This window comes from Thalassophryne amazonica, chromosome 12 (assembly GCF_902500255.1).
Source record: "Thalassophryne amazonica chromosome 12, fThaAma1.1, whole genome shotgun sequence".
Taxonomy (NCBI): Eukaryota; Metazoa; Chordata; class Actinopteri; order Batrachoidiformes; family Batrachoididae; genus Thalassophryne; species Thalassophryne amazonica.
Window position 1 is genome coordinate 58,392,136 of NC_047114.1, and position 144,179 is coordinate 58,536,314.

General features: G+C 41.7%; 3 protein-coding genes, 1 long non-coding RNA gene and 1 pseudogene across 4 annotated transcripts in view; 2 read left to right on the forward strand and 3 right to left on the reverse strand.

Moving 5' to 3' along the window:
* Positions 1-6,089: 6,089 nt before the first annotated feature.
* LOC117521969 (mitochondrial import inner membrane translocase subunit TIM44-like) lies at positions 6,090-29,429 on the reverse strand. Its single transcript, XM_034183333.1, has 13 exons — positions 29,350-29,429; positions 22,498-22,602; positions 21,514-21,678; positions 21,246-21,326; positions 20,806-20,955; positions 20,236-20,369; positions 18,177-18,262; positions 17,793-17,885; positions 16,575-16,699; positions 14,321-14,371; positions 12,483-12,572; positions 8,104-8,214; positions 6,090-7,736 (listed from the first exon to the last, which is right to left on the reverse strand). Exons 1-13 carry the CDS (start codon positions 29,383-29,385, stop codon positions 7,617-7,619), a joined length of 1,347 nt encoding a protein of 448 aa, XP_034039224.1. The 5' UTR covers positions 29,386-29,429; the 3' UTR covers positions 6,090-7,616.
* A 6,358-nt stretch (positions 29,430-35,787) lies between these two features.
* Positions 35,788-64,495, forward strand: LOC117521736 (ras-related protein Rab-11B). Its single transcript, XM_034183078.1, has 5 exons — positions 35,788-36,049; positions 44,032-44,227; positions 44,909-45,102; positions 48,796-48,876; positions 63,833-64,495. Exons 1-5 carry the CDS (start codon positions 36,010-36,012, stop codon positions 63,976-63,978), a joined length of 657 nt encoding a protein of 218 aa, XP_034038969.1. The 5' UTR covers positions 35,788-36,009; the 3' UTR covers positions 63,979-64,495.
* On the reverse strand, positions 49,258-65,024 carry LOC117521737. The gene is made up of 3 exons (XR_004564036.1): positions 64,828-65,024; positions 50,964-50,973; positions 49,258-49,267 (listed from the first exon to the last, which is right to left on the reverse strand). It is a non-coding gene; the product is annotated as an uncharacterized LOC117521737 (long non-coding RNA).
* Positions 65,025-72,070: 7,046 nt separating this feature from the next.
* On the reverse strand, positions 72,071-82,328 carry LOC117521766 (annotated as a pseudogene).
* A 46,974-nt stretch (positions 82,329-129,302) lies between these two features.
* LOC117521848 (solute carrier family 25 member 36-A-like) overlaps positions 129,303-144,179 on the forward strand; it is a 46,898-nt gene continuing 32,021 nt past the window's right edge. The window contains exons 1-2 of the mRNA XM_034183202.1: positions 129,303-129,680; positions 141,680-141,844. Of these exons, the coding sequence (XP_034039093.1) occupies positions 129,640-129,680; positions 141,680-141,844 (206 nt within the window). The 5' untranslated portion in view covers positions 129,303-129,639. The remainder of the gene's footprint in view (positions 129,681-141,679; positions 141,845-144,179) is intronic.

A 144,179-nucleotide genomic window follows, 5' to 3' on the forward strand; every position in this document is an offset into this window, starting at 1 on the left:
AGAGCTCCTTGTGTCCCGGATCCGTACACGTTGTTAAATTTGTTGCGACCAGATGCTAAAGTATTTACTGTCGTTGATATTAGTAATGCTTTCTTTTCTGTCCCGGTTGATCCAGACAGCCAGTTCTGGTTCGCTTTCACATACGCAGGACAAAGGTATACATACACACGATTGCCATAAGGATATGCTGAAAGCCCAACCATTTATTCGCAAGTAATGTCAGCTAGTATGGCCAAATTTGTACCACCAGGTGGTAGCCAGATTTTCTTGTACGTAGACGACATTCTGATAGCCTCTCATGACAAAGATACCTGCATCACAGACACTTTGGCCACCTTACATCACCTAGCCAGGGAAGGCCATAAGGTCAGCAAGAACAAATTACAGTTGTGGTCCCCGACAGTAAAGTATTTGGGACATGAATTGAGTGCACAAGGACGCACTATTGTTCAAGACAGGAAGACGGCTATTCTCCAGGCGATGACGATGATGAAACTGATGAAGAAGACGACTACGACCACTATCTTCCAGATCTGTTCCCTGATCCAGGTGATTATGGTGAACCTGACGATGACCTCAACACCAATGATAAGACCTCCCGAGTGTAAATGTATTCTTACCATTGTTTAATGACCCTGCTGTTGTGTGGGCCGCCAGAAGAGGATGTACTGCTGGCCCACCACCAAAGGGCGCCCTGCCTGAAGTGCGGGCTTCAGGCACGAGAGGGCGCTGCCGCCACGGACACAGCCGGGAGTGACAGCTGTCACTCATTAATTCCTGACAGCTGTCACACATTCTTCATCATCGCACTCCATAAAGACCAGACGTCATCTCCACCTCATCGCCGAGATATCATACTTCATTGGAGGTAATATCCTCAGCCTTTGTGGAAATATTGAGAATCTGTTTATTGTGAGTGTTTGCAGGAGTTCCGGTCCTTTTGTGGAGGCTGTGCAATACGGCACTCTTTTTCCTCTGAGGACGCGCTGCAAGTATTGAGTGAGAGGTGGAGGTGGCATTCCCACCGCTGTTGTTACTGGGTGTACACACACCCACACTTGACTGTTCTTCGCCAGCAGTACCAGATCCGACAGTCGGGGACGTGATCACCTGGGAATTCGGGACTTGGCGGCTCCAGTATTCACCAGGTTCTGTGGGGGCGGAAATCGTGTGGTTCCGGCTCTTCTCAGGACAGACGTCTTCTATCCTCGAGCCTGCCCACACGTCACCTTTGTAATTTGACTGTAATTATATTCTGAGATTGTCTGTATGTTCGTTGTGCACGTTTCACAACATTAAATTGTTACCTTTTGGCTCATCTATTGACCGTTCATTTGCGCCCCCTGTTGTGGGTCCGTGTCACTACACTTTCACAACACCTGCATCTGAAAATCTGAATAAGAAGTGGTTGCTTAGTAACAATTGTTTACTTTTAGGTGAAGATGTAATACCGTTGGAATGCATGATAAACAGGGGGGAAATGTTGGAGTTATTCTGTAGATACACTGTTTTATTTTATCATGCATGTTTTGTGTTCTCTGCTCTGGTAGAATGTAGTTCTCTCTGCTCTGATAAAGTGTATTGTACTGATGTGATGGGTGAAGGTTACTTAAGATATGTGACATGACGTGTTTCTGCAAGTTGTGGTATCTCTGTGTGCACGCTAAGCTCTTTTTAGGACATGTGAAGATGACTCATGCAGGACGCAGCCGAAGCTGAGCAGTAAGATAAAGAATAGAGAATTGAATGTTCCAACCACAGTGTGATTGTGATACATCAGTCCTTTTGTCAGAAGAAGTGTGATTAATCGTTAGATGTCTTAAACACATCTTAACCGAGCCCAAGATTAAAAAGGTTCTGAACATCCTGAATGTATTGTGCAATCAGCAGTTCTGCGGCAACAGCTCACGCGCTATCACTCTTCCCCTCAGGAGCTGTACCACCCATGTATGTAGGGAAGTCCTAAATAAAAAGAGCGGGAGCGCAGGCCAGACTTTAGTGTAGCTTTGGTGTACAGCCTGACTGCACTCCTCGCGAGCTTAAATTGAATTCTATCTCTCACTTGTTTTATTGCCTGGTTGTCTCTTCCTCTTATCAAAGGTACAGTATTCTAAACCCGACAGATACTTATTTCTGTTGTGGTTCTCATGGATTTTTTTTTAAGTCACAGACATACAAGGATAAATCAGTAATTAAAAGTACACCACTCGACAAAAAATATACATAAACAATATTTTGAGACATAATTTAAGATAATGCAAAGGAAGGAAATCCTAGTAAATATTACAACTACATAAACTTTTTTTTAGAGTAAAAGTCACAATTCTGGTAAATAAAAATCATCTGATCAAACTTGAAGAATATCCTCGTGGCCCTTTTGTAGTGTCGACACAGAGATTCATAATCAGAGTTTTTCGGTGGTGTTCGGAGTTTTACATCAACCAAATGAGGGAAAGCAGCTGCTAACCAAATTCTTTGAAAAGAGAGGTAAGCTTGAAAGCAATTTGATGCATTCCTGTGCATTTTAACAGATGGAAATGCACCAAATTGCACCATTTTTCTAGAAAATGGTGCAATTTGGTCCCCCAGACCCCCCAACTCAATATTGCTCCCCCAACTTTAAAAAGGGTTCTGACTCCCAGGTGTGATCTAATGTATACATGATTTAGACCTGGTTTGACTACGCATTAGAAATTTGGTGTTTGCGTTAATAAAAAAGAACAGGGGGGGTGGGGTCTTCAATATGGCTAGTACCTAGGGCCCAGAATTTGGTGCTACGCCCCTGGCTCCACCACACAACTGTGCTGCACGTGCACATTTCTCTCTACGCACATGCGCATCTCTAGTGAGGGTTCATGACATTACACCTCACCCATCAAGTTGAGCTATGTCACGTGGAGGGCTACTGTGGGAGGGGCCCCCTTGAGGGGATTCCGCTAACAGTGTTGCTGCACTTTCCTGCATTGACTGTCACAGAATTTAAAGGGGTGCTTATGTTTGTTGCTGCATAAAATTCATAACCAGTTCTTGTCTGGGGGCCCCAGGCCAGGTCGGGGCCCCAGACAATTGATTGGTTTGCTTGCCTTGTTGCAACGGACCTGCTTCACAGATGTCATGGCCGTCTCAGTTGCTTCTCTCACTAGTCTCCTTCTTGCACAGTGGCAAAATGTGTCACTGTCTCAATACTTACTGTATAAGTAAATGTAAATAATTTGTAACAAAATGTGACAGAAAAGCATACATACTTCTGAAATCTGTGTTTTTTTTAAAGGTGAAGTCAACCTGTGTAGTTAATCAGATTTAAATAATTTGCTTTATAAAAGGCGTTTCATGTGTAATGCTCAAAGAATGCTTCATTACACTGGGTAACTTGCTCAGGGGCACAGCAGGAAATTGCATAATCACAATGCAGAACAAAACAAGTGGAGATTTGTGTCAGTGCCTGTGCTCCACATACTCACTGAGAGACATAATTAGTTAAGAATTAAAAATGTTCAAACACCGGGACAGACTGCCGTCATGCACAGCCACCACCCAAAACTTTGTGGAATCTTCTCGAATGTTTAATTCATAGTCAATGGATGGTAACACTGTTCTGATAATCAACTCACGCTGAGGAGCCTGCTGTCGGAGACTCACTGGTTAAAACCTCCAACTTGTAAGGAAATTAAATCCACAATGTTGCTACTGTTATTATTTGGGACACTGCACTGACAGGTCAAGCTGTGGCTGAAGGAGTTAGATTCCAGTGCAGGAAACCTGGAGGCAACATCAACAGTTGAGTCTGTAAAGTACAACCTGAATAATGACCCCTGGGTGTCAAGGAAGGCCTCATTTAATTGCCCAGAGTTCATTGTTTTCAGAGGGACCTGGTAAACATGTCGGGGAAGACTGTACAGCCTGGCATCCCCCCATTTGACACTCAAGGACATCACATCGTCATTTTTGGTACCACATAGTTAATCATTACAGAATTTCCTCCCAGAAATTATACACCAAAGTTTTGGACACACATTCCCACTCATTTCACACACAGAAATATGGTTGTAGGTTCTTATTTTAATTGATTTAATTTTATTTCATTATTCATTTCTAACACTTTTGCACAGCAGTGTAAATATGGGAGCATGTTTCTTCTCCAACATGAAAACATCAAACATGTATCTTCAGGTGGTCTCCCATTGATAATTTGTGATTCCAAAATTGAAATCAGGCTCAATTTAATAAATACAGCAGGTAATAGCAGGTAAAATTTAGATTTCCTACTATTACATGACCGCTTTCAAACGTGTGTAACTGATGAATGCCAAGTATTGCTGGTTACACCCGAGTCCCGACAGTTCCCATGGTTCAGGCGCTACTTCCACACTATTCCCACTTTTACACAAAACGAAAATGTACAGTGCCCTCCAAAAGTATTGGGCCTGTTAGTATTTCACATATTTTGTTTATGCCATTTCAAATACAAAGTAGTAAGTCAGGCTTCTCAATATAAACATTTCTAAAATTATCCTCAAACTCAAACTGAAAGCTAATCTCTACAACTTCATATAAATTAATTAAATATAAAATCCAAAATGATGGACTGCATAAGTAATGGGCCCCTTATATACAACACCTGTAAATAATCAGTTTTATTACCAGTTTTCTTCAGACAAGTCAGGGATTGATGCATGAACATTTCCAAGTCACTGAATATGTCCTGGACTTTATTTACATGAGTTATGAAGAAATAAATACAAACAGTATGGTACTCTATGGTAAATCTGCATGGAGTAGACAATTCTCAAAAACAGAGTGACTGTGCAAGAAGAGTGAAAGCGACCCAGACAATCCAGAAGAAGCTCTAGGCTTCTTTGGCTGTGTTTGGAGAAATTGTGCATAATGCATGTTTTGCATTTTGTATCATCAGTTATACAGTTTTACGATGAAGTGGAGCAGAGGAGGATTTTCTTTCACCAAAACATTAAATCTAGACTTGCATCTCAGCTGTACCTTCCAGCAAATTGTAGCTGAACTTTCAGGTCTTCTTTTTAAGGAAATACTCAAATTTCAGGCAGTTGTAAATTTCAGTACCATTATGAACACATTGTCTAATGTCACATGCAGCAGCCAGGAATGATGTACAAACAGTAAGAGCACACAATGTAAATCATTAGGCTCACAATTAATCCAAATTCCATTCACAATACATTTTAACACTTTAGTTTGAATACATTTTAAGACTGGGGCAGCACATTTCTAAATAAAAAACAAACAATTGCAGATAATTTAGGAATGATTAAAAAAAAAAGTCAGATACTAATGTCGGAATTGAGTTGATTTTTTCCTGTTAACCTAAAATATTCTGTAACTAGCTGATAAGTAAGGAATGATCAGAAAAAAATGCTCACAAAACTGACATAGTAATATCATAATCATCTTGATTTTCTGCGAGGATTTATTTACTTTTTGTCATTTTAATTTCCTTACAGAAATAGAACTCAGCATTATTTCCACTGAAATATTTACAGTTAACGCATTGAGTTTCTCCACACACGTAGTCGACAGTCGACACAGCAGCATGGCAACGTACTCATTCTTGTTTTTCCATCTTCAGCGTGAAACATTTAATATGCACCACACAATCAAAGAAAATCAAACAAATCAACAACACAAACACAGCTTTAGAAAACAACTACTGACCTGTAAACAATAAAGTTGCCACAATGATTAATTTAGATGTGGTCCCACCCCAACACACATGAGCAGTGCTTGTTGTTTCGTATATTACACCAATTTATGAGCTTCAATTGTAATATATACACTACCAGTCAAAAGTTTTGGCACTTTTGACTGGTAGTGTATATGTATATTCATGTACATTTAAATCTTTGGATCAAAGTTTCTGGTGTGGAAATCTCATAGTACATCTCACAGTACTTACAGTAGTAAGTAGATTGGGTCACAGCTCAATGTTGAAGAAAATGCCAATCTACTATACGACGCAGCCAGTGTTTCCCCTCCTAGTAGTGTAGGCCAGGTAGCGAATACTCACCAGGTTAGAATTTTTTTGTCATAAACAAAATAAAAATAATGCCAAACATGCATTAACTTGGAATATATTCATTTTGGGGCATCCAAAACACTCGGATCAGCGCTGAGTGAGGCCGTTCCAAAACGTGAGGGATAAACACACCTTTGTCATTTCCTGTTCTGCTGTGCTCCACAAGTGAGTCAAACACCTGCTGATCACTTATAGATGTAACTTTCTTTCAAATCATTTTCACATTAAAACAACTTAACGGTCATTAAGCTGTGATTTTGTTGTGTGACCCAGCAGCCAACTGAGCTGCGTGTTCATTTAAACTTTAACGATCACTAATTAAACAGTCATTTGTAAATGAAAGACTGAGGAAAAAATATCTGATTCATGAAGCTTTGCATCCAGGTTTTAACTTTCAAGAAACATATTTGAAAAAGCAAACAGTCTAAAGTCCCATAATGCTTTGAGTGTTTTCACATACATCCTCCTACTACATCATTTATGCCCAACAGCTTGTTTGAGACCTCTATATGAAACAGAAGTACCTCTAAATACTTTAATTGGCACTCTATTCCAAAATCATGGGGGAAGACAAAATAAAAAACAAGAACACCCCAATACACGCAAAATGAAAATTGTTGCAGTACCATCTTGACTGAGGTGATAATCCTGCTTGCTGTGTTCATGTGTTTTTGAGAGCTCATAGGTTGCACATTTCAATACATTAAAACATTTCTGTAATTGATTTAAATGAGCTTTTTTTTTGTTTGCTGCTTTTGCATTTCTGAGAACCTGAAAATTCTTGAGGAACCACTGGATATAGCTCTTCCCATCATTCCCCACCTCCACCAAAAGTGTCACAATGTTTCCTCCATATCTTCATGTATTAGTAAGATATCAACAGCTCAATGGTCATTTAATCCAAACCTATATGTGGTCATTTTAAGTGTACATTAAGTCAGGCATCAGAGCCTTTTAAAATTTCATGCTGTCACTTGTGTGTGATTAATAACCTCATCACATCTGCTCCAGGACCTCATGCCCCCCCTTAAACAACAGTGTGAACATTGAACTTCACATTTATCTTTAAAATGTCCCAGCAGGTGACTGCACAGAATCAACATCCACATTGTCATTTTACTGTCGACAGCAGCATGTTTTCGTATTTCACCGCTTGGCTTGGTGCGGGTGATGAAAGGGTGAGAGAACAAAGCAGGATGAGATCCGCCATTGGTCAGTCAGTGAAAACACCGGCTCCATCAAGTCCAAAAACCACATAAGAGAAATGTTCTGCAGTTAGAAGCCACTCTCCATCAACTACCCAGTGTGACACATGACGTGCACATGGCAGTGCTGACAGCCACTGATGGTGTGGAAATGTCATATGGTTTATGGTCATGGTGACGTATGTTTTTGTAACTGAATGTGGACAAATAAATACATCTAGGTCCCAATGAGACCAGATTCAGTGTTGCCTTATAAGAGCATCCTGCCTTCAAACAATGTGAGCATTCCAGATGCAGCTTTCTTTCTTCTGGTTGTGTTCTCCTCTTTGTGGTCCATAGCCACTCTGTCACTCATCTTCCTGCTCCTATAGAACCTGCTCAGTGCTGGAGGCAGAAATGTCCAGGAGTCTCCAAGCTGCATTGGAGTTCAGCTCCTCCTGGTCACGGCACAACGCCCAAACGTGCATCATCCTCATCACCTTCTCCTGTTGTGGTGGGGAGAGAAGAGCAGGAGGTCAGCTCCAAAGAGAGGAAACAACATGGAATCATAACCAAGTCACAACTGAAACAGAGAAGAACTGGCAGCCAGTAAACCTGTAACTACACACCTCTGCTGCACGAGCTGAATTAAATTCTGATATTTTGGAACAAAATATTAACCCTAAATGAACCAAAGCTGAAACAGCAACAAGAGCTGACAAAGTGCATTGCCTCAGGCAACAGAACTGGAAGTAATTTAAGAAAAAGGTGAAAGTGGTACATGTTATGAAGTGCTGATCTAATTCCAGCCTAATATGAATTGTTTACATCTGTACTGTATTAAATTAATTGTGCTGCTTATGCAAGACTGACCGGATCGCCCTCCACCACTTCTCCTTTGGGGCTGCGAATCACCATGACAACCTGGGCCTGGAAAGTGATAATAAGGACTGGACCCTGTTCCATCATCTTACCCATCGCTAGCTACAACACACAGACAGACAGACAGAGAGAAATTAGACAAGCAAATTAAATGACAAGAACAAAATCAGCGCAGCAGATTTCTCCAGCTTACTCGTGCTTCTGAAAAGGTAAAAGTCTTGTCACTTGTGACACTGTGGCAGCAGTGTGGAGGGATGAAGTGAATCATTATTTTCTGGATGTGTCTGTTTCAAGCTAAATAACTAAAGGTAAAGTCTAAAACATGCGAGTCTTAGTGGTCAACAAATTAAACTGTCCGCTGATTAATCAGCGCAGTTAAGTGCTATTGTGAGATGCTGTGATTGGCCCATGCCTGCACTCACAAAACTGATTAACAAAAACTCATCTGCACAAAAAAAGGACAACAACAATGAAATCAAGGACCTTTGGCCTGTGGTCCTGAATGAGAACAAGGTGTCCAGTGTTTTACAAAATTAAAACAACATCAGTGAATAAAAAATAGTTTCTGTCAAAATCATGTAGAGTCAAAAACACAGACACGGTCTGGCTGTGCCTGTTTTATGTGCGGTGCTCTGTTCACTGGGCTCACGACTGCAGAGGAAGAGTTGATGGACACTTCACCCTCAACTCCTGATATTTTTGAGGGATTGTTTCATATTTAGACAAAAGAACTGCACTGAGCCTGCAGCAAGCCGTCTGTAGCAGAGCCGGAGTTTGTAACAGGAGCAGTTACATTCCCTCCACTCACACTGGGATGTCACTGCAACTGCACTGTGGTTAACACCGGTGTCTCTTTAAAATCAAGTTACAAAGACATGAAAACAAAATTCATACAATTAGGTAAATTTTGGAATTAGTCCGTAGCTCATGAGTGCCAAACTTTGTGTGTGTGTGTGTGTGTTGTGATTACAGATCAACAAAGATCTGTTACACCACTATTGTTTTGAATCTGTCACTGAAAAAGATGGATATTTTCACATTATTCATATTTCAAGGGGCCCTTGGCCACTTAAATATGCACCTGATGTGTACATTAAGGAAAAAGTATTCACTCACTGCACTTAAACTAAGGGCCCTGTCCCACTGGGGAGAGGATTAATTGCGCATGAATTGAGTACACAAATTACGGGCGTTTGTTGTCGTCCGCAACAAAAATGGCCAAAAATGACAAATGTCCCAGTATGAATTCCGGATATACGAGGTCTGTTAGAAAAGTATCGTGCCTTTTTATTTTTTTCAAAAACTATATGGATTTGATTCATATGTTTTTACGTCAGCCAAGCTTGAACCTTCATGCGCATGTGTGAGTTTTTCCACGCCTGTCGGTTGCATCATTCGCCTGTGGACAGGCTTTGAGTGAGCACTGCTCCACCCCTCTCATCGTTGTTTCATTGCGAGGAAATGGCGGAATGATTTGGGCTTTTTTTTCCATCAGAATTTTTTCAGAAACTGTTAGAGACAGGCAGCTGGAAACCATTCGAAAAATTTATCTGGCTTTTGGTGAAAATTTTACGGGCTTCACAGAGAATAAGGAGTGTTACTACAGCTTTAAGGACGGCCCACAATCGCGTTGCGCCGCCATTGAGAGGCAGAAACCACCACATCATTTCTAAACGGACCGCTGTGTGGAGCCGGGACCGCTGTGTGCAATTTCTCTGGTTAAGAGCTGGACATCAGCCATTTTCCGGCAGAGTTCACTTTTAACAAGAGATTTTGTCATGGAAAGCCTCGCGGAGGCTTCGCGCGTCATGACCGATTCACTGATGAAGCAAGACAAAGGAACACCTCCGTTTCGGAGTGCCAGAGGACAGGTTGGGACATGTCTATCTCGGCTTTCAGTGCTTACCAGTCGAATGAGTATAAGAGAAATTGTGGAGAGCCGGGCATGTCCAAATTTGTCCTCTGGCACTCCGAAACGGAGGTGTTCCTTTGTCTTGCTTCATCAGCGAATCGGTCGCGACGCGCGAAGCCTCCGCGCGGCTTTCCATGACAAAATCTCTTGTTAAAAGTGAAATCTGCCGGAAAATGGCTGATGTCCAGCTCTTGTGATAACCAGAGAAATTGCACACGGCGGTCCCGGCTCCACACAGCCATCCGTTTAGAAATGATGTGGTGGTTTCTGCCTCTCGATGGCAGCTCGGAGCGCGGCGTGCTGTGCGCCATTGTGGGTCGTCCTTAAAGCTGTAGTAATACTCCTTATTCTCTGTGAAGCCTGTAAAATTTTCACTGAAAGCCAGATAAATTTTTCGAATGGTTTCCAGCTGCCTGTCTCTAACAGTTTCTGAAAAAATTCTGATGGAAAAAAGCCCAAATCATTCCGCCATTTCCTCGCAATGAAACAACGATGAGAGAGGTGGAGCAGTGCTCACTCAAAGCCTGCCCACAGGCGAATGACGCAACCGACAGGTGTGGAAAAACTCACACATGCGCACGAAGGTTCAAGCTTGGCTGACGTAAAAACATATGAATCAAATCCATATAGTTTTTGAAAAAAATAAAAAGGTGCGATACTTTTCTAACAGACCTCGTATTAATAATGTATAGCAAATATATGATGAACAATCATGGTTGTATAACGCATGTAGTGAGGAAACTGATCCGACGCATTGCGATTATCATGGCAGTATTACAGGTGTATTATGAATGCATCGAGCACGTGTTGCAAGTGCACGGCATCTGCATTGCGGTCATAAAAGAAGTGCACTTGGGCCGTCGGCATCACTATTCACACCAACAATACAGCCTCTGGAGCAATTGCTGGATTTGGACAAGTTGATTGTTAAAGTGCACTGACACGAGCCTGCCTTTTCCTCACGACACAGGTCGTGATGTGTCGTGCTGGTAAACTCATCTTTAACAGGTGCAGACAGGACGCCAGAGGAGCGCCGGTCCGCGCTATTACACACAGAGAATTTTGAAATGTTCAAAAAATCTTTCACGCACAAATGTCGTGCAATGTGGCACGATCTAATCTCGAACACGACATGCAGCTCAAGTGGAGTAAACAAGGAGTGAACAAAGTGAGTGGTGACGTCAGCGGATCGCATCAGATCACACCTCGTCTGAAGGATTATAACAAGTTAAATCTGTTATAAACATAAAAATAAATGCGTTAACAGCTGCACACAAGAAGGAAAAAACAAGCAACTGCTTTATCAAGCCATGACAATGTAAACAGGTCAAATAATTACCTTTTTAGACGGCTCAAAATGCTTTCTACAGCTTGTTAGCTGTTCGCGTGTACACACGCGCGAACAGCTCCAGCTGCAGCTTCCTCTGAGATTCAGGAGGTGATTAGAGCAGTTTTCAACAGCCAATTTGTAGAATAAAATGATTAATCCACCACAAAATAATTATTTTATATATGCAGCATCCAGCGCAGAGTGCGTGGCAGCCGGTAGAACAAAGAACGGCGTCCAGCTGTGAACACAGAGCATCTGATTTGCATCTGCCGCAAATCAGATGCAAAGCAGACGTAATAAAAACGCTTTATTCGTGGCCAATCTGTATGCATTTTCTACAACTTATTTTAGTTCGTGATGTGGACATGATGGGCACACAAAATATCCATTTTACACACTGTCCCAGTCCGCTGCCAAGCCGCAAATCCCTGTCAGTTGCGGATATCAGCAGATGACGACGAATAGACAGCGCATAGATTGAGTATGTATTGAGTATGTATAGAGTATGTAAGGCGGATGTCATCTGCAGCCAAAATTTTGTGCAGCTCAAAAATCGTGGCAACGGAAAACGTGCCTCTGCGGATAGTTGCGGACGTGTGCGGGTGTCGGCTGACTCATACAAACATGTTTCACGCATATTGTGGATGTTAAGCAAATATGAGTCAATTCTGTGCGCAATCCATACGCAAACCCCCCTAAACGCCAGTGGGACTGGGCCATAAATCTATGAACAATGAAATAATTTCAGACCTCACTTTTAGACCGTATATAACTATAAATAAAATTCTTTTGGCTTCCCCCTTTTTTCCTTGGGGTTGCCACACCACATCAAATGTGTAGCTAACTAATTCTTTTAAAAGTATGAACATTTATGTTGTATCTTCTTTCCAATGTACCAACCTTGGAAAGATGTGGTACTTGCTGACAGGAGAAATTACATTAATGACAGACGAGGCTGTGATCGCACAGTTTCACAGCTTATCCCATTTCCTGCTTTCACCTGATAACTCGCACGTTTTGTTTTTGGTGTAATCACAGTCAATAGCTGAGACAAATCATAAAGAACAGAGAGCAACAGCAGATCAGTAAGCTGTGTAAATAATAGTGCAAAATGCTGCAAGAACGTACATCAATGTTGTCGATGTCGAGGACTTTGGAGTGAAAGAGGTGCCCCAAAGCTCTGGCCTGCTGGATCGGGTGGGCTAGCTGACTGTACGTCTGAGAACAGACATATAAAAACATGTTCAGAATTTTAAAGAAAATGCTTCACAGATCAGCTGTGTCAACTAAAGTGGGCAAAACAATATTGGGAGGGTTCATGTTCCCAAAGGTAATTACAGTGGGGCAAAAAAGTAGTCAGTCCCTGATTGTGCAAGTTCTCCTACTTAGAAAGATGAGAGAGGTCTGTAATTTTCATCATAGGTACACTTCAACTATGAGAGACAAAATGAGAAAAAAAAAAAATCCAGGAAATCACATTGTAGGATTTTTAAAGAATTTATTTGTAAATTATGGTGGAAAATACACTGTAGCTGGTATTTTGGCCCATTCCTCCATGCAGATCTCCTCTAGAGCAGTGATGTTTTGGGGCTGTCGCTGGGCAACACAAACTTTCAACTCCCGTAACAAATTTTCTATGGGGTTGAGGTCTGGACACTGACTAGGCCACTCCAAGACCTTGAAATGCTTTTTACGGAGCCACTCCTTTGTTGCTTGAGTGGTGTGTTTGGGATCACCGTCATGCTGGAAGACCCAGACACATTGCATCTTCAATGCTCTCACTGATGGAAGGAGGTTTTGGGTTAAAATCTCATGATACATGGCCACATTCATTCTTCCCTGAACACGGATCAGTTGCCCTGTCCCCTTTGCAGAAAAAGGGCCTCAAAGCACGATGTTTCTACCCCCATGCTTCACAGCAGATATGGGGTTCTTGGGATGAAACTCAGCATTCTTCTTCCTCCAAACACGACGAGTTGAGTTTTTACCAAAAATGTTCTATTTTGGTTTCATCTGACCACATGATATTCTCCCAATCCTCTTCTGGATCATCCATATGCTCTCTGACAAACTTCAAACGGGCCTGGACATGTAGTTTAAGCAGGGGGACACGTCTGGCACTGCAGGATTTGAGTCCCTCTCTGCGTACTGTGTAGCCTTTGTTACTTTGGTCCCAGCTCTCTGCAGGTCATTCATCAGGTCCCTCCATTTAGTTCTGGGATTTCTGTTCACCATTCTCATGATCATTTTGACTTCACGGGATGACATCTTGCGTGGAGCCCCAGATCAAGGAAGATTATCAATGGTCTTGTATGTCTTCCATTTTCTTACAATTGCTCCCACAGTTGATTTATTCACACCAACCTGCTTGACTATTGTAGATTCACTCTTCCCAGCCTGGTGCACATCTGCAATTTTCTTCTTGGTGCCCTTCAACAACTCTTTGGTCTTGGCCATGGCTGAGTTTGGAGTCTGACTGTTTGAGGCTGTAGACAGGTGTCTTTTATACAGATAACGAGTTGTGACAGATGCCATTAATACAGATAATAGGTGGAGGACAGAAGAGCTTCTTAAAGAAGAAGTTACAGGTCTGTGAGAGCCAGGAATCTTGCTTGTTTGTGGGTGACCAAATACTTATTTTCCACCATGGTTTACAATTAAATTCTTTAAAAATCCTACAATGTGATTTCCTGGATTTTTTTTTCCTCATTTTGTCTCTCATAGTTGAAGTGTACCTATGATGAAAATTACAGACCACTCTCATCTTTCTAAGTAGGAGAACTTGCACAATCAGGGGCTGAGTAAATACTTACTTACCCCCCTTACTTAATACTTACCCCACTGTATGTACATTTCTTGGCTAAACACTAACAAAGCAGCATTATTTTCAATTAATACTACAAAATACAGAGATGCTGTATGATACCTGACTGCAGACTGAATAAAACATAGACGGCAGCACTTACAGCTTCATAGCACCAGTCTTTTAATACATCCAACTCTCCACGAATCATAGCCTGCAGAAAACACAGTCACACTGAATTCCTGAGGATTCTTCAGAACATCATACCTGGAGATTTATTTGAACCAGCTCAATCAGAAATATGTTGTTTATTCCTGCTAAATCCTGTTTCATGAGGGATGGTTGCATGCAGGGAAGGTGACAATATTACTTTACATTATGGTTTCACATCAAATGGGTACGAGACAATTTGAAAATGCAAACGTTTCAACCTGCAAACAGCAAAAGCACCAAAAACACGTTCTTGTAGTTTTAATCACAGCAGATTTTTATTCCATTACACAGACATACAGTAGAGTTCAGAATAATAGTGCTATGTGACTAAAAATATTAATCCAGGTTCTGAGTATATTTCTTATTGTTACATGGGAAACAAGGTACCAGTAGATTCAGTAGATTCTCACAAATCCAACAAGACCAAGCATTCATGATATGCACACTCTTAAGACTATGGAATTGGGCTATTAGTAAAAAAAATAGTAGAAAAGGGGGTGTTCACAATAATAGTAGCATCTGCTGTTGATGCTACAAACTCAAAACTATTATGCTCAAATTGCTTTTTTAGCAATCCTGTGAATGACTAAACTAGTATTTCGTTGTATAACAACAATTTTTCATTATTTCTTCACATCTGCGAGGCATTAATTTTGTTGGTTTGGAACCAAGATTTTGCTCGTTTACTAGTGTGCTTGGGGTCATTGTCTTGTTGAAACACCCATTTCAAGGGCATGTCCTCTTCAGCATAAGGCAACATGACCTCTTCAAGTATTTTGACATATCCAAACTGATCCATGATACCTGGTATGCGATATATAAGCCCAACACCATAGTAGGAGAAAAACGCCCATATCATGATGCTTGCACCACCATGCTTCACTGTCTTCACTGTGAACTGTGGCTTGAATTCAGAGTTTGGGGGTCGTCTCACAAACTGTCTGCGGTCCTTGGACCCAAAAAGAACAATTTTATTCTCATCAGTCCACAAAATATTCCTCCATTTCTCTTTAGGCCAGTTGATGTGTTCTTTGGCAAATTGTAACCTTTTCTGCACGTCTTATTTAACAGAGGGACTTTCCGGGGGATTCTTGCAAATAAATTAGCTTCACACAGGCGTCTTCTAACTGTCACAGCACTTACAGGTAACTCCAGACTGTCTTTGATCATCCTGGAGCTGATCAGTGGGTGAGCCTTTGCCATTCTGGTTATTCTTCTATCCATTTTGATGATTGTTTTCCGTTTTCTTCCACGCGTGTCTGGTTTTTTTGTCCATTTTAAAGCATTGGAGATCATTGTAGATGAACAGGCTATAATTTTTTGCACCTGCGTATACGTTTTCCCCTCTCAATCAACTTTTTAATCAAACTACGCTGTTCTTCTGAACAATGTCTTGAACGTCCCATTTTCCTCAGGCTTTCAAAGAGAAAAGCATGTTCAACAGGTGCTGGCTTCATCCTTAAATAGGGGACACCTGATTCACACCTGTTTGTTCCACAAAATTGATGAACTCACTGACTGAATGCCACACTACTATTACTGTGAACACCCCCTTTTCTACTTTTTTTTTTTTACTAATAGCCCAATTTTATAGCCTTAAGAGTGTGCATATCATGAATGCTTTGTCTTGTTGGATTTGTGAGAATCTACTGAATCTACTGGTACCTTGTTTCCCATGTAACAATAAGAAATATACTCAAAACCTGGATTAATCTTTTTAGTCACATAGCACTACTATTATTCTGAACACTACTGTAACTCAGATCCTGCATATTTTCCCCTGAAATGACAGGACTCTACTCTTTACAATTCTGCACTGTCTATACTTGTTCTATGAACGTGAAAGACACAACACATTTTGTGTCTTCTGCTTTGGACTCAGGATTATTCTAGTTGCTTTGAACTTGCAGAAGTAGCGATCAAGCCTGATTCAGTAGTGGGAAGCAGCGAGTCTACAACTCCACCTGGACGGGCTGCTGTCCCATCCAGGTGGAGGTGCAGATTAATTCCCCAGCCAAGACACTTACCTAATTACAGCTGGAGTACCTTGTAAAAGGACACAGACGGGTAGCATGAGCAGGAATAGAACCCAGATCTACATATTAGCAGGTATAATTGTAGAGCTGCCTGCTCGACGGTTATTAATGAGGAACAAGTATGACCACCAGAGACACAGTCATACGGAGAACCGATGCTCCCCCTACCTCCAGTATGTTGGGGATGATGTCTTTTTCACACTGTTTGAGAAAAGAGTCTTTGTCGAAGCTGGGATCTGCCTTCACAATCTCTGTCAGCACCTCAGACATTTCTGTTTTTGAGAAAAGACCACCTGGAAAAACAAAAACAACGCCAGAATTTAACAACCAATAGATGGACAATCACAGGGAAGAAACATTAAAGGATACACTCACTTTTTTATTTTATTTTTGACAAGTATCAGTGAAGCCTGAGTTCAAAGATGATTAAAAGCTCATTTAACTGCTCTCTCATAAATGGTTTTCTACACATTGTTGTCTTTGTTTGCCTGTATTTCTTTTATTACTATTATTATTTCTGTTGTCATGAAAGGTGTCTATGTGTACTACTTTTAATGTTTTTTGTTTTTTTTAATTAAATTTAAAGTAATGTTTCATTTTGAGGTGGAGCCTGTTGCCTGTCCCTGCACTGTGTACTTGTCCTTGTATTTATGGTAACTTTTAAAATGTGCAAAATAAAGAAATAGAACAGAAATAGCCCTATACTCACATCTGATGATTACATCATGAGGGAAATCCCATTTTCCACAAATTTAAGAAGAAATGAAAGCGTGAACACAGAAGAGGTCTCCAAACAATCAAACTGGATTATTCCCTAAACTTCCAATTACGTTGTGTAGTTAATACTGAGTGCTTACATTTTATGATTTCTTAGAAATATATGGTAATATTATAAGTGATCTACAGGAACTACTAACCCCTAACTGCAGCCAACTTCTAAGACTGATGCAAACCTCTCAATACCTCTCAGAGTGGCAACTCTCTCTCTGAAGACGTCAGACCATAATTATTTAGATTTATGCACGTCTTTGTGAGAATTGCTATCACAATGTGACGTTTCATTTTTCGTTTCATTTTTCATTTTTACCAAACTGTTTGGAGTTGCTTTTGAAAATATAGAGATGGCGATTCCTATATTACCCCAACATTTCTGTTTGTGCGAGATATAAAAACACCCACATCCACACTTACAAAACAATATACTACTACTGTATTTGTGTGTTTATATGTACTTTCAGTTAGGCTAACATTTTCATGGTATAAAACAATTGTATTAAATCTCGTCCACAGACAGCTAGAGTTTCTGTCTAAATACACAGCTCCTTCCCACAGAATTATAAACATTATTCCAGGAAGAGTCAACAATAACATAAATGTAATTATTACCCATGAAGCTGGTGACTCTCTCGGTCACAGCCCTGGATGCTCTGATGAAGGCGTTATCACTTTCGTCATATTTCATCTTCATCTCAAAGAACCCTGCAGGTGGCCCACCACACACACACACACACACACACACACACACACACACACACAGAAAAGATCAGATACACAGTTTAACAAGTAAGAGCAACTTTCAGTGACACAAACACAAAAATTTGGACATCCCACTATATAGAAAAACACCTGAAGCCTGATTTGGAACATGGTACAAAAGAGCATGCTGCCACCTGCTGTACTTAAAAGACATTACAAACTGTAGTGGTCTATGAAGTAACAAATTCCACAGTGTGAAAGCTAAGGTATGGAGTCTGTTTGTTTTTTCCTTACTGTTGAAAACTACGTTGTTATCTTTGAAGTCCTTCCACTGCTGGTACCACTTAGAATCCTTGTGAAGAACGACACCCATAGCATCTCTGCAAAAAGAAACAGTAACACATCTGCAACATCTCACATTATACACCGATCAGCCATAACACTGTGACTACTTGCCGAATATTGTTTACACCTTCCTTTGTCTATAAATAAGCCCTGACCAGATGAAGCATGGACTCTGCTCAGCCTGTGAAGGTGTGCCATGGTACCTGGCACCAAGATGTTTTCATTTGTGAGTTGTGGTATCCATGGATTGGACATGATTGTGTAGCACATCCAGGACCATGTTTGGTAGATAATGACCACTACAGACTGGGAACATCACACAACAACTGCACTTCTGAAGATGCTCTGGCACAGATGTCTAGCCACCATAATTTGGACCTGTCTATTGCCCAAGTGACAGCTGCCACTCTTACAAAGTAAATCAGTGTTTGTGCCTGGTGTGATGAAACCCGGACCACTTTATTGGACGGATTTCCCGTGATGCTGAGGGCGTAAACAAAGCTCTTCTCTGCTGAGCCAAGGTCGTAATTACTCAGTCCTTTGGTTGGAATTAGGTGTTGTTGTACACTGTCAAACCACAGATCAACAGCTGTGTAAGGAAACTTTTTTGTGACTTTGGACTGCGAGAAAAAGACTTGGGCTTGCTAGTTAGCTAACAACAAGCAGCACTAACAACAGTCTGGCAGCTAACGGCTACAACTTCCTGCGCTGGTAAACGGCAGCATAGCAAGAAAGTTAACTGAACGCAGGAAATGTCACCAAAAGCAACTAAAGTAGAGGCTAAACCGGATGAGGAGTACGTGTTGCTCTCACAGGGGACTGAAATGATGCAGCAGCAAAAGGACACGTTCATGGCTCTACTGAAGAAACAAGAGGAAAACTTTAAGGGATTTGTCCAAGTGATCATAGAGTCCACTGACACCAGACTGGATGCAGTATCACAGGGACGCACAAGAAATCAAAATGAGCCGGCAGTTTACACAAAAAGATGTGGATGATTTGAAAGCTGACATGTCTAAGCGGGCAGAACACTGCAATTCAATGCAGGCGGACATTTACAAAGTCTATGAAAGTCTACTGACCATCACAGACAAAACGGAATATTTGGAAGGTCAGTCCAGACGTAACAACCTGATATTTGACAGAATCCAAAAGTCACTGGGAGAAACCTGGGCTGAATTGTAGGATAAAATCAAGAAGGAGCTGCACAGGTGGAGAGAGCGTGTCGCGCATTGAAAATTTAAGACAGAAGAAGGGCCAAGACTCGATAAGTATTTCTGCTTCTTCCTGCTCCTTCTCGAGCATATTTCTTTTCTTTGTTTAAAATCCAGACTATGTGTTGCTTTTGGATGCTTAGTTTTCATGCCTATTTCACAATGTGTCTGTTCAAGATAAATAAGTGTTTTTCACTTCACCTTTCAGTGGTCACAATGCTATGGTATGGGGTGATGGTCTAGTGCAGTGGTGTCCAAATTATTCCAGAAAGGCCCAAGAGGGTGCAGGTTTTCCTTGCAGCCACTGACTTCAGCAGGTGATTTCACTGATTAACATCCCTTTGAACGGGTGGAATGAGTTCATCAGTGAAATCACCTGGGGGAGTCACTAGCTGCAAAGAAAACCTGCACCCTCTTGGCCCTTTCTGGAATAGTTTGGACACCACTGGTCTAGTAGTGTGCTTGAGACTAGAGGATTCTCTGTTCAAACCCCTGTCTGGCTGGAAAAATCACGAATGGCCCTCGGGCAAGGTCGTTAATCCCAAAGTTGTTTTCGGTATGTAAGGGAGCACCTTGCATCGCAACACCCTGACATCGGTGTGCAAGTGTGTGTGAATGGGTGAATGCGAGGCATCGTTATAAAGCACTTTGAGGATCTGATAATAGATGGAAAAGTGCTATATAAATGCAGTCCATTTACCACAACGTTATGACTGGTGTAGATCCAAAACCTCACTCGAGAATAAGATACACATTTAAAGTTTTATGGGCGAGAGAGAAAACATGGTACTCACTCATTGGCCTCGAACAGTCTAGTGTCACTGTCTGCTCCTTTAGAGGAGAAGTCGCTCCTCTTCCTCAGCTGCAGAGGAGCTCTGTAAGGGCCGTCGTCACCTACGTGCATCTCCTTCTTCATTGTTTCCACACCCTGTGAAGATGACACACAAAGGTTTTTGAAAACATGAACCATAATGGTACATGTCAGTCCACCAAGCTGCTACCAGCCCTTTAGTTCAAAATGCTTTCTAAACAGATTAACCATTCCAAACAGCTGCAATTTTTCTCCCCAATCCTTGATTTGAGAACACAACCATTTTGCAGTAAATTACAGCACAGAACCCTCCTCCTGCCACAATGTTCTTGTTGCTTTACCTGACAATGAAAGTGATCATTTTAGTGCTCAAGCTACATCTTAATTTGATGACATTTGCTTCTGACACCCTCAGTCAAGTATTTATTCTTTCAGATATCAACAATGACAAGGTGAAGCAAATGAAGTATGTTAGCATTAAATGTTGAACCATCAACGCTGCAATTAAAGGGTGTTAAGAAATTTAAGCATGTTATCAGCTTTAACACCTGACCTGTGAAAGTGCCTTGAAGGCACTGGTTCTGCCCAGTTTCTCGCCTCCTTTGGACACAGATTCAGCAGAGTGCACGGCCGTCCTGGCCGCCTCCTCCACACCTTGCCTGATCTTCTTCCCCAAGTCAGTCCGACTCACCTCCTCAATACCCTGTGGCAGGAACACACATACACAGACACAACATTATATTACTCAGATTATATAAAACACACCACCTGAATCACAGCTAAGAAGATTTGCATCCTTTTCCACATAGTTCTGATAGTTTACCACAAGTTCAAATACAATATCTCAGCTGGAAAAATAAAAGTCCAAACAGGAACAATCAATAAAAAATATGAATATTAGGTTTGTCTAACCAATCACCGACCAATGTCAGTGTTATGAATATTTGGTTGTTTTGTAGTAATGTGATGTTTGTACAAATGCTGATATCTCACCTCCTTGACAGTCACTGACAGTGAGCCCAAAGTCTTCTTCAGCACCTCAGACGTCTTCACTGTCTCGGCCTCTATAGATTTCTGACCCATATTAAGAAAGAAGAAGAAGAAAAAAAAAAGACTGTCTGCATCTTTCCAAAATAAAACGCAAAACCCATTTACCTTGATGCTGATAAGTTACACTATCACAATAAAACTTCAAAGATGCTCTAAAGACAGATTTCTCCATACGATGTCGCGGGCACCACAAAGCAAATAACGTTCTTACATATTTCCTGCGAGCCTGCTGAAGAGCATCAGACTCCTCAAGCCTCTTGGCCTCTTCTCTGAACTTCTTTATGTTCTCTTTCATCTCCTGATTCTTACTGAACTCCTGACGCAGATTATCCACAAACTCCCCCAGAAAACCTTTACGTCCTGAGGCATGTCGCACCTGTTGTTGCAACAAACAAGCAGACAGAACATTATCAGAAATAGTTCCATCAGTAAGCAATAGTTCAATATCAAATTTCTTTGTGCTTTACCAACAAAAGGGCATAATCACTCCTGAAACAGCCTTACCAAGCACTGGTTCATACTTTTGTTTTCACATTTATTGCCATCATTCAACAAATGAAAACATACATTTCACACGCCAATAATTCTGCACTCTCACAAAACTGAGGAAGCCACCAGCAGAGCAGGATTTGCTCCAGTTGGATTTTTACTGACATGGTTTAACTGGCTTCACCCACTTTACTTTTCTTCCTCATGAAAATTTGTTCAGCTTCCACTTGATGTTGCCAATTTAAAGCTCAAACATAATTTGTATTATCTCAGTTTTTGTTACAATTCACACTTTTTCCATTTGTTTAACCCGTTTATGCCTAGATTTTTGTTTTTTTTTTAATAATTGGAAAAATTTGCATTAGTACCTTTGAGATTTTTTATTGTGAGTAGAAAATGACAGTGACACATTTCGGCAACAACTGTTGCCAGTGGGGCAAAAAGGGTTAATTTTGGAAACATTTTGAAAAATTTCACAAATTTATTACTTCAAATGTGGCATATTTAATTTTCTATGTAACTCTGGGATGTGACAGTGGAGGGCAAAGGTTATAGTATCATCTTGTTCACCTGTCTACAAGTTCATCATGATGTTTGCCACTGTGACTCTGATGGCACAAAAGACACCGCAATGTTCCCTAATGTCACGGTCAGTGAGCATGTAATGGTCATCTGGAGGTGAAAAGGAGACAATTTTACATGCTACCTGCACTGCTGCTACCAGACTTCTCTGTAACTTGTAGACATCACTGCTCCACAAAGATGGGACCAGAGACCGAGAACTGACGATCCAGACACGTCTGCCAAGCAGCTGAAACAAGACAAACTCACCATTAGTCACAAATACAAACGGGGGAAGATGACAGTTACTGAAAACAGGTTGTTTAGTTAGTGAATCAAATATATAATGAACAGAAAGTGGAGAAAATGACAAGAACAATGCAAAATGTAGCAACAATGCCGACATCAGGAATGCCTCTCAAAATGAATTACTTTTGATAATAGGAGAAAAGTTATTTATATAGTGAGCAACACATGCTCTGTGCTAATTTAATTTAACCTTTATTTATCCAGGTTAGTTCCATTGAGATCGAGATCTCTTTTGCAAGGGAGACCTGGACAATTATAAAGTTTCCAGTTAACCTAACCTGCATGTCTTTAAATGTGGGAGGAAACCGGAGCACCCAGAGGAAACCCATGCAAACACGGGGAGAACATAATTGTAGACATTCAATGAGTAAAGGAATGTCTTATGAACCAAAACACTGTGATTAGTCCATTCACTTGTGTTTTATTATGCTTCAACACCAGAGGGTGTCACTAAAAATCGGTCTGCTCTGCCTTCATTGCACATGCGTCATTTTGGAGCGTCTGCAGTATTTCACCGATTACTGCCTCATTTCTGCTTAAAACTGCACTCCAGTCATCACCTATCTCAGCAACAGATATCTGAAGCTTTTGTACAACAATCATTTCCACATAAATTCAGTATTATTTCATCATAAAAGATGGAGGAAGCGATCAGAGCACAGCAGCCATGACGAGCTGCTGCGTTCACTGCGCCTCTGTTATTTCAAAGTGTCATCGATTATCGCCTTGTTTTCTGCTTAAAACAACCTTGTTTCTCCTTAAAACTGATTTTAGAATGATTTAAGAGGTTTTACTTTGTCATCTGATGATTAATAATCCCATTATTCCTTTTGACCACTTTGGGTGAAGAGAATCAGTCTCAGACCAGCTGCTGTGGTCCCAAATAACACATGCGCAGTGGAGGCAGGGCGGACCATTCGGTCTGCAACAAGGGTGCCAATAAACTGCGATGTTATGAAACCTCAAAAAGCAAAACAGTTGGTGCACTGAAGACCCATTTAGCACAGTGTATGATGCCTTCCTTTCAACATGGACTCCGGAAAAATGTTTTGAAGCACAGATATTGCCGAACACTGTTTTGAGTTTTCCGTCAATAATTTGCCAGACTGAAAAAGAAGTTGCTGCATCATGTCCAGCCACAATGTGCCCGACAAACTACATGCATGATCCACAATCATCTATCCAGTGTCCACTAAATATCCATCAGGTAGCAAATACTATGGGATATTACATAGGCAAAAAAAGTTGCTTTTTCAATTGATCTGATGCATCAAAGTTAAACACCCTCTGAAGCTGGGGTCACCAATCCTGCTGCTAGAGATCATGACCCTACATGTTTTCATACTCCACCCACTGCTAAGGCCCTAAGAGGTACACTGGTGTTATAGAAAACGGAGTGGCTATACGCTCAACCATTGGTTCAATAAAGCAAATACGCAAGCATATACGCCCAACCACAACCGACCAATGAGCGCGCTTGTAAGTTCACTTCCGGGTTCATTGCTGGGTGGGGTGGGGGGATATCTTCTCGCAGGCTGCAGGAGGGTTCGCAGCCCGCAGAGGGGCTGTGATCTAAAGTGGTTCTGTTTGGCTTATCATACTCACGGAACTGTGTCAAATTAACACCATCTTACAGGCAACAAGCAGCATTTTGTTTATAAAAATTGGTTTGTCGTCGTTAACAGGCTTCCGTTCAAAAGAGTTGTAGTCTTACACACCTCTCTGCAGCTTCTCTCCCCCTGCCATCCCCTCATTACCCCATCCCCGTAGAGACGGTGCCTGCTCCCAGACCACCAATAACCAGCAAAAATCTATTTAAGCATAAAAATTCACAAAGAAAAAATAATATAGCACCTTCAACTGCACCACAGACTAAAACAGTTAAATGTGGTCTATTAAACATTAGGTCTCTCGCTTCTAAGTCCCTGTTAGTAAATGATATAATAATTGATCAACATATTGATTTATTCTGCCTTACAGAAACCTGGTTACAGCAGGATGAATATGTTAGTTTAAATGAGTCAACACCCCCGAGTCACACTAACTGCCAGAATGCTCGTAGCACGGGCCGAGGCGGAGGATTAGCAGCAATCTTCCATTCCAGCTTATTAATTAATCAAAAACTCAGACAGAGCTTTAATTCATTTGAAAGCTTGGCTCTTAGTCTTGTCCATCCAAATTGGAAGTCCCAAAAACCAGTTTTATTTGTTATTATCTATCGTCCACCTGGTCGTTACTGTGAGTTTCTCTGTGAATTTTCAGACCTTTTGTCTGACTTAGTGCTTAGCTCAGATAAGGTAATTATAGTGGGCGATTTTAACATCCACACAGATGCAGAGAATGACAGCCTCAACACTGCATTTAATCTATTATTAGACTCAATTGGCTTTGCTCAAAATGTAAATGAGTCCACCCACCACGTTAATCATATCTTAGATCTTGTTCTGACTTATGGTATTGAAATTGAAGACTTAACAGTATTCCCTGAAAACTCCCTTCTGTCTGATCATTTCTTAATAACATTTACATTTACTCTGATGGACTACCCAGCAGTGGGGAATAAGTTTCATTACATTAGAAGTCTTTCAGAAAGCGCTGTAACTAGGTTTAAGGATATGATTCCTTCTTTATGTTCTCTAATGCCATATACCAACACAGTGCAGAGTAGCTACCTAAACTCTGTAAGTGAGATAGAGTATCTCGTCAATAGTTTTACATCCTCATTGAAGACAACTTTGGATGCTGTAGCTCCTCTGAAAAAGAGAGCTTTAAATCAGAAGTGCCTGACTCCGTGGTATAACTCACAAACTCGCAGCTTAAAGCAGATAACCCGTAAGTTGGAGAGGAAATGGCATCTCACTAATTTAGAAGATCTTCACTTAGCCTGGAAAAAGAGTCTGTTGCTCTATAAAAAAGCCCTCCGTAAAGCTAGGACATCTTACTACTCATCACTAATTGAAGAAAATAAGAACAACCCCAGGTTTCTTTTCAGCACTGTAGCCAGGCTGGCAAAGAGTCAGAGCTCTATTGAGCCGAGTATTCCTTTAACTTTAACTAGTAATGACTTCATGACTTTCTTTGCTAATAAAATTTTAACTATTAGAGAAAAAATTACTCAACCATCCCAAAGACGTATCGTTATCTTTGGCTGCTTTCAGTGATGCCGGTATTTGGTTAGACTCTTTCTCTCAGATTGTTCTGTCTGAGTTATTTTCATTAGTTACTTCATCCAAACCATCAACATGTCTATTAGACCCCATTCCTACCAGGCTGCTCAAGGAAGCCCTACCATTATTTAATGCTTCGATCTTAAATATGATCAATCTATCTTTATTAGTTGGCTATGTACCACAGGCTTTTAAGGTGCCAGTAATTAAACCATTACTTAAAAAGCCATCACTTGACCCAGCTATCTTAGCTAATTATAGACCAATCTCCAACCTTCCTTTTCTCTCAAAAATTCTTGAAAGGGTAGTTGTAAAACAGCTAACTGATCATCTGCAGAGGAATGGTCTATTTGAAGAGTTTCAGTCAGGTTTTAGAATTCATCATAGTACAGAAACAGCATTAGTGAAGGTTACAAATGATCTTCTTATGGCCTCAGACAGTGGACTCATCTCTGTGCTTGTTCTGTTAGACCTCAGTGCTGCTTTTGATACTGTTGACCATACAATTTTATTACAGAGATTAGAGCATGCCATAGGTATTAAAGGCACTGCGCTGCGGTGGTTTGAATCATATTTATCTAATAGATTACAATTTGTTCATGTAAATGGGGAATCTTCTTCACAGACTAAGGTTAATTATGGAGTTCCACAAGGTTCTGTGCTAGGACCAATTTTATTCACTTTATACATGCTTCCCTTAGGTAGTATTATTAGACGGCATTGCTTAAATTTTCATTGTTACGCAGATGATACCCAGCTTTATCTATCCATGAAGCCAGAGGACACACACCAATTAGCTAAACTGCAGGATTGTCTTACAGACATAAAGACATGGATGACCTCTAATTTCCTGCTTTTAAACTCAGATAAAACTGAAGTTATTGTACTTGGCCCCACAAATCTTAGAAACATGGTGTCTAACCAGATACTTACTCTGGATGGCATTACCCTGACCTCTAGTAATACTGTGAGAAATCTTGGAGTCATTTTTGATCAGGATATGTCATTCAAAGCACATATTAAAGAAATATGTAGGACTGCTTTTTTGCATTTACGCAATATCTCTAAAATTAGAAAGGTCTTGTCTCAGAGTGATGCTGAAAAACTAATTCATGCATTTATTTCCTCTAGGCTGGACTATTGTAATTCATTATTATCAGGTTGTCCTAAAAGTTCCCTGAAAAGCCTTCAGTTAATTCAAATGCTGCAGCTAGAGTACTAACGGGGACTAGAAGGAGAGAGCATATCTCACCCATATTGGCCTCTCTTCATTGGCTTCCTGTTAATTCTAGAATAGAATTTAAAATTCTTCTTCTTACTTATAAGGTTTTGAATAATCAGGTCCCATCTTATCTTAGGGACCTCATAGTACCATATCACCCCAATAGAGCGCTTCGCTCTCAGACTGCAGGCTTACTTGTAGTTCCTAGGGTTTGTAAGAGTAGAATGGGAGGCAGAGCCTTCAGCTTTCAGGCTCCTCTCCTGTGGAACCAGCTCCCAATTCAGATCAGGGAGACAGACACCCTCTCTACTTTTAAGATTAGGCTTAAAACTTTCCTTTTTGCTAAAGCTTATAGTTATAGGGCTGGATCAGGTGACCCTGAACCATCCCTTAGTTATGCTGCTATAGACTTAGACTGCTAGGGGGTTCCCATGATGCACTGAGTGTTTCTTTCTCTTTTTGCTCTGTATGCACCACTCTGCATTTAATCATTAGTGACTGATCTCTGCTCCCCTCCACAGCATGTCTTTTTCCTGGTTCTCTCCCTCAGCCCCAACCAGTCCCAGCAGAAGACTGCCCCTCCCTGAGCCTGGTTCTGCTGGAGGTTTCTTCCTGTTAAAAGGGAGTTTTTCCTTCCCACTGTCGCCAAGTGCTTGCTCACAGGGGGTCGTTCTGACCGTTGGGGTTTTTACGTAATTATTGTATGGCCTTGCCTTACAATATAAGGCGCCTTGGGGCAACTGTTTGTTGTGATTTGGCGCTATATAAATAAAATTGATTGATTGATTGAAAATACTTATAAAGTTTGTCTGCTTTCATCCATTTTTGCAGTAATTAAAGACGGCGCCACTAAATGTGTCAAACATACGCCACTTTTCACGGCGCAATAGAGCTTTAAAAAAGTGGTGAAAAATACAGTTTAGATGCACAAAACATGTCAAATACATGATCATGGTTGGGCGAATAAGGTAAGACATTATATTTATCTGCCCAACAGTTGGGCGTGTAATGTTCAATATATGACTTATCTGCCCAACAGTTGGGCAAATAAAGTAAGACATTATATTTATCTGCCCAACGGTGTATGTATATATATATATATATATATATATATATATATATATATAGTACAATATAAACTACATCTTGGAGTAAAAGCCACCTCTCTGAGATCTTGCGAGATTTGAAACCTCAATAGGGTGAACTGATTGTCGGCTATGGAGAGTGTTGCTTTCAGCTACGGAGTCTCGTCCTATGGAACACATAGCTTTTTGATGCGTTTTGGCCTTTCATTAACATGCAAACTGCATTTTAAGTCAATGAAAACTGTGCTTTTGCAAAACTCCTTCCAATATGAAGATTTTCAGGAACTCTGATAAAATGTAGAAAAGTAGTTTTTGTCTTTTTCTCCAAGCTTAAGATTGGCCAACATAACTATATGGTTGGAGTTACATTACCACCTGTTGCTTTTCCATGCTCTTGACAGTGGATGACAATGTGTTTTGTGTTGTCAAGTGGGTGGATACATTTTTCAAAAAAAGAAGGTGGAAAATCCCTGCTTTCAAAAATAGCCATGTATGTGTAGATGTACCCTAAGTTAGGTGTACTGTGCTCATTCAATCAAGAGGTAGGAAACACCAGACTTGACTAATCAACTGCAGTTGCAGTAGGAACACATGCAGAACAAGTGACCTCCAGCAGCAGGGTTGGTGGCCGCTGGTTTAAAGACATCATCCTCGTTATCTGCTCTTTCAAGTTGTGAGTTACAAGATAATGACACTTGTGTTTTAAGTTATTGCTGACACAAAGCCAAGATGGACTAACTCAAACGTTTGCTGTTTAAACAGCACAGGGAATCTGTGAAACCATTTGACCAAGTACAAAATGCTGGGGAAGTCTTGAAATTACTCGTCCAACTCTCTCTCTCTCTATAGAGAGAGAGAGAGAGAGAGAGACTGATTATAAACTGTATGGTACAGACCTTAATGGCTCATGAGTACTGAATATTGAAGGACAATCTTGGACTAACCAAGTTAGCTGCTGTTACAGTAGATATCACTAACTATTCAATCTGAAAGCCTCCTATTTAAATTCCGACTTTTATTTTTACGAGATGACCAGATGGTCCGTCACAGTACTGCTGCACTGAGGCCTTTTTATAACACATACAGCCAACTTACTCACTGTACACTGAATCTTAAGCACACAACAGACAACGAAAACACGAAGCACTGCGATAAATATTGTCTCGAACAAAACTCAAAACAGTAAATTATATAATTATACATCATATTCTAACCTCGTAGCACCGACACACGGAGGCCGCCATATTCATCTGGTACCACGTGCAACGTCGCAGCAGCAGCTGACCTTGGCTCAACCAATAGTAGAGGAGATCCGTCACCCACCGTTTCCGTGGAGACATCGACGTCACACTCGAGTAACGGCACGTATATGTGTATAAATAAATAAATGAAGAAATAAATAAATAAGTGTGTGTATAGCCAAGTGGCCTCTGTGTGCGTGTATGTATGGTTTTGATCACGGAGAAACTGGGGAGAACTGACATTTGTCGATTGGTAAGAAAATGATATATAATCATATATAGAGTATCAATATAATTCATAGTGTATATATATATATATATATATATATATATATATATATATTAAAGTTATATATCAGAGAAAAAATATATCATATATGGATAAAAAGTTATATATCAGAAAATGATTTTATATATATATATATATATATATATATATATATATATATATATACACACTCAACAAAAATATAAACGCAACACTTTTGGTTTTGCTCCCATTTTGTATAAGATGAACTCAAAGATCTAAAACTTTTTCCACATACGCAATATCACCATTTCCCTCAAATATTGTTCACAAATCAGTCTAAATCTGTGATAGTGAGCACTTCTCCTTTGCTGAGATAATCCATCCCACCTCACAGGTGTGCCATATCAAGATGCTGATTAGACACCATGATTAGTGCACAGGTGTGCCTTAGACTGTCCACAATAAAAGGCCACTCTGAAAGGTGCAGTTTTATCACACAGCACAATGCCACAGATGTCGCAAGATTTGAGGGAGCGTGCAATTGGCATGCTGACAGCAGGAATGTCAACCAGAGCTGTTGCTTGTGTATTGAATGTTCATTTCTCTACCATAAACCATCTCCAAAGGTGTTTCAGAGAATTTGGCAGTACATCCAACCAGCCTCACAACCGCAGACCACGTGTAACCACACCAGTCCCGGACCTCCACATCCAGCATGTTCACCTCCAAGATCGTCTGAGACCAGCCACTCGAACAGCTGCTGAAACAATCGGTTTGCATAACCAAAGAATTTCTGCACAAACTGTCAGAAACCATCTCAGGGAAGCTCATCTGCATGCTCGTCGTCCTCATCGGGGTCTCGACCTGAGTCCAGTTCGTCGTTGTAACCGACTTGAGTGGGCAAATGCTCACATTCGCTGGCGTTTGGCATGTCGGAGAGGTGTTCTTTTCATGGATGAATCCCGGTTCACACTGTTCAGGGCAGATGGCAGACAGCGTGTGTGGCGTCGTGTGGGTGAGCGGTTTTCTGATGTCAGTGTTGTGAATCGAGTGGCCCATGGTGGCAGTAGGGTTATGGTATGGGCAGGCATCTGTTATGGACGAAGAACACAGGTGCATTTTATTGATGGCATTTTGAATGCACGGAGATACCGTGACGAGATCCTGAGGCCCATTGTTGTGCCATCCAAGAACATCACCTCATGTTGCAGCAGGATAATGCACGGCCCCATGTTGCAAGGATCTGTACACAATTCTTGGAAGCTGAAAATGTCCCAGTTCTTGCATGGCCGGCATACTCACCGGACATGTCACCCATTGAGCATGTTTGGGATGCTCTGGACCGGCGTATACGACAGCGTGTACCAGTTCCTGCCAATATCCAGCAACTTCGCACAGCCATTGAAGAGGAGTGGACCAACATTCCACAGGCCACAATTGACAACCTGATCAACTCTATGTGAAGGAGATGTGTTGCACTGCATGAGGCAAATGGTGGTCACACCAGATACTGACCAGTATCCCCCCCTCCAATAAAACAAAACTGCATCTTTCAGAGTGGCCTTTTATTGTGGACAGTCTAAGGCACACCTGTGCACTAATCATGGTGTCTAATCAGCATCTTGATATGGCACACCTGTGAGGTGGGATGGATTATCTCAGCAAAGGAGAAGTGCTCACTATCACAGATTTAGACTGGTTTGTGAACAATATTTGAGGGAAATGGTGATATTGTGTATGTGGAAAAAGTTTTAGATCTTTGAGTTCATCTCATACAAAATGGGAGCAAAACCAAAAGTGTTGCGTTTATATTTGTGTTGAGTGTATATAAAACACAGCATATCAATATGCTTCATATCAGGTCAGAGAGAAAATGAGAGAGTTCCAGGGCATCCCGCCCCAAATCATATTTACACAAGTACAAACTACAGCAACCAATGCGACGTCTACTCTTTATAATGTCTATGGCTACGACCATGTTACGCGTGCTCTGATTGGCTGATTTCCGGTCTGATATTTTCCCATACATTTTTTACAAACCAGAACGATAAAAACACGATTAGAAAAACCAAGTCGGACATGAACATACTCCATAAATAAATAAACAGCACTGGAAAAAAAAACACACAGATTGAAAGCTTACCAGCTAACAGAGGTGAAGCAAAGAGGTCTGATTACAAGCCCGAAACAGTCAGCAGCTTTCATATTTGGGCAATACCGTAAGTTTACATGTTTATATATAATATAATCAACAAATTATTAACCTCGCTTGCTCGGTCTGTAAGGGAATATCACACATCTATGTTTTTCGCACAGACAGCTCAGTCTGATATTTTCTTGTACAGACCTTGAGCTCAGTTAATAATCCTTTAGGATTTTGGGTCAAGGATGAACGCTGCCAAAATGGAAAGTTGACAGGACTAATATTTTTGAAGAAATTAACGATTTTAGCTAACCAGTAAACAATGGACGCTGTGTTCCAGTTTGAGGTTTTGGGGTTTTAAATGTTGTTATTGGTTCATGTTAGTTAACAGTGTTGTTAGTGTTATTGATTTATTGTGTTTTGTACTTCAATTGGTTTAGTGAGTTTAGTTATGCGTCATGTTGCCATTACCATGAATGAGTTAAATGTCATGTTGCTGGTACCAAGAATGAAAGGTGTATTGCTTTTAATGACTTCCACCGTCTCTGTTTGTGCATGTCAAAAAAACAGAGGCCCCCCTCTTACTGCAGGATGCCGAAAAGACGAAAAGCTCTGCGTGCGTGTATAACTTTGATCCTGGACAAACTGTGGAGAGCTGACTGACTGGTATGCTTATGTATTTTGGGTCAAGGATGAACGCTGCCAAAATGGAAACTTGATAGGACTAATGTTTTTGGAGAAACTATTTTATATTGGGTAATGTTGCTCATTACATTCTGGACTAACTATTCCAGCAGGGGCAAGTAAATCTTCTTTTTATTAAAAGCATGCATGTATGAGTGTGTGATTTTATTAAGTAAGTTCAATGTAAGTACAATATAACTATAAATACATTAAAACATACATGATGACACAAGAAAGTGAAAACAGTTATTTCCATTGTGGTCCATTTAAAAAATAAAAAGACAAAATAGAAGTAAAAATAAAAATAATAATAATAATAATGTGCACATGATAACAAGAACCTAAACAATTTATAAATACATTAAGACAGTGAATTAACATGAATAAATTACACAATTAACAGGAAAAAAGGCTGACTTCTTTCTCTAAAAACTGTTGTCTAAGGTTCTAAAAACATTCTGGACTCACACGCCATTCCAACTCATTACAGAAACTGCACAATTTATTACCACCCTTGCAAAATGTCAGCTACCTATTTTATAAACACTACCCAATCTAGAGCCCTTGGATCCCCACAAGCAACATGCTAGTGTGTATACACACACACACACACATACATAGAGAGAGAGAGAGAAAGAGAGAGTTGAACAGTGGATGAAATACTTATTTGTCACATTGTATGTATACTGTTTACAGTTGTATGCAAAAGTTTGGGCACCCCTGATAATTTCCGTGATTTTCCTTTATAAATTATTGACTGTTGAAATTTCATTTAAATATATCATGTCGTGAAAGTGTCGTGACACGGACCCACAACAGGGGGCGTTAATGAACGGACAATGGAATAGCCAAAAGGTAACAATTTAATGTTGTGAATCACACAACGATATACAGACAGTAACAATACAGTGACTGTCAATTATACACCAGGTGACGTGTGGGCAGGCTCGACGATAGAAGACTCCTGGCGAGAGAAAAGCCGGATCCACACAGCTTCCACCGCCAACCGAGCTGAAGAACACCGGAGCCGCCAAGCCCTGCGCCCCAGGTGGCCGCTGTCTTCAGCAGTCAGACCCGGTACTGCTGGCAGAGAACAGAGACAGTCCAGATGAGTGTGAGGTCGCACACTCAGTAATCCCACAGTCTGAATTCAGTAAATGAGGGAGAACCTCCACCTCCAATCACACACTCGTGCAGCTCCTGAGTTAACCACTTATCTGAGTGGGGTGTGAGGCGAAGCCGTCGCAGTCCACACCAAACACCAAACGCCAACTCCGCAGATAAGGCACACCACAGGAAAACGGCTGCAAAAAGACATCAGACTAATACTCAATGTTTGATTCAGCAGAGAAAAGTACCTGATTGGTAGTTGATTTCTCGGCGAGGAGGTGGAGTTGCAGTCCGGCCTTTATGGTGATGGTGATGAGATGAATGAGTGACAGCTGGTGCTGAAGATGTGTGACAGCTGTCACTCCCAGTGGCTCCGGCGCCCTCTTGTGCTTGAAGCCCGCACTCCAAGCAGGGCGCCATCTGGTGGTGGTGGGCCAGCAGTACCTCCTGTTCAGCAGCCCACACAACAATATCATATAGCAGACGAATACACTGATATTTGAGAAGTGAAATGAAGTTACTAGTATTTACAGAAAGTGTGCAATAATTATTTAAAATGAATGGAGAGGTCTGTAATTTTATTGTAGGTACACTTCAACTGTGAGAGACAGAAACAATAAAGAAAATTCAGAATATCACATTGTATGATTTTAAAATCATTAATTTGCATTTTATTGCATGAAATAAGTATTTGATTACCTACCAACCAGCAAGAATTCTGGCTCTCACAGACCTATTAAGTTTTTCTATAAGAAGCCCTCATATTCTACACACTTTACCTGTATGAATTGCACCTGTTTGAACTCGTTATTTGTATAAAAGACACGTGTCCACACACTCAGTCAATCACACTCCAACCTATCCACCACAACCAAGACCAAAGACCTGTCTAAGGACACCAGGGACCTGCACAAGGCTGGGATGGGCTACAGGACAACAGACAAGCAGCTTGATGAGACGGCAACAACTAATGGTGCAATTATTAGAAAATGGAAGAAACACAAGATGACCGTCAATCTTCCACAGTCTGTGGTTCCATGCAAGATCTCGCCTCGTGGAGTAAGGATGATTCTAAAAAAGCTCAGAACTACACGGGAGGACCTGTCAATGACCTGAGAGCTGGGAGAAGGTCATGTTGTCAGATGAGACCAAAATGGAGCTTTTTGGTATCAGCGCCACTTGCCGTATTTGGAGGATGAGAACAACCCCAAGAACACCATCCCAACCATGAAGTGTGGGGGCGGAAACATCATTGTTGGGGGTGCTTTCCTGCAAAGGGGACAGGACGACTGCACCATATTGAAGGGAGGATAGATGGGGTCATCTATCGTGAGATTTTGGCAAACAACCTTCTTTCCTCAGTAAGAGCATTGAAGATGGGTCATGGCTGGGTCTTCCAGCATTACAATGACCCGAAACACAGCCAGGGCAACTAAGGAAGTGCTCCGTAAGAAGCATTTCAAGGTCCTGGAGTGGCCGAGCCAGTCTCCAGACCTGAACTCAATAGAAAATCTTTGGAGGGAGCTGAAACACGAAACCTGAAAGATGTGGAGATGATCTGTATGGAGGAGTGGACCAAAATCCCTGCTGCAGTGATGTGATTTTCTGTTTTCTTTCTTTTTTTTCTTTACAATCTGTCTCTCACAGTTGAAGTGTACATACGATAAAATTACAGACCTCGCCATTCTTTGTAGGTGGGAAAACTTCCAAACTTGACAGTGGATAAAATATTTGCCTCACTGTATATATATATATATATATATATATATATATATATATATATAAATTAAGCATTCACATTACACACCCAAGATTGCACAACATGGATGTTGTTAAGAAAAGCTGGTCAGCCATTAACATTATAATCAAATAAAAACAAAATCAAACAACAAATAACAAAGAAAGGAGTGGGCGTACCCCGCATGCAGACTGTATATTCTGTACACACAACGCGATATTTATGCCACCTGAGTCTTAAAAAAGGATAATTTCTCACTTAAACTTTGTTTACAGTGGTAGTTTGGATACATAGAAAAAGAAACCCCTGTCATATTACTTGCAAAAAGAAAAAGAAAAAGAAAAAGATTCAAAGTCGAAAAGTACAGCCTGATAAAATCGACTTTTTATTGAAATCTAAAATAATTAAATAATAAATATGAGAGAATTTCCACGTCAGCTGACTGCTGTTATCTGCTGGCATGCCAGTGAGGCGCGCCCCCTAGAGGATGGTATGGGAAATGGAAGGACTCCTCCCCTCCCTCTGCGGAGTTGTGCTCCTCTCTCCTGTCCTCTCGCTCCCTCCGTTTTCCGCCAGCTCGCCCTGACAGCCGACACTGGCGCAGAGGTTCAGTCCAAACAAACCTTATTTTTATAGCACCGGAGGAAAATTCACACGCTCGCTTTTCGTCCATCCGCATCCGGTGCCGGCGGAGCGGCCTCGTCTAGAATGGGGAACCGAGACGATGAATACGACTTCTTGTTCAAAGGTAATTAAATAAATAAAGATGCCTGCATTATCAAAGCTCACGCCTTATAGATGCCTATAAATCTCCCATTTCTTTATTATTTAGCCCAAAGTGCTCGTGTTTTTGTACTGAAAGCTGATGTTGGTCTTTTTGTGTTGCTACAGCATAAGTTGCGCGTGACAAAGCCCACAGCTGTTTACAGGTATAGGATGTTAACACCCTAATTTATCATATAAATTTTCTTTAAATTCAACTTAAATCGCTCTTCAAAGAGCAGATAGATTTTCTTCTTCCACCTTGTGTGGTTGGATGTGGGCCTCTGATGATCAATAAGCTTCATCACCAAACTCCACTGTGATTGGCTGAAAATGCATACATCAGTTCCTCAGTGTTATTCAAATCAATAGCCTCGGTACCACTGGAGCCATGGCAGGTTTTATCTTCGGTTTGACCCAGAATGCCTTCCTTTGATCGTGATATGAGCTCCTGTGGCACATTAACATCCTGGGCCTGGAGAAGCCAAAAGGCCATTTAGATGTAACAAAGTATCCTCTGTGGGATGAATAGGGCATCTGCCGGAGGCTGTGTGTGTGTCTCTGTGTGTGTGTGTGTGTCCAGCCAAAATAAGCAGGAAGGGCAAGGCAGCCCAAAACTGCCGATTCAGGTTTTGATGAAGCCTGTTATCAGTTTCCTGCAGCCCGGACCGGCACCATGTACACAGGGATGAAGTTTGGCTGTTTCCTTCATCGAGGAACAGAGAAAACAAAACTGTTAAGTTATAAGAGCGTTTGAGCACAGCTATTAATCCAGCACTGCTAACTGTTGAGACCTGCTCCTCAAGTCAAATCAATGAGGCGCTCAGCACAAATGATGGAGGGAAAAAAACCCTGTTCATAATCAATGTATGTATGTTGACTGTAGCTGTAAAAGACAATTCCTGTGAGACCATATGTTGACAACTCAGCAGATCAAGCATTTACAAGAGGCACTATACTTCAGCTGACAGTTTAGTCAGATTGTCAAAACCAGACCAGAGGCCACGTCTTAATGGTGAAAAGAAGGCACCTCACTTGAGAAGCTGAGTAAAGAGTTGGAGTGTCTGGGTTTGTGATTGTTGCAGATCAAGACCAAGATCCATAAGTTCATTGACGTCATAGATGTGGCCATCAGAAGTGTATTTGTATGCTGTGAAAGTGTCAGACTTTCACTTTTCTCAGCAATGACTTTCATGTCTCTGGTTTCTCAGCCTTTAACGTGGAGTTGCCTGGGAAGAGCTTATGGAGTCATGAGGTCATTGGACAGGTGTTTAGTAGTGCTGTTACCTTTGCAGCAGAAGGAAGGTCTAAGTAAGGGTCCTATCAGTGCTTCCTGTCTTATTGTATGGTTGTTAGACTTGGATGTTAACCAGTGACATAAGGTGATGACTGGATATCTTTGATGCAAATTCTCTTCATAGGATCTTGGGCACCACTGAAATGACTTTGCATCAAATGAATGGTTATTTAGGAAGACTTTGGTGAGGCATATCCCTTGCATTGTGAGGGAATGTCAGCTAAGATGCTATTGCCAAGTGGCACACTTCTCTAGGTATGATCAGCATGCAGGAGCCTCAGTGTTGAGTACCTCAACAACTGGTAAAGGCCAAAGAGATGGCCATATTTCACCAGCGTGATTCAGATAGATGCCTACTATTGAGTGGAAGGGATGGATGGGTTGACTGTCTAGGTGGCTGCCATGCAGGACCCAAGGCGGCTCTGTAGTGTGGTGGATGTGGCAACACGTGAAACACCAGTGCATATTCTCAGACCTGACATCTGACATAATCTTGTAGCCTTTAAGGCCCTACAATTTCAACAGCTCAGCCAGATGTGCAATAACATCAGGAGGCCAGATGTGTTCTTTTTGTCTACCGGGCCTGTCTTGAAATTTTGTTGACACACCTTCTTCAACAGTTGCACAAGAAGGAGTAATAACAGTGAAGAATCCTTCACAATAATGAGAAAATAGGCAATATTGTCCACTTGCATTATTGTTTTTATGATCCTTTCTGTGCACTGTGTAACTACCATAGAATGTGTGTGTATTGGACAAAACCTGCGTGATGTCACCCACTGGTTTTCTAGAGACCTGGAACAGCTGAAATCAAGTTCGTGTCTGGCCTGTGTTGTGGGCATTTCCATGTTCATAGCATCTGAATGATGAACTCTTTAATGTGTAAAAGGGTGGCGCGTGGGTAACTCAGTGTGTAACAAAAGACATCTGAAATGCCCCTCTCTTTGAGTCCGAGCCACCTAACCTGTGTACGGGTGTTTATTAACTCACATTTTTGGGAACTGTGAGGTGGTTTTCCTAATGGTTTACTTTGTTGTGGGCATTAAGAGTTATGAGCTGAGTATTTTCTCTAAGCATACAGATACATTAAGTGGATGTAATGAGTGAAGTTTCTGACAAAGTTATAAAGTGCTAACGCCATTAGCATACAACATTAAATCTGACGAGAGCTTCACTCAGTGCGAATACTGCAACAGAGCTGTCTTAGATGTTCCGTCAGGACGTTTCACAGCACACTAAGCTGTATTATTCCAGGTGTTTGCAATAAAATGCTCCAAAATAACACACAGTCTCCACTACAAAGCTGCATCCAGAAGACACGGAGCAAAACATGAGAGTTGGAGTCACTGGCTTCAGCAGCTGTCACTCAAAGAAACCATGCCCCAATTATACAGAACTTGATGGTTTAAAACATCTTAAACTAAGAAGCTAGAACCCCCCAGTTATCATGGAGGACGTAAAGATCTATACACACCAAAACCGTTTTTTGTACCAGGCTGTAAACATGTTTATTTTTGCTCTAAAGTTGAACATTTTATCATGGTGTCCTATGGGAAAGTGGTCTGTTTTGGAGCCAGCCTCAAGTGGCCAGTCAAGGAACTGCACTTCCACATCGGCTTCATTTCACGCGGTGTCAGGTTGCTGCTTGATAACTACAGGCTGTTGAAAACACTAAGTCTACAGATAGTTCAGACAGGCTAATTCAAATTATGCTGGCACACAGGAGATATAAATTTGCATTACTTTGATGCTCCTTTGACTCCTGCTTCAGGGTACTATGGTACCTTCTATCAACGAGGACCGTACTGAAAAGATTAAGCTATTGGCCTCATGAGAAACTAGTAACATTCTCAGATAGACAGATGTGTGTGAGAACAGGGGGCACTGCTCAAAGCACAACTGAAGTGACAGAGGTATTATACACGTATTCCAAATTTGTTACACTTCTAATGTTGCTATTGTTTAATTTTGTGACTGATGGGGAGAAATAGAAATATGAAGGTAACTGTTTCTGCTATGCAGATTTTGTCTGTGATGAATCAAGATTTTCACAGGAGAGGTTGAACACATATGTGTCTAGAGCATCACACACCGTACTTGACCGGGGATAAGTGAAAATACAGCTGTTGCAGCCATTGTCCCGAGCATTGCCTCACCAAGAAGTTCTGTGTTTTGTTTTGTTTTTTTTGTTTGTTTTTTTTCAGCTGTACATGTGTAGAAGGGCCTCATGTTTCACAAAAAACCCCACAAAACTATTGCTGACTATAAGTAAACAAACAACTAACAAAAGTAAGTTTATTTGGTCATTATCTCAATCTGATTTTTTTTCTTATTATTATTAAAATCAAACAAAAACATTCACAAAAACTTAGATGCTACATTAAAATTTCATGTGCTGTTGAATCACAAAAATTCATTATCTAGAGTCAGATATTCTGAGAAGCCCCCCACACACACACATACACCAGCTAAGTTTAACACAGACGGCTGTTTCAGATGTTTGTTAAAGGACATCTTCAGTTTTTTCACAACTTTACCTTGTGAGCAATCAATGCTTCTATGTGCCCTACTCACCTTTGGTAAATGCATCGTTGTATGAGAGAAATCTTGCACTGTCCCTCAGATATGTTCATTTCTAATCCTGTCTTTCAGCGCTACAACCTCCAGCTCCACCTCTTGTATTTTTGTCACCACCGTATTTAAGCCATATAGCATAGCTTGTTTCACCATCTCGATAACTTTAGTTTTCACTGTTGCAGATACCTTTCTATCACAAATCACTCCTCCTAATCTTCTCCACCCTACCTGCACTCTTCATCCCTTCTTAACCACACTCTACTTTGAACAGTTGACCACAAGTATTAAAAATCATAGACCTTCACCACCTCTGCTTCTTGTTGCTGCAACATTCTGCTGCTCTGCCTCTCAAACAAATCTCATTATTGCACTGTGCTCCTTCTCATTTACGCACAATGCGACAAAGCAGAGTGGTTATAACTGATGGAACAAAAACTGTGTGGGGGATTCCTTCTTAGTTGTTGAGAGTGCGTGCTGTCGGACACGCAGACCAAACCAGTGCCCCGGAACGCGCAGCATTTGATGTAGAACTTGCCCAAACAGAGCCGCACACACAGCTCGCCGCCACCCGAAACCCACTCCAGGTGGTGTGTGTATGAACGTGCAGTGTGCGCACTCCGGCTTTCAAGGCCGTATTGACACCGCCCACCATCTACCTTAAAGGTACACTGCACACCAACATGCCTTGCTACTTTCATTCCTCTTCTCTCTAGAGCATAATCTTCATCTCTTTTGGCTTTTCTCAACCTGTTCCCTACTGTCACTACAGCATGTTCTCCTTAAATGCTGTAGTCACCACTGGAAACAAGAAAGGTCTGAATTCATCTTTGATGCAATCTCACCTCCACGTCACGGCTGTCATAGTCCTCAAATATATCCTGCACCACCCCCACATACTTCTCTGCCACTTCCGACTTCCTTGTGCAATACTGCAATGCCATACTTCTCCTTCAACACTGTCAGAAACCATATTTTTGGTAACAAATCCTCACCACTTGTCTCACCATCTCTTTTTTTCATTGCCAGATTTCAGTGTTATTCTGTTATTTACTCTGCTGCATAATGACGAAATGGTGAAATAAAAACACAAAGGATTCAGAACATGGCGCAGGGGAGACATAAACCGGTATAAAGGACGTCCGGAAAGTATTCACAGCGCTTCACTTTTTCCACATTTTGTTACGTTACAGCCTTATTTCAAAATGGAGTATATTCATTTTTTTCCATCAAAGTTGTACTCACAAAACCCCCCGCGACCCGATCCCGGATAAGCGGTTGAAGATGAGAGATGAGAGAGTAAAAAACTAAGAAATCACCCTTACATAAGTATTCACACCCATTGCTCAATACTTTGGCAGCAGTAGCCTTAAGTCTTTTTGAATATGATGCCACACACTTGATGCACCTATCTTTGGGCAGTTTTGTCCATTCCTCTTGGCAGCACCTCTCAAGCGCCATCAGGTTAGATGTGGAGTGTCGGTGCACAGCCATTTTCAGATCTCTCCAGAGATGTTCAGTTGGATTCAAGTCTGGGCTCTGGCTTGGCCACTCAAGGACATTCACAGAGTTATCCTGAAGTCACTCCTTTGATATCTTGGCTGTGTGTTTAGGGTCATTGTCCTGCTGAAACATGAACCATTACCCCAGTTTGAGGTCAAGAGTGCTCTGGAGCAGGTTTTCATCCAGGATGTCTCTGTTCATTGCTGCATTCATCTTTCCCTCAATCCTGACTAGTCTCCCAGTTCCTGCCGCTGAAAAACATCCTCACAGAATGAAGCTGCCACCATCATGCTTCACTGTAGGGATAGTGCCTGGTTTCCTCTGAACATGATGCCTGGCATGCACACCAAAGACTTCAATCTTTGTCTTCTCATCAGATCAGAGAATTTTGTTTCTGATGGTCTGAGAGTCCTTCAGGTGCCATTTGGCAAACTCCAAGTGGGCTCCCATGTGCCTTTTACTAAGGAGTGGCTTCTGTCTAGCCACTCTACCATACAGGCCTGATTGGTGGATTGCTGCAGAGATGGTCATCCTTCTGCAAGGTTCTCCTCTCTCCACAAAGGAATGATGGAGCTCTGACAGAGTGACCATCAGCTTCTTGGTCACCTCCCTGACTATGGCCCTTCTCCCCCGATTGCTCAGTTTACTGATTGCCAGCTCTATTGAAGAGTCCTGGGGGATCCGAACCTCTTCGATTTATGGATGATGGAGGCCACTATGCTCATTTGGACCTTCAAAGCAGCAGAAATATTCCTGTAACCTTCCCCAGACTTGTACCTCAAGACAGTCCTGTCTCAGAGGTCTACAGACAATTCCTTTGACTTCATGCTTGGTTTGTGCTCTGACATGCACTGTCAACAGTGGGATCTTATATATAGACAGGTGTGTGCCAGATCATGCCCAATCAGCTGAATTTACCCAAGGTGGACTCCAATTAAACTGTATAAACATTTCAAGGATGATCAGTGGAAACAGGATACACCTGAGCTCAATTTTGAGCTCAGGCTGTGAATACTTGCATATTCACAGCTGCCCATACTTTTGAAGACATTGTACCATTCACATGCTGATAAATACAAAGTATGTTGCTTGTGTTATATTTTTTGCTGTTTAGCATACTGTATATTTTTGTAACTCCAAGGATGGCTGACCTATTAACTCTCAATCATTCATTCCTAAAGTAATTTTTCAAAAAAAGATTTCTCTAAAGTCAAGTACTTCTCAAAGATGAGCACAGCACTCAGAGGACTTACGGGTAATAATGTTTTAATTAGACTTGGGTTGTAAAAAGTGAACTTATCCTTGAAGGCCTGTGCACACCTTGACATAATCCTGTTGTAGTTGGAGCTGTCTGTAGGGATCAGTTTTCATTTTCAGTCCAGCAGGTTTTTTTTTTTCAGTGAAGACTAGAGGAACACATGAAACTAGGTTGCGATATCATCCCCTCGTCGATACAGAAATACAGTAATCCACTGATTAGATGCGGGTGCGTGTTCTCTATGCTCAATCTGCCTATTGCTACGTTTTCTCAAAGGTTTTTCTGTTACAGCATGCAGTCTGTATTCCTGTGACATTATTGTTAACTTTTGCATTGCTGAAGTTGACTATCCAGTGTCAGCTCATATCTGCACTGGGATGCTTGTTAAATATCACACAGGACTGATACAGAGCAATATTTTTCCAAAGCTCCTTACTGCATATGTATTCCTCTTGATTTTTTTCTTTGAGCCATCACAAATTGTTAAAAGAAGGAAAATAATAATAATAAATTTCACTTGAGAGCCCAACTGCACAAACCCTGTAACAGCAACATGTTAGTTGTAGCACACTGGGATGGCAGAGAAACTCTATAATCTGATCTTCTTTGAGCCTACTGAGATGCCTGAGTTGGTCACGGCATACTGCATTAGACAGCCGGACAGAGTTGGCAAGTCTTGTGGATTGATTGGTCAGTTTGCAATGCTGTCATTTGCTCATGTGCATATGCTTCCACTGCAGGACCATCTTGAACTTCATTCACATAGGTAATCTCTTCAAAGGTTGAACACGAGATACCAGCAACAATGAAAAATGGATCACAACAGCAGCATACTTGTATGCCAGTGCCTTCGTGTGATATGATGCTTTCTGATCTCTCTGATGAGGTCTGCCACAGCTTTTAGAAGAAACCATTTGCCTGTTTTTGCAACTTTCGGTTGATTTAATCAATCAGTAGCCTTTTTTTGGACTCCGCAACATTAACGCACATTAACAATACAGTGGTACATAGACACTACAAAATATATTTTAAAAAAGCCCCACTTCTAAAATAACAGCCAGAGCTGATATAAATGTTTAATGGTTAATGTAGCTGCGCAAAAATAGACAATAAATTCTAGCCTCTCGCTCATTAGTTATTGACATTAGTTCTTGACAGTTAAGTTTGGATTAAGCCTGCAGAAAAATAAAATCTGTGGGGGGTCCTGGTCCTGGTTTTGTCATCACATCAAGTGATTTTTGTGACAGTGGAAAATTCACACTTTTTATTTTCTGTGATGCTATACATATATTCTACTTTTTGTCTTGTTTTTTCCCTTTCCACTCTGTTTCCACAGTTGTGCTAATTGGGGACTCTGGTGTAGGAAAGAGTAACTTGCTGTCGCGATTTACAAGGAACGAGTTCAACCTAGAGAGCAAGAGCACGATTGGAGTGGAGTTTGCCACACGCAGCATTCAGGTAGATGGAAAGACAATTAAGGCTCAAATCTGGGACACAGCAGGACAGGAGCGCTACAGAGCCATCACATCAGCGTGAGTTTGGAACAACCACCACTGCATTTTGACAGTCCATTGGCAAAACCTTAAGGATTTTTGTAGGCTTTAAAAGCATTATTCTATAAAATGCAGTGAGTGAATACAGATAAATGAATGAGTCTGTCCTCTAAGTATTAACATGATAACTCAAAAATAATAAATGCTATCATCTTCAAAGTTTTAATAGGGCACATACAATGAGGAGAAAGTCTAAAATCTGGTGAGTATTGATGAGCCAGATCCATTGAAATGGCACCCTTTGTTTGGCCTAACTAATATGCCTGTGATGTGTCTGCCACCTGCTGGATGGTGAGTGAATCCTGGATTGATGGTGGATTAGAAGCAGGTGTGGTTGGAAAGAGACAGATTGTTTCCCCACAAAAATGCACTAAATCAGAGAAGTGAACTTACTTTGTGACTCAGATAATACAGTCATATCTTGTATTGTTGCATTAACAAACTGGAGGGGATGGACACATTTGTCTACCTATTCACTCACTGCATTTTAGTGTAGAAGCCATTCCAAGTTATTTAAAAAAAAACCTCTTAACAACAATGAAAATATACTGTAAGTAGGTTAACTACTACAAGAATGCTAATAAACATTAAAATGCTGTATGATGTGACATCCATTAAACGTACAAGAGAAATAAACCTGTCATAGCTGTGTTTCTACAGATATTACAGAGGGGCGGTGGGGGCGCTCTTAGTGTATGACATAGCCAAGCACCTGACCTATGAAAATGTGGAACGTTGGCTGAAGGAGCTGAGGGACCATGCAGACAACAACATTGTTATCATGCTGGTTGGCAACAAGAGTGACCTACGACACCTCAGGGCCGTGCCCACAGATGAGGCGCGGGCTTTTGCAGGTATGTAATATATACAGAGATGCAGACTAATTAATAGTGTACAGGAGCATTTTTATATATTTTTCTAATTTATCAAAATTTGTCTTTAATCAAAATAAAGTAATTTCAAGGGGAGGGCATTACTCTTGAACCACGGTAAACGCTGGTAGGTTACAATTATAATCATTAGTCTGTGTAAACACAGAGATACCCTGGTGTTTGTTTCTCACACAGTGACATAGCATTTATAAGAAGGGAGTCTGCAATACACATAGTCAGTGGTGGTTCTGTAATCAAGAGTCAGCTTTTGGATATTTGAGTCCAAGAATTATGTCATTTGAATTTAAGACATTGAAATCAGTCAGTCCAGCAGTAGTGAGATGTTGTTCCCAGTATGTCTTGTTTGAGAACAGTCTCTCTGCGGGGAATCTGTTTATCAGGTATGTGCAGCAGATATTGTGTTCATGAGCAATTTTTTTATTTAAAAATGTTTATTGAAAATTGATTTTTATCATTTCCTTTAATAATATGAAGCTCCAACTATTTGGTAGTTATTATTTCTAACAATACATTTAAAATGCGTAAAAGCTAATGATGATCTCCTCCTCTGAGTACACCAAATTGTACCATTATCAAAATTCTCTTATCACAGTAGCAACGTTTCCATCATTGTCCCAGCTGTGTGCTAGTTTGTTTTCCACTCCTAATCTAAAACGAACTGAAAGGGTTGGTCCGAACCTGCAAGATAGATAGTAAGTTGTGTGAAACTATACTTGCTTTAACCCTCTGGGGCCGACGCCGTTGTATATGAAGGATAAAACCAAGCTTTACTAAATTATAAATAACTTTTTAATGATATGAGATAGAAACTTACTTTTTTTTTGTTTTGTTTTTTTTTTTTTTTTGCTGAAAAGTTAACTCCGCGGATTTTCAATCCAGCCATCAGCCATCTTTGTATTCCTCATAGAAGCTGTGTGATTACGTGTGCAGTGTGAGTGTCCAATCAGAATTTGTTCACTGTCACATGGTTTTCCAAAATCCAATCGTAGGGCAGATTCACCTCACGTGAAAAGCCACAGATTGTTTTCAGGAGTGATATGTTACTAGTTGGCCCGTTTGAATAGCCCCCTGGGTGCTCCAATAAGTACATACTATTGGGCTCCAAATGCGCCCTGCGCCATTACGCACAGCTATCACTGAAAGCAGACGGAGAGCCTCTGATGACAATCTCACATGGTCAAACAAAGAGTGTGTAACTATCAGGATTGCTCCACTAGTTTGCATGTGAATGTTATTGGATAACTCTGTTGGTTTTACCATGAAGACAAAGAAACGCATAGACCATTTTGTATAAATTGTTCAAAATGTGCATTTGTGTTTATTGTTTGAACCTTTTTGTTGTACAGTCCTTCACACAAGACCTCAAATTACCTTCATAAAGTGTCAGAACAGTTGTTACCTCTGCCAAGGAGGTTATGTTTTCGGTCGCGTTTGTTTGTTTGTTTGTCTGTCTGTCAGTCAGCAGGATAACTCAAAAAGTTTTGAACGGATTTTGATGAAATTTTGTGGAGTGGTTGGAAATGACAAGAGGAACAAGTGATTAAATTTTAGTGGTGATCCAGATCATGATCCGGATCCTAACGGGTTAGCATGTCTGTGGCATTTTCGATGTTAAAAGTTAGCATTAAGCAGTTGCAGCTGTCATCACGTTCGGGTGCATTTGTTTTCAAATTGTAATATTTCTTAAATTTATTTTTGTTTATATATTAATAATCTAATGATTATTATATACAATTTTAGAGAAAGAGACAAAAAGAAATAGATCACTGTGCCAAGGAGGGAATCTTTTTAGGGTCAGTGACCCTATGGCCTTGTTTAGAGAAGTGTTTCGTAAATGTTAAAAAATTCATATATTTGCAGTTTAGTTGAATAATAAATTGAATTTGGTCTCTTATTTGTTTTTGTCTATAAGCACATGCAATATCAGTATCAGTGCTCAGATGACAGTAGCTTCTGGGAAAGGTGCAAATTGCAATAAACTGTGATGCCAAGTGCTAAGGATACATGCTATCCAGTCACAGCAGATGAAACTTTTTTTACTACTGCGCAAACATCATTGTTAGACTTTTTTAGGTGCAGTGATTCCACGGTGTGTAGATGTTATGGCGTCAGTGACCCCATGGCCTTGACGGAGGTTTGCACTCTCTGAGTGCTTCTAGTTTATTATAGTTTGCTGTGTGTTTTGAATAAATGTGTGTGGAAAATTATTTTCTCCTTTTTCCTTTCTTATTTTTGATTGTAAACCTTTATTACACTTATAGAACACAACAAAAGCATATATATTATGAAAGCACAGGTTGTTCTGAAAAAAAGAGACATAAAACTTGATTGTGGGATGCAGGGAGAGCTGTTAACACCAATAATAAAACATTTATGCCAGGCGAGTGAACTGTTCAAAAAAATGCCCTCGGACCCCAGAGGGTTAATACTTTATTTAAACATATTCTGTATCTTTAAGATTTGTCTTTCAAACTGCTGCCACATAATTAATGCTACTTAGCTTGTTCGATTAACAAAGTGTACTTTTACTTAAGTACACTTTATATCAGAGAAGTACTTTTGTTACTTAAATAAGGCCAGCGTAAGATAGTTTTTTTTTTTTTTTACTGAAGTGATAAAGTTATCTGTGCTTTCTGGTACTTTAAAGAAAAAGGTTTAAAGATCATTGAAGTGGAAAGGAGCCTTTGCTCACCGTTTGTATAGCCACATTTTGAGCTTGCTCGTTCGTACTCTAGCATTTGTTTTTAGTTGCTGTTGTTGGTCATGTTTTACGTCGGATAGTGGCAGAAAACACAAACTCAGGAGTTTTAAGGACTCTACCTAAATAAGTTGAGGAGGGAAAAAAAATCCCATTTCATGTGCACATAATGATCACAAATACTTCAGTTTTTTTTAGAACTGCGGCATTTTCATTTTTACAATGTTAAATCAGCCAGTGCATAGGATGCTGCATTTGGTATGAATACAACAGCCTTAAAAATCTAATTATTTAAAGTTACAAGAACACTTTTCACTATTATAAAGCTTAAGCCATGTAGAATATTATCGTGTACCTCAGTGCTCACTCACTCACTCATGTTCAACTGCTTACTCCAATTAAGGGTCACGGGGGGCTGGAGCCTATCCCAGCAGTCATAGAGCGCAAGGCAGGGTACACCCTGGGAGGATGCCAGTCTGATGCACGCTCTCGCTGTGATATCAGTGGGAATAACCTGATATTTGTTGTATTTCAGAATGTGTATATATATCACGACAAAAAGTGAGCAAGGATTTGTAGTTCTTTACAGTTTTTTTGTTTTTGTTTTTGTTTTTGTAGTTTTTTAGGGTTTGTCCTACTTCCAGTACTACCGTAAGTCAGATCTTACTGCCTTCTTGAAAGTAGAGTGTGAGCAAAACTGTTTAATATGCATGTCTCTGGCCACAACATATTTCCACTGGCCGGGTGAATAAGATCAATATAAAGCCATAACAATTCATCTGTCTTTGATATAACATGTGGGCAGTTCAATGGGTGTGTCATACACAAATAGCAAACAATCAGCTGTGACATCACAAAAGTCTGTGACAAGCTGTGTAAGCCCTAACTTTTGCTTTCAGAAGAAGAATTTCTACATTTCTAATTTCTATCAAATTTTTTTCTTTCTTATGATACAGAGAAGAACAATCTCTCCTTCATAGAAACATCAGCTTTGGACTCAACAAATGTTGAAGAAGCTTTCAAGAATATCCTTACAGGTACGCTTGGGAATAAAGGTGAACAATAAATGCAGATGTTTGCCAGATTTATTTGCCTGTGACTCAGAGGGATGGTCAATCGTTGAAACGGCTCCTGGCATGTTTAGAGGATATTAAAGCCTGGCTTGCCTTGAATTTCTTAAGTTTTAATGAAAAGGAAACAGAGGTGGCGGTTTTTGGACCTAGTAGTCTTTGTGAGACCTCCTCTGCTAATTTAGGCCCCCTGGAAGCATATTTTAAAGCAGTTATTCTTAGTCTTGGTTTTAAGATGGATGGTGATCTTAAATTGGACACTCAAACTGCATCATTGGATTACTGCAATTTGCTGTATGTGGGAGTAAATCAGTCGCTTCTCTCCCGTCTGCAGTTGGTCCAGAGTGTTGCGGCACAGCTTTTGACAGGAGCTTGGAGGGGGGAGCATATGGTAAATGGACTGCATTTATATAGCGCTTTTCCATCAGCATCAGACGCTCAAAGCGCTTTACAATTCTGCCTCACATTCACCCCGATGTCAGGGTGCTGCCATACAAGGTGCTCACTACTCACTGGGAGCAATAGGGCCTTTAGTGATTTTCCAATCAGGCGGGGATTTGAACCCATGATCTTCTGGACTCAAGCCCAACACCTTAACCACTAGACCATCACCTCCCCTATGACTCCTTTCCTGGCCACACTTCACTGGTTGCTGGTTCATTTTAAAATTCTTATGTTCTTTTTTTAAGTTCATCCCTCCATGTTTTATCTCCCTTGTACCTCTCTGGGCTTCTTCAGTCTTATGTACCTAGTCGGTCTTTCAGGTCGGCTAAACAGCTGCTCCTGCATGTGCCTAGGTCGAAGAGAAAACTCAGAGGACAGGGTTTTTTCTGGTGCTCCCAGTCTGTGGAACAGTTTGCCTCTGGGTGTTAGGGAGGCACCCTCATTGGTCATTTTTAAAGTTTGTTTAAAAATTTATCTTTTTCCTTGGCTTTTGACACCAACAAGGCTTAGTTTAATAACTTTTTAATTGTATTTTAGTGGTTCTTTTTATTTATTTTTTTTATTGTTTTAATTTGTATTATGTTTGTAGTGTATAGCACCTTGTGTCAGTGCTGGCTGTTTTAAGGTGCTTTATAAATGAAGTTGGTATTTTATGGTAAATGCTGCACTTCAAGTATCCAAACTGGAGGGTGATGGCATTGCTATTTAATGTGGAAATGAAAAGCTGCTGCTCTTCTAAGATGTTAAACCCATGAGCAATGTGAGAAATATCAGCTGAGGTGATTTTGAAACCAAGAAAAGCACAGTGAGAACAAATTAAGTCTTGGTGGTGAGGATGATTATTCTACAACATTGTCCACCCATCTTCCTGGACACTGGCCACTGTGCGAGGCCATCATGTTGGATAAAGGAAGCCTCTTTGTCTCTGGGTTGGGCAGGGGGCTAGCAACTGAAATTTGGAAACAAATAAAGCTATAGACAATGAGCACTGACGTCACATGCAACACGTGGTTATGCTTACGCAGCCATAATGGACGGCAAGCTCTGTGTACACCACAGCATGGCTGATGCCGGATCGTTGGTGGACGGCCAACTTATTTTGTCTGATATAGCAAAAGCACTCGATCCTGAACATCAGAAGAGATATTTAGAGAAAACACAATCAGTTTTGATCCCTACAAGATTTCCCTCGAGCTAGTTTTATCAATTTTGAGCAGAAACCAGATGTGCGGTATCCAGACATTTTCACCTAATTTATCAACACTCCATCACCCTACACAGGAGACGCCCTGAAGGCATATAAAAGTTTGGATGTCTACAGCTTCTTGATGGCTGGATGGGTGCAGAATGTGGTCATACTCCAAGGCTGAAATTCTATCTATTCACCCAATATGAAGTGTTTGCTGCATAGTCGGGAGTACTAGGTCTGGTGCCAAGCCTCTCTTCTCACAGCAGCTACCCACTTTTCACACTGCTCTTTATCTGCAGGACAATGATAAAGATGTACCCGGAGCCCTTCTTCTGACTGATCGTGCAATCTTATGCACAGCAATGAAACACCATGGTGATATGATTTGTCTTGGCAGTCGTAAATAAGGCAAAAAAATCACAACTGATAAACTTAAGGTTCAGTCACTTGCCGTCCATGCCATGCGAGAGTTGCTGTTCAGTATGGCTGCGTAAACACATATCACGTGATCCATGTGTCACGTGTAATATCTATTGCAACAACCAAACAAACTTGTTGTGTGGGCCGCTGAAGAGGAGGTACTGCTGGCCCACCACCACCAGAGGACACCCTGCCTGGAGTGCGGGCTCCAGGCACAAGAGGGCGCTGCCGCCTCACAGGAGCAGCCGGGGTGACAGCTGTCACTTATCACCTACGACAGCTGTCACCAATCATCTGATCTTCAGTGGTATATCAGCAAGACGACATCTCCACCTCGTTGCCGAGATATCGCTCTACCTAGGAGGTAAAGTGCTCAGCCGATTGTGTTGTCTTCCCGACAATAATACTTTGTTGCTTTGTGTGTTTAATAGCAGACAGTGAGTATTTACAGCTGGAGACTGTGTTGGACTTTTTCCCTACCTCTTTGATAAGTACTCGCACTCCTGCACTTACCAGTTTCTGATGAGAGGTGGAGGTGGTTTTCCCACCATACGTGTTGCTGGGTGCAAACGCATCCACATCTAACTGTTTTTGTTCCTCGCCAGCAGTACCAGATCCGACAAGCGGAGGCAGTGGCCACCTGGGAGTTCGGGACTTGGCGGCTCCAGTATTCCCGGGGTTCGGTGGCGGAGGAAATCGTGTGGTTCCGGTTCTGCTTTGGACGGACGTCTCTTATCTTCGAGCCTGCCCACGTGACACATTTTTGTGAATTGACTTCATTGCTTACTATTGTGATCTACCGTGTTTGTTGTGCTTATTCACAACAGTAAAGCGTTGTTATTTGACTTCCTCCATTGTCCGTTCATTTGCGCCCCCTGTTGTGGGTCCGTGTACCTACACTTTCACAACAGGATATCTCGGCCAACGTCATGGACCCCGAGGGGCGTCAACCGGTTGTTGAACGGCCAATGGAAGAGCAGGGCGCACAGGCGTCTGCAGGAGGAATGATCGGTGAGTTGCAGCGAATCCTCACCGCTTTTACAGCTCGGTTGGATCTAATGACCGAGCAGAACGTCCTCCTTAACCGCAGGGTGGAGGCTCTCGCCGCGCAGGTGGAAGCGCGCCCTCAGGGCGCTGCTGCGGCTCCCCCTCCTGTCGATCCTGTGCGCAACAGTGACGTTCCACAGGTCGTTCAACGACCCCTCCCACCTTCCCCTGAAGCATACATAAGCCCTCCAGAGCCGTACGGGGGTTGTGTGGAGACGTGCGCGGACTTCCTTATGCAGTGTTCGCTCGTCTTCGCACAACGTCCCGTCATGTACGCGACTGATGCTAGTAAGGTAGCTTATGTGATTAATCTGCTTCGCGGTGAGGCACGCGCTTGGGCTACAGCGCTCTGGGAGCAAAATTCACGGCTCCTTCTGACATATGATGGGTTTGTGAGGGAGTTCAGAACAGTGTTCGATCACCCAAATAGAGGAGAGACCGCTTCAGCCGTGCTGCTGTCAATGAGATAGGGGCGCCGGAGCGCAGCTGCTTATGCAGTCGACTTCCGCATCGCGGCTGCGAGGTCCGGCTGGAATAGCACTGCCCTCCGTGCCGCCTTCGTAAACGGACTGTCATTGGTTCTGAAGGAGCACCTGGTGGCTAAGGACGAACCGCGGGATTTAGACGGGCTTATTGATCTCGTTATACGGTTAGACAATCGGTTAGAAGAACGCCGTCGGGAACGAGACGAAGGGCGTGGCCGGGCACGCGCCGTCCCTCTCCCTTCCGGTTCCGACCGAGTTCCGCCCTCCCCACGCTCCACGGCCTCTACGCTCCGTATGGTTATAGCTCCCCCTGCTGATGAAGCTATGGACACGAGCAGGGCCACATTTAGGCCACCAGATAGACCGAGGAGGCTGGTCCGCGGAGCGTGCTTTGTTTGTGGCTCGATAGAGCACCAATTGAGAGACTGCCCCGAGCTGTTAAACACCAACGCCCGCCCCTAGAAACTGGGCTAGGGGTGGGCCAAGACATTCACGTGGGACATACCCATATTGCCACACGACTCCCAGTTACAATCCTTTACGAGGATTTAACCCTTCAGGCCCCAGCACTGGTGGACACGGGCTCTGAAGGGAATCTGCTAGACAGCAGATGGGCCAGGGAGGCAGGGCTCCCTCTGGTGGCGCTTACTTCACCAGTGCAGGTGCGGGCACTAGATGGCTCCCTACTCCCTCTAATCACACATAAGACACCACCAGTAACTCTGGTGGTGTCAGGGAACCACAGGGAGGAGATCGAGTTTTTCGTGACTCCTGCCACCTCCCGTGTGATTCTCGGGTTCCCCTGGATGTTAAAACACAATCCCCGGATCGATTTGCCGTCCGGGGTAGTGGTTCAGTGGAGCGAGACCTGCCATCGGGTATGTTTAGGTTCCTCGGTTCATCCCGGTTCCCAGGCTAGGGAGGAGGTCAGAGTCCCGCCCAATCTTGGGACGGTGCCGGTGGAGTACCATGACCTTGTGGATGTGTTCAGTAAGGATCTGGTGCTCACCCTTCCCCCGCACCGTCCGTACGATTGTGCCATTGATTTGGTTCCGGGCGTTGAGTTCCCGTCCAGCAGGCTGTACAACCTCTCACGACCTGAGCCCGAATCAATGGAGACCTACATCCGGGACTCTTTAGCTGCCGGGTTGATCCGGAATTCCACCTCCCCGATGGGTGCAGGTTTCTTTTTTGTGGGAAAAAAAGATGGCGGACTTCGTCCATGCATTGATTATAGGGGGCTGAACGAAATCACGGTTCGTAACCCATACCCGTTGCCCTTGTTGGATTCAGTGTTCACGCCCCTGCATGGAGCCCAAATTTTCACTAAGCTGGATCTTAGAAATGCGTATCACCTGGTTCGGATCCGGAAGGGAGACAAGTGGAAGACGGCATTTAACACCCCATTAGGTCACTTTGAGTACCTGGTCATGCCGTTCGGCCTTACAAACGCCCCCGCGACATTCCAAGCATTGGTTAATGATGTCTTGCGGGATTTTCTGCACCGATTCGTCTTCGTATATCTGGACGATATACTCATCTTTTCTCCGGATCCTGAGACCCATGTCCGGCATGTACGTCAGGTCCTGCAGCGGTTGTTGGAGAACCGGCTGTTTGTGAAGGGTGAGAAGTGTGAATTTCACCGCACTTCTTTGTCCTTCCTGGGGTTTATCATCTCCCCCAACTCCGTCGCTCCTGATCCGGCCAAGGTTGCGGCGGTGAGAGACTGGCCCCAACCTACCAGCCGTAGGAAGCTGCAACAGTTCCTCGGCTTTGCAAATTTCTACAGGAGGTTCATTAAGGGCTACAGTCAGGTAGTTAGCCCCCTGACAGCCCTGACCTCTCCAAAAGTCCCCTTCACCTGGTCGGATCGGTGCGATGCCGCGTTCAAGGAGTTGAAACGGTGCTTCTCGTCTGCACCCGTTCTGGTGCAGCCCGATCCTAGTCGCCAGTTTGTGGTTGAAGTGGACGCCTCGGACTCAGGGATAGGAGCTGTGCTTTCCCAGAGCGGAGAGACCGATAAGGTCCTTCACCCGTGTGCCTATTTTTCCCGCAGGTTGACCCCGGCCGAACGGAACTATGACGTCGGCAATCGAGAACTCCTTGTGTTGAAAGAGGCTCTTGAAGAGTGGAGACATCTGTTGGAGGGAACGTCCGTGCCATTCACGGTTTTCACTGACCACCGGAACCTGGAGTATATCAGGACCGCCAAGCGGCTGAACGCCAGGCAAGCCCGCTGGTCACTGTTCTTCGGCCATTTTGACTTCCGGATCACCTACCGCCCCGGGACCAAAAACCAGAGATCGGATGCCTTGTCCCGGGTGCATGAAGACGAAGTCGAAACGGAGTTGTCGGATCCACCAGAACCTATCATCCCGGAGTCCGCTATCGTGGCCACTCTCACCTGGGACGTAGAGAAAACCGTCCGGGAGGCCCTGGCACGGAGCCCGGACCCCGGAACTGGGCCGAAGAACAAACTTTACGTCCCACCAGAGGCCAGGGCTGCAGTCCTGGACTTCTGTCACGGCTCCAGGTTCTCCTGTCATCCAGGGGTGCGAAGAACCGTGGCAGTTGTCCGGCAGCGCTTCTGGTGGGTGTCCCTGTACGCCGACGTCTGGGATTATATCCAGGCCTGCACCACCTGCGCCAGGGGCAAGGCTGACCACTGCAGGGCATCGGGACTGCTCCAGCCGCTGCCTGTGCCTCATCGCCCCTGGTCCCACATCGGCCTGGATTTTGTCACGGGCCTCCCGCCGTCCCAGGGCAACACCACCATCCTCACGATAGTGGACCGATTCTCCAAGGCGGCCCACTTCGTGGCCCTCCCGAAGCTCCCGACTGCCCAGGAGACAGTGGACCTCTTGGTCCACCACGTCGTCCGGCTGCATGGGATCCCAACAGACATCGTCTCCGATCGCGGTACCCAGTTCTCCTCGCAAGTCTGGAGGAGCTTCTGCCGGGAACTGGGGGCCACGGTGAGTCTCTCGTCCGGGTATCATCCTCAGACCAACGGGCAAGCAGAACGGGCCAATCAGGAGGTGGAACAGGCCCTGCGCTGCGTGACGGCAGCACACCCGGCGGCCTGGAGTACCCATTTGGCCTGGATCGAGTATGCCCATAACAGCCAGGTGTCTTCTGCCACCGGCCTCTCCCCTTTTGAGGTGAGTCTGGGGTACCAGCCCCTGTTGTTTCCGGTGGTTGAGGGAGAGGTCGGTGTGCCCTCAGTCCAGGCCCACCTGCGGAAGTGCCGTCGGGTGTGGCGCGCCGCCCGTTCTGCTTTGCTAAAGGCCCGGACGAGGGCAAAAGCCCATGCAGACCGTCGGCGGACCCCGGCCCCTGCGTATCGGCCAGGGCAGGAGGTGTGGTTGTCGACAAAGGACATACCCCTCAAAGTGGACTCCCCTAAACTGCAGGATCGTTACATCGGCCCCTTCAAGATCCTCAAGGTCATCAGTCCAGCCGCAGTGAGGCTTCAGCTTCCGGCCTCACTGCGGATCCATCCTGTGTTCCATGTGTCCCGGATAAAGCCGCATCACACCTCACCCCTCTGTGCTCCGGGTCCGGCACCACCTCCTGCCCGGATCATCGATGGCGAGCCGGCTTGGACTGTGCGCCGGCTTTTGGATGTCCGTAGGATGGGCCGGGGCTTCCAGTATTTGGTGGACTGGGAGGGGTACGGACCCGAAGAACGCTCCTGGGTGAAGAAGAGCTTCATCCTGGACCCGGCCCTCCTGGCCGACTTCTACCGCCGCCACCCGGACAAGCCTGGTCGGGCGCCAGGAGGCGCCCGTTGAGGGGGGGGTCCTGTTGTGTGGGCCGCTGAAGAGGAGGTACTGCTGGCCCACCACCACCAGAGGACACCCTGCCTGGAGTGCGGGCTCCAGGCACAAGAGGGCGCTGCCGCCTCACAGGAGCAGCCGGGGTGACAGCTGTCACTTATCACCTACGACAGCTGTCACCAATCATCTGATCTTCAGTGGTATATCAGCAAGACGACATCTCCACCTCGTTGCCGAGATATCGCTCTACCTAGGAGGTAAAGTGCTCAGCCGATTGTGTTGTCTTCCCGACAATAATACTTTGTTGCTTTGTGTGTTTAATAGCAGACAGTGAGTATTTACAGCTGGAGACTGTGTTGGACTTTTTCCCTACCTCTTTGATAAGTACTCACACTCCTGCACTTACCAGTTTCTGATGAGAGGTGGAGGTGGTTTTCCCACCATACGTGTTGCTGGGTGCAAACGCATCCACATCTAACTGTTTTTGTTCCTCGCCAGCAGTACCAGATCCGACAAGCGGAGGCAGTGGCCACCTGGGAGTTCGGGACTTGGCGGCTCCAGTATTCCCGGGGTTCGGTGGCAGAGGAAATCGTGTGGTTCCGGTTCTGCTTTGGACGGACGTCTCTTATCTTCGAGCCTGCCCATGTGACACATTTTTGTGAATTGACTTCATTGCTTACTGTTGTGATCTGCCGTGTTTGTTGTGCTTATTCACAACAGTAAAGCGTTGTTATTTGACTTCCTCCATTGTCCGTTCATTTGCGCCCCCTGTTGTGGGTCCGTGTACCTACACTTTCACAACAAAACTACCAGAGAGCTTGCAGGCATGATGCAACCTTAAGTCCAGCTTGGGAAGAAGAGAATTGGTGGCACTACAGGTGCATCACAGAAAAATTGAATATCATGAAAAAGTTAAATATCTTTTGGCAGGTATTTCAGAATTTGAAAATTTTATATGTTCTACATTAATTACATATAAATTAAAATGTTTCATTTTTTTTTTTTAATTTGATAATTACTGGCTACAGATCCAAAAAATAGACTATGGTTATTTCAAAATATTACAGTATTTCATAGGATTAGTTAAAAAAATTATAATACATGAAAGTCAGAATTCTGAAAGTATGTTCATTTATGCACTCAGTGCCTGGTTAGAGCTGATTTTGTATAATTATTGCATCAGCACAGTGTGGAATGGAGGCCATCTGCCTGTGGCACTGCCGAGGTGTTATGGAACCCCAGGTTGCTCCTCTGCACATGCCCAAACCATCTCAATCTCACCTCTCTGGCTTTTTCTCCAAACCGTCCTATTTGTACTGTTACTTTCATATGGAAAGAGGACTTTGGACCTTTGAGCAACATCTAGTTAATTTTCTCCTTTGCCCCAGGTAAGACACATTGGACATTGTCTTTGGTTCAGGAGTGGTTCGACACTAGAGATGTGGCATTTGTTGTCCATTTCATGATCATGTCTGTGCTTGTTGAACCTTGATGCACTGACTTTAACGTCAACTCCTCCAAGTTCTTGAATCAGATTTTCTTGACAGTCTTCCTATCCCTATTTTTTGTACATCTTTTCCTACCACACTTTTTCCTTCCAGTCAACTTTCCATGAATCTGATACAGCACTCTGCGAACAGACAGCCATTTCAGCAATGACCTTCTTTAGCTTACCTTACCTTACTTATGGAGGGTGTCAATGAGTGTCTTCTGGATAACTGTCAAGTCAGACATCTTCCCATTGATTGTGGTTGTGTGTACCGTACTAAGAGATTCACAGTATTTATATTGCATCAATACTGAGTTAGTGAAATATTTTGCTTTTTTTTTTTTTGCACTGTAGACCATAATTATCAAAATGAAAAAAAATATGCTTGACACATTTATATGTAATGAATTAGAAGATACCAAATTTTCACTTTCTGAAAACCTGACAAAAATGTTTTGAGATGCACCTGTAATTTAAGAGATGGCTAGCTTTAAAAAAAAAAACTGTATAGCCCAAAATCACAGAATATCACAGTGGGCTTAACATTATACGTATAATAGTTCCAGTGTGGATGCCACCATCAGATCTTGCAAATGGCCTCACTCGTACACACTGCTCTGTTAACATGATGCGCCTCCTCTAGGACATCCTTTGTTGGAGGGTTTGACAACACATTGTGCCTCTTCACGAATAGCTTCCTCCTTGCCTGGTCTATTTCTGTGCATGTGCTGGTTTGGTCATAAAAAAGGACAGTAAATTAAGTGATCACGACCATTACCTACAGGACAGATGATAGTTTCAACAGGGCGTGTCTGAGCTCTGAAGCGACAGTCTACACAGTCGCATGACCAGTAAAGCTTCACACAGTGTCACAGCCAGTCAGTGTTTAGAATACTGGAGGCACACATGCTTTTTCTGGTACTAGCCTTGCTGCATTATCACAGGCTGCTATGTATTGAAAAAATATTCTGAATGACATCCAAAGTTCATCTTCTGGCTGTAAACTCTGAGTCACAGCCGGCACCACATCATTATCCATCAACTGTTTGAGTGATGATTTTCCTATGGCCATTTTTGGTGGATGGGCCACATGTAACAACATGCAACTACTGGCAGCATTGTGTGTACATGGGACAATTGAGTACAGACCTGGAAGTGGAAGCTTGCTGAGGACTTCCACATCATCTATAACAAGCTGCTTATCCCCCTGCACTAACTGTATGAGCTGACCATGAGAGAGACTGGCTGACTGGAAGACTAGCTGTAGCGCCGACCGTTGAAGCCCTTTTCACTTACTTTTCTCTCTTAGCAGCTTTCAAAGACGTAGTTGCTGGCACATACTTTTCCACTCAGATATGGAGTGAAGATCTCACGTGTATACTTACTGAAGGTCTTTGCTGAAGTTGGTATCAGCATGTGGCTGATGGCTGGAGCATGCACTGGTGTTGCATGTTGCCACATTCACCACACCATGGAACTGCTTTGGGCCCTGGACGGCAATCACCCAGAGAGACAATCAGTCCACCTCCACCTCTCAAGTCTGTCTGCCACAGCCAGGTGAAGCATGGACATCCTCTTTGCTTTCTTAAACCATTGAGGTCATCAACATTGAGGCACCTTTTGTGCAAGATCATGCACAAACAAACATGGCCAAAATGTCATAGCTGATGTTCCCTCATAGTGTAATGCTTCTCATCTCTGTCCCTAAATAACTACTCATGTGAGACAACGTCATTCCAGCTTTCCCTAAGGGTAGTAGCTCACTGGTGGCGAGGAGGCAGAGATGCAACATCGTGCGAAAAGGCAATCATTTTCTCATGTGGAATCACATTGAATTGGTCCTCCAAACACGTGAGCACATGACAGCTGACTGTCTGCTGAATGCGGTCTGGAGTGGAGGTGAAAATATGACCACAAATCTCGAGCAGTCTATGCACACACTGCATGAGAGCACACTGACATGGTGTGCAGCGCACATGTGAAAGTCGAGCCGTATTGGCGAGGATTTGCCTGTGAATACCACGAGGCACCCTCACGGATGTTCTGCGCCACTGCCGCGGCTGAGATGACCACATGTTTACACGCACAGTGCTCAGGATGGATGTGGACTATTACAGTGTTATTGTTTGAAAGAGGCAGTGAAAAGTCCCCCAACTTTAGGCAGAAAAAGCACTGTAAATAATAAGAAGAAATGCGTGAACATCTACTCACAGAATTCTGTCCACTGAGCTGCATCTCTCAAGTTACACTGACATCCTCGCAGGCAATGAACACAAAGCAAACATCTGGATCGCCTCATACACGTTCTCCACACAGGTGAAGTCCACTGTCCATGGCCCAGCCGGCAGCATGAGACTGCAGTCCTCAGATAAATAAATAAATAAATGAATAAGAGAAAATTTTGTTCGTGGCCGGAGACAATGTGTAAAGCGTGCCTATACAGCTTGATGGTGCCTTCACATCCGGTCCACGCATAGAGTTCCATTAGTTTGCACATCTCTGCTATGACAGGACAAACAGGCACTGTGATCTGTTGGAAGTGCTCCAATTAAAAATAAAATGCGCATGTTCTGAGTCGCAGAGACAACGTGGTGAGGGGTACGAGGTGCCCGCCTGACGATTTGACGAGGGAGTTCATCTTGGTGATTTATTTATTTATTTATTTTTGTTCAACAAACAAGCGATGTGTGGGTACAAATTTGTTCGAGGATGCTGTTCGCAGGCTGTTGCAGTGAGATAGGAGCCTAAGGATCTTCAGAAGCGACCTAGTCTCAAAGTCATCCAGTGGTTGCCTTAGGTCACTGGTTTGTGTCAGTCTTACAACCATACAGAAAATAGGAAGCACCGGGACCCTAAACTTTAAGGAGTTGGACCTGGTACAGCCAAAAAAAACCCTCTCTTAAATCTCATAGGCTGAGAACCCAGAGACATGAATGGCACTGCCAAGATATGTAAATGTTTCTACAAGTTCAACACTTTTGTCGCATACAGATACACTTCTGATGACCGAGTCATGGAATTCATTAAAAGCCTGCATATTAGTCTTGATCCAGGACAATCGCAAACCCAGACAGTGTGATTGCTCAGTCAGTGCTATAAGCAAACTTTCTGTTGATTATGCAAAGGTCATGGCATCGTCTGTGAAGTCAAGGTCAGTAAATCTTTCCTCATCAACATGGTATCTATGTTGATGGTTCCCACAATACTACACACACTCAGTCCATGCAAGCATTGAACACTGTAGGAGCTAGAAAACATCCCTGACTAACACCAGTTTTCACTTGATAAAAATTCAGACTTTCTGGCCCCTTTCTGTACAGCACTCACAGTGTCGGTGTATAGGCTTGCTATGATGGCCAGAGAGCAGTCTGATCAACTGAATCAAATGCTTTGCAAAAGTTAACATTGGTTGCAGAAAAAGCACTACCACCATTCACCACACAAACACACATTTTAAAATTGATGTGTGTGTGTGTGTGTGTATATATATATATATATATATATATATATATATATATATATAATATAAAATATATGAAATGGTCACATAGCAGGGGTGGTGGCCAAGTGGTTAATGCACTTGGTTTCAGTTCAGAAGGCTCCGGGTTCAAATCCTACCCCTGCCGCATTTCTCCATGAAGGGCATCCGGCATAAAACCTGTGCCAATTCAATATGCAGATCCACCTTGGATTTGCTGTGGCGACCCCGAGTGCAAAAACAAGGGAGCAGCCGAAGGGACTTGTATATGAAATGGTCTGACATGAAGAATTGGGGTATAAGTGTGTGGCAAGCCTAGGCACAACACATTGCAATAGTCAACTGTAAATGAAATAAAAGCCTGAACCATTCAATCATCATCAACTATGGACAAAATGGATCAAACTGGTTAAAAAAAAGGCCATTGTTGGTCATTTCTTTAATATGTATGTCAAAGGACAAGATGTGGTTCAAGATGTTTAACTCAGTTTATGGACAAGTATCCAATTAAACTGTTAATCCATATTGCAAGGCCTTGCCTTGCAATATGGAGCGCCTTGGGGCAACTGTTTGTTGTGATTTGGCGCTATATAAGAAAAAAGTTGATTGATTGATTGATTAATCGATCATGATATCTGTATGAAGCAGGGTGAATGAACATGTCAGTATTGTGTGAATTTAGAAAGAGGAAATTACGTGGCATCTAGTCTGTCTGACAAGCTGCTAAGTTCCTAATATGAGACATTTAAACATTTAAAGACCATAGTGAAGCTGAGTATCATCAAGCGTGACTCTGAAATAGAGCTAACCTTCAGCTGCTCTTCAATGGCCTTGTTCAGCGTTTTAGAATGTGTATAAGTATCTTAAACCAGACTTACAATTACAACTGTGTATCTTTGTGGGTATTTCTTCCTATAATTTAATTTTTTTTTTAAAGTTTTGGAAGATACAGTAAAACTTGCATATAATGGATTCAGGTGGACCAGCAAATTTTGTCCATTATAATTGAAATCCATTCAAATCCCACCCCTGCCACATTTCTCCATGTAATGTGGAGTTGCGTCAGGAAGGGTATCCGGCGTAAAACCTGTGCCAGTTCAACATGCAGATCCACTTTGGATTTGCTGTGGCGACCCCGAGTGCAAACAAGGGAGCAGCCGAAGGGACTTACTATAATTGAAATCCATTATATGCATAAAACCTGAGAAAATTGTTTGTATCAGTGGTGTCCAAAGTAATCCAGAAAGGGACAAGAGGGTGCAGGTTTTCTTTGCAGCCACTGACTCCAGCAGTTGATTTCACTGATTAACATCACTTTGAGTAGATGAGATGACTTCCTCAGTGAACGATCTACAGGGAATCCCCAGTACCAATTGGGCTTATGTATTTCCTTGATCAAATGCCTGACCTTGATTAGGGGCCTGCCTTATTTAATGACCAGGTCAAAACTTTGAAAAAAATTAACGCCTGCCTTAAATAAGCACCGGGCATTATGTGCATTAAAAAGATTACACCTGGTTGAGTCACTCTTTTTTTCTAAGTCTGCTGCAAAGTGGTATATTAAAATCCTAAAGCCTGTTTTATGCTTCTCCAGCTCACTAACTCTGTGGCCATGCAATGACAGTGACATGCGTGACGCTTTCAGAGTTCTCTGTTCCTTCTTATTGCAATTTGCCACAGGAACAGCGACTTTTTCTCGATTAATTTGTCCCTCAACGAGCTCCACTTCTTTATCCAATCACCAGCCTCCAAACCAACGGTACGTACGTGCAATTTCCCCCCATGAATTGCGGGTCATTTGCACGTCTTTTCCGACTCAGTGTTGCGAAATTGGTCATGTTTGCAGCCTTGTCTACCAAACATATTTGATCCATGATTGAAATGTAATCAGCAGGTGCACTCCAAAAACTTTTAAAATATGATGGGAGAGGAAGGAGTGAAAACATAAAAGTGACAAATCACAGCCCTTGCGGTCTCCGTCATTTAGCAGGTGCATGGGTTTGCAGCCACTCAGAGGGCTCTGATCTAAAGTGGTTTGGTTTGTCACACTCAGGGATATGTGCGGAATGTAACACCATATTACAGTACAGGCAACAAGCAGTATTTTGCTAATAAGTGCCTGCCCCGTTTAGTCACTGGGTCTGATCGCGGTATGAAAAAAATAAACGCCCGGGCTTTTAATCAAGGAAAAACAGTACCCACATTCCTCAAATGGGCAAGTGACAGTGCTTAGCTTCATTTTGTACCTCTGTTACTGGGCACGTCCACGTCCAGACTACTCTGTCCGGTATATGCGAGGGGTTTTTAATGGAAATACGATTGGACAGGACGTTTTGTCCAGTGTTTTTCAGGATTAATAAAGTTCTTTCTTATTATTCTTATGTGAGAGGTATATACAGTGTTTATTACACGGAAAACCATATAAAAGCATTCAGACTTTTGCTTTTGTCCGTTGAGTGTGAATATCCGATTTATACAATGACTGTTTAGGCAAGTTTCACAGTATTTTACAACCAGCACTGTTTATGTTGCTGACTGCACAGCAGCATTTAAAGGAAAAACTGAAAATCTATTTCATCTGTTTCACAACAGAAATCTACCGGATCGTATCACAGAAACAAATTGCTGAGCGGTCCGCCCATGATGACTCTCCAGGAAACAATGTGGTGGACATCAGCGTACCACCAACTACGGATGGCCAGAGGGGGAGCAGACTGCAGTGCTGTCAGAACCTGTAACCCAGGATCCTGTCTCTCCTGGTTGATTATTGGTTGAAATCCAGTGTTGGTATGCTTCTGTCTGCCTGGGGTGAATCTGCACTTCTTAGATCAACAGAATCAGTTAAGCCACAAAAGATCAATACAGGAAGTATTTGAATTGATTTTCCTGTTGTAATCTGATCCAGGATGGCTACATTCTTGTGCAAAAACAGGACTGATGGTACAGTAAGTAGATACCAGGTATTTGTGATAGCAGAGCAGCCTTGCCTGAGATCTTTAAGCATAGACCTCTCCTTTGTAGATGGTTATTGTCACAAGTAGAAGCCGTGGGTTTGTCAGTTTCATTACTACCAGCAGTCCTGTTTTTGGGCTACCTTCTTTATTGTTCAGTCTTCATCTCAAAAGTGGTTGTGATGCTGCTGATTTTCATTTTGTGTAAAAAAAACAAACTGGGGGGGGTTGTTTGGTTTGATAGCTTGTCTGCTCACATACATTATATTAATGCCATGAAATTAAATTTTACAATATTATGCCAGCTTCCCTCTTTGTATGTCACATTACTTGTCTATTAAAATTACAGTATATATCCTGGGATTTCACCCGTCCCACATTAATAATGTGCATGTTACATCCGGTTATATGATGGGACGGGTGTGCCACAACATCAATTTGAAAGCACTATTTAGTCACAACAAAGTATAAAAAATGTCACTTTGTTCTATAGAAATTATAGTTCTGTTAAACAGGAATCTTACCTACAACAACGAGGTCATGCCGTTTCATCAACATTTGAAGATTTCAGTTAAATTTGGTGGAGGGGTGGCATATGGACAAAGCAAGAACACGTTGCACAAAATTTGTAACAACTCAGATTTTGGCTTTTAGAGGTCATGTGATGATATACCTGTACTAATTTGTGCATTTCTGTGAACAGTCTATAAGCATATGCCGATCAAAACAAACCGCTATGGGGACTGCTGAAAACAAAGTACTCAGCTTGTTTTTAAAGAGATAACTGTTAATTTTGATGCAGTTACGGTTAAAAATAATAAAAAAAATTAAGAGTTGGGAATGAAGTGTGTCATCTCCTGTCTGTACAGAGCACTGACCTAGGCAGTGTGCATGACGCTCATGCACATCTGCGAACTGTTGGAAAGTCCTTATCCCCTGAAAATAATGTATGTCTGACTTTTAGTGCAGTGGATAAGAGAATATTTAGAGGGGAATCCTGAAAATGGTGATAAAAGCATCAAATTCGGCAGAAATATTCAGACAATCAGACAATCCTCTTTTGAAAAAACTGATTGGCCACTTGAATTTTCAATCGATGGTCAGGTAGGGGTCAATTGAAGAATTACACAGAGGTCAAAATAAAAAGATGCACCAATCATATTGAAAAATATTCCACATTATTTGCCTGATCATAAAGATTCCAAAAAGGTATAATTTGGACTATCTGTGACTGAATTCTATGGAGTTACGGGATAAAAACAAGAATGGTGACAAAGGTCAGTTTCATTTTGTACAGGGGTCAAAAGTTAAAGTTGCTCCAATTTTGGTTAAAAGTGATGCAAATTACTAGTTGATTTAACACAGTTTTAAAAAGTAATAGTTTGGACCATGTATCATCCTTACTTATCACGTTACAGGGTAACATATGTCACATGTCATAGAATCCAATAGACATAGACCTTGTTTGACCTTTACTTTGGAGACCAAGCATTCAACACTGTCAACACTATTCCATTTATTAATCCTATTAGCTCAACCAGTAATTTGCATCACTTTTTACTAAAATTAGAACAACTTTTGACCCCTGTACAAAATGACACTGACCTTTGTCACCATTCTTGCAGTTTTTAATCCTGTAACTCCATAGAATTCAGTCACAGATAGTCCAAACTATACCTTTTTGGAATCTTTATGATCAGGCAAATAATGTGGAATATTTTTCAATATGATTGGTGCATCTTTTAATTTTGACCTCTGTGTAGTTCTTCAATTGACCCCTACCTGAACACAGATTGAAAAGTCAATTGGCCAATCAGTTTTTTCAAAAGAGGAGTGTCTAAGGAGTATTTCTGCCGAATTTGATGCTTTTATCACCATTTGCATGATTGTTTCACTTATCTGCTGCACTATTTTTCCAATATAAGAAATCCAGCTCCATTATCAGACAGCCTCTGCCACAGCATCATGATGGAGTTTCAGACACGCGTACAAACAGGTTAAAACAAATGTCATGGAGAGTTCGACATGCGTGTTCACATCAGCAGTTATAACCTGGTTAAAACGGCATCCTGCTCCAGAAGACTGCAGACTCCACACATCTGGATCAAAAATCCAACAGACCCTTTCAAAAAATTGTGAAGACTTGGGAGTGAAGTGTCATGTCCTCTCTGTATGAAGCACTATTTCAGGCAGTAGGCGCGACACTCGTGCACATCCTCAGGCTGGTGGCTGAAGCTCCTGAAAATAACATATTTCCTGCCTTTTCCAAGCATCTGCTCACCAGTCCTCTGACCTGAATGAATGGGTCATCACTTTTATATGGATGGTCAATAGTTTCATATTCTGATGTTATGTTCGTTTCACTCAGTCTGTTCGCTATTGTGCTGTTTCTGCATTTGCTCGGACTCACATCACCCACAAAGAAATGCAGAGTAGTGTTTTCCAGAAATGGACCTCCTGACGAGTGAGAGGTTGAATTACCAGTAAAGTACGTCATTCACCACTGATCATGACTAAATGTGTGCGGATAGAGCTATAATCACGAATACTTTGATGTTGTCGTTAAACAACATGTAACATGGGTCTTTTAGTGAAGCTTAGGGCTAGTGGCCGGCGATCACCTTAGTATTTCTTCTGTTTTTCTTGTTGTTTAATGCTGGCAAATTATACAGTATTTTTTGTCTTTCTGATGCCTGATTCTGTTTTTTCTCTGTTTAAGGTGCAGCTCCATCCAGAGATGGGAGTTGTGTTTGTGCTGGCGACCCTCCTGTCCTGTGCACCAACAGCAATTCTTGTATATTCGTCCGTGAATTGTTCTGTGAATTATTTCTGTAATTTATGTTTGTAGCATGGCCCAAGCAGAGGGTCACCCCTTTGAGTCTGGTCTGCTTGAGGTTTCTTCCTCAGAGGGAGTTTTTCCTTACCACTGTTGCGCTGGGGGTTGGTAAGGTTAGACCTTACCTGTGTGAAGCACCTTGAGGCAACTCTGTTGTGATTTGGTGCTATATAAAGGAAAATAAATTGAAATTGAACATCTCATTTAAATTTCAAACAGAAATCCAAGCATTTTAATTCCCCACTGGCTGCAAGGGGTCTACAGAAATTAACCCCATTAGTCTGTGCAGCAGTTACAGTCTCCTCCCTGTATGTTAACTAAAATTTAACAAATATTCACCAAATCTGAACTGGCTATGCCAGATGAATTTATCTCTAAATTTGAATTTGAGCATGATCAGGTTTTTCCATGGCCTGCCAAAGACGGCCCACTTCACTAAACAAAGTGTTGGTTGCTGTGCCCAAGATAACTTCAACAAACTTCTTTTTGTGAAAACCAGATAAACATTCCAGCTTTAAATTTTGAATGTCTGTCAATGTTCCATTTACCAAAATCGTAATGTGCTAGAATGGCTAAGTCAGCAACACAGCTAGCTTTAATTTCCAAATATAAGACAAGACATTTCAATGAATATTTCCTAATTTATCTACTAAAGTGTTTAAGATAGCACTAAGCCAGTTAGTTGTCATGGTTCAAATTATCGGCAGGAGCTGCTTACTGTAAAAGTGCACATTCTTGTTCACATTACATAATGATGGGCATTATGTAGCACCTTCCTTAATCTGACAAGGGAAAAAAAAGCCATGTTAATATTATAATACAACATTGATGCAGCAACTAAGAGTTAATAAAAAAAATATGTGCAGTGCGTCCGCAAAGTATTCATAGCGCTTCACTTTTTCACAATTTTATGTTGCAGTCTGATTCCAAGGAGTAAATCCACTTTTTCCCCTCAAAATTCAACACCCCATAATGACAACATGAAAAGTTTTTTTTTTTTTTTTAACATTTTTGCAAGTTTGAGAAAAAAAAAATCACATATATGCAAGTATTCACACCCTTTGCTCAGTACTTTGTTCATGCACATTTGGCAGCAATTACAGCCTCAAGTCTTTAATATGATGCCACAAGCTTGGTGTGCTATCTTTGGGCAGTTGTGCCCATTCCGCTTTGCAGCACGTCCCATCAGTTTGGGTGGGGAACGTCAGTGCACAGCTATTTGCAAATCTCTCCAGAGATGTTTAATCAGATTCAGGTCTGGGCTCTGGCTGGGAAACTCAAGCACATTCAGAGTTGTCCTGAAGCTACTCCTTAAACATCTTGGCTGTCTGCTTGGGGTCATTGTCCTACTGAAAAATGAAGTCACCCCAGTCTGAGGTCAAGAGCACTCTGGAGCAGGTTTTCATCCAGGATGTCTCTGTACTTTGCTGCATTCATCTTTCCATCAATCCTGACTAGTCTCCCAGTTCCTGCCCCTGAAAAACATCCCCACAGCATGATGCTGCCACCACCATGCTTCACTGTAGGGATGGTGCCTGGTTTCCTCCAAACATGATGCCTGGCATTCACATCAAAGAGTTCAGTCTGTCTCATCAGATCAGAATTTTGGTTTCTCATAGACAGAGTCCTCCAGGTGCTGTTTGGTAAACTCCAGGTGGGCTGTCATGTGTCTTTTGCTAAGGAGTGGTTTCACAGCAAAGGCTGTGAATACTTAAGTACATGAGATTTCTAAGTTTTGGTGTTTTTTTCAATGAGTTTGCTAATGCTATAATATATATATATATATTTATATATATTTGAACACCCTGCGGTTTTGCAAGTTCTCCCACTTAGAAATCATGGAGTGGTCTGAAATTTTCATCTTAAGTGCATGTCCACTGTGAGAGACGTAATCTAAAAAAAAAAATCCGGAAATCACAATGTATGATTTTTTTCAATAATTTATTTGTATGTTCCTCCTGCAAATAAGTATTTGAACCACTGCTAACCAGCAAGAATTCTGGCTCTCACAGACCTGTTAATTTTTCTTTAAGAAGCCCTCTTATTCTGCACTCTTTACCTGATTAACTGCACCTGTTTGAACTTGTTACCTATATAAAAGACACCTGTACACACTCAATCACACTCCAACCTGTCCACCATAGCCAATCAATCAATCAATCAATCAACTTTTTTCTTGTATAGCGCCAAATCACAAACAAACAGTTGCCAAGACCAAAGAGCTGTCAAAGGACACCAGGGACAAAACTGTAGACCTGCACAAGGCTGGGATGGACTACAGGACAACAGGCAAGCAGCTTGGTAGAAGACAACTGTTATGATTATTTATTAGTAAGTGGAAGAAACACAAGATGACTGTCAATCTCCCTCGGTCTGGGATTCCATGCAAGATCTCACTTTGTGGGATAAGGATGATTCTGATAAAGCTCAGAACTACACAGAAGGGCCTGGTCAATGACCTGAAAAGCTGGGACCACAGTCACAAAGATTACATTAGTAACACATGATGCTGTCATGGTTTAAAATCCTGCAGGGCAGCAAGGTCCCCCTGCTCAAACCAGCACACGTCCAGGCCTGTTTGAAGTTCACCAGTGACCATCTGGATGATCCAGAGGAGGCATGGTCATGTGGTCAGGTAAGCGCACTGAAGATGAGTCATGGGTGGGTCTTCCAGCATGACCATGACCCCAAACACACAGCCAGGACAACTAAGGAGGGGCTCCGTAAGAAGCATTTTGAGATCCTGGAGTGGCCTGGCCAGTCTCCAGACCTGAACTCAATAGAAAATCTTTGGCGGGAGCTGAAACGTGAAACCTGAAAGATCTAGAGAAGATCTGTATGGAGGAGTGGACCAAAATCCCTGCTGCAGTGTGTGAAAAACTACAGGAAACGTTTGACCACTGTAATTGCAAACAAGGGGTACTGTACCAAATATTAACATTGATTTTCACAGGTGTTCAAATACTTATTTGCAGCAGTGACATACAAATAATTAAAAAAAAAAAATCATTCATTGTGATTTCCAGATTTATTTTTTAGATTGTCTTTCACAGTGGACACGCACCTAAGATGAAAATTTCAGACCTCTCCATGATTTCTAAGTGGGAGAACTTGCAAAAACTGCAGGGTGTTCAAATACTTATTTTCCTCACTGTGTGTGTGTGTGTGTATATATATATATATATATATATATATATATATATAAACTTTTCACATTGTCATTATGGGGTCTTGTGTGCACAATTTAAAGAAAAAATGAATTTAATCCAGTTTATAATGAGGCTGCAACAAAAAGTGGAAACAATGAAGCGCCGCGAATACTTTCTCAAGGCACTGTGCAAGAGGACTCACATGTAGAGCTGCATGCGGAGGTACAACCCCTGGCAATAATTATGGAATCACCGGCCTCGGAGGATGTTCATTCAGTTGTTTAATTTTGGAGAAAAAAAGCAGATCACAGACATGACACAAAACTAAAGTCATTTCAAATGTCAACTTTGTGGCTTTAATAAACACTATAAGAAATCAGGAAATTAATTGTGGCAGTCAGTAACGGTTACTTTTTTAGACCAAGCAGAGGGAAAAAATATGGACTCACTCAATTCTTATCCCCAAAACTAACACCTGCATCAAATCAGATCTGCTCGTTCGTCTGCATCTAAAAAGGAGTGGACTGACATGAATCATGGCTCCAACACGAGAGATGTCAATTGAAACAAAGGAGAGGATTATCAAACAAATCATCACGCAATGTTGCAAAAGATGTTGGTTGTTCACAGTCAGCTGTGTCTAAACTCTGGACCAAATACAAACATGGGAAGGTTGTTAAAGGCAAACATACTGGTAGACCAAAGAAGACATCAAGACAGAAAACTTCAAGACAGAAAACTTAAAGCAGTATGTCTCGAAAATGCACAACAAAACAAACGAGGAACAAATGGGAGGAAACTGGAGTCAACGTCTGTGACCGAACTGTAAGAAACCGCCTAAAGGAAATGGGATTTACATACAGAAAAGCTAAACGAAAGCCATCATTAACACCTAAACAGAAAAAAAAAAAAAAAACAAGGTTACAATGGGCTAAGGAAAAGCAATCGTGGACTGTGGATGACTGGATGAAAGTCATTCAGTGATGAATCTCGAATCTGCATTGGGCAAGGTGATGCTGGAACTTTTGTTTGGTGCCGTTCCAATGAGATTTATAAAGACTGCCTGAAGAGAACATGTAAATTTCCACAGTCATTGATGATATGGGGTTGCATGTCAGGTAAAGGCACTGTGGAGATGGCTGTCATTACATCATCAATAAATGCACAACTTTATGTTGATATTTTGGACACTTTTCTTATCCCATCAATTGAAAGGATGTTTGGGGGACGATGAAATCATTTTTCAAGATGATAATGCATCTTGCCATAGAGCAAAAACTGAAAACATTCCTTGCAAAAAACACATAGGGTCAATGTCATGGCCTGCAAATAGTCCGGATCTTAATCCAAATGAAAATCTTTGGTGGAAGTTGAACAAAATAGTCCATGACAAGGCTCCAACCCGCAAAGCTGATCTGGCAACAGCAATCGGAGAAAGTTGGAGTTGATGAAGAGTAGTTTGTCACTCATTAAGTCCATGACTCAGAGACTGCAAGCTGTTATAAAAGCCAGAGGTGGTGCAACAAAATACTAGTGATGAGTTGGAGCGTTCTTTTGTTTTTCATGATTCCATCATTTTTTCCTCAGAATTGAGTGATTCCATATTTTTTTCCCCTCTGCTTGGTCTAAAAAAGTAACCATTACTGACTGCCACAATTTTTTTTTCCTGATTTCTTATAGTGTTTCTTAAAGCCAGAAAGTTGCCATTTGAAATGACTTTAGTTTGTGTCATGTCTGTGATCTGCTTTTTTTTCTACAAAATTAAACACTGAATGAATATCCTCCGAGGCCAGTGATTCCATAATTTTTGCCAGGGGTTGTATGAATTCTGAATACCCATCTAACATGTAGCTTAGCGAAATTATTTCAAACTATCAGACAAGTAACAACATAGGAGTCCCTTGTGTTTTATTGCACAATAACCCAACTCTCCAGGGGATGCAGCCGAAAGACTACAAAAACACAAAATACTTTTGTTTAGCATATGCTATTTTGCATACATTGATATGCATTTGACATCTCCAAACCTAATTTTTTTTTTCATCTTTAGTATCGTTACTGAGTAAATCTACTCATACATTTGTTTCACATAGGACAAAAGTGTTTGACTCACTATGAAGAACACTGAATTTTCTATGTAAAACTGCATCTCCTGCGATGTAAGACATTACTACTTGCCATTGCTAGATAGCACAGTTGCATGGTGCATTTACAAGTGTTGCAGGGCTGCTGCTAATGCAATTCTATGACATCAGGGATCAACTGCAACCAAATAGAATGTAAACACTGTGCACAGCTTCAATACCACTTCTTTACGTCTGTCAATGCGGTTCAACTGTTGCAGTTAGTGTCAACTCCATTACTGCAACCTTCACTGACCTTATAACACACGTGATAAATACATGATTTAATTGCTGTCTGAACATAAGATTATGCTATGCTTTTAACTGCACAGACAGCAATAATAAAGCTTTACCAGAAAATTTAAAAGGGTTTCGATTAGACAAGAGCCCCCACCCTCCTTTATTTTTATTTTTTTTGTTTTTGGTATGAGCAACTGTTGCCCTCTACTTGTTAAAGAATACTCAGACTTGGTCCAATCATGTTCAGATTATCCTCTTCTGCTGGGCCATTCCACTGCCCATTGTTCAAAACAGCTAATACATTGAGAATGGGCATAAGGGGAAATAAACGTAGTGAGGAAGTGTTATATTATAATGTAGTAGTAGCATGCTGTGTCAGTTATATCCTGCTACATTAGCTTGTGTCCTAGTATTTAAGGTGGTGTCACAGATATACAGTCAACTGTTTGTCCAGTATCCAAGGTTTCAGTCTTTCATATCCCAGTTTGCCTGTTGACAGTTCCATATCAACATCAACTGACTCCGGATGAGTTCTGCCCAACAACCACTTCTGTTGTGTGTGTTGGCAAATACCATAGTAGTTTACATGAAGTGCTTCAATAAAAGAACAAAGGGAGGAGAGAGCACCCCCCTCCCCGTTGCAAATGATCCACACTGAAGTGCAAAAGTTCATTAATATGATTAATCTTATTTTAGAGAGCGCTTCAGAGGGCTGTATTTTAAATATCCATTGCCTCCTCTGCACTCATACGATGGTCTCATCAGTTATTTTCTTCGTCGACTTGGTCGGGACAGAACGCTGGGTGGTGTGAGCCCCCTTCATGTCAGGCATGAGCAGGCGCACCTTCTGATTGGTCCTCCATCCACTCAGAGTACAACTGACAGTGATACCGAAATGATACCTGGGATTGGAACAGCAGAAGTGGGGGTGGGGGATGACAAGGTACAGAGAGAAGAGTCAATACAACTGACATCCAGATATTTGATACTGTGGCTTCATTGGATGAACATTATGTCTGAAGCTGCAAATGCTGCACAACAGGCACCCACAAGCTTTCTCCCACAATAAATAATTTCAATCATTGTATGCCAGATTACATTCAAAATGCCTCATGTGGGAAAAAAAAAAAAAAAAAAAAACGACCAGTTAAAAGGTTGAATAGTTGTGTACATATGTTTACATGCACATGTTGTATTTTAATCAAAACAATTGTGTATGTGAAGTAAATCAGAATGTCTATTTATTATTTTCATAGTTATTTTAAAATAACGGTTACAAGCAGATTTATGTTTTTTATTCACAAGATCAGATTTTCTGTAAGCATACACCAAAATGTCAGCTATCTGGGCTTGCACTCAGGCACCGGGCGAGAGAAGCTTGAATGTCTGGTTGGGATTCTGAGTAGAGCCGCCGCTGCTTCTTTGCATCAAGAGGAGCTGGCTGAGATAGTTTGGATATCTGGTGAGGATGCCCCCGGTTGGTACATTGATGTGTAAGTCACACTTATTTTTGTGCATGTAAACTGTTCTTGTAACTATTATTAAATAAACTGACATTGAAATAAAGTACACATACTGACTTAGCACATACTGTTTTGATATAGTGGAATATTTGCAGTAGCAGAAAGTTACGTTTCAATTTTTTTAGACACTGCATGTTTTAAATTCACGGCCATACCTGTAGGCTCTTTGTTTTGTTTTGTTTTTTTGTAAAGGTTAATGTAATCCAGAACTTTGCATATCATGAAAAGAGAACACTTTGTAACAGAGTTGCAAATTGGAAAATTGCACTGCAAAATTCCACATCTTTCAACTGATTAATTTCATGCTGTTAGGTTGACATTTGCTGGCCAAAAAACTAAGATGGTCAACAGTAACCTCAATATTCCAGAGCAGAACATAATTCTGCTTATTTGACAGTATTCATTAGGTGTGCGCCAGTTCACATTTATTTCATTTTTTTTTTCATCAATGTGAGTCACCAACATTTAAAAAGGACAATATTCATTGTGTCCATCATCTATGAGAAGTCTCCATCTTCTGAGTTATACAGTAGTGTTAAGAATAATAGTAGTGCTATGTGACTATAAAGATTAATCCAGGTTTTGAGTATATTTCTTATCTTATTTCTTATTGTTACATGGGAAACAAGGTACCAGTAGATTCTCACAAATACAATACAATAAGAAACAATAAGAAATACACTCAAAACCTGGATTAATCGTTTTAGTCACATAGAACTACTATTATTCTGAATACTACTGTATATACACAAAGCAGACTAAATTACGTTAGCATTATTTACCAGAGTCCAAAGGATGTAGATGGTGAAGAGGGCGATGGTGAGGGCAATAAGACCAACAGCCTCGAGTCTGCTCTTCAGCTGCAGGTGGTCCTGGGCTCCTCTTAGACACAGCCAGCCAGAAATGGCTGCCAGTGGTGTGATGAGAAGAAAGCAGGCCATGTCGCACAGCAGCGTGCGCTTCTCACTGCGAGGGCCTGGATCCTTCAGCCACTGACCAAGAACAAAAATATCAAATTACTGTCCCCACTGAAGGTCTGCTTAATGCTAATATAGCAACTGATTAAATAGTGTTACTGTCAGTACAGTACACAACAAACAGCAAGTGCAATATTACTTGTACTCACATTTATTCATTTATATTGAACACAAAATTCAGAAAACTAAAGACATTAATTAGTTTGAACCCTGAACTGTACAACTTAAGCTTTTTAATACTTGTTAACATGAGCTCCATGAGTCCTGATTCCCTTAAATAGGAATGGCCAACAAAATGGTCACAATAACAATGCTAAGGGCCCCGTCACACATAACATGAAACATGCAGAAACCAGAAGAAAATCCGCGAACCAAAAACAAAATGGGGAACCACGGAACACGTGCTGTTGGGAGGGACGCAGAGTCGGACAGGCGTGCATGAAACCGCAGCAACGGTTTTGTACATGCTCGTGCTCGCACACACGAACACAGTACGAGCACGTTGAAAGTCACGCACACAACAGAAATTTAAAAAATACCACAATTCAAAATACTTAATTCCTGTTATAAAGAACAGATTTAGCCTCCGCCTAGATGTACACCAGGAAGTGTCGCGTCATGAACACATCAGCTGGCACGATGTGTCCAGCGCGCTGTGATCTGCTGCAATGTGATTATGCGTTTTAATTATTACAATGAGGGGAAATCCCACAGTGATAAGCGCTTCGCGGGGGCATCCCGTGGGGTGATTTCCTGCATGGCACGATATTCACCAGCCTTGCGGTGCGCTGATGTGGTCGTCAGCTGAAGCAATTTATTTCCATGTGAGGACAGCATGCCGACATCCGCGCTACACGGTGTAGTTATGCGACTTCATATCCTACAAGCCACTACAGGCGTTCCTGAGCTGTGACTTGCGAGCACAGATATCTTAACAGCTGTACATTGTAGGGGAACACACCAACCTCTGTCTGTGAACCTCGGCAGCTCACTGAAGAAAAAAGGTTCACTCTCTGTTCCTTCATTCTGTGATTTTATTTTATGTATGTATTATTATGTGTTTGTCCTGCATCTGTCTGGTGTTTGTGTTTGTAACGTGACACCTTGCGTGCACGGTCACGTCCAGCAGACGCAGCAGTCAGCTGACAGGCGCCGTATGTCCACAGCAAAGCAATCGCACAAGAATGAGTTCACTCCCTTACCCTTATTTGTGTTATTTAATCTCCATGTTTTCTGTGTCATGTAAACTACAATTTACATGGTGGAAGTGACAGCCTGCTCAGCCGGCTCATTAATTATACACCGTGCTGCGTGCTCAGATGCTGGCCGGTCCTCATGTGATTGTGTCCGTACGTAATTATCAGCATGTGATGAGGGTATGAGCAGCCGCACACACATGTGCAATGCGCGTTCATCAGCTGAGCTGCAGTACACAGCGGTCAGCTGTTCCAGCAGTACACTGTGCTGGACAGCGACCGGACTCCGAGACCTTCAGCCACAGCTGACAATGTTGGATTGATGGTGTGTGTGTGGTGTGGGGGGGGGGGGGGGGGGGGGGGGGGGTTGGCACAGTCACACCCATGTGTGTTGCTTGGTTATGTCACACTCGTGATGCACTTAGACAATTTTCACAGACAGGTCGAATGTGGTCGCCTGCTGTCAACGCCTTTTCTAAGTGTCCAGTGAGCAGCGTTGGATGTTCATGTGCAACACCTGGAATTTGGCCGACACCTGCCGAGAGAGGAGTCGAATGGGCATGCGCAGGGCACACACTGTCTTTCAGCTGCTGGTGTGCGCAAATGGTTGTCATGACACTGTACGAGGCGTTTGAGGCGGCTCCGATTTTTCACAAGTGGCATTTGACTCCTCCTTCGTGCACCATTTTGCCTCAATCGTGTTATGGGTGAAGGGGCCTTAAGCTTTGGACATTTTTATTTGATATGGATAAATTCTAATGTGAACAGCATCTACAGTTATTCACTTGCATCTCAATATGCATGACCATTTCTTACAGCAGAGTGCTGATTTTGGGGGGGGGGAGTTGCGGCAGCAAGGGACACCATGGCAATAGTGAAAAGTGAACATGTGTCATCCTTTAAAGTTGAGGAAAATGATGGGGGGGGAAAAAAAAGGCTATCCGAGGTTCATAGTTGGGCTGATACTTATAGCAGGATGAAAAAGTAATGACACAATGGCTGTTATGTAAAGACAGATTAGCAGAACCGCCACAATGAAGTCACCGTCAAGCAGTATACAAAGATACACACCTTCCATCCTCACCTTTCACAAGAAACTTGATATTTACTGCAGCAACCATAACAATAATAACATTATCATTTGTACAGCACTTCTGTAACCATACACACAAAGTGCCTCCAAAAATAAAATAAAAAAAAACAATAGTTTAAATAATGAAGTTTCTTCAGGTTTCACTCATTATCAGGAAACACTTAAAACTGGGAGCATTTTTAAATTGTGATAAATCTCTTTAATTAATGCGGAAAAATGTACTGTGATCATATTTACTATGTTGCCCAGCCCTACCTCTAAAGATACCATTTGCCATCACATACTTTCCAAACCAAATAAATTATTGCTGGTTTCTTCCCTTGTACAAAATCAAATGAATGGCTAGAACAACCACTGTGACAGTACTACACATTTATCTTCATGGTTAAAAGATCTAACCTGTGTGAGGGGTTGTGGCCGCCGTTCAATGGTGAACTCTGTGTGACAGAGTTCACAGTAACTGGTGTTGGAGGAGGACAGCCACTTCTCCAAGCAGCTCTTGTGTACTTTACCCAGTGTGCCGGTGCAGTCGCAGGGAGAGAGCAGCGTCTCTCCGCCAGATCCCTCATGACAAATACGACACATTCCTACATCACTGTGACAAATGAAGAGAGACCACAGATAAAAATCTGTTAAGGTAACAGAGCAGTATATTGCCTGAGCCCATGAGAAGCTGTTTTAAACTCAGGGACCTGAATATGAACATATGTGATGTCTCAGTTGTGAAAAATCTGAACTGGCCATGTTTTCAAATATTCACAGTCAATGAATAAGTAATGAATCGATCAGCCACGCTGCACTGTCAGCAATTCCTCTTCCACTTACCTCTGCAAACTCACTGCTTTGACAACTGTGGAAAGTGGGCGGCCTTCTTTAGCTGTAACCTTGGCAATGTACTGGGCTTGTGTGTTAGAGTCGGACTCTTCTGAATCCTTGGAGGCCTCGGATTCAGTGTCTCCAGAGTAATCACAAAGAGAACCATGGCAAGTGGCAGCACCTGATGTAGACATGGCTCTGCTGATGGTAATAGTGGCAAAGATGACAGCGAAGGCAACGTCCAAAGGTGGTCTGATGCCCCAATGGCTGTATTTGCTCCTGTGTTCACCTACAAACCAAATACCACCCAGCCAAATGTTAAACAAAAACATCAAGTATAATGCCATTTCTAGTTAATAAAGTCTTATAATATTACTTGCTGGAAAAGCCAAATCAATGAGTTTTAATATTGTACTATAATTATGTGAACAGTAGATATCAAGATGATGATGAGTTCCTACAGCAACCAGTTAACACAAGCAGGCAGAGAATAAAACCTTAGCTGACACTTCAAGTAATGTAGCTTTTGGAGACGCGTGGGAGTCAAGCTTTAATACCAAACACAGTTTCATCTCATCATATCTAACACCACTACTTTGGCCAGCTTTCATTTTTATACCAATGATAATGTTGTGTAGTGGCTAGCTGCCCCCCAACTCCATTGTATGTGCTAGCAAGGCGCTTCGAAGCACTGGTTCAAGTTGCACTCTGGATCGACAAACAAGCTTTCAGGTCATTGCCAGGGTGCCAGATGTGATCAACTTTTACATCTAACTGCAGACTGGATAGATTATTTTAAGCACAGACATGACAGTTTGACTGCAGCACAAAGGATGGTATTGCAAGCTATGGTTAAATTAAGTGACGGCTAATGCAAGGAACAACATATTAACGAAGTATAACGGACTCATCTTCAACTTCATCTTTGAGATGTCCTTTGGTCTGAAATTCAAAGATGGCACATTTGAAAACTGCATTGTCAGTTATTACTTAGTAGGGCTCTATATGTTTCTTAAACTTGATACGATACATTGAACGTATGATACTCGATACACAATACTGCTTACATAAATTTAATTTAAATGCATTCATAGTTGTAGTGTATGATGTTATTGTGTAAACCAGGGCCTGTATCCAGGAAGCATCAGAGTCCTCTCAGAGAACTTCTAAGGGTGCCCTGACACTTATACAACTTTGATCCATGGAGATGCACACAAATCGTTGTGATGATTCCACCCGAGTGTTTCCCAGGTGGACGCTGCGCTTTGTTCAACTGGCTGCCATGGGCTGTGAGCTGGATGCTGTGTCTGTAAAATAATTCCTTTGTAGCGGCTTAATCATTTTCTCTTCGAGTTGGCTGTTAAAAAACTTCTCTAATCGCTTCTGGACTCACAAAGCAGCACTCCAGCCGCAGTTTTCTTGCCTGCGCGCTGAACAAGGTGAAGAACAGATTTGAAGCCGTCTAAATAAGTAATTTGTCATGTTTATTTTGTAATAGCTTGGTAAAACAGTTGCATGTTCTTTCCTTCTTGTGTGCAGCTGTAAGTATGTTGTGATAGATTTAACATCTCGTTATAAATGTTCAGACGAGCTGTGCTCTGATGCAGTGCACTGACGCAACCACTCACACTGTTCACTTCTTTACTCGACTTGACGAGCTGTACGTAGCGTGGCGAGTAGACTGCACAACGTTCAATACTACTTCACATTTGTTGCACAACATTTATGCGTGAAAGATTTTCTGAACATTTCAAAATTCTCTTTGCATAATTCCACGCACCGGTGTCCCCCCTGACGTTCAGTCTACACCCGTTAACGATAAGTTTACTCTCCTGCATGACACAGTGCGTGCAAGCGCATGCAAGTGTCAGGAGGCCTTAACTTAGCCTAAAAATTCTTGGCAAAAAAATCTTAGCCTAAGACTTATCCAGGAAGTATCTGAAAGCAACTCTGTGCAAGGAGTGGACAGAAACTTATCTTTTCGAGGGGGCAGGGTTGACCCCCGTTACTAGGTATGACGCAGTCATCTAAGACCTGTGATTGGTTGTCACAAAAAGGGAAAGAGAAAAGAAACAAACGCCCTCCACCTCCACGGCTCTAGTTATGAATGGACAGTAAAATCAACCAATCATATAACCTGAACTGTATTAAGAAATATGTAATTGTGAAAATAATTTAATGTCATAATGATGAAACTCAGCAAAATGAAATGAATTGTTACACAGCTTCAAAATGTTTGAGCATACCTCATTCACATGCCAATAATTACACTGATTAGCTTATTGTTATATTTACTCTTCACACTGCCTGGAAAGGTTTTTCATTCCCTCAAAACTCATTGGATAAATGCCACGATTTTGTCCCACCCCCCGGATGCTGAGCGCCTCTGGGGGTGACTCGAGCTGTGGGCAGGCCTGGACTAGCCTAGACGCTGGACTTCGGCATAATGATTGGACGATCAGTCAAAAGGCTGAATCCCGTTTTGATTGACAGCTATTTTGAGATTTAGGCGTGAGAATTAATTGGCACATTTTTACGTATTTATTCATTTTAAAATTTATTCCAAAGAGTTTTGCGTGCACTATAAATCAGTCTGTTTTAAAGGTGCACATTAGATATCATATGTCTATACAACGCTACCAAAAAAAAAAAAAAAAAAAAGAACCGCAGCCAAACAAAATTAGTTCAGATCTGTGGAAAGACAAGCGAAGCAGACAAAACTGGTGATTTTGATGCCAGGAACATTCAGAGATCGCAGGCATTAGGTACCGGATTATACGTTGTATGAGAGGATCCAGGTGAGTTACTCTCTGTTTCGTTCTTCAGTAAGTTAGTGTTTAAGGTCATCGCACATTAATTAACATCCCGTTTTGTAACAAAATCAAAGTATTCATGATTCTAAGTCTATTCAGGCACATGTGGGAATAATTATTGGTTGCTGATGAACTGTATTGATGAAAATTAGTAACGGAGAAACTGAAGCATTTTGAATGTGTGACTCAATATGAAGCAATGGTTCAGTGTTTTGAAGCTTTTGATACAATTAGGTATGGCGACATCTTCTTGCCAACCTTTAACATAACATTTGCACAGATCAATAAAGGGCAAATGTCATCAGTCAGGCTCCATTATGTATGTTTAATAATAAAGGTTCTATGTACTCCTTGAAATTTTTGGGGATATTTTTTGTTTAAAAACATTAATAATATACTTGTGTTATCGTGTAATTGTGCCATCATAAAATACTGTATGTAACAGATATAAATTGTGAAATGCTTGTGCAACTAGGAACTGTTTATGACCATTTTACATGTGAATTTACATAAAAATAAATTGACCGATTTTATGATGTAAGCCGACAATGAGGTTCCCCTCTTTGAAATACCAGCAGCCGCCACTGGTACAAAATTGTTACTATCCAACTACTTAACTTAACTTCACGACCCCAGTACCTCTGCAATCGGCCTTCCAACCTGATACAGTAATCGACACTCTATTAATTACATCCATGTAAAAAACGAAGATTACACTGAAACCTGCACTGGTTGTTGTAGAGTCAACATATGGGATTAAGCAGTGTAAAGTCGCAAATTTAATGCATCATACAGTGTAACAGCATAACACATTCCCACATTTTAAAATATAACTATCAAACCGAAGCTGTATTGTGTATTATTTCAAGGTTTGCAGTAACATTTGACACCACCTTATCGATTTACGTGATCACCGGATAGCCGTCGACGAGGCTAAATTTATCCCGATACAAGGAAAACAGAAGATATATTTAAAAAGTTAGAAAACGACAATGCTCTTTTAAATAAGTAAATGCAGTGGTTGGCGAGATGAAAAACAGATGCTTGTTTTACTCACCCGACGGCCTCCTTTTTCTCGCTTTGGCCTTGGCCCTGCTTCAGGCTAACGTGGCTAACTCGACAGCCCTAGCCACAAATTATGACTGACATCTAACCAAAAACAGGCGATGCCAGGGTGCAAAAATACACCTCCAGATGTGCTGCGTCCTCTCCATGTTTCACCATATATCCGACTGCGGTGGTTTTCCTCGAAAATGTGAAGACGAATAACTGTCTGCCAGGATTAATTGAGACAGCTAACGATGCTATGTGGCTAACACAAGCAGCCCTGCCTCAGCATCCGTCAGCTGTACCGTGGTCACGTGAGGCAATGCTGCCTTCAGCGTGTCTTCTTCTTCTTCTTCTTATGGATTTCCGGCAAGCTGCGCGCCAGTCAGCGCATTGCTGCCTTTCACTGGCAGACCATGACTACTGCACTCTACTCACAGACTATGCTGCAAGCCAGAGCTAAACACAAAATCCATCAGGGCTTTGTACACCTCTTGCTGACGTGCAGACGGATCAAGCAGCACTTTAATAGAAACAGACTCAAACCCAAGATCAAAAAGATGTGAGAAAAGAACTCTCCTCTGCTCAGAAAATCTTTTACACTCCATCAGAACATGAGGGATAGTCTCTTTCTTTGTGCAGGTTTCACACAATCCATTGTGGTGTTTACCAATTAGACATAGGTCAGCCGCCAGTCCACAGTGTCCCAACCTCAGTCTTGTTAACAGTACTTGCTCCCTTCTGTTATTCCCCCGGGTTGGGCAGTCACCAAAAACAGACTTCTGCACAGTATAAAAATGTCTACCCTTATTTCCATTGTCCCAATCCTTCTGCCTTTGAGCCCACACTACTTTTTTAATCATGGCTTTATGTTCAGAGCTGCTTTGAGCCACCTCAAGATCTACAGTCTCATGTCTTAAAGCATTCTTTGCAACCTGATCCACAATTTCATTACCCCTAACCCCCACATGTGCCGGGACCCACATGAAGCACACAGCTGACCCTCCCTTCTCCACTCTGAGCAAAGCAGTCAGCACCTCAACCACCAGATCAGGCCTACACTGGGAAGAGGCCGACTCCAAGGACTGCAACACAGCAGCTGAGTCAGAGCAGATGACAACCCTCTCCGGTCTCACTTCTTCCACCCATTCAAGAGCCCACACCATAGCCAAAATTTCAGCTGTAAATACTCCTACTCCATCAGGAAGTCGTCTGCCAAGACTCAGAGACAGAGCAGGAATAAAAATCCCAAATCCCCCTCTCCGGCTAGTGGGGTCAACGGACCCATCAGTAAACAATTGCAGATACCCATCCCAATTGTTCTGCATAGCCTCCCTCACCACAGTTACAGGACATATTCCCCCCTCCCCTTTAAGGCGATCTTTCACAGTCCAGTCCACTTCCACTTGAGGGAGTAGCCAAGTAGGAACCGCTGGCCAGACAACTACTGGAGCTGTATCCCTCTGACTGAGCTCTGGCAACTCACCCTTCATTTCTAAGATAAATGTTTTCCCCCTCCCTCTTCCTGACTCCCATGAGTCCTGAAGGAGTCTCCTCCCAGGGTGGTCACCCCTCTGACCCAGGGCTTTGCCTACAAACTGGAGTGCTAGCTTAAGCCGTCTCTTTTGAAGGGGCATCTCTCCCACTTCAACTAGGAGGGCTGGCACAGAGGTTGTTCTGAATGCACCACAGCACACTCGAAGTGCTTTTGCTTGGATCACATCTAATTTTGCCAACGTTGTTTTAGCTGCATTTCCATACACAAGACAACCATAATCCAAAAATGAGCGAATCGTAGCTCTATAAATCATCAGTAGTGTAGCTTTATCAGCTCCCCAGTCGCTGCCAGAAAGGCACCGCAATACATTTATTACTCTACTGCATTTATCTACCACCTTCTCAGTGTGAGTTTTGAAAGTCCCCCTCTCATCAAAATGGACCCCTAAATACTTAAAAGATTTAACCCTTTCCAAATTTAAACCATATAACTGCAAACTTGCATTGCCCAAATTTCTCTTCCTCCCAAACACTACAAACTTTGACTTTTCCACAGATATTTTAAAACCCCACCTACTTGCCCACTCCACAACATTATTCAAGGCATTTTGTAACTTTGCAAATACAAAACCCACATTTCTCCCCCTCTTCCACACAACCCTGTCATCAGCAAAAAGTGACAACCCATAACCTGGATCCATATTGCTAAAAATATCATTTATCATTACATTAAACAGTACTGGACTAACTACACTGCCCTGAGGAGTTCCATTATCAATATCCAGTACTTCAGAAAAAGTTCTACCAACCCTAACCTGAATTCTCCGATCCTGTAAAAATGCCCTAATCCAATTTAGCATGCGACCACGAATACCTGCATCATAGAGCTTAACTAATAGCCCCTCCTTCCACAACATATCATAGGCCTTTTCAATATCGAGGAATACAGCAACAAGAACTTCTTTACTCGCACTAGCTTTCTTTATATCAGAATCCAAGGTCAACACTGACTCCATGGTGCTCCTCCCTATTCTAAAACCATTCTGGTAGGGAACAAACCATTCATTTTTTTTCAAGCTTATAAACCAGCCGGTCAGTCACCATTCTTTCCATAATTTTACATAAAACTGAGGTAAGTGCAATAGGCCTGTAAGAACCCGGGTTCTTCCCTTCCTTCCCTGGTTTCAAAATTGGTATAACTACAGCCTGCTTCCATGCCCCTGGAACCTGTCCTTCTGCCCACACATTATTAATCAGAGCTAGGACTTCCTCCAAAACATCATTGCTAAGATTTTTGAAAAAACTGTAGATTAACCCATCCTTCCCTGGTGCTGTAGAACCCCCCCCCTACTAATTGCTTTCAATAGCTCCTTCATAGTGAAGAATAAATTGACAGAGTCCAAATTATCTAAATTGGTTTCCAGTTTATGGTACTGACCCCCCAGCATCATATCCCTTCTACAGATTCCATCCTCCCCCAAATTTGATCCACTGTGAATTAGCTGAAAAGCCCTGACTAAAACGTCAGCCTTCTGATTGTCATTCACTGCCACAACTCCATTCCTTTCCAACACTGGAATAGAACGTACACATTTAACCCCAGACATGCGTCTCACTGCAGACCATATTTCATTAATAGAGGTGTCTGTGCCCATCCGACTACAAAACTTCCTCCAAGACTCTCTCCTAGCATTCTTAATAATCCTTCTAGCAACAGCCCTGTCTTTTATACTCTATTGCATTTTGCTCTAACGGATGTCTCCGTAATTTTTTATACGCTTTATTCCTATTTCTAACTGCTACACTGCATGCTTTATTCCACCATGGTACACCAACCTTGTTTTTAGGACCTATCTTTTCTGGTATAAACAGATTAACATTATGGGCAATCATTCCACACAAACTATCATTCCACTCATCAATCGAATCCTCATTTATCTCATCCAAATCTGTACTACAGGCCTCTGCAAACTCTCCCCACCTCGCCCTACTAAGGTCCAAACGCTTCGGGTATGTGACCTCTTCCACCAGCAGAGACTGACCAAACCTCATCAGGATAGGAAAATGGTCACTTCCTATAGTATACCCCTCCAAAGTATCCCATATTGCCTTCCTTGCCAAAGGAGCTGAAGCTATAGACAGATCTATGCATGACAGGCTCCCTGTCCTAACATCAAACCTAGTAGGTTTGGTATCATTTAGGCAGACCAACCCATGCCGATCCATAAAATCATCTACTATTTCTCCATTACTGTCTCTGTCCCTGCTGCCCCACAGTGGATTATGTGCATTAAAATCCCCCACCCAAACTACATTGCGACCAACTACCTCCAAAATAGCCTCAAAGTCATCAATACATAAATTCAAACATGGATTATAAAAATTTACAACAGTCATTCCCCCCAAACTTCCCCAAACATTTACCGCTACACATTCATCTAGACAAGGTTTCAGCCAAGTCTCTTGAATGCATATGAGCTCTGGCTTATGACTTTCTTTAAAATACTCTATAAATCTTTTTAACTCTTGGCCATTAGCGATAAGGCTTCTGGCATTCCATTGTAATATGTGGAACATTTAATTGAGGTCGAGCGAACCTGAATCTCCATGTTATCACAGGGACATTTTGCACACTACGAGCACAAGGTAAGTTCAGGAGCTCTGGGGAGACTGACAAACCCAAAAACCTGCCAGCTTCTTTAGCTATCATTGCTTTAATAGCCGAGGGCGTATTACTTCAGCGTGTCTTTACTTATGTTGGATATATATTAACTTTACACGTCCACTGCATATCGCCATAACAAACGCAGTTTGTAGGGTCGTTTGCAACGATTGTGGGGATTTGGATGCTCACATTATACAAATGTGACGTTAAACTGGTTAATGTATATACTACACCGATGTATATATGTCATGTCTATTCAAAAAACAATGTAATAATCTGTTACAGACACAAGTGTACAGGGAAAAAAAAATGAAAATATTAAAATTTAAAGGCCATTAAGAATTTTCACACATGCGTTCGCTTTAATTTTCTCTGACTATGAGAAAATCAGAACAATTTCCAGTCGGGCCTTTTGATGTGCAAATTTACGAGGGCCCTGAATGAGGCGCACAGTACAAACATGCCAACAAAACGTGAGTTGAAATATTGATTTCTGACTGTTTGATCCTACATAATTCGATCAGTTATAGTCAGCAAGACTGAAGTAGTCATAGTATTGCTTAAATTCTTTCTTTTCTATCATTTTATCTGACGTTTATTATTTATTTTAGAACGAATAAAGTAGTAAGTTATATCGAAACATGGCCACTAGGTGGTAGTATTTAGTCGACAACAACACAACAATGTATGTCGTTCAAAGAGGACTGTCTACTTCTATGGTATACGGTCACGTGACTCGTGGTGCCATCTTCGTTCCAAAATAGCGTTTGCTATTAATCTGTCTGCATATGGATCCAGATATTTTATTTATTTAATTCCTGAAAATGCCGTGTTGCTATGCATTTGGAGGCAGAAATAGACACAACAACAATATGTACAGATTCCCTTCAGATCCGAACAGAAGAAAAATTTGGGAAAATAAAGTCAGCCGTGTGGGATAGAAGCCGACATCATTGTTAAAGTTTTGCAAGGTAAATTTATTGTTCAATTCCATGTACAGTAAAACTCACTTAAACTGTCATCGTATAAACCAGATATTTGCAATCATCAGACAAAAAACTCCCAAAGTTTTTCTATTGTTTTCCAGGTAATAAACACTGTATATAATGGATTTTGTATAACGGATTTTCTCTAAAATCAAATCAATTTTATTTATATAGCGCCAAATCACAACAAACAGTTGCCCCAAGGCACTTTATATTGTAAGGCAATAGCCATACAATAATTACAGAAAATCCCCAACGGTCAAAATGACCCCCTATGAGCAAGCACTTGGCGACAGTGGGAAGGAAAAACTCACTTTTAACAGGAAGAAACCTCCAGCAGAACCAGGCTCAGGGAGGGGCAGTCTTCTGCTGGGACTGGTTGGGGCTGAGGGAGAGAACCAGGAAAAAGACATGCTGTGGAAAAGAGCAGAGATCAATGACCAATGATTAAAAGCAGAGTGGTGCATACAGAGCAAAAATAGGTGAATAAAAAGAAACACTGGGTGCATCATGGGAAACCCCCCAGCAGTCTAAGTCTACAGCAGCATAACTAAGGGATGGTTCAGGGTCACCTGATCCAGCCCTAACTATAATCTTTTTCAAAAATGAAAGTTTTAAGCTTAATCTTAAAAGTAGAGAGGGTGTCTGTCTCCCTAATCCAAATTAGGAGCTGGTTCCACAGGAGAGGAGCCTGAAAGCTGAAGGCTCTGCCTCCCATTCTACTCTTACAAACCCTAGGAACTACAAGTAAGCCTGCAGTCTGAGAGCAAAGCGCTCTATTGGGGTGATATGGTACTAAGAGGTCCCTAAGATAAGATGGGACCTGATTATTCAAAACCTTATAAGTAAGAAGAAGAATTTTAAATTCTATTCTGGAATTAACAGGGAACCAATGAAGAGAGGCCAATATGGGTGAGATATGCTCTCTCCTTCTAGTCCCTGTCAGCACTCTAGCTGCAGCATTTTGAATTAACTGAAGGCTTTTCAGGGAACTTTTAGGACAACCTGATAATAATGAATTACAATAGTCCAGGCTAGAAGAAATAAATGCATGAATTAGTTTTTCAGCATCACTCTGAGACAAGACCTTTCTAATTTTAGAGATATTGCGCAAATGCAAAAAAGCAGTCCTACATATTTGCTTAATATGCGCATTGAAGGACATATCCTGATCACAACTGACTCCAAGATTTCTCACAGTATTTACTGGAGGTCAGGGTAATGCCCTCCAGAGTAAGGATCTGGTTAGACACCATGTTTCTAAGATTTGTGGGGCCAAGTACAATAACTTCAGTTTTATCTGAATTTAAAAGCAGGAAATTAGAGGTCATCCATGTCTTTATGTCTGAAAGACATTCCTGCAGTTTAACTAATTGGTGTGTCCTCTGGCTTCATGGATGGCTCACATCGTATAAAATGTCCCATCCGATCATAATGTCTTTCCATTAAAAACCCTGAGCAGTCTGGACATGCAAAGTAACAGAGGTGCAAATTAAAGTTCAGCTCTGACACTCGCTGATTTGAGGAAAGTTGGACTGGAGTAATTTCTCTATCACACTGTAAAATCAACTGTTATTAGAGTAGAAACACTTGATTTGACAAGACGTTAGAGCTGATTTCACTCTATAATAGTGTATTTTACTCTATTTAGACTGGGACCAAATTTTATCCCAGCAGAGTATATTTTACTCCGCAAAATTTTCTGTGTACCAGAGGGTCAAAGCACCAGCTACTGGTTGACCGAGCAGTACTCCAGGTCTCGAAGATCATGCAGACCAACCTGAGCACAGCTTGGATTGACTGCAGGAAGGCCTATGACTCAGTGCTTCACACATGGATACTGGAGTGCTTGGCACTATACGAGGGCTGTCAATAAAGTAACGGTCCTTTTTATTTTTTTCAAAAACTATATGGATTTCATTCATATGTTTTTACGTCAGACATGCTTGAACCCTCGTGCGCATGCGTGAGTTTTTCCACGCCTGTCGGTGACGTCATTCGCCTGTGAGCACTCCTTGTGGGAGGAGTCGTCCAGCCCCTCGTCGGAATTCCTTTGTCTGAGAAGTTGCTGAGAGACTGGCGCTTTGTTTGATCAAAATTTTTTCTAAACCTGTGAGACACATCGGAGTGGACACGGTTCGAAAAATTAAGCTGGTTTTCAGTGAAAATTTTAACAGCTGATGAGAGATTTTGAGGTGATTCTGTCGCTTTAAGGACTTTTCACGGTGCGAGACGTCGCGCTGCGCTCTCAGGCGGCGTCATCAGCCTGTTTCAAGCTGAAAACCTCCACATTTCAGGCTCTATTGATCCAGGACGTCGTGAGAGAACAGATAAGTTTCAGAAGAAGTCGGTTTCAGCATTTTATCCGGATATTCCACTGTTAAAGGAGATTTTTTTTAATGAAAGACGTGCGGACGGATCCGCGCGTTGGGACGCAGCCGACGCGGTGCGGCGGCACAGGAAAAACACCTCCGTGTTGATAACCATTTGTAAAATCCAGGCAGCTTTTGATGGCTTTCAGTGGAGTGAGTATATGAGAAATTGTCTAACAGGCAGGACATGTTCCAACTTGTCCTTAAGGCTTTCAACAGAGGTGTTTTTCCTGTGGCGGAGCGTTGCGGCGGCTGCGTCCCGACGCGCGGACCCGTCCGCACGTCTTTCATTAAAAAAATCTCCTTTAACAGTGGAATATCCGGATAAAATGCTGAAACCGACTTCTTCTGAAACTTCTGTTCTCTCACGACGTCCTGGATCAATAGAACCTGAAATGTGGAGGTTTTCAGCTTGAACAGGCTGACGACGCCGCCTGAGAGCGCTGCGCGACGTCTCGCACCATGAAAAGTCCTTAAAGCGACAGAATCACCTCAAAATCTCTCATCAGCCGTTAAAATTTTCACTGAAAACCAGCTTAATTTTTCGAACCGTGTCCACTTCGATGTGTCTCACAGGTTTAGAAAAAATTTTGATCAAACAACGCGCCAGTCTCTCAGCAACTTCTCAGACAAAGGAATTCCGACGAGGGGCTGGACGACTCCTCCCACAAGGAGTGCTCACAGGCGAATGATGTCACCGACAGGCGTGGAAAAACTCACGCATGCGCACGAGGGTTCAAGCATGTCTGACGTAAAAACATATGAATGAAATCCATGTAGTTTTTGAAAAAAATTAAAAGGACCGTAACTTTATTGACAGCCCTCGTATAAGGGTAATAGTGCACTGATAACCTTCATCAGGAACTCAGTGGGCCTGTGAAAGACATCACTGGAGGCCAACACCAAGGCAATCGCACAAGTCACCATCAAGTGTAGAATCTACCAAGGTGATGCACTGTTCCCCACCGCTGTTCTGCATAGGCCTCAAGTTACCCCTCAGCCAGCTCATCACAAAGAGCAGCTATGGCTATCATTTCATGAGTGGAGTAACCATCAGTCACCTCCTGTACATGGATGACATCAAGCTGTATGCCACAAGTGAATGAGACATTGATTCACTGACCCACCTCACCAGGATCTAAGTGAGGATATTGGGATGTCATTCGGATTGGATAAGTGTGAACGAAAGATGGAAAGGAGAGGGAAGGTAATCTGGAGTGAAGGGGTGGAGTTGCCAGAAGGCAGGATAGTGGAAATACAGAACAGATACAAGTACCTGGGAACCCCAAAGCCAATGGGAACCATGATGAAGATGCAAGAAGGCCAGTCACAGCCAAATACCTCCACAAGGTAAGTCAGATCCTGAGAAGTCAGCTCAATGGTAGGAATAATATCCAAACCATCAATACGAGGTCTGTGAGAAAAGTATCGGACCTTTTTATTTTTTTCAAAAACCATATGGATTTGAATCACGTGTGATTGCATCAGCCAAGCTTGAACCTTCGTGCGCATGCGTGAGTTTTTCACGCCTGTCGGTTGCGTCATTCGCCTGTGACAGGCTTTGTGTGAGCACTGGTGCACCCCTCTCATCGGATTTTTATTGCGAATAAATGTCTGAACGATTTGGAGCTTTGCTGCATCAGTTTTTTTCCAGAAACTGTGAGAGACCTCCAGGTGGACACTGTTCGGAAAAAAATAATATGGCTTTCAGGGACGATTTTATGGGGATTATACAGATTAAGGAGTGTTACTGCCGCTTTAAGGACGGCCCACAACTGCTGAGAGCGTGGCGCGCTCCCAGCGCCGATCGACATGCTCAGACCCCGCTGAAACAACCAGATCATTTCCAACGTGAAGGCTTTGTTGATCCGGGACCTCGTCTGACTTTCAGAAAAAGGCAGGAGACATGGACATCAGCACTTTTTCGGCACATTCCACTGTTACAGGAGTTTTTTTCATGGAAAGAAAAGCGGAGGGATGCGCCACGGAGCCGTTCATTACGCGGGACAAACCACCTCCGTGTTGGTCTCACAGGACGGCTTTCAGGTGGATTTCAGATGGATTCCGGTTGCTTTTAAGTCGTGTGATTATCCGATTGTGATTGTGCATGAGCTGGACTTAAAAGCAACCGGAATCCATCTGAAATCCACCTGAAAGCCGTCCTGTGAGACCAACACGGAGGTGGTTTGTCCCGCGTAATGAACGGCTCCGTGGCGCATCCCTCCGCTTTTCTTTCCATGAAAAAAACTCCTGTAACAGTGGAATGTGCCGAAAAAGTGCTGATGTCTACGTCTCCTGCCTTTTTGTGAAAGTCAGATGAGGTCCCGGATCAACAAAGCCTTCACGTTGGAAATGATCTGGTTGTTTCAGCGGGGTCTGAGCATGTCGATCGGCGCTGGGAGCGCGCCGCGCTCTCAGCAGTTGTGGGCCGTCCTTAAAGCGGCAGTAACACTCCTTAATCTGTATAATACCCATAAAATCGTCCCTGAAAGCCATATTAATTTTCCAAACGGTGTCCAACTGGAGGTCTCTCACAGTTTCTGGAAAAAAAATTGATGCAGCAAAGCTCCAAATCGTTCAGACATTTATTCGCAATAAAAATCCGACGAGAGGGATGGACCACTGCTCACACAAAGCCTGCTCACAGGCGAATGACGCAACCGACAGGCGTGAAAAAACTCACGCATGCGCACGAAGGTTCAAGCTTGGCTGATGCAATCACACGTGATTCAAATCCATATGGTTTTTGAAAAAAGTAAAAAGGTCCGATACTTTTCTCACAGACCTCGTACATGCGCCCTACCAGTCATCAGATACTCAGCTGGGATATTAAATTGGCCACAGGAGGAGATAGATGCCACTGATGTCAAGACACGAAAACTCCTCACAGTGCATGGCGATTTCCACCCAAAGTCCAGTATCCTGAGGATGTCTGAGCAATGCAAGGAGGGAGGATGAGGATTAGTGAGTGTCAGAGCCACAATCCAGGATGAGACGAGGAGCATCTATGAATACATCAGAAAGATAGCCCCCAAGATCAGCTGCTACAAGAATGCCTCAGGCAACTGAAGACAGACAGTGATAATAAACAGAAGGAGGCGATATCATGGAAGATCAAACCCCTTCATGGGATGTACCATTGACAGATAGAGGAAGTGGCTGATATCAAGACGACCTATCAGCGGCTAGAAAAGGCCGGCCTAAAGGATAGCACAGAGACTGTAATCATGGCAACAGAAGAACAAGCCCTAAGCACCAGATCCATAGCGGTAGCAGTCTACCACAGAAGACAGGACCCAAGTTGCAAATGCGCTACAGAGACAGTCCAGCATATAATAGCTGGATGCAAGATGCAAGCTGGGACAGCGTAAACATCTGTGCTGCATGTGTATTAGAAGTCCCCAAGTCCCAATGGGAGATGTCACCAAAGGTCGCTGAGAATGACAGAGCTAAGGTCCTGTGGGACTTCAAATTCCAGACAGACATGCAGCTGCTGGCGAACTAACCAAATATTGTGATGGTTGAGAAGGAACAGAGAAAGATTTTATTTCACCAAAACATCAGATCTAGGTTTGCATCTAAAATGCACCTTCTGGCAAATTGTAGCTGAATTTCAGGTCTTCTTTTTAAAAAAATCCTCCTGTATACACAATAAATTTTGCTGAGTAAAATATACTCTGCCGAGATAACATTTGGTCCCAGTCTAAATAGAGTAAAATACACTTATTATAGTGTGAAATCAACTCTACTGTCTTGTCAAATCAAGTGTTTCTACTCCAATAGGAGTTGATTTTACACTGTGATAGAGTTGATGTAGCACTGTGATAGAGTAGATTTAACACTATTTGGACTGGGACCAAATGTTATCCTGGCAGAGTAAATTTTACTGTGCAAAATGTACTGTGTACCACTCCATCATGAAGCTGTATAACTGGTGACACAACATGCACTACGCACAATTTCTCCACTCAGCCACAGAAGCCTACAACTTCTGAGTTGTCTGGGTGTCTTGGTGGCTTTCCTCACTCTTCTCCTTCTTGTACTGTCACTCCGTTTTTTTAGAACTGATTTACCATAGAGTGCCATAGTATTTGTATTCCTTAATAATTGATGTAAGTAAAGTTCAAGACATATTCAGTGACTTATTCATGTATCCATCCCCTGATTTATCTTAAGAAAACTGGCAATAAAACTGATTATTTACAGGTGTTATGCCAAAGGGGCCCATTCCTTATCCAACCCATCATCTTGGCTTTTATATTTTTAATTAATTTCTATCAACTTGTAGAGATGTGCTTTGAGTTTGAGAAGCCTGATTTACTTTTTGTATTTGATATGGCATAAATAAATTAAAATGTGTGAAATTCCAAGGGGCCCAATACTTTTGGAGGGCACTTTATATACCGGCTGACTGGATCCTTGTCATTTGATTGGTGGGTTGTATGTCACGTGACATGGATTATTCATACCATTTGCCATTGTGTTTTAGTGTCTGTGCAATAGTTCTTTTTTAGCGTGCATATTTGGGTGCTATATGAAATCTGTTATTAGTGCAGCAGTTAACTGAAACAATCCTGCAAATAGTGATAGAAGCACCAAATTCAGGACAAATACTCCTTAGACATTCCTCTTTTTAAAAAACCGATTGGCCATTTGAATTTTCAATAGGCAGCCAGGTAGGGGTCAATTGAAGAATTACAGAGGGGTCAAAATTAAAAGATGCTCCAATCATATTGAAATCTACACCACATTATTTGTCTGAGCATAAAGATTCCAAAAAGGTATAGTTTGGACTATCTGTGACTGAATGTTATAGAGTTATGGGGCAAAAACAGCAAACATTTTGACATTGGTGTTGGGAAAGTGAAGTACACGGACCCACGCCAGGGGGCGTAAATGAACGGCCAATAGGAAGTCAAATAAATGACAATTTATTATGCAAATGTGCAAACAAAACCAAATATGCTTCAGTCAATCAGTAATCAAAAGGGTGACGTGTGGGCAGGCCCGAGGGTAGCAGACGCCTATCCAGAGGAAAGCCGGAACCCACAAAGTTCCACCGCAAATGGAGACCTGCAACACACCAGAGCCGCCAAGTCCTGATTCCCCCAGGTGGCCACTGCTCGTGGCTGTCAGACCCGGTACTGCTGGCAGGAACAAAAACAGGTTAAGGGTGGGTGTGTGAACACCCAGCAAACAGTCAGCAACTCATAGTAATCCTCTTGTAGGAATAAATCCAGATACTCCCAGAGTGCAGAAGAAAAACTGGAGGACGTGCAGTGTCAGTTGTTATACTTAGTAAGTCAGAAGTGAGGAGTGGAGACGCCAACTCCTCCAGCTTCCACAAACTTGGCTACAATCTGCAAGTATAAGTCACAACTGCAAAGACTTCAGTTACAATGAATGTGCGTACGGCACAAAACGGCTGAGTCGGTTTACCTGCGTGATAAGCTGATAACGCGGCAGAGTTATGGTGTCCTTCCCAGGCTTTTATGAATGGTAGTGATGAGTGATGACAATCAGCTGACAGCCAACTAGCAGACCTGGTGACATCAGAGAGGCCAACCGGCCTGTGCGCCCTCTAAGGGCCAAAAAGTGCCAGTGTGGCTGGGCGCCATCTGGTGGTGGGCCAGCAGTACCTCCTCTTCAGCGGCCCACACAACAATTGGTCTATTTCAGTTTGTATAGGGGTCGAAAGTTAAAGTTGCTCCAGTTTAGGTAAAACATGGTGCAAATTATTGGTTGAGCTAATATGATTAAAAAATGGAATAGTTTTGACTGTGTTGAATGTTTGGTTTGCAAAGTTAAGGTCAAACAATGTCAACGTCCATTAGAGTCTATGACGTGACATATCTTAACCCGTAACATGATAACTAAGTATGACCCATGGTGCAAACTATTCCTTTTTAAAACTCTATTAACTCAACCAATAATTTGCCTCACTTTATTAGAGCTACTTTAACTTTTGACCCCTGTACAAACTGAAATTGACCTTTGTCACCATTCTTGCTGTTTTTACCCCATAACTCCATAACATTGAGTCACAGATAGTCCAAACTATACCTTTTTGGAATCTTTGTGATCAGACAAATAATATGGTATAGTTTTCAATATTATTGGAAGACCTTTTAATTTCGATCCCTGTGTAATTCTTCAATTGACCCATTCCTGGCTGCCTACTTTTTCGGGTGGATGAAGATTTGAAGGAGCTAATTGACACTGTTAATTCTTGTAACACAAATAAATAAATAAATAATCCACTACGCCATATGCTGTCTGGAGGCATGAAAAGCTGTTAGGATGAAAAGCTCGACAAATTTCTGACGCAGTTTTTCGCTGGAGCGAGCAAAGCAGATGGCAGTCTATACACAAAGTCAGTGGATGACATGACGGACTACTGAGAACAATTTTGGACTCCTATTTAAAGTTAGTGTTGGACTGTTAAGCACAAGTGATATACACCAAAATCGAAGTCCCTTTTCTGTTGTTTATAAAATAATAAAATATCAAATGACACCACGCTCACACAGAAGTCTGTCGCTGTGTGGCCCAGCAAAACTGTTCCCATGCTACAACACTGTTTTGAGCGACCCAGCTGGCAGATCTTCAGGGAGGCAGTGACCAGTGAAGAGGGAGTGGAGCTGGAGGACTATGCCTTATCTGTTTGCAGGTACATCAGGAAATGTATGGATGATGTCACAGTCACCAGGAAAGTCACTATTCACCCCAATCTCAGAAACTGTGGCTGAATGGAGAGATGCAGTGTCCTCCTGAGGGTGATGGATACTGCCTTCACATCAGGAGATACATTGGCATTGAGAGGAGTGAGGAGGAATCTGTTGGCTGGCATTAAGAGAGCAAAAAAAAAAAAAAAACTATGCTCTCAAAATACAGGGTAATTGTTCTGTCAATGACTTTTGGAGCATGTGGAAGGGTGTTTAAGCCATCATTGTTTACAACAGCAAAGATGCTGAATGCTCCCCAGACACATCCCTGCTAGATGCTTTTAACACATTCTACGTCTGCTTTGAAGCCACCAACCCCTACTGGAACTCCAGCTAATGGCTCACTATTCCATCAGGTGAGTTGCCCCGCAGGTTATCAGCAGAGGATGTGGAGTGTTACGGTAGAACCAACACACAGTTAGGACCCAAAATGCAGAGAGACTGATTGAACTCAAATAATTTATTGTGACAAAACAGATAATCAGAATATTGCACAGTGATCTCCATCACCAGAGCAGGAAGACAAAGACTTGACCAAAATGGTTTGTGGAGTGAGAATCAGGACCAGGCGGCTGCGACAGAGCTGACAGGAGGCAGGAATGCTGGAAGCAGAGGAGAGAGAGTGGTCAAAAACAGGTGCAGACGGAGTCATGAGAGATAATCAAAACTAACATCCAAGTCACAGGACTGAGGCCAGGTATCACTAAGCAGAGCTGAGTTTCTGGCGATTGTGGAGAAGCAGGACCAGGGTTTGTATACAGGTGGCATTGATTGAAGACAGCTGAGACAATCAGCTCCATGATGTGGCACCTGGAGACACAGGAAGGGAGCACAACAGTGGACAGTACATTGAAGCGCCTCAACCCCCAGAATGCAACAGTCCTGGACAACATTCCAGCATCTGTCATGCTTAGTTATCATGTTACAGGGTAACATATGACACATGTCATAGAATTCAATGGATGTTGACCTTGTTTGACCTTTACTTTGGAGACAAAGCATTCAGCACAGTCAAAACTATTCCATTTATTGATCCTTTTATTTCAACCAATAATTTGCATAATGTTTTGCTGAAATTGGAGCAACTTTAACTTTTGACCCCTGTACAAACTGAAATTGACCTTTGTCACCATTTTTGCTGCTTTGACCCCATAGCTCCAGAACATTCCATCATAGATAGTCCAAACTATACCTTTTTGGAATCATTATGATCAGACAAATAACGTGATATAGTTTTCAATATGATTGGAGCATTTTTAAAGTTTGACCTCTGTGTAATTCTTCATTGACCCCTACCTGGCTACAGCTACCACCCTGGGATGGCTATCACACATTTTTGTGTAGGCCATGATACACTGAGGCTGGATTCTAAGTGTCGTTTTTCCCCCTTAAGTGGTACCGATTAGGTCAAAATTCATGACTGGCTCACGGACTACATGTCTTGGCATCTGTTTGCTTGAATTTTGATCTATCAGGGGTTGAAATTCTAAATACACTCAACAAAAATATAAACGCAACACTTTTGGTTTTGCTCCCATTTTGTATGAGATGAACTCAAAGATCTAAAACTTATTCCACATACACAATATCACCATTTCCCTCAAATATTGTTCACAAACCAGTCTAAATCTGTGATAGTGAGCACTTCTCCTTTGCTGAGATAATCCATCCCACCTCACAGGTGTGCCATATCAAGATGCTGATTAGACACCATGATTAGTGCACAGGTGTGCCTTAGACTGCCCACAATAAAAGGCCACTCTGAAAGGTGCAGTTTTGTTTTATTGGGGGGGGATACCAGTCAGTAGCTGGTGTGCCCACCATTTGCCTCATGCAGTGCAACACATCTCCTTCGCATAGAGTTGAAGAGAACACCTCTCCAACGTGCCAAACGACAGCGAATGTGAGCATTAGCCCACTCAAGTCGGTTACGATGACGAACTGGAGTCAGGTTGAGACCCGAATGAGGACGACGAGCATGCAGATGAGCTTCCCTGAGACGGTTTCTGACAGTTTGTGCAGAAATTCTTTGGTTATGCAAACCGATTGTTTCAGCAGCTGTCCGAGTGGCTGGTCTCAGACGATCTTGGAGGTGAACATGCTGGATGTGGAGGTCCTGGGCTGGTGTGGTTACACGTGGTCTGCGGTTGTGAGGCTGGTTGGATGTACTGACAAATTCTCTGAAACGCCTTTAGAGACGGCTTATGGTAGAGAAATGAACATTCAATACACGAGCAACAGCTCTGGTTGACATTCCTGCTGTCAGCATGCCAATTGCACGCTCCCTCAAATCTTGCGACATCTGTGGCATTGTGCTGTGTGATAAAACTGCACCTTTCAGAGTGGCCTTTTATTGTGGGCAGTCTAAGGCACACCTGTGCACTAATCATAGTGTCTAATCAGCATCTTGATATGGCACACCTGTGAGGTGGGATGGATTATCTCAGCAAAGGAGAAGTGCTCACTATTACAGATTTAGACTGGTTTGTGAACAATATTTGAGGGAAATGGTGATATTGTGTATGTGGAAAATGTTTTAGATCTTTGAGTTCATCTCATACAAAATAGGAGCAAAACCAAAAGTGTTGCGTTTATATTTTTGTTGAGTATAGTTTCCCGACAGTATGATTTTTTTTTAACCATATTATAAATTCCTTATTTAAGTGCTAAGGAATATAATGACAGTTCTGCCAAAGACAATTGTTTTATGACTTATGGCTTAAAAACCCAAATGCTGTACTACTTTAATCTGGAAATCCTTTCATCCATATTCAGCAAACCTAAAAGCACAAAAAATGCACCCATGTGCTGCTTTGGCCTTGGGAGATAATACAGCGCTGAACCCATAACCTCTACGGCTGAACCACTGTGTTCTGAACTGATTCATTCAGTGCGCTGAGCACGTGAACACTGCGTGATCAGGGCGAGGAATGTGACGTCCCTTCAAAGACTACCCAATGGCAGCGCGGTTTCCCAGCACAGTAAATAGTGTTCGTCCTCCTTCCTCGTCGCTGCAGCGAGGAGAGCAGAGGAGAAATCTGACATGTTTCTGTAAATCAGCCACAGAAACATTCTTAAAGCAGAGAATTATTCTTCTGGTTTCTGTGAGCTTGTAATTTTACAGTGGTTTATTCGAAAGGAAGGCTTTTGTCGCTTTGAGCAGACAGACTCGGCCCGCCGCGTGTTTTGAAGGATCATCGCCTTCGTTGATCATCGCCTTCGTTTGACCAGCTCGTCCAGTTAGAGACACAAAAACACCGAAAAGGAGATCGAACCGAGCGGAGCCGTGCGGGAGCCTGTGCGTGCTGCAGCCCGAGGTGTGCTGCTGGACAGGGCATGCTGAATAATGAGCCAAACGGACACGCTGATTCATTTGTTTGCTGGAGGGTAAGTTAGTAACGATGGTGTTTCATAATCAGCTTCCATCTATTTTATTTGATCTGTTAATGTTCTGTACGTCTTAAAAATCTTATTTCTGGTCCTCGTTTCCTGATGCATCTGCGCGCAGTACCAAAATAATCGGCCTTCCAGCTGAACTTCCTGTCAGTACTTCAGAATATTATAAATTCCCCCCAAATAATAATATAAACTGGACATTGAATTGTAATTTTAGTCTGGATTTCACTTCAGTATCTGCGATCTGTCTGATGTATTTTTTTGGTCAAAAATTTCGTCATGTAGTTCTCATCGGATATTTAACTGATTATATTTTCGGCTCTTATTTTGAAAGCAACTTCCGTTGGCAATGCCGTTTGTAGCCATCTTTATTAAGTCAGCCAATCGAACGAGTGAGGTGGTTATGTGAGCAGCCCTGTCTGAATTTAGTCTGTAAAATTTTTATTTATGAAGCTAAGAAGGATAATAATATGCCACTCTTGAGATAGATACCTTTATATTTATTTACTCGAGAGTTCCGCACAAGAATTCCCCAATAAGCCCTTTCACACTCTGGTAATGCGCGCGACCAGGCTGGTTCAAAGGTCAAAAGGTGTAAAAACGTAAACAGATGCTCTGTCGGTCAGTGACAGCATCAGTCAAACAACTGTCTAAATCCATAATAAACATAATTTTACAGATGCTTATAAGAAGGAGTAAAATGCAACTTTTACCAAGCCATTACAATATGGCCGTGGCTATTCGCACGGCCACTGTGTCCATAACTCTCATTTGGCTATTCGCACTGAAAGACTCTAGTGGCAAAACTTGGAACTACTTGTATAAACAAACATACTGCATTAAAGATGTCATAACTCCTTTAATATTTTTCGATTTTGATGATTTTTTTTTTTTTTTTTTGTATTTGGCCGTGTCCATAACTCTCATTTCACTATTCGCACGGCAAGACTCTGGTGGCAAAAGGCCAGCCCCATGTCCATAACTCTCATTTAATGCAGTATATTTGTTTATACAAGTAGTTCCAAGTTTTGCCACCAGAGTCTTGCTGTGTGAATAGCCAAATTAGAGTTATGGACACAGCAGCCGTGTGAATAGCCACTTCCTATAAATATTATAAATAACTACCTTTGAGATTATCCTAAATGCTTTCTCCACCATCTGAAGCGCACAAGAAAAGCTGCTGGAGAAAATTCCTCTGTGCTTCCGCAGAGATTAGAGATGGTTTTATCAGCCAATCTCGTAGAGCAAATGATTACTCCGCAAGAAATAATTACTTTATATAACGCAGCATCCAGCAGCACACAGCGCGGCATCCAGCGGGCCGCGTTGGCCCAGCGAATTGTCCGTCAGCGCGGGTTAAATGCGCAGCAGTGCCATCGAGTCATGCCACTCTTATCATCCAGCCAGCCGGACTTGAGTTTGGATATTGGGTCGGGGAATGATTTGCCGTCATCATCTTTTAAAAGGGCAGCGTAATCTGTTGCTTTGCTCTGTTGTGATACAAATCCGTGCATTTTAGCCCACCTGTGTTTATTATACATTGATCCAAATCACAGGCACATGTGCCTATAAGCCTTATAAATGACACAGAACATGCAGGGATATGGACCAGGTAGTTACTTCATGATCATTCCTAGAGACACCATTCAACTGCCATTCGCCAACCAGATCCAGATTAATTTTATTTTATTCTTCATCAATAATTTATTTTACACTCTTGGAAATACAAAGTGCATAACATTTATAGAGGTCTGCAAAGTGATCAGCTGATTCTATGTTTACGAATAGACCCTGCCTGAGTTGGCAGTGGGTCGAAGTGGGCAAAACCTGGATTTTCAGTTCGTGTGCAGCATAAGCTTCAGTTTTTCTTCCTTGGGACACCAGTACCACGTTTTCACAAAAAAATCTTTCAAGGAGTCAACACTCCAATGGGAAAAATAATCAAAGTCTCTGTCATTCTCACTGCCCACACTGTCAGTCATGATGCCTCGAGACTGCAGTTTACACCTCTTGCTGTTTGACCTCGTGCGCGAGACCCGGAAGAGAGCGAGAGTGTGAAAAAGCTTATTGGAATCTCATCACTGACAACGATTCGATACGCATCTCGATACACAACCAGCGATATGCTATTGCGATACATGACGATACCGACGATATGATGCGATATGATTCACCCCTGTTCCCTATTCAATGCGACTTGATATGTATTTGACGGCGATTCAATTCCTCACAATGAGATTTGACACAATACAATGCGGTTCAACATGATGCAAAGAAATTATACCAAAAATTTAAATAGAAAATAAGAAGCTGCAATTCAGTATGGTCCTATGGTATTCTTCTTCTGATTATAATAGAGTCAGAGAATTTGTTTTACTCCTTGTAAGCAGCAGATTTACCAGATGCAACATTAAGGAACAAGAATCAGTTCTGTCATGTCATATGTGGAACCTGTTTGATCACACTGTCAGAACTGAAACAGTACAGTAAACAGTAAAACAACGTTACTCTTAATGAGTGACTTAAAGTGAGTCACTCATTGAAAATCATGGTGTTACAAGTATGCTCAAATAAACAAATCCATACGGAGACCAATGAAAAGGTCGAGCATGTGGAGCACCACGACGGGTCAGGAGTCAAAGGCATTGCCTCACATTTAGAGTAATCAATCTTATAGTCAGAAAACTGACTAAAGGAATAAACTATTTCAACGGCTCTGATTACAAAGGTCTTTTGGTCACTGAGAAACGTAGGACATCATCACAGTACAAGGAAATTTTAGGGTGGACGGGACCAATGGGTCATTCCTCAAAGCTTCAGCCAATGGCTCAATTGCACGGACAAACAGAAGAGGTGAAGCTGGACAGCCCTGCTTGCAGCTGCACCTCACAGTTAAAACAGGGGATCTCAAACCATTTGTGATAACTGATGTATGAGGAGAGCTACAGAGCAGAAATATAAATTTCATAAAACTGTCCCCCAAATTGTATTTAGAAAGAACCTTCAATATATAAATCCACTCAATTCTGTCAGAAGCCTTCTGTGCATCCGGAGAGCTCACAAGAGATTTTGCTTTGGACTCTGAACTTAGCCGTATAAAATTTTGCAATCTCCTTTCATTGTTACAAGAATTTTGTCTTCTGAAATAATATCAGAGAGGATACCTTCAAGGGTTCTGGGAAGTATTTTAGAAATAATTTTCGATCTGTATCCACCAGAACAATCGGTTTTCTATAGAGACTCACTGCAGCCGATATGAAGCCCATAACTGGATGTCGCCATGTTATCAGCAGTGGCAACACGTGTGGGTGGCTCAGTTTGATGAAACAAATGGGAACACGCACCTCTCTCTGTGTCCAAACCAGCTAAGCTAACAGGCTAACATTGATTCAGGAGTTCATTAAATCATATTTTTGAGACTACGTAGCTGTTCTCATTGCGTTTTGCATTGGTGTGGACATTAACTGTTATGAGCCACTTATTTTGTCAGTAATCCTGCATTAACGGGACCTAACAGGTCAGGCTACTGGTGACTGCTAAAAGTGCTAATGCCATTACGTACAACATTAAATACCACAAGAATTTCACTCAGCATGAATAGATCTGTTAGGACGTTTCACGACACAACAGGCCATATTATTCCAGGTGTTTGTAATAAAACACTTCAAAACGACAGACACAGCCTTCCACAACAGCTATCAGCCACACTAAGTCTACTGAGTTACGGTTGGACGCTACAAAGGGCAGAGTCGCTCAAAGCAAACACGGCTCTAATTATACATAATTTATGCGGTAAAATGTCTTAAACCAGGCCCGGATCCAGACTGGTTTGGACCAATGCAGTTGCATCAGTCAGATTTTTTTATGGATCGTTCATTATCGGGGAAAAAAAAATCTTGCATAATCCCGAATAGTGCGAACGTGTCCCCGCGGTGAACACAGCTTTTGATTTGATCCCACAATGCACCACGTAGGTGTGGAAAATTCAACCCGGATCAAACAAACATAACATCAGTCCAGTCGAGTCGATGATCATGGCATCCAGGAAAAAAGTTGTGCAAGGAAAATTGGGCACTTATTTCACCAAGAAACGGTGAGTGGTTTATAAATAGTTTTCAGACAATAGTGTGTTTGAAAGGCATTCTATGATGACTGAAATGATCTTTTCGGTGGTTTTCCGACCATACATGTCAACCTATACGGATTGTCTGTAAATTATACGGCTTGTCCGAGTTTCAGAGTCATATGGACATACAAATAAAGTCGGATATTCAGGGTTTGGACTGCAGTGGGTCTGTAATCAACAGTTTCTGCAGCGCGACTCCACTTTCATGCGTGAACCATTGGAGCAATGCTTCGATCCACTAGTTCATTGGTTCTTTGATTTGCTGCTCTTCAGAAATGGCAAGTCTGCTTCTTAACGCCTCTCAAAGCCATTAAAATACCGTGAGTCACTTTTGTGTGTATTAAAGTCACTAACTGGGACTCATGTCTTGTTGCACAGCTACAAACACTACGCCGCTCTCTGCTGAGACAGAGTCCGGTCGGTATTAATAACTTCAAAATGAATTGCCGCTTTAAATAAAGTGACGCCTCTTTCCAAACACTGTAATACAGACAATAAACTACAATTGATTTAAAACTTTTTTCCTCCCAAAATGAGACGTGCTGTATTTCTTTACATACAGCATACAGCATATCTGAGCTGAGCAAGAGCTCAGCTTAGATATGGAAACACATTCATGCCAATAATACCTGAAAGGAAATGCTTTTGACAAAAACTACAGATTTGTTTATTCCTATTTATGTCCAGAGATCAAGGATCCACCATGTAGAGTTTATGATGTCCAAAGTTTAAGGATCCAGTGACCAATTTCATATTTATTTATTTAAGACTCAATAAAATGTTGTTCAGTTTCAATTTAATCGGCTTATAAAGCGCCAAATCACAACAAAATCCGTCTCAAGGCGCCTCACATAGAACAGTTCAACATAAAAAAATTAAAATAAATAAATAAATAAAAAAAAAAATTCAAATACGTCATTAAAAACTGAGGTAAAAGAATAAAACAGATAAAAAAATAAAAACTATTCATAAGAAAGAGAATAAAAATAGAATGAAGATTATTGAATAACAAGATGTGTACAATTTTTATTTTATCATTGGGAAAAAATGCATGTCAGATTTTCACTCTTGATCCAGCCCTGTAAACTAAGCAATTAACCACCCTCCCCCCTACAGTTCTCATGGAGCAAGAAACTATCTGTAGACATCAAAAATGTTTTTTGTACCAAGTTATAAACATGGTTATTTCTACTCTAAGGTTGGTCATTTTAAGATGGAGTCCAATAGAAATGTGCTCTGTTTTGGAGGCAGCCTCAAGTGGCAAGTCAAGAAACTGCAACTTTTTCTTCCAGTAGGCTTCATCTGGCACCATCAAAGCTTCTTGCTTGGTCAGTCATGGTGTTGCAGATGACCCCAGAATTAACATCCCTATTCCACACGACCATTCTATTATGATCCCCCACGATCCAGAAAAAGTCCAAAAACTGGAGGAAACGGCTTACTCCAGCATGCCTCCTGGCTGGCTTATAAAGTGCATACCTAGCAACTAGGGCTGCACGATATGACAAAAATTCATATTGCGGTATAAATTGAATCCCTTCACGGTAGCGGTATATATTGTGATATAAACTTAAGTGTAAAAATTATGTGTTTCTGAATGGGTCCCTTAGGAAAGGTAAATTGATCAAAATAAATAAATAAAATTGACCCCAAAAAAAAGATATAATGTAATTTTGAAAACCTTTATTGTGCAGATCTCAAAATTACTGGTATAATTTGCCGGAAGGTACATCTAAGATGTAAGCCTAGATTTGATGTTGTGGTGAAAGAATTAAATAAATTTATGGTCAGCGGCTGAAGTTTCATTTCTTGAACACTAGATGGCACACCCGGTCTGAATACATGAAGTGCTTTCAGGAGGGTCACTTTCTCATTTACAAAACTCAACATGAAATGACCAGAACATTTTATAAAAAATACCTAATTTACTTATATTTGAAGTCAGTCTGGGTAAATTGACGCTGATTTTTGTCTTTCTGCTCCGGGTAAAAAAATCATTGCATTATTGAATGTGGCGCTTACTCAAATGTTTGACTCAGGTCATGACAGAGCTCTCTCTGCTCTTCTGTGGCTTAGGGAAGATTAACAGTTGAAAGGAATTTATGCATCAGCAAGTCAGTCATGATGTAGTTCAGAATTGTACAAACATTCGTAGAATTCCACAAATGAACGATTGTCTTTGCTGTTACATACTCTTTTACCAAGTTTATCTTTTATAGTTTTGATAGTCTGGCAGCCAGGTTTAGCCTTTGCTAAATTTAAGTACTAGCTTGACTTATTACAAAATTCATACATTCTGTGTTTTGACAATAGAATGAATTTTTGAGTCTCTTTAGGTAAAATAGTATCTAAGGCCTCCACAGTGGCATCAGATTGGCATCTCAGATGTTCTGGAGAATCACCCTGCAGTTTACTTCTACTACTTTCTTTTAAGATAAGTGGAAAATGAGATTATAAAACCACAAATAACTGCGTTAGAGTTGGGGGATATGCCAGGGATATCGTTCTCAGTACTAAAGTATTTGAATTGTTCTACAAAGTAAAAGTAAGTCCCTGTGGCTGTTCCCTTGTTTTCGACACAGGTTTTATGCCGGCTGCCCTTCTGGCACAACTCCACATTACAAGGAGAAATGTGGCAGGGATGGGGTTTGACCTGGGAACCTTCTGGAATGAAACCAAGTGCACTAAGGACTTGGCCACCACCCCTGCTTGAATTGTTCTACAAAGTACTGTCTAAAATTTGGATTCTTAAGAAGATAATTTGGGAAATGCTAATTTGCCCTGGGATGCTGCACTCTGCTTCAGCTGGACATTACCAAAAACACTGCTGAATGATCACGAATAACAATTTTTCCCAATCGATTCTAGAAGATAATTTATGTACTTTTGAATAACATGTATCACACTTGTCACTGGGGTGGTTAGCCTTCCGTACATCAATAAAGTTTATATCTGGATCAGCCAAGAGACTGAGCCTTCTGTTTGAGACTGTATTGATCTGTTCTATTTTCAAAATGTGGATTCAGACAAATAAATTCCCCACCTATGATGGAGGACTCCATTGTCTACTCAGAGATGAGAGGAAACACTTTAGTGTAAAAGTCAGGGGAGCAAATGTTGAGGGGGTGGGGTTTGGGTATAGACTTTAAATAGGAGACAGGCTTTCCTTAGAGAGCCCGTTTAATCATAGCATGTCTGCCTAATGTGTCAGCTTTAATCTCTACCTCTGCCAAAGGTAAGGATTTTTTTACCAGGATTCCCTTACCTCTGCTTTTAGAAGTGAAGGAGGAATAATAAACCCAACCTCTTTTCTTAATATAGTGTCCTGTTGCATATGGTGCTTGAGGTGACTTGAAGTCCTCTGCAAAAATCTCAAACTTTTTTTTTTTTTTTTTTTTACATTGTTATTATGTGGTATTGTGTGTAGACGTTTGGGGTAAAAATGAATTTCACCCATTTTGGAATAAGGCTGTGACATAAAATGTGGAAAAGGGGAAACGCTGTGAATACTTTATGGATGCACTGTATCTGATGCTAGCAGCCCAGAGATTTTCCTTGATCCTATTGAAAGATGCTGTTTGCAAAGCGACTTCAGTTGTAAAATCTGGGAAGATGTGTACTGGTTGTCCTCAAAAAAGAGAGTGACCCCCCTGAAGAATATGTTGCTTCACCCTGAAGTGATGTACCGTACTATTATTGGTCACTGGGGTGCATTTGTGCTGCGGCCTGGCTGGGAAGCAAAGTGGTGTGCCAGTTCCAGCAACTCTGGACTGTCTGGAATGTCCATGCCCAATATCACTGCAAAGAAATCAGTTGTCATTTTTGTGTCTGAGGTGACTAGAGGTCCCCTGTCTTAGCCATTAGGAACTCGTTGCATTTTGTGAGTGCAAGTGCGGTTAGCCTGTCATCACACTTTTGTCATGAAGTTTTCACCACAATGAGATGTGAGCCAAATTAGTTGAAGGTCAATTGTAAAGTGTCCATAGACAGGTGGATTTTGGCTCGAACAGATTCATTGAGTTAAAGAACCACTGAGAGGGAAGGGTCTCCTCCATTATCACTAGTGTTGTCATGTCCAGGTGATAGTGCAGGGTTAACTTTCTCGCTAGCTTGTCAAGCAATGGACAAGTTTCCATTTCCAGTCATATCTAAATATATCTCAAGCTGTCTGTGAATTAAACACGGCCACATGAGAAGTAAAACTGTTGTTTGTTCCTTAATTAATGAATAAATGTGCAGGAGCTGGCAAAGACACATCTACCTCGTCACCATATTGACAGGCCTCTTCTGTCATTGGCTACATTTACATGCCATTAATATTCGGGATAACGTCAATATTCTGGTTTCTGAATCATTAGGAATAACCTGTTTACATGCTTAAGCAGACAGAGTTACTCCTGTATACATGGTCATTGGTATCATTTGGAATATCCCCATCTAAACAGCGATGCACGTCTTCCACCGGTGCTTGATTTGTTCTGGCGTTCGTGCAAATCCTGCTTTGCGTAACTTTTCGGCCACCTTCTTGTAAATGTCGCTATCTCGGTACTTTCTACCGTCAATAAAAGACATATTCATGTCTTTCACGATGCTAATGAAATACTCGGTTTCCTCCTCGCTCCAAAAGTGTGGTGCTGTGCTGCCGCGTCTGGATTTCCCCATGCTTGTTTACCTCTGCTTCTGTGGTGTCCGGTGGGTTGCGCGCACCGCATACAAGTAGTTGCCGTACTCAAAAGACTAAGATTCCTTGCAGATAGGACATGCGCAGAACACAAAATAATGTTCCTTTCTATGGGGATATTCTGATGCACGTTTATATGACCTGATATTCGGGTTAGAAAAGAAGTAACCCAGGAGTCATAGTCAGGTTTTTAAAAAAACGAAATATGAGCATACGAGGTCTGTTAGAAAAGTATCAGACCTTTTTATTTTTTGCGAAAACCATATGGATTTGAATCACGTGTGATTGCATCAGCCGAGCTTGAACCTTCGTGCGCATGCGTGAGTTTTTTCACGCCTGTTGGTTGCGTCATTACCTGTGAGCAGGCTTTGTGTGAGCAGTGGTCCACCCCTCTCGTCGGATTTTTATTGTGAATAAATGTCTGAATGATTTGGAGCTTTGCTGCATCAATTTTTTCCAGAAACTGTGAGAGACCTCCAGGTGGACACCATTCGGAAAATTCAGATGGCTTTCAGGGACCATTTTATGGGGATGACACAGATTAAGGAGTGCTCTAGCCAGTTTAAAGACCGCCCACAGCGTCTGAGAGCATGGCGCACTCCCAGCGCCGATCGACAGGCTGACACACCGCTGAAACAACCAGATCATTTCCAACGTGAAGGCTTTGTTGATCCGGGACGTCGTCTGACTTCCACAAAAAAGGCATAAGGCGTGGACATCAGCACATTCCACTGTTACAGGCGTTTTTTTTCATGGAAAAAGAAGCGGACGGATGCACCACCGTGCCGCTCATGGCGCGGGACAAAACCACCTCCATGGTGTTCTCACAGGACGGCTTTGAGATGGATTTCAGACGGCTGTCGTGGCTTTTTAGTCGTGTGACTATCCGAGAAATTGTGCATGAGCTCGACATGCCCCGACATGTCCTGTGAGGCTTCATCACGGCGTTGCTTTGCGCCGTGCGGGTCTGCCGCGACGCGCGGAATTCCTCCGCATGTCTGTCTCAGTGTGCCGAGAAAAGTGCTGATGTCCACGTCTTCCACAATTCCTGTGCTAGTCAGAGGACGTCCCGGATAAAACACAATGTCCAGTTTAGAAATGAACGGCACATTCCACTGTTACAGGAGTTTTTGTCATGGAAAGAGGAGCGGAGGAATTTGGGTTTTTGCAGGTGTTTACATGGCCGTGTGCAACCGGGTTATTGCTAATATTCCGATTATGAAAGGGTTATTAGCTGCCATGTAAACGTAGTCGGTGATAATCTTGAAATACACTTTTTTTTTTTGGCTGATCTGAAAATGGCCGGCTTCATGCTTGAAAAACCGTATCTGATCCAGACTGCGGTGATGACCCCAGTGAATACGACCTTAGCTGAAAAAAAATACAAGGGAAAACCCTGAACATGGTAGGTTTTTCTTTAACCCATCTTGTGACGTCACAGAGATAGATACGTGTGTTGGGTTCCAGTGTGCTGCATTGTCTCCTCGAATTATTAACATCTGCTATCTGCTGCTTATTTATTTGTATTTGTTTTAGTTAGTTCAGTCTGTCAGAAAATAGAGAGCGTAGTTAGTCAGCTTCCATTGCCCTTTGTGGCATCTTCAGCTCATTTTGGTTGAATATTTATTTATATTTATTGACATGAATTTTGGTAGCATTAAGTTAAATGACTGATCCAATGCTGTTTAGTCGTGAATGTGACTTCTTTCTGTATTAATCCTGTTTATTTATATTTCGCCAAATCAAAACATAAACCACCCCAAAGGGCTTCACAGGGGTTTGGTCTGATCTTAGCAACCCCCCAAGCAAGCACATAGGCAGCATTGTTAGAAAAATCTCCCTCTGGTGTTTTTTGAGGAGGAAAACTCAAGAGATCAGACTCAGAGGGTGACTGACTGAATAAACAAAATGCAACAAAGAATTGTCAAACATGCAAAACACAAAGATTTTGATGAAATGATGTTATTATATTCTACATTATGTGTGTCAGTTGCTCGATGTTGCAGGTATTGACACTACCACTCATACATATTGTTTTGAATAGCTGCCTTGAGAAAATAAAATCTGCTTTTCTGTGCTCAATCCTGAGCAGAGGCCTCAGCACACACAGTTTACTCAGTCACTGACACGCCTGCTCATACTCAGCCAGCTGAAAGTAGTAGGCCAAGGGTCACTGCTGCTTGTGTGCACAAATATCAGTTTGCTTTTTCAAAGGTAAATATAGCTGCTGTTACGACAGCGGGTGAGCTTTCGTAGAAGGAATGTTATTGACTGCGACTACGATGTCATAAGTCGCTGGCGGAAGGCTACAGCTCATTTTCATGTTCTTCACAGTATCTGCATTACATGTCAGTGACTTTACTGCAGTTTTTGTCTGTACAGCTGTCGTGGTTGAATGCAACAAGTTGTCTTAAGTTCTGGTCATGCAAGGTAACTTTATAATATGCAGCCAGCACTTATGTAAGACTTGTGTATTTTTATTTTTGATGAACAGGACAAATCTGAAATTCAATTCAATCTGTATTCAGTTGAAGTTGTTATTTCACATGAATACTGTATACTGTTGTTTCTGTTTATGTGCATGTGCATAGAGTTTCAGCCTTTTTAAATTTCATGGCACTTTGTCTTCAGGTTGTTTAACCGATAAGCGATGAATGGTGCAGTAAAATGAGTGTTCCATTATTGTGTATTGGAATACAGGTGATATCTCCTCAACTCAATGCACCCTGCTCAGCTTACTTTTTTTTTATATATTTATAACCTTGTTTGAACGTCTTGCCTGCCTGCCTCATTCCCATAATTACAGTGGCTCATTTATGCAAGTTTATGGTCCAGTTCCTTTATTGTCATTTACATCTTTCACATGCAAACAAAATTACTCCTCAGGACCAGTGGCAATATATCCTATTAAATAGATAGTACTAAAATCAATAATAAATAATTCCACAAAAGCCATAGAATAATGTAGTAGGTTAATGTGAGCAGATGTCTAGCTTTTTTAATCCACTTTACTTCCTTACAGTTAGATATTCTGATAATATTGTCAAGAAGTGTAAGCAAGTTATAGCTGTACCTTACTGTGAACATGTGAATGCAAAACCAAAATTTAGCTTTCCCTTTTTGCACCTTGCTTAATGTAGTCGTTTCTTCCCCATGTTTAAACAGTTCTGTTTTGTTTCTGTATTCCTGTTACATTCTCTTCCTAGATGCGGTGGTACAGTGGTGCTATATTAACTTGTCCGCTGGAGGTGGTGAAGACCAGATTGCAGGTCTTCGTCCATCAGGCTCTACATCTCTGAAGTGCACCTCAGCAGTATTACGGAGCCAGTTTTAGCCCGTGTGGCTCCACCGGGACCTCTACACTGTCTTAAGTAAGAGCATGAAGAAATAATCTACTTAGATGTTTCAATATTGTAATTAGAGGTCGACTGATATGGATTTTTAAAGACTGATACAGATTATTGACAAGGTTTGGAGGCGGATACTGATATTTCAGGCTATTTGCCTGCAGTAAAATATGACAAAAATTAGTATTAAACACTCTTAACACAAATCTTTCTTTAAATGTTTTGCAGCAAATGTTTAATTCACAGAACCTTAATGAACCAACATGTTTTTCACACAAAAAGTGCAAGGAGCTATAAATAACATTATGAAGTTGAATAAATAAGTACAGCTGACATAGCTCCAGTCTGCACACTGCTAACTTCTTCTATTCCATTCTGTGGGACATCAGCATTCAGCACTGACAGGCTGAAGTTGTGACATCTAACAAATCCAGTAGTGTTGTGGGTGGGATTTTCTACAAACCAGAAAGCAGAAATTCATATTTTAAGAGTGGTGTGGGCTAACAACCCCTCTGTACCTGAAGTCAGGGGGCATTAATGCCATATAATGGATATTTCTAAGACATAAATGGGCCTTTGTGAAGTGGAACTTCACAAGGGTGGTTTATTAATTCATATTTTGGGGGACTGCACAGTGATTTTATTTCAAACAGGTGTTGTCAACAATTGATTATTTGGAGAAAAGTGCTGAGTCATGAGGAGAAAAGCTGTACAAAGGATGTCCCAGGTTTTGAAAAAATGTGTGAGAAAATTTGGTTTAGAAACATTGTTCCCTAAAGACTGATAGAAGGGATTTATATACATCTTCCTCTACAGTGCACAATATCATGAAAACGATTCAAGGAATCTGAAGGCACTTCAGTGTGTACAGGGCAAGCTTAAGATGACACCCGTGAATGCCAGTCTCTCAGATAGCACTGCATCAAGAACAGTCATTCGTCACTAGCTGATATAACCACCATGGGCGAGGGACTACTTTTGAGTAACCTTTGTCAAGCACTACAATACAGAATTTCATTTACCAGTGGCGCTTAAAACTTTATTGTGCAAAAAAGAAGCCTATGTTAACCTTATCCAAAGCAGCATCAACATCTTGGGGCTCTGTGGCATCTGGGTTGGACCATCAGCAGGCAAAGACATTAAGCTATATAAATGAGACTTGTCCATAGAGCTGTATGTGAGTACGAGAGAGCGCAGTTGCAATGCTGCCTGCCTAACGCGAATGTTCCTACATGGAGAGAGCCGGCATTTTCTAACCGGGCAAAATATTGATGAAGTGCTCGGATTGTGGAATGTTTTTGTGGTGCATTTTCAATGCGGACGTAAATACCCAAGTGAACACACGCAAAAAAGCTTGCAAAAATACGTGTTAAAATACCGCTGTTACCCGGATATGGAGCCAGTAAAATTAATTTACATTAAATTATATAAGTGAAAGTAGTAAACTTAGCCCGACACCCACACATTCCGAAATATTAGCGTTGAAAAGTTTACATGGCTCTGATCTGTTCCAGCTTCAATCATTTCCTTTGTGAATGATATTCATGAGTCACATTTTTTTTTTTTCCAGGCATTGCCAAGCAATATCAATGTACAGTAGTGGAAGCTGAACATGTCATAATCCAAGCAAGTTAAACTACTTTGACACTGCATGAATTTGTTCCCTGCATTGTGCTGTGCAATTCGTCGTGCCAATGCAACCCGCTTGATGCCGCACTATATAAAAGTAAAATAATCATTTTGTAGCCGATGATGCATTTGCTCTCAGAATTGGCTGATGAAACCATCTCTCATCACAGAATCACAGAGAAATTATCCACAGCTGCAGCCTGTCTTATTGACATTGTGCGGCAGAGAATGCATTTGGAATAGTCTCAAAGCTAATTTATATATATATATATATATATATATATATATAGATATATATATATATATATATATAGTGAGGAAAATAAGTATTTGAACACCCTACGATTTTGCAAGTTCTCCCACTTAGAAATCATGTAGGGGTCTGAAATTTTCATCTTAGGTGCATGTCCACTGTGAGAGACATAATCTTAAAAAAAATCAGGAAATCACAATGTATGATTTTTGTTTAAATAATTTATTGTATGTTACTGTTGCAAATAAGTATTTGAACCCCTACCAACCAATAAGAATTCTGGCTCACACAGACCTGTTAATTTTTCTTTAAGAAGCCCTCTATTCTGCACTCTTTATCTGTATAATTGCACCTGTTTGAACTTTGTTACCTGTATAAAAGAAACCTGTTCACACACTCAATCACACTCCAACGTGGCCACCATAGCCAAGACAAAAGAGCTGTCTAAGGACACCAGGGACAAAACTGTAGACCTGCACAAGGCTGGGATGGACTACAGGACAACAGGGCAAGCAGCTTGGTAGAAGACAACTGTTATGATTATTTATTAGAAAGTGGAAGAAAACACGAGATGACTGTCAGTCTCCGTCGGTCTGGGATTCCATGCAAGATCTCACTTTGTGGGGTAAGTATGATTCCGAGAAAGCTCAGAACTACACAGGAGGACCTGGTCAATAACCCGAAGAGAGCTGGGACCCACAGTCATAAATATTACATTAGAAGACATGATGGTGTCATGGTTTAAAATCCTGCAGGGCAGCAAGGTCCCCCTGCTCAAGCCAGCACATGTCCAGGCCCATTTGAAGTTCACCAGTGACCATCTGGATGATCCAGAGGAGGCATGGGAGAAGGTTATGTGGGTCAGATGAGACCAGAATAGAGCTTTTTGGAATCAACTCCACTTACCATGTTTAGAGGATGAGAACAACCCAAGAAAACCATCCCAACCCTGAAGCATGGGGGTGGAAACATCATACTCTGGGGGTGCTCTTCTGCAAAGGGGACAGGACGACTGCACCGTATTGAAGGGAGGATGGATGGGGTCATGTATTGTGAGATTTTGGCAAACAACCTCCTTCCCTCAGTAAGAGCATTGAAGATGGGTCGTGGCTGGGTCTTCCAGCATGACAATGACCCAAACACACAGTCAGGGCAACTAAGGAGGGGCTCCAAACCTGAAAGATCTAGAGAAGATCTGTATGGAGGAGTGGACCAAAATCCCTGCTGCAGTGTGCAAACCTGGTGAAAAACTACAGGAAACATTTGACCTCTGTAATTGCAAACAAAGGCTACTGTACAAAATATTAACATTGATTTTCACAGGTGTTCAAATACTTATTTGCAGCAGTAACATATAAATAAATTATTAAAAAAATCATACATTATGATTTCCGGATTTTTTTTTTTTTTTAGATTGTCTCTCACAGTGGACATGCACCTAAGATGAAAATTTCAGACCCCTCCATGATTTCTAAGTGGGAGAACTTGCAAAATAGCAGGGTGTTCAAATACTCATTTTCCTCATTGTATATATATATATATATATATATATGTATATGTGTGTGTGTGTGTATGTAAGTAATTTTATTTATATAGCACTTTTCACAGATAAAAATCACAAAGTGCTTCACAATGAAAGTATAACATTCGCAACTATATAAAGCAATAGAATACAGCATAAAACAACAAATTAATTAAAACCCTGTTTGAATAAAAATGTCTTTGGCTGCTTTCTAAAAGAGTGAGTGGAGTCTATACAGTGTAAAGACAGGGAAAGAGAATTCCACAGCCTTGGTGCCACTACCTGAAAGACCTGATCCCCATGAGTTTTGACCCACGTTTGTGGAACCAACAGCAACCTTTGACCTGACAATCTAAGAGCTCGGGATGAAGAATAAGGTTTCAGCAGGTCAGAGATATACGAGAAGCTTGACCATGTAAGGCCTTAAAAGTTAAAACTAAAATTTTAAAATGAAACCTAAAATTTACTGGCAACCAATGAAAAGAAACCAAAACTGGAGTGATATGGAATAGTCTGTTGGTGCCAGTTAAAAGCTTTGCCGCAGCATTCTGTACAGACTGAAGGCCATCCAAAGCTGATTTACTGAAACAAGTAAAAAGACCGTTACAATAATTCAAACGAGAAGAGATAAAAGCATGAATAATCATCTCAAGTTCAACCTTTGACACCAGTAATCTGAGTTTCAAAATATTCCGTAAATTATAAAAGCGAGCTGCTGCCCCCGCGACGCGACTCTGGATGAAGTGGAAGAAAATGGATGGATGGATGATAAAAACAATTTTGAACCAGCTGTTTGGAATGATGCTCGAGAATGTTCCAGCTTTCAAATTCTGCAGACATAACAAGGCACAATATCGCCATACACACAACCCAGACTGGGCGCACAGGCCGCATGAATTAATTCCACATGGTAAATCCATTTTTGTATAGCCTACACAAACATTTTTGTATAGTACTGAATTAATTCAGCTATGAGTCAGATTCCATTCCAGGTGTTTTCTAAATCCTCAGATTGGATACAGTCCCTTCAAAAGTTACAGTAATAATCCAATGATCAGTTCTTTTGCAGATGATCATTCATGCGTCATATTTTATATGGTATACAACTTCATATTCATGTATTGCACAGGCATGGTGCTCTGAAAAATACGCCAGTTTATCGGCCAAAGTCACGGAGAAAGTAAAAGAATAACCAAAACTACTTATGAAAGGAAAATGTCTCCCATCTTCCTGCGGTTGTGGCATTGCCAACATGCACATTGTTTTGGCGATTAGATCGCACCACATAGCACGACATTTATGCATGAAAGATTTTGTTGAACATTTCAGCTCGTCAAGTGGAGTAAAGAAGTGAACAGAGTGAGTGGTGATGTCAGCGGATTGCATCAGAGCGCAGCTCGTCTGAACATTATAACGAAGTTAAATCTGTTATAAACATACTTTAACAGCTGCACAGAAGAAGGAAAGAGCACACAACTGTTTTATCAAGCCATGACAATGTAAACATGACAAATAATTACCTTTTTAGACGGCTCCACATGCTTTCCACAGCTTGTTAGGTGCGCGCGAATGGCTGAAGCTGGAGCAGTCCTCTGTGATTCAAGCAGTGATTACAGCCGTTTTCAATGGCCAATTTGCAGAGAAAATTATTAATCCGACATGGCACAATCTGGTGGAAGTGGTAGTTTCGGCTGTATTCCCTCTGCCATTGTACCGAAGTGAACTTCTTCAGTGAAACGAGATGAGTGTGCCCACGCAGAGGTGGGAGGGACAGAGGGGGTATTGAGCCTGGTGACGCGAGCAGGAAGAACTAGACGTGAAGGCATCTGATTGTTTTTGGTTTTTTTTGAGCGGACCGCGGGGCTTATATTGGTTGGAGTTTTATCGATCCTACAAGCTGCTACAGATGTCTGATTTTATTTTGTTCCTTTTTCTGAATACATAATGTTTTGACAACTGTTAGGATAGATGGACCATTTCACCCAATATAACAAAAAGTGTTTCTGAACAGAGTTACCACCCTAGCTTTAAATAAAACTCAATGTCCGAACACTGCATGCCTCGTCCCCTTCATTTTCCGTGCTGTCCCAACTTTGGGGTTGTAGTTCAGTTTCTGTCAAATGATTGATTACATCATCAAATCAGCAGCAACTAATAATTATTTCTATAATTTTAATATCTAATTCAGGGTTGGTCCAGTTCATCGCTTGGTGTCATGCATGTTACCGGGTTTTTGGATCAGTACACCTCATCAGACTTGAACAAAGTTTGGCTGAAAAACATTAGATTTATTCTTCTTTGGATGTAAATGTACAAAACCAAGTTTGCTTAGTGTCTATAGGTTTTTCTGCTTACAAAATAATTTTGGTGTGGGGGGGGGGGGGGTTGCTTTTTAAGCCCATGTTCCTGTAAGTAAAATAAAATTGAACAATGAAAACGGTCTAGATGTGAAGAGCCTCAAGGAGCAGATGAAATCTTAATTTCCCAGGAAACAGATGCAGATACTCCGTTACCTAATAGATGTAATGTGATAGTTGACTTGAAAGCAGCACATGCAGTAGCAAAAGATGTCAGTCTGCATTCGGTGTCAGAAATAGAAACAAAGTTGTGTCTGTTAGTTAAAAAAACATTTTAAGGTTTAAGGCTTGTTCAATAGGAAAGGAAATTATCGTTTAATAACAACAGTGTTGTCTGTCAGAAAGTCCCACTCTCCCAGAGGACCTGGTTTCCCTTTAGATATTACTTCTAGCTGTTAATTATTTTTTAATTTGAGATCATCATTGTCTACAACATTGCAGATTCTTCTTATTTTTCAAGATTCAAGATATGTTTATCATTTCTTACCTGCACTCTGTACATTCATGAATGAAATATTGGTCCTTATAATTATTATATTTATAATTGATCCTTGTAATTCTATAAAAAAAGGAAAAGACACACACACAATTTGGCATTGAGAAAAGCTATTCTCATTTTGACTTCATCATTCTTTCTGTACATATTTTGGGTTATTTTACCAAATTGCTGCTTGTTGCCAATATTCGGTAAGTACATGTTCAACACAGTTTATCATTTTGTAATACGAATTATTCATCTTTTTAGATGTGATGGACATTTACAATAAAAAAAAATAAATAAATAATAATAATAATAAAATAAATCAAAAAGGAAGTGAGAGTGTGAGACAATGTAAGGCATAAAGTAATAAGTATATGAAACCTTTTTTATTGACTATATGATGGATGCTCTTATTTGATCAGTCTATAGCACTTTTGTTTGGCCTTGGTTCTGTTGCTGTGTGTTTCCACACAGCAACAAATCAGCTAAACATGTTGAATAATGCGCAAGCTTGTGTGTGTAACCAGGAGGAAAGGTTAGATCAGGGTTTTGTTTGGTTTTTAATTGAAGGATTGCTCAACTTGAGCTAAAATTTGGCAATATTTGATGCCCAAGGACACTTTGGATATCTGGTGTGGGGGTTGGGATTCTTGTCTAACTTGGATACCAAGAGTGTCAGGTTTGGGAGAAAGTGCTGGTGTCCCACATTCGTACATCTACCACACTATGGAACTGGCCTGGATTCCGGTTGGCAACCAGCTAGCAACTGGTCCATCCCCACCTCCTGAAAGTAGCCATCTATCTGTCACAGCCAGGTGATAAGTGGGCATCTTCTCAGTCTTTGGAGTGGTCCTCTGTGCAATTGTAGGAAAGAAAGTAACAGGAAAAAAGTATCACTATCATGGCAATGGGGTATATTGGTGCATTAAGTTTGTTACATAGTGTACAACATTATGATGGGTGTTTTACTGCTTAAGAAATTGATGGCATGCACTTAATGAACCCTAACCTCTAACTCTAAACACCTTCCCTGTAAATAATTACGTGAAAATAAACTTTTATATGGTAAATAAATCCCAATGTTACTTTTTTCCTAGCCAAATCTGTTCCTTTTTGTCCCTTACTTCTTTACTGTTACTTTGTTTCTGTTCACCCTTCTGTGCCGAGGCATTGATATGTTAAATCATGTTCAGGGAAGTGTGCCACTTGGCTGTCATTTGGTAACTACTATAAGTTACGATAGTGACTAAGCTAAGGACTTTGATGAAAATGTAACCTTACATCGAAACGTTAGCCACTAGCCATTGTTATGCACCTTAAAATAAATAATATAATCGCATAGACATCTGTGTTGCACCGGCCTTCCGCTACATTGTTTTGTTCTGAACTGTTTGTACCGGATTGTTGTGGTTGGCAGAAGCACGGAGAACCTTCCTTTTTTTACTTGGATACTATAACTTTCCCTCACAGTGCAAGTAGTACGCTTAATCTGAGTCTCCCTAAGTCACATTTGGTTGACTCAGTCATTCCAACAGTTCCGTGGGATACCTTGTACCAAAGACATCTAGTCATTGCCATAGATCACGGGTGTTCAGGAAGGCTTTAAGTTTATTAAATTCTACATTAGTTCACAGATTTTATGGATGGTTGAAAATTTGAAGCTGTGCTCATTCTGAATCAAGGTACTGTATGGAATCACAGAGACACGGGGAGTCTTTGAGCTTGGTTACAAACTGAAAATAAGCTTTTTTGTGTGTTTGTGATAACTCTGCTATAGACACAACTAGAGCAAGGTCACCTGCCATTTATTTTGCTTTGGACATGGAGTTTGTTGTTATTGACCTTGAATAAAATGTCAGGCTATATTTAGTATTGATTCTGGTAGATTACGAAGAAGTTCCAATTCATTATTATCCCCCTGTAAGACCATATTTAATATAACGATATTATATAATATCTTATATAATATAAGACTTTGGTTAGTAAGAGTGATGATGTGTACTTGTTTTGTTTTCTTCTATTTCTACATTTGCCTCTTATCATCAGTATTGATCTGGCTTTGTTTTTAAAGTCTTTTTATAGATGTTGGCTAGGTGCCTTTGTCACTGAACAAAGGTTTACTGACCCTGACTTCATGGACGTTGGACAATTTTGTGATCTTTGTCTAGCATCAGTACCCTGATTGCAGCACTTGAGAAGCTGAATGAGGGATCTGAATGATGAGGTTTGTGATTGTCCTGCATCAAGATTAAGATCCAGGCTTTCAATAATTTCCTTTGTCTCTGCAGTGACATTCATGCCTCTGGGTCCTCAGCCTGTTAAATTGGGAGAGCCCTGAGAATTGCTGCACTGAGGTGTTTGGTGATGCTCGTATAACAAAGGTCCAAGCCTTTTGGCTCCTGGTGCTTGTCATCTTGGTGTATGGTTGTCAGACCTCAACACTAACCAGTGACCCAAGGTGACCACTGGATGTCCTTTGTACTAGGTCACTATGGAGGATTGACTACTGCTGCAGTGACTTTGTGTGTAATGAGCAGTTATTTAAAGGCCGAACCCACCTACAAGTCCATGTGAACAGTGGGTAAGATATGACTTTTTCACTGCAGGTTAATTCTACAGAGAGAGGGACCTCGCTCACTCTTCAGAGGACTGGGACCCAACATTGTCGGTGTGGCACCGTCCAGGTATGTATGTTATAATATACAACTTACTCAGTGTACTTTGTATTTTTCATGCTTTGATGCTTGTTTTATCCTGCAGATACATTAAGAATTAATAAAATTATTTTGGTATGATATATAGAAATAGGAGAAGTTGGAATGTGAGGGTTTGTGACTTTGTGTGAGATCCTCTGCTCCTGCTGTTAGTGTGGTGTGACTGATGATACAGAAATATCTAATGTTACACATAGAGGTTAAATTGTTTGGCAAAACTGTTAACTGTCTAGCAGCCTGAAATTACCAAAACTTGTATTATTAAAATACAGGATATTCTCTGAAACAAACTCAACATTTGGATAAGTAGCCATGTTAGCATTGAGAGTAGAGCCCGACCGATGTATTGGCCGGCCGATATTATCGGCCAATATAAGCCCTTTTCAAAGTACTCACTATCGGCCGAAATTTTGCAGATAGAACGCCGATAATTTCTCATAAACTGAACAGTTACTGAAATAATATTTGTGTCGGCAATGTAAAATGGCCTTTGACCGTTTGTCCAGTAGATGGAGCTCTAACTCCATTCAACTGAGAGCTGCTTACACCCCTGCTTAAATGTGTTCATCACCGGCCCCCATAGTTCGCGTCACACTGCACTGATCGGCTGACAAAAGCATACAAGTAAGTTTATAAGGATGTTGTTTGTAATAACTTTGGGATCACATTGACCCCACATTTCTCCCGTTTCAGTTCAACTCAGTTTGATTAACTCAGTTTATGTACTAATGTGTCAAATGTGTCAAATGTGCTTCATTGCTTCGGTCACGCTTTTTATTAAGCCCACGTTGTGTAGACCTTATTTCTAGCATGAAAAACGTTCGTTTACTGCTAAGAGGTTGAAACATTCAGATTCACTATTGGCTGATTTATCGGCTATCGGCAGATCAGCTGATTTATCGATTATCTGCATTTTTTTTATCCAAATATCGTTATCGGCCTCAAAAAAATCCATATTGGTTGGGCTGTAATTGAGAGCTATTGTAGTGACTGGTTCTGCTAGCTAGCTTAGGTAAAGGACCAATCTGAATCTGAAGATAATGTACAAGAATTAGTGTTGTCCAGTATTGTCTTCCTAATGACTGCAAACAACTGATCTGCTTTAGGAGCAGTTTATACTTGGGTGGAGTAGAATTTCGTTACTCACTTGTATTGTGTAACATGGCTTGCTAATGGCATGGATGCTTATTCGCCGTGTTTGGACGGATTTCCATCTTTTTGCAAACTCTCGCTGTCTAAAAGAACTAGTAAAACATTAATTTTTATTTCCTCAAATCCCTGAAATGGTATTTTAGTGGAAAAACTCCAAATCGCTGAGAAATTTATCATAAAATAGTGGTGTGTTCAGGGTTCTAGCTAGTGCAAACTTGCGTTACGGCCCGTTGCGCTATAATTTTGGACCGTTACGATTTTCAATACAGCGTAATCAACCATTTCTGCAGCGCAACTCCAGTTTGAAGCGTGAATAGAAGCAATGCTCGTGGCTCTTTGATTCGCTGCTCTTCAGAAGTGGTAAGTCCACTTCTTAAGCCCCGTTTACACATAGATGGTTTTGTCGGCGGGCAGTACGTAGACCGAAGTTCGCGGTAGTTCCGGCTGTTTTCGCGGTGGAAAGGGGCGGAGCATTTCGCCGGAGTTTTGGCCGCCGTACTATCTGCAAATACGCGGCTAAAATGCCGCTAAATCCGATGAATAAAGCGGAGTTTTGACGCTGTAGCATCCGGCACACGTCAGGCACCGGGGGTTAATACCCAGTTCTATCCTTTACAATCGCAGGTTAAGATGCGCGTGAGAACGGCGGTGTTCTGCTGCCGCAATAATGCCCTGTGTACCGCTGGATTTATCCAGGCAAATCCTGCGTTACTCCAGGAACTTTTGCATATAGGCACCGCCCCCAGAGTATAATAGGCTGAAGCAGCAGGAATACATGCCTGTCACTGCAGGAGGAGAGAGATCATACTCAGCCTTTTCTTCTCCTTCCTTTTTCCCCTCCTCAACGTGTTGCTCCGTCTCCACCACAGGGCTACCCTCTGCTTCTGAACCAGACCTCTTGGTAAGTCCTTGCCGCTGCCAATTTTCTTTTAGGAGGTATACTGGAGCTTCTCTGCAAAAATATCTGGAGCTGGCCACGAGTGAGAGGCCTGCATGCAGCGCGCTAGCGTTTTTATATTGACCACCGCCTATCGGCCGTTGGAAACGCCGTTAACCGGGAGGTGGCATTTAGAACGGCGTACCGTCCGCTAGTGCTGCCGTTTTGTCTGCCTCTGTCGCCGGTTAAGACGCCCTTGAGGATGCCGATGTGGGCTCTATTGCCGTTTTACACGCCGTTGGTTAAGGATACAATGCCGGCCGCCAATTATGGCAGTGTAAACTGCGCACTACTGGAAGGCGCAGGATGAAACGGCGAAGAAGAAATATTTTCTTCTGCTGCCCGATTTTCTTTATCAAACTTTCAAGTCATTGATTATGTTGCCAGGTAGCAAACAGTATGAGGTCACAATTGGAATGTAGTTCAACTCACATAGCTGCAGTGGAGGTCCAGGCTTCAAATCCCAGCAGAAATGAGCTGGTTTCCCGTTTCTCTGTGTGGTAGCTTAGGTTTCTGTTACATCTTGAATTCAGTCTGAATTAAACTGTATCAGCAGGTGCCGGCCAGCTGGAGCACTGCTTTTGTATTGTGAACACAATGGACTTCATGTCTGGGACAGTGGCTACAGTTTGATTGATTGATTGATAGCGGGCTTTATTGAACGTGTACAAATTGTATGTAAGACAGTAGGACCTTAATATTAATAAGCGAAGTGCACATCTCGGGCCGTGCGGTGTATTATGGGTACGCTAAATTTTTTCGGCTACCAATCCACATGCTATGACGCAGAAAGCAGCGAGGAGTGCTGTGATTTGGATCATTTCAACTGCTGGAAAGTAGACAGTTTAAAAGCGTTTTTGTAAGCTTCCGCGGATTGCCTGTTACAACCAGGACTACGTACGGCACTGGACAGAAACGGAAAGAAGAGCTGGCTGCCCTTGCATATGCTGCATCGTTACAGAACTACGTTGGTGCCGATATAGGGAGGAAGAGAGAGCTGCGGTCGAAAATGACCAGTCCCTTGTTGATAGTTGGAGACAAACAAATTTCTGACCCCTTGAAAACAACTGATGGTATGGTTAGACGAAGTCCAGAGTCTGAAACTGTGGGATATTGCAGAATATTTGCTAAGCAGGGATGAAAATTGCTACTCCACCGGCTTCGTAATGACGACAATGAGGTGGGTCTCGCCAGCGGACGAAACTGCTACTAACCATATTTTTTTCTTCTTGTGGTTCCTTTTGTTACAGGGCGATCTACTTTGCTGCTTATTCAACAGCCAAGGAAAATCTGAATGGCGTGCTGGAGCCAGACTCTACGCAGGTGCACATGGTGTCTGCTGGAATGGCAGGTAATGGTGGCTCCCTCACCCGTCCTTCTGTCTGTCTACTATTTGCCTGACAGTCCGCCTGTGTGTCCAAAATTAGCTGGGCAGTCTATCTTATTGATGGGGTTTAAAAATAAATTTAAAGTATTAGTTTTTGTTAGAGATTTCATTTTGTCCTTTTTAAGAAGTTATTTGAAAATGTTGAATATTTAAGGGTTTCCCTCTTTTATCTATTTTGCTTTAACATGTAGGATAGTCTTCACCAGTTTAAAAGCTCAGTGGGAGATCTAAAACAAGCTAAAGATAAATAACCTTTGGTATACTTACTCATTATTACTTAGTTGCCATTGAATATACTCATTAGATGTTCATCAGAAAGCACAATTTAAAACTCTCAGGATCAAAATGGTCTCTTGTTCACCTTCTTCACTGTGGAGCGAAAAAATTAATCCTGGTTGCCGACTAGAAGTAAAGTTGATCATCCTGATCCAGCATTAGGAAAAATGTTGAAAACTCAAAATTAAAACAATTCAAAAGCAGTTGACGTAAATATGTGCTTTTGTATTAAGCTTGCTGAGTTACTGTTGCTTGTAAGAACGGCACCACCAATTTTGGTGGCAATGCTGATTTGTTGCCATCAAGCTCTAGCTGGTGGCAACAGATCAGCCTGGTACAAAAACCAGTCTAAAGCTAGTTCCCCCTCAATGACTGTATGTAAGCTGTATGTAACTCCTTAGTTTGTGCCTTCTTAATCCAAAAAGTTATGCATAGGGACAGGGTTGCTTTGAGTGACTCCTTGTATGCAATGAGCAATATTCAGAGCATGGCTTGCACAGAGGCTGCAGCTGCTGTGGATTGTTGTGACTGAGTGAAGCATGGTGGTGGCAGCATCATACTGTGGGGATGGTTTTCTGCAGCAGGAATGTGTTTGTTATGTAGGACTAGCTGTTGCTATCCCTCAAACAAAATGTGGAAAAAGTGAAGCGCTGTGAATACTTTCCAGATGCACGGTAATTATCTGGGTTTCTAGATGAAAAGGTTACAGGTGAAAAGGTAACTAGCTGTTGAAGGTGAGAATATGGTCAACCACTGCAGACACGTTGGAACACAAAGTCAAGCGTTCATCTTGCAAGCAACGCTTTTACCACCAACTGTGGCGCAAACATGCAAATTAGCCAGTAACACAACACAGCATGACATCAACTCTGCAAGCTTAATACTGCTACAATCTGTAAACCTTGGAGAAGCACTCAGGCACCTCACTCAATAATGGAAATATGGAATAATGTTTGTGCCACTGCTGATATCTGTATTATTCCTGTGCTGTGTGTGTACAATCAGCTGATTTTAATTTAAAATGGCAGAAAAACACATGGTCCTCAAAGTTTAGGTTGTGCTTTCTTCTTCTGCTATCCCCCTTACCCCCATGTCATAATTTTTTTTTTTTGTCCTTTTGTCCTCATCTTTTTTTCCCTTTATACTCTGTTATTTTAAGGCCTCTTCAGAGGGCTCTGTAAATGGTTTAACATCCCAGTTGCTACTTAAACAGTGTGATCTGGGCCTATCCCTGTGATCTGTGTGTATAGAGGAGAGAGCACAGCCCCCAAAAGGTCAGCCGAGGCCCCTGGCACTTGGGCGGACACGTCAGGTAGCACCCAATTTCCTTCACTGGTAACATAGTGATTTTTATGATTATTAGCCAGTTCACAGTGATTCATTCATGATGTTGCCATTGCTTACAGCAATGTGTTTGTTGCTGTGCTATAACTTTTGGCTCTCATGATAAAGGCCTTCTCCTTAATCTGTTGCCTTGTCCAGTACAGTAAAGGTAAAGTAATGACGTTACTTCAATCGATTTTTATGTTGTCAGCACAGAAGAAATGCTAACCTTGTCACTGCTAAAAATCATCGCACTCACTGTGTTCCTTTTAGCGTTAGTCATCCACGAAAACCATAGTGCCTCCAGAAAGCTGGCACTGCATCACTGCTTTCACTTCATAAAGCAGATCTGATGTTGGCATTTGTGAAGAGCATCATATTTATAAAATGCAACTCAAATTATATACTTAAATATATTGTAATATTATATTATGAATTACATACTTGAACAAGATATGCTTTAAGTTTTCAGTAACATGTTATGAAAAAATGGGGATTTTCATTAATGCCTTCTGGTTAGGGCTGCACAATATTGGAAAAAAAATGACATTACCAAATTTCTTTCTGCACTATCTATTGCAATACAAAATGGAGGATTTTCTACTAGGTAACACAACTAGCCACATGGGGTGTGCAGCCAGTACATTCTGAGTGCCAGTCCCAAGCCCGGATAAATGAGGAGGGTTGCGTCAGGAAGGGCATCCGGCGTAAAACAATCCAACCGAACTATACAGACTCAGAATCGAATTCCCATACCGGATCGGTCACGGCCCGGGTTAACAACGTCCGCCACTGGTGCTATTGCCCAACAGGGTGCCGGTGGAAATTGGGCTACTGCTGGACGAAGACGACGAAAACGTTGCCACGAACAGCGGGAGAAGAAGAAAACTAGAAGGGTGGAAATGAGAGTGGGGACTTTGAATGTTGGTAGTATGACTGGTAAAGGGAGAGAGCTGGCTGATATGATGGAGAGGAGAAAGGTAGACATATTGTGTGTGCAAGAGACCAAGTGGAAGGGAAGTAAGAGCAGGAGCATCGGCGGTGGGTACAAGTTGTTGTACCATGGTGAGGACAGGAAGAGAAATGGAGTTGGGGTCATTTTAAAGGAAGAGTATGTTAAAAGTGTGTTGGAGGTTAAGCGAGTGTCTGACAGAGTGATGAGTGTGAAGTTGGAAATTGAAGGGGTGATGATGAATATCATCAGTGCATATGCCCCACAGGTTGGTTGTGAGATGAAGGAGAAAGAAGATTTCTGGAGCATGTTAGATGAGGTGGTGGAGAGTGTGCCCAAGCATGAAAGAGTGGTGATAGGAGCAGACTTCAATGGGCATGTTGGTGAAGGGAACAGAGGTGATGAGGAAGTAATGGGTAGATATGGTATCAAGGATAGGAATGGGGAAGGACAGATGGTAGTTGATTTTGCAAAAAGGATGGAAATGGCTGTGGTGAATACCTACTTTAAGAAAAGGGAGGAGCACAGGGTAACATATAAGAGTGGAGGAAGGTGCACACAGGTGGACTACATTCTTTATAGGAGATGCAAGCTAAAAGAAATCACAGACTGTAAGGTGGTAGCAGGAGAGAGTGTCACTAGACAGCACAGGATGGTTGTTTGTAGGATGACTTTAGAGGTAAAGAAGAAGAAGAGAGTAAGAGCTCAACAAAGGATCAGATGGTGGAAGCTGAAGGATGAAGACTGTTGTGTGAATTTTATCGAGCAGGTGAGAGAAGCACTGGTTGGAGGGGAAGCAGTTTTGGACATCTGGAAAAGTACTGCAGATGTGGTGAGGGAGACAGCTAGGACAGTACTGGGTATGACATCTGGACAGTGGAAGGAAGACAAGAAGACTTGGTGGTGGAATGAAGAGGTCCAGGAAAGCATAAGGAGAAAGAGGTTGGTGAAAAAGTTTTGGGATAGTCAGAGAGATGAAGAAAGTAGACAGGAGTACAAGGAGATGCGGCGTAAGGCGAAAAGAGATGTGGCAAAAGCAAAGGAAAAGGCATATTGCGAGCTGTACAAGAAGTTGAATAGTAAGGAAGGAGAAAAGGACTTGTACCGATTGGCCAGGCAAAGGGACAGAGCTGGAAAGGATGTGCAGCAGATTAGGGTGGTAAAGATGCACATGGTAATGTGCTGACAAGTGAGGAGTGTGTGCTGAGAAGGTGGAGGGAATATTTTGAAGAGTTGATGAATAAAGAAAATGAGCGAGAGAAAAGGCTGGATAATGTGGTGAGAGTAAATCGGGAAGTACAAGAGATTAGCAAGGAAGAAGTGAGGGCTGCTATGAAGAGGATGAAGAGTGGAAAGGCAGTCGGTCCAGATGACATTCCAGTGGAGGCATGGAAATGTCTAGGAGAGATGGCAGTAGAGTTTCTATCCAGATTAATAAAATCTTGGAAAGTGAGAGCATGCCTGAGGAGTGGAGACGAAGTGTGCTGGTTCCTATTTTCAAGAACAAGGGTGATGTGCAGAGGTTTCTGACAGTTTGTGCAGAAATTCTTTGGTTATGCAAACCGATTGTTTCAGCAGCTGTCCGAGTGGCTGGTCTCAGACGATCTTGGAGGTGAACATGCTGGATGTGGAGGTCCTGGGCTGGTGTGGTTACACGTGGTCTGCGGTTGTGAGGCTGGTTGGATGTACTGACAAATTCCCTGAAACGCCTTTAGAGACGGCTTATGGTAGAGAAATGAACATTCAATACACGAGCAACAGCTCTGGTTGACATTCCTGCTGTCAGCATGCCAATTGCACGCTCCCTCAAATCTTGCGACATCTGTGGCATTGTGCTGTGTGATAAAACTGCACCTTTCAGAGTGGCCTTTTATTGTGGGCAGTCTAAGGCACACCTGTGCACTAATCATAGTGTCTAATCAGCATCTTGATATGGCACACCTGTGAGGTGGGATGGATTATCTCAGCAAGGAGAAGTGCTCACTATTACAGATTTAGACTGGTTTGTGAACAATATTGAGGGAAATGGTGATATTGTGTATGTGGAAAATGTTTTAGATCTTTGAGTTCATCTCATACAAAATGGAGCAAAACCAAAAGTGTTGCGTTTATATTTTTGTTGAGTATAGTTTCCCGACAGTATGATTTTTTTTTAAATATTATAAATTCCTTATTTAAGTGCTAAGGAATATAATGACAGTTCTGCCAAAGACAATTGTTTTATGACTTATGGCTTAAAAACCCAAATGCTGTACTACTTTAATCTGGAAATCCTTTCATCCATATTCAGCAAACCTAAAAGCACAAAAAATGCACCCATGTGCTGCTTTGGCCTTGGGAGATACAGCGCTGAACCCATAACCTCTACGGCTGAACCACTGTGTTCTGAACTGATTCATTCAGTGCGCTGAGCACGTGAACACTGCGTGATCAGGGCGAGGAATGTGACGTCCCTTCAAAGACTACCCAATGGCAGCGCGGTTTCCCAGCACAGTAAATAGTGTTCGTCCTCCTTCCTCGTCGCTGCAGCGAGGAGAGCAGAGGAGAAATCTGACATGTTTCTGTAAATCAGCCACAGAAACATTCTTAAAGCAGAGAATTATTCTTCTGGTTTCTGTGAGCTTGTAATTTTACAGTGGTTTATTCGAAAGGAAGGCTTTTGTCGCTTTGAGCAGACAGACTCGGCCCGCCGCGTGTTTTGAAGGATCATCGCCTTCGTTGATCATCGCCTTCGTTTGACCAGCTCGTCCAGTTAGAGACACAAAAACACCGAAAAGGAGATCGAACCGAGCGGAGCCGTGCGGGAGCTGTGCGTGCTGCAGCCCGAGGTGTGCTGCTGGACAGGGCATGCTGAATAATGAGCCAAACGGACACGCTGATTCATTTGTTTGCTGGAGGGTAAGTTAGTAACGATGGTGTTTCATAATCAGCTTCCATCTATTTTATTTGATCTGTTAATGTTCTGTACGTCTTAAAAATCTTATTTCTGGTCCTCGTTTCCTGATGCATCTGCGCGCAGTACCAAAATAATCGGCCTTCCAGCTGAACTTCCTGTCAGTACTTCAGAATATTATAAATTCCCCCCAAATAATAATATAAACTGGACATTGAATTGTAATTTAGTCTGGATTTCACTTCAGTATCTGCGATCTGTCTGATGTATTTTTTTGGTCAAAATTTCGTCATGTAGTTCTCATCGGATATTTAACTGATTATATTTTCGGCTCTTATTTTGAAAGCAACTTCCGTTGGCAATGCCGTTTGTAGCCATCTTTATTAAGTCAGCCAATCGAACGAGTGAGGTGGTTATGTGAGCAGCCCTGTCTGAATTTAGTCTGTAAAATTTTTATTTATGAAGCTAAGAAGGATAATAATATGCCACTCTTGAGATAGATACCTTTATTTTATTTACTCGAGAGTTCCGCACAAGAATTCCCCAATAAGCCCTTTCACACTCTGGTAATGCGCGCGACCAGGCTGGTTCAAAGGTCAAAAGGTGTAAAAACGTAAACAGATGCTCTGTCGGTCAGTGACAGCATCAGTCAAACAACTGTCTAAATCCATAATAAACATAATTTTACAGATGCTTATAAGAAGGAGTAAAATGCAACTTTTACCAAGCCATTACAATATGGCCGTGGCTATTCGCACGGCCACTGTGTCCATAACTCTCATTTGGCTATTCGCACTGAAAGACTCTAGTGGCAAAACTTGGAACTACTTGTATAAACAAACATACTGCATTAAAGATGTCATAACCTTTAATATTTTTCGATTTTGATTTTTTTTTTTTTTTTTTTGTATTTGGCCGTGTCCATAACTCTCATTTCACTATTCGCACGGCAAGACTCTGGTGGCAAAAGGCCAGCCCCATGTCCATAACTCTCATTTAATGCAGTATATTTGTTTATACAAGTAGTTCCAAGTTTTGCCACCAGAGTCTTGCTGTGTGAATAGCCAAATTAGAGTTATGGACACAGCAGCCGTGTGAATAGCCACTTCCTATAAATATTATAAATAACTACCTTTGAGATTATCCTAAATGCTTTCTCCACCATCTGAAGCGCACAAGAAAAGCTGCTGGAGAAAATTCCTCTGTGCTTCCGCAGAGATTAGAGATGGTTTTATCAGCCAATCTCGTAGAGCAAATGATTACTCCGCAAGAAATAATTACTTTATATAACGCAGCATCCAGCAGCACACAGCGCGGCATCCAGCGGGCCGCGTTGGCCCAGCGAATTGTCCGTCAGCGCGGGTTAAATGCGCAGCAGTGCCATCGAGTCATGCCACTCTTATCATCCAGCCAGCCGGACTTGAGTTTGGATATTGGGTCGGGGAATGATTTGCCGTCATCATCTTTTAAAAGGGCAGTAATCTGTTGCTTTGCTCTGTTGTGATACAAATCCGTTTTTAGCCCACCTGTGTTTATTATACATGATCCAAATCACAGGCACATGTGCCTATAAGCCTTATAAATGACACAGAACATGCAGGGATATGGACCAGGTAGTTACTTCATGATCATTCCTAGAGACACCATTCAACTGCCATTCGCCAACCAGATCCAGATTAATTTTATTTTATTCTTCATCAATAATTTATTTTACACTCTTGGAAATACAAAGTGCATAACATTTATAGAGGTCTGCAAAGTGATCAGCTGATTCTATGTTTACGAATAGACCCTGCCTGAGTTGGCAGTGGGTCGAAGTGGGCAAAACCTGGATTTTCAGTTCGTGTGCAGCATAAGCTTCAGTTTTTCTTCCTTGGGACACCAGTACCACGTTTTCACAAAAAAATCTTTCAAGGAGTCAACACTCCAATGGGAAAAATAATCAAAGTCTCTGTCATTCTCACTGCCCACACTGTCAGTCATGATGCCTCGAGACTGCAGTTTACACCTCTTGCTGTTTGACCTCGTGCGCGAGACCCGGAAGAGAGCGAGAGTGTGAAAAAGCTTATTGGAATCTCATCACTGACAACGATTCGATACGCATCTCGATACACAACCAGCGATATGCTATTGCGATACATGACGATACCGACGATATGATGCGATATGATTCACCCCTGTTCCCTATTCAATGCGACTTGATATGTATTTGACGGCGATTCAATTCCTCACAATGAGATTTGACACAATACAATGCGGTTCAACATGATGCAAAGAAATTATACCAAAATTTAAATAGAAAATAAGAAGCTGCAATTCAGTATGGTCCTATGGTATTCTTCTTCTGATTATAATAGAGTCAGAGAATTTGTTTTACTCCTTGTAAGCAGCAGATTTACCAGATGCAACATTAAGGAACAAGAATCAGTTCTGTCATGTCATATGTGGAACCTGTTTGATCACACTGTCAGAACTGAAACAGTACAGTAAACAGTAAACAACGTTACTCTTAATGAGTGACTTAAAGTGAGTCACTCATTGAAAATCATGGTGTTACAGTATGCTCAAATAAACAAATCCATACGGAGACCAATGAAAAGGTCGAGCATGTGGAGCACCACGACGGGTCAGGAGTCAAAGGCATTGCCTCACATTTAGAGTAATCAATCTTATAGTCAGAAAACTGACTAAAGGAATAAACTATTTCAACGGCTCTGATTACAAAGGTCTTTTGGTCACTGAGAAACGTAGGACATCATCACAGTACAAGGAAATTTTAGGGTGGACGGGACCAATGGGTCATTCCTCAAAGCTTCAGCCAATGGCTCAATTGCACGGACAAACAGAAGAGGTGAAGCTGGACAGCCCTGCTGCAGCTGCACCTCACAGTTAAAACAGGGGATCTCAAACCATTGTGATAACTGATGTATGAGGAGAGCTACAGAGCAGAATATAAATTTCATAAAACTGTCCCCCAAATTGTATTTAGAAAGAACCTTCAATATATAAATCCACTCAATTCTGTCAGAAGCTTCTGTGCATCCGGAGAGCTCACAAGAGATTTTGCTTTGGACTCTGAACTTAGCCGTATAAAATTTGCAATCTCCTTGCATTGTTACAAGAAGTTTTGTCTTCTGAAATAATATCAGAGAGGATACCTTCAAGGGTTCTGGGAAGTATTTTAGAAATTAATTTTCGATCTGTATCCACCAGAACAATCGGTTTTCTATAGAGACTCACTGCAGCCGATATGAAGCCCATAACTGGATGTCGCCATGTTAATCAGCAGTGGCAACACGTGTGGGTGGCTCAGTTTGATGAAACAATGGGAACACGCACCTCTCTCTGTGTCCAAACCAGCTAAGCTAACAGGCTAACATGATTCAGGAGTTCATTAAATCATATTTTTGAGACTACGTAGCTGTTCTCATTGCGTTTTGCATTGGTGTGGACATTAACTGTTATGAGCCACTTATTTTGTCAGTAATCCTGCATTAACGGGACCTAACAGGTCAGGCTACTGGTGACTGCTAAAAGTGCTAATGCCATTACGTACAACATTAAATACCACAAGAATCTTCACTCAGCATGAATAGATCTGTTAGGACGTTTCACGACACAACAAGGCCATATTATTCCAGGTGTTTGTAATAAAACACTTCAAAACGACAGACACAGCCTTCCACAACAGCTATCAGCCACACTAAGTCTACTGAGTTACGGTTGGACGCTACAAAGGGCAGAGTCGCTCAAAGCCAAACACGGCTCTAATTATACATAATTATGCGGTAAAATGTCCTTAAACCAGGCCCGGATCCAGACTGGTTTGGACCAATGCAGTTGCATCAGTCAGATTTTTTTATGGATCGTTCATTATCGGGGAAAAAAAAATCTTGCATAATCCCGAATAGTGCGAACGTGTCCCCGCGGTGAACACAGCTTTTGATTTGATCCCACAATGCACCACGTAGGTGTGGAAAAATTCAACCCGGATCAACAAACATAACATCAGTCCAGTCGAGTCGATGATCATGGCATCCAGGAAAAAAGTTGTGCAAGGAAAATTGGGCACTTATTTCACCAAGAAACGGTGAGTGGTTTATAAATAGTTTTCAGACAATAGTGTGTTTGAAAGGCATTCTATGATGACTGAAATGATCTTTTCGGTGGTTTTCCGACCATACATGTCAACCTATACGGATTGTCTGTAAATTATACGGCTTTGTCCGAGTTTCAGAGTCATATGGACATACAAATAAAGTCGGATATTCAGGGTTTGGACTGCAGTGGGTCTGTAATCAACAGTTTCTGCAGCGCGACTCCACTTTCATGCGTGAACCATTGGAGCAATGCTTCGATCCACTAGTTCATTGGTTCTTTGATTTGCTGCTCTTCAGAAATGGCAAGTCTGCTTCTTAACGCCTCTCAAAGCCATTAAAATACCGTGAGTCACTTTTGTGTGTATTAAAGTCACTAACTGGGACTCATGTCTTGTTGCACAGCTACAAACACTACGCCGCTCTCTGCTGAGACAGAGTCCGGTCGGTATTAATAACTTCAAAATGAATTGCCGCTTTAAATAAAGTGACGCCTCTTTCCAAACACTGTAATACAGACAATAAACTACAATTGATTTAAAACTTTTTTCCTCCCAAAATGAGACGTGCTGTATTTCTTTACATACAGCATACAGCATATCTGAGCTGAGCAAGAGCTCAGCTTAGATATGGAAACACATTCATGCCAATAATACCTGAAAGGAAATGCTTTTGACAAAAACTACAGATTTGTTTATTCCTATTTATGTCCAGAGATCAAGGATCCACCATGTAGAGTTTATGATGTCCAAAGTTTAAGGATCCAGTGACCAATTTCATATTTATTTATTTTAAGACTCAATAAAATGTTGTTCAGTTTCAATTTAATCGGCTTATAAAGCGCCAAATCACAACAAAATCCGTCTCAAGGCGCCTCACATAGAACAGTTCAACATAAAAAAATTAAAATAAATAAATAATAAAAAAAAAAATTCAAATACGTCATTAAAAACTGAGGTAAAAGAATAAAAACAGATAAAAAATAAAAACTATTCATAAGAAAGAGAATAAAAATAGAATGAAGATTATTGAATAACAAGATGTGTACAATTTTTATTTATCATTGGGAAAAAATGCATGTCAGATTTTCACTCTTGATCCAGCCCTGTAAACTAAGCAATTAACCACCCTCCCCCCTACAGTTCTCATGGAGCAAGAAACTATCTGTAGACATCAAAAATGTTTTTTGTACCAAGTTATAAACATGGTTATTTCTACTCTAAGGTTGGTCATTTTAAGATGGAGTCCAATAGAAATGTGCCTCTGTTTTGGAGGCAGCCTCAAGTGGCAAGTCAAGAAACTGCAACTTTTTCTTCCAGTAGGCTTCATCTGGCACCATCAAAGCTTCTTGCTTGGTCAGTCATGGTGTTGCAGATGACCCCAGAATTAACATCCCTATTCCACACGACCATTCTATTATGATCCCCCACGATCCAGAAAAAGTCCAAAAACTGGAGGAAACGGCTTACTCCAGCATGCCTCCTGGCTGGCTTATAAAGTGCATACCTAGCAACTAGGGCTGCACGATATGACAAAAATTCATATTGCGGTATAAATTGAATCCCTTCACGGTAGCGGTATATATTGTGATATAAACTTAAGTGTAAAAATTATGTGTTTCTGAATGGGTCCCTTAGGAAAGGTAAATTGATCAAAATAAATAAATAAAATTGACCCCCAAAAAAAAGATATAATGTAATTTTGAAAACCTTTATTGTGCAGATCTCAAAATTACTGGTATATTTGCCGAAGGTACATCTAAGATGTAAGCCTAGATTTGATGTTGTGGTGAAAGAATTAAATAAATTTATGGTCAGCGGCTGAAGTTTCATTTCTTGAACACTAGATGGCACACCCGGTCTGAATACATGAAGTGCTTTCAGGAGGGTCACTTTCTCATTTACAAACTCACATGAAATGACCAGAACATTTTATAAAAAATACCTAATTTACTTATATTTGAAGTCAGTCTGGGTAATTGCGCTGATTTTTGTCTTTCTGCTCCGGGTAAAAAAATCATTGCATTATGAATGTGGCGCTTACTCAAATGTTGGACTCAGGTCATGACAGAGCTCTCTCTGCTCTTCTGTGCTTAGGGAAGATTACAGTTGAAAGGAATTTATGCATCAGCAAGTCAGTCATGATGTAGTTCAGAATTGTACAAACATTCGTAGAATTCCACAAATGAACGATTGTCTTTGCTGTTACATACTCTTTTACCAAGTTTATCTTTTATAGTTTTGATAGTCTGGCAGCCGGTTTAGCCTTTGCTAAATTTAAGTACTAGCTTGACTTATTACAAATTCATACATTCTGTGTTTTGACAATAGAATGAATTTTTGAGTCTCTTTAGGTAAAATAGTATCTAAGGCCTCCACAGTGGCATCAGATTGGCATCTCAGATGTTCTGGAGAATCACCCTGCAGTTTACTTCTACTACTTTCTTTTAAGATAAGTGGAAAATGAGATTATAAAACCACAATAACTGCGTTAGAGTTGGGGGATATGCCAGGGATATCGTTCTCAGTACTAAAGTATTTGAATTGTTCTACAAAGTAAAAGTAAGTCCCTGTGGCTGTTCCCTTGTTTTCGACACAGGTTTTATGCCGGCTGCCCTTCTGGCACAACTCCACATTACAAGGAGAAATGTGGCAGGGATGGGGTTTGACCTGGGAACCTTCTGGAATGAAACCAAGTGCACTAAGGACTTGGCCACCACCCCTGCTTGAATTGTTCTACAAAGTACTGTCTAAAATTTGGATTCTTAAGAAGATAATTTGGGAAATGCTAATTTGCCCTGGGATGCTGCACTCTGCTTCAGCTGGACATTACCAAAACACTGCTGAATGATCACGAATAACAATTTTTCCCAATCGATTCTAGAAGATAATTTATGTACTTTTGAATAACATGTATCACACTTGTCACTGGGGTGGTTAGCCTTCCGTACATCAATAAAGTTTATATCTGGATCAGCCAAGAGACTGAGCCTTCTGTTTGAGACTGTATTGATCTGTTCTATTTTCAAAATGTGGATTCAGACAAATAAATTCCCCACCTATGATGGAGGACCTCCATTGTCTACTCAGAGATGAGAGGAAACACTTTAGTGTAAAAGTCAGGGGAGCAAATGTTGAGGGGGTGGGGTTTGGGTATAGACTTTAAATAGGAGACAGGCTTTCCTTAGAGAGCCCGTTTAATCATAGCATGTCTGCCTAATGTGTCAGCTTTAATCTCTACCTCTGCCAAAGGTAAGGATTTTTTTACCAGGATTCCCTTACCTCTGCTTTTAGAAGTGAAGGAGGAATAATAAACCCAACCTCTTTTCTTAATATAGTGTCCTGTTGCATATGGTGCTTGAGGTGACTTGAAGTCCTCTGCAAAAATCTCAAACTTTTTTTTTTTTTTTTTTACATTGTTATTATGTGGTATTGTGTGTAGACGTTTGGGGTAAAAATGAATTTCCACCCATTTTGGAATAAGGCTGTGACATAAAATGTGGAAAAGGGGAAACGCTGTGAATACTTTATGGATGCACTGTATCTGATGCTAGCAGCCCAGAGATTTTCCTTGATCCTATTGAAAGATGCTGTTTGCAAAGCGACTTCAGTTGTAAAATCTGGGAAGATGTGTACTGGTTGTCCTCAAAAAAGAGAGTGACCCCCCTGAAGAATATGTTGCTTCACCCTGAAGTGATGTACCGTACTATTATTGGTCACTGGGGTGCATTTGTGCTGCGGCCTGGCTGGGAAGCAAAGTGGTGTGCCAGTTCCAGCAACTCTGGACTGTCTGGAATGTCCATGCCCAATATCACTGCAAAGAAATCAGTTGTCATTTTTGTGTCTGAGGTGACTAGAGGTCCCCTGTCTTAGCCATTAGGAACTCGTTGCATTTTGTGAGTGCAAGTGCGGTTAGCCTGTCATCACACTTTTGTCATGAAGTTTTCACCACAATGAGATGTGAGCCAAATTAGTTGAAGGTCAATTGTAAAGTGTCCATAGACAGGTGGATTTTGGCTCGAACAGATTCATTGAGTTAAAGAACCACTGAGAGGGAAGGGTCTCCTCCATTATCACTAGTGTTGTCATGTCCAGGTGATAGTGCAGGGTTAACTTTCTCGCTAGCTTGTCAAGCAATGGACAAGTTTCCATTTCCAGTCATATCTAAATATATCTCAAGCTGTCTGTGAATTAAACACGGCCACATGAGAAGTAAACTGTTGTTGTTCCTTAATTAATGAATAAATGTGCAGGAGCTGGCAAAGACACATCTACCTCGTCACCATATTGACAGGCCTCTTCTGTCATTGGCTACATTTACATGCCATTAATATTCGGGATAACGTCAATATTCTGGTTTCTGAATCATTAGGAATAACCTGTTTACATGCTTAAGCAGACAGAGTTACTCCTGTATACATGGTCATTGGTATCATTTGGAATATCCCCATCTAAACAGCGATGCACGTCTTCCACCGGTGCTTGATTTGTTCTGGCGTTCGTGCAAATCCTGCTTTGCGTAACTTTTCGGCCACCTTCTTGTAAATGTCGCTATCTCGGTACTTTCTACCGTCAATAAAAGACATATTCATGTCTTTCACGATGCTAATGAAATACTCGGTTTCCTCCTCGCTCCAAAAGTGTGGTGCTGTGCTGCCGCGTCTGGATTTCCCCATGCTTGTTTACCTCTGCTTCTGTGGTGTCCGGTGGGTTGCGCGCACCGCATACAAGTAGTTGCCGTACTCAAAAGACTAAGATTCCTTGCAGATAGGACATGCGCAGAACACAAAATAATGTTCCTTTCTATGGGGATATTCTGATGCACGTTTATATGACCTGATATTCGGGTTAGAAAAGAAGTAACCCAGGAGTCATAGTCAGGTTTTTAAAAAAAACGAATATGAGCATACGAGGTCTGTTAGAAAAGTATCAGACCTTTTTATTTTTTGCGAAAACCATATGGATTTGAATCACGTGTGATTGCATCAGCCGAGCTTGAACCTTCGTGCGCATGCGTGAGTTTTTTCACGCCTGTTGGTTGCGTCATTTACCTGTGAGCAGGCTTTGTGTGAGCAGTGGTCCACCCCTCTCGTCGGATTTTTATTGTGAATAAATGTCTGAATGATTTGGAGCTTTGCTGCATCAATTTTTTCCAGAAACTGTGAGAGACCTCCAGGTGGACACCATTCGGAAAATTCAGATGGCTTTCAGGGACCATTTTATGGGGATGACACAGATTAAGGAGTGCTCTAGCCAGTTTAAAGACCGCCCACAGCGTCTGAGAGCATGGCGCACTCCCAGCGCCGATCGACAGGCTGACACACCGCTGAAACAACCAGATCATTTCCAACGTGAAGGCTTTGTTGATCCGGGACGTCGTCTGACTTCCACAAAAAAGGCATAAGGCGTGGACATCAGCACATTCCACTGTTACAGGCGTTTTTTTCATGGAAAAAGAAGCGGACGGATGCACCACCGTGCCGCTCATGGCGCGGGACAAAACCACCTCCATGGTGTTCTCACAGGACGGCTTTGAGATGGATTTCAGACGGCTGTCGGTGGCTTTTTAGTCGTGTGACTATCCGAGAAATTGTGCATGAGCTCGACATGCCCCGACATGTCCTGTGAGGCTTCATCACGGCGTTGCTTTGCGCCGTGCGGGTCTGCCGCGACGCGCGGAATTCCTCCGCATGTCTGTCTCAGTGTGCCGAAAAAGTGCTGATGTCCACGTCTTCCACAATTCCTGTGCTAGTCAGAGGACGTCCCGGATAAAACACAATGTCCAGTTTAGAAATGAACGGCACATTCCACTGTTACAGGAGTTTTTGTCATGGAAAGAGGAGCGGAGGAATTTGGGTTTTTGCAGGTGTTTACATGGCCGTGTGCAACCGGGTTATTGCTAATATTCCGATTATGAAAGGGTTATTAGCTGCATGTAAACGTAGTCGGTGATAATCTTGAAATACACTTTTTTTTTTTTGGCTGATCTGAAAATGGCCGGCTTCATGCTTGAAAAACCGTATCTGATCCAGACTGCGGTGATGACCCCAGTGAATACGACCTTAGCTGAAAAAAAATACAAGGGAAAACCCTGAACATGGTAGGTTTTTCTTTAACCCATCTTGTGACGTCACAGAGATAGATACGTGTGTTGGGTTCCAGTGTGCTGCATTGTCTCCTCGAATTATTAACATCTGCTAATCTGCTGCTTATTTATTTGTATTTGTTTTAGTTAGTTCAGTCTGTCAGAAAATAGAGAGCGTAGTTATGTCAGCTTCCCATTGCCCTTTGTGGCATCTTCAGCTCATTTTGGTTGAATATTTATTTATATTTATTGACATGAATTTTGGTAGCATTAAGTTAAATGACTGATCCAATGCTGTTTAGTCGTGAATGTGACTTCTTTCTGTATTAATCCTGTTTATTTATATTTCGCCAAATCAAAACATAAACCACCCCAAAGGGCTTCACAGGGGTTTGGTCTGATCTTAGCAACCCCCCAAGCAAGCACATAGGCAGCATTGTTAGAAAAATCTCCCTCTGGTGTTTTTTGAGGAGGAAAACTCAAGAGATCAGACTCAGAGGGGTGACTGACTGAATAAACAAAATGCAACAAAGAATTGTCAAACATGCAAAACACAAAGATTTTGATGAAATGATGTTATTATATTCTACATTATGTGTGTCAGTTGCTCGATGTTGCAGGTATTGACACTACCACTCATACATATTGTTTTTGAATAGCTGCCTTGAGAAAATAAAATCTGCTTTTCTGTGCTCAATCCTGAGCAGAGGCCTCAGCACACACAGTTTACTCAGTCACTGACACGCCTGCTCATACTCAGCCAGCTGAAAGTAGTAGGCCAAGGGTCACTGCTGCTTGTGTGCACAAATATCAGTTTGCTTTTTCAAAGGTAAATATAGCTGCTGTTACGACAGCGGGTGAGCTTTCGTAGAAGGAATTTATTGACTGCGACTACGATGTCATAAGTCGCTGGCGGAAGGCTACAGCTCATTTTCATGTTCTTCACAGTATCTGCATTACATGTCAGTGACTTTACTGCAGTTTTTGTCTGTACAGCTGTCGTGGTTGAATGCAACAAGTTGTCTTAAGTTCTGGTCATGCAAGGTAACTTTATAATATGCAGCCAGCACTTATGTAAGACTTGTGTATTTTTATTTTTGATGAACAGGACAAAATCTGAAATTCAATTCAATCTGTATTCAGTTGAAGTTGTTATTTCACATTGAATACTGTATACTGTTGTTTCTGTTTATGTGCATGTGCATAGAGTTTCAGCCTTTTTAAATTTCATGGCACTTTGTCTTCAGGTTGTTTAACCGATAAGCGATGAATGGTGCAGTAAAATGAGTGTTCCATTATTGTGTATTGGAATACAGGTGATATCTCCTCAACTCAATGCACCCTGCTCAGCTTACTTTTTTTTTATATATTTATAACCTTGTTTGAACGTCTTGCCTGCCTGCCTCATTCCCATAATTACAGTGGCTCATTTATGCAAGTTTATGGTCCAGTTCCTTTATTGTCATTTACATCTTTCACATGCAAACAAAATTACTCCTCAGGACCAGTGGCAATATATCCTATTAAATAGATAGTACTAAAATCAATAATAAATAATTCCACAAAAGCCATAGAATAATGTAGTAGGTTAATGTGAGCAGATGTCTAGCTTTTTTAATCCACTTTACTTCCTTACAGTTAGATATTCTGAATAATATTGTCAAGAAGTGTAAGCAAGTTATAGCTGTACCTTACTGTGAACATGTGAATGCAAAACCAAAATTTAGCTTTCCCTTTTTGCACCTTGCTTAATGTAGTCGTTTCTTCCCCATGTTTAAACAGTTCTGTTTTGTTTCTGTATTCCTGTTACATTCTCTTCCTAGATGCGGTGGTACAGTGGGTGCTATATTAACTTGTCCGCTGGAGGTGGTGAAGACCAGATTGCAGTCTTCGTCCATCAGGCTCTACATCTCTGAAGTGCACCTCAGCAGTATTAACGGAGCCAGTTTAGCCCGTGTGGCTCCACCGGGACCTCTACACTGTCTTAAGTAAGAGCATGAAGAAATAATCTACTTAGATGTTTCAATATTGTAATTAGAGGTCGACTGATATGGATTTTTAAAGACTGATACAGATTATTGACAAGGTTTGGAGGCGGATACTGATATTTCAGGCTATTTGCCTGCAGTAAAATATGACAAAAATTAGTATTAAACACTCTTAACACAAATCTTTCTTTAAATGTTTTGCAGCAAATGTTTAATTCACAGAACCTTAATGAACCAACATGTTTTTCACACAAAAAGTGCAAGGAGCTATAAATAACATTATGAAGTTGAATAAATAAGTACAGCTGACATAGCTCCAGTCTGCACACTGCTAACTTCTTCTATTCCATTCTGTGGGACATCAGCATTCAGCACTGACAGGCTGAAGTTGTGACATCTAACAAATCCAGTAGTGTTGTGGGTGGGATTTTCTACAAACCAGAAAGCAGAAATTCATATTTTAAGAGTGGTGTGGGCTAACAACCCCTCTGTACCTGAAGTCAGGGGGCATTAATGCCATATAATGGATATTTCTAAGACATAAATGGGCCTTTGTGAAGTGGAACTTCACAAGGGGTGTTTATTAATTCATATTTTGGGGGACTGCACAGTGATTTTTATTTCAAACAGGTGTTGTCAACAATTGATTATTTGGTAGAAAAGTGCTGAGTCATTGAGGAGAAAAGCTGTACAAAGGATGTCCAGGTTTTGAAAAAATGTGTGAGAAAATTTGTTTAGAAACATTGTTCCCTAAAGACTGATTAGAAGGGATTTATATACATCTTCCTCTACAGTGCACAATATCATGAAACGATTCAAGGAATCTGAAGGCACTTCAGTGTGTACAGGGCAAGCTTAAGATGAACACCCGTGAATGCCAGTCTCTCAGATAGCACTGCATCAAGAACAGTCATTCGTCACTAGCTGATATAACCACATGGGCGAGGGACTACTTTGAGTAACCTTTGTCAAGCACTACAATACAGAATTTCATTTACCAGTGGCGCTTAAAACTTTATTGTGCAAAAAAGAAGCCTTATGTTAACCTTATCCAAAAGCAGCATCAACATCTTTGGGCTCTGTGGCATCTGGGTTGGACCATCAGCAGGCAAAGACATTAAGCTATATAAAATGAGACTTGTCCATAGAGCTGTATGTGAGTACGAGAGAGCGCAGTTGCAATGCTGCCTGCCTAACGCGAATGTTCCTACATGGAGAGAGCCGGCATTTTCTAACCGGGCAAAATATTGATGAAGTGCTCGGATGTGAAATGTTTTTGTGTGCATTTTCAATGCGGACGTAAATACCCAAGTGAACACACGCAAAAAAGCTTGCAAAATACGTGTTAAAATACCGCTGTTACCCGGATATGGAGCCAGTAAAATTAATTTACATTAAATTATATAAGTGAAGTAGTAAACTTAGCCCGACACCCACACATTCCGAAATATTAGCGTTGAAAGTTTACATGGCTCTGATCTGTTCCAGCTTCAATCATTTCCTTTGTGAATGATCATTCATGAGTCACATTTTTTTTTTTTCCAGGCATTGCCAAGCAATATCAATGTACAGTAGTGGAAGCTGAACATGTCATAATCCAAGCAAGTTAAACTACTTTGACACTTGCATGAATTTGTTCCCTGCATTGTGCTGTGCAATTCGTCGTGCCAATGCAACCCGCTTGATGCCGCACTATATAAAAGTAAAATAATCATTTTGTAGCCGATGATGCATTTGCTCTCAGAATTTGGCTGATGAAACCATCTCTCATCACAGAATCACAGAGAAATTATCCACAGCTGCAGCCTGTCTTATTGACATTGTGCGGCAGAGAATGCATTTGGAATAGTCTCAAAGCTAATTTATATATATATATATATATATATATATATATATATATATATATATATATATATAGTGAGGAAAATAAGTATTTGAACACCCTACGATTTTGCAAGTTCTCCCACTTAGAAATCATGTAGGGGTCTGAAATTTTCATCTTAGGTGCATGTCCACTGTGAGAGACATAATCTTAAAAAAAATCAGGAAATCACAATGTATGATTTTTTTTAAAATAATTTATTTGTATGTTACTGTTGCAAATAAGTATTTGAACCCCTACCAACCAATAAGAATTCTGGCTCACACAGACCTGTTAATTTTTCTTTAAGAAGCCCTCTTATTCTGCACTCTTTATCTGTATTAATTGCACCTGTTTGAACTTGTTACCTGTATAAAAGAAACCTGTTCACACACTCAATCACACTCCAACGTGTCCACCATAGCCAAGACAAAAGAGCTGTCTAAGGACACCAGGGACAAAACTGTAGACCTG

Excerpts from the sequence above, each read along its gene's own strand:
- LOC117521969 (XM_034183333.1), bottom strand. The coding sequence starts at position 29,385 with ATGAATATGGCGGCCTCCGTGTGTCGGTGCTACGAG. Across the intron at positions 17,886-18,176 it reads TAACAACGTAGTTTTCAACA|GGTTCTTTGAGATGAAGATG; the intron begins GTAAGGAAAAAA and ends GGCCACCTGCAG. Across the intron at positions 12,573-14,320 it reads AAGACTGGTGCTATGAAGCT|ACGTACAGTCAGCTAGCCCA; the intron begins GTAAGTGCTGCC and ends GTCTGTTCTCAG.
- LOC117521736 (XM_034183078.1), top strand. The coding sequence starts at position 36,010 with ATGGGGAACCGAGACGATGAATACGACTTCTTGTTCAAAG. Across the intron at positions 45,103-48,795 it reads TGAGGCGCGGGCTTTTGCAG|AGAAGAACAATCTCTCCTTC; the intron begins GTATGTAATATA and ends CTTATGATACAG. Across the intron at positions 48,877-63,832 it reads TTTCAAGAATATCCTTACAG|AAATCTACCGGATCGTATCA; the intron begins GTACGCTTGGGA and ends GTTTCACAACAG.